General features: G+C 37.1%; 5 protein-coding genes across 10 annotated transcripts in view; 1 reads left to right on the top strand and 4 right to left on the bottom strand.

The window, feature by feature from the left end:
• Nucleotides 1–62166: 62166 nt before the first annotated feature.
• On the bottom strand, nucleotides 62167–69347 carry LOC104092983 (E3 ubiquitin-protein ligase DA2L). 2 transcript variants are annotated; one of them, XM_009598679.4, is made up of 9 exons: nucleotides 69043–69347; nucleotides 68620–68947; nucleotides 68010–68061; nucleotides 67852–67897; nucleotides 67660–67741; nucleotides 67386–67530; nucleotides 67233–67335; nucleotides 63504–63570; nucleotides 62167–62996 (listed from the first exon to the last, which is right to left on the bottom strand). In XM_009598679.4, the coding sequence occupies exons 2-9, from the start codon at nucleotides 68812–68814 to the stop codon at nucleotides 62421–62423; spliced, it is 1266 nt and encodes a 421-aa protein (XP_009596974.1). In that variant the 5' UTR covers nucleotides 68815–68947; nucleotides 69043–69347; the 3' UTR covers nucleotides 62167–62420. The 2 variants fall into 2 exon arrangements, with proteins under 2 accessions (XP_009596974.1, XP_009596975.1); XM_009598680.4 differs by having other exon boundaries at nucleotides 67413–67530; nucleotides 69043–69346.
• An 8131-nt stretch (nucleotides 69348–77478) lies between these two features.
• On the bottom strand, nucleotides 77479–78288 carry LOC138895474 (uncharacterized). The gene is made up of 2 exons (XM_070180163.1): nucleotides 78022–78288; nucleotides 77479–77937 (listed from the first exon to the last, which is right to left on the bottom strand). Exons 1-2 carry the CDS (start codon nucleotides 78286–78288, stop codon nucleotides 77479–77481), a joined length of 726 nt encoding a protein of 241 aa, XP_070036264.1.
• A 5589-nt stretch (nucleotides 78289–83877) lies between these two features.
• Nucleotides 83878–84468, top strand: LOC138895473 (uncharacterized). Its single transcript, XM_070180162.1, has one exon. It carries the CDS (start codon nucleotides 83878–83880, stop codon nucleotides 84466–84468), a length of 591 nt encoding a protein of 196 aa, XP_070036263.1.
• Nucleotides 84469–103508: 19040 nt separating this feature from the next.
• On the bottom strand, nucleotides 103509–103868 carry LOC104098338 (VQ motif-containing protein 1). Its single transcript, XM_009605052.4, has one exon. It carries the CDS (start codon nucleotides 103866–103868, stop codon nucleotides 103509–103511), a length of 360 nt encoding a protein of 119 aa, XP_009603347.1.
• A 39617-nt stretch (nucleotides 103869–143485) lies between these two features.
• LOC104085106 (polyadenylate-binding protein-interacting protein 9-like) overlaps nucleotides 143486–144179 on the bottom strand; it is a 6756-nt gene continuing 6062 nt past the window's right edge. For 3 of the 5 annotated variants that reach the window (XM_009589061.4, XM_018766987.3, XM_070181445.1), the window contains exon 10: nucleotides 143486–143856. In XM_009589061.4, the coding sequence (XP_009587356.1) occupies nucleotides 143799–143856 (58 nt within the window). In that variant the 3' untranslated portion in view covers nucleotides 143486–143798. The remainder of the gene's footprint in view (nucleotides 143857–144179) is intronic. The other 2 variants (XR_011409628.1, XR_011409627.1) reach the window with 1 other exon arrangement.

The raw sequence follows: 144179 nt of genomic DNA, 5'->3' as shown, positions 1-144179 counted from the left end.
TATATGAAAAGAAACATTGCATGTGAGGTCTAAATGCATCCCAACTACTTCGTGGAACCAGATTATTGCTGCATCAACCCCTCCCCCCCCCCCCCCAAAAAAAAAAAAAAAACAGCCCAACACTTTTAAACAAAAAAATATATATATTACATGCACTTATAGTGTTTACAACATATTAGAAATATATAAAACTTTATAGTAAATTATGTTTAAATTATATGCATCTATCAGTTAAATTGACTCTTAAAATTATTTGATTAGATGCAAATACCGGATGCGTATAAATATTTTTCACCATTTTCTTCGTACAATATTCATAGACAAGATTATTAATTACAGTCGCTTAATTTAAACTTTATGGATTTATATAACTGGGACATAATTGATTAGCTAACACTTAATTAAGAAATCATTAAGGTTGTTGATGAGCAACAATCTAATTCATTAGAGCTGACAGTATTAGCAGAAATTGTCTGCCTCTACAATAATGCTACAAAGATTTCATTTTCAGATTAGCTGACTTGTCTTTTCTTTAGCCTAGTGGTAGTGTGCCTGTAACTTCTATATCATGAAATAAGAAGCATTCTTCCTTAGAAGGTGTTCTTCGTTCCATCTACTGAGATTTGTGATTACTACAACAGACTGACTGGGATTGTAAATTGTAATGCTCTGCTCTGATAATTAATAAAATTTGATAGTTACCAAAAAAACAATCTAATCGTTGTAAGTAGTTAGGATGTAAAAATTCTAACTGTTTTCCACATTATTTGCTCTAATCGATATTTAAAGAAGTTAATTTTTGAATAAATCATTATATATATAAAAAAATATATAATTCAATTACACTACTACAATTGTTCAAAATTTAAGGTTTATAAATGTTGTTAACTTGTTATCAATAATTATATGCTAGCTCAAGTGGTTTAATTTGGCATTTCGGATAACGACCTTTGTTGTAACGACCCGGCCGGTCGTTTTGAGAGTAATAACCATGATCCCCTATTTATTGTTTTCCCCATATCATCTTATGCTTATGTGACTTGCCAGAAGGATTTGTTTTTTGTTTTGGAGTGAAATGGGACATTTAGTCCCTAAAACGGAAGTTTAAGTTCTAGGATTTTGACCGTAGTTGGAACTTTGTGAAGACGACTCCATAATGGAGTTTCGTCGGTTCTATTGGCTTTGTTGGATGATTTTGGACTAGGGAGCATGTCCGGATTGTGAATTGGAGGTGTATAGCTGAATTAGGCTTGAAATAGCGAAAGTTAAATTTTTGGAAAGTTTAACAGAGAGTGAACTTTTTGATATTGGGGTCGGATTCCGATCCCGAAAGTTGGAGTAGGTCCGTAATGTCGAATTTGACTTGTGTGCAAAATTTGAGGTCAATCGGACGTGATTTGATAGGTTTCGACATCGATTATAGAAGTTTCAAGTTCATTAAGTTTCAATTGGAGTGTGATTCGTGTTTTTGTTGTTGTTTGATGTGATTTGAGGGCTCGACTAAGTTCGTATGATATTTTAGGACTTGTTGGTATGTTTGGTTGAAGTCCTGGGAGCCTAGGGTTGATTTCGGATGGTTAACGAATCATTTGGAAATGTTTTGGATTGGCTGAAGTTGTTGCACCTGGTGTAATCACACATGCGCACTTTGGGCTGCAGGTGCGACCCCGCAGAAACGGCCATCGAGCCACATAAGCGATTATGGGCCTGCCCAGTTGGGACTGCAGAAGCGGTTAGAGTCTCACAGAAGCGGACTCACAGGAGCGGTGAAAGGAACGCAGAAGCGGGCGTGCAGAAGCGGCCTTGTTCGCAGAAGCGATTTTTGAGGAATTAACTTATGTCCGCACCTGCGATGGTTTTTTCGCAGGTGCGGAATCGCAGAAGTGGTGAACCCCTCGCAGAAGCGAGATCGCTGGGTAGAAAAAGGCTAAGTTTGAGGGTTTTATCCCATTTTTATTTTGGGACTTTGAGAGCTAGGATTTAGGCGATAATTTGAGGGATTTTCAGAGGAAGCTATTGGGTAATGATTCTTAACTCATTTATGGCTATATTTCACTAATCTATCCTTAATTTTATATTTTAATTAAGGATTTGAGTTGAGAAAATTGGAAAAAAAGTTGGAAGGTTCTTAAACTGAATTTTTGGGTTTTGATTGATGTTTTGGTATCGAATTTGGGTAATTTTGGTATGGGTGGACTCGTGGTTGAATGGACGTTCATATTTTGTGACTTTTACCCAATTTCGAGACGTGGGCCCAAGTCAACTTTTTGGGAGAATTTTTAAAATTCTTGTTAAAGTCTTGATTTCATTAATTAGATTAGTTTATTATAGTTGTATTTATAGTAAGTGATTGTTTTTAGCTAGATATGGAGATCCCCTAAATATTTACTTTTGGGACTACGAGGCGGTACCTCGGGAGATCCCCTGCATATTTACTTTTGGGACTACGAGACGGTACCTCGGGAGATGTCCCTGCATATTTACTTTGGGACTACGAGGCGGTACCTCGGGAGATCCCCTGTTGAGCGTTTACTTTTGGGACTACAAGACGGTATCTTGGGAGTGCCCCCGTTGTTTATCCTTATGTATAGGGGTGTTCAAAATCGAACCGAAACCGAAATCGAAAACCAAACCGAAACTTAATGGCTTATTGGTATCGGGTTAACGGTATAACGGACGAGGAACAGATTGATATTTTTTTATTAACGACTTATCGGTTTGGGAGCGGATTATTCAATTTTCTTAACGGATAATCCGTTAACCCATTAAGATATATATATATATATATATATATATATATATATATATATATATATATATATATATATATATATATATAGAGAGAGAGAGAGAGAGAGAGAGAGAGAGAGAGAGAGAGAGAGAGAGAGAGAGAGAGAGAGAGAGAGAGAGAGAGAGAGAGAGAGAGAGAGAGAGAGAGAGAGAGAGAGCTTATGTCAAGTGTCAATTATCAATTCCCAATTTCCTATTAACAAGTGTTGGTATTGGTAGCCAAAATACATACCTTTTATTTTATATTTTTCCCGGTTAGTGCCTTAGCATCACTCACCATTGTATTAAATATAGAGAAAAAGATGTATAGTACAATTTACTCTATTAGAAATTTAGAATTTAGAAACCCTAAAATCTGGACTTCCAATTTCTCCAGTTGTTGCCTCTCACTCTCTCCTCTCATTCTCTTCTCAAGGGTCTTTCCTCCATAGCTCTATAGCTCTAATCTCATAACTATATATATATATATATATATATATATATCCTAAGGATATAGCTTTTGTACAGTGTCAAGTATCAATTCCCAATTTTCTATTAACAAGTGTTGGTATTGGTAGCCAAAATACATGCCTTTTGTTTTCTATTTTTCCCAGTTAGTGCCTTAGTGGTCATCACTCACCATTGTATTAAATATAGAGTAAAAGATGTATAGTACAATTTACTCGATTAGAAATTTAGAATTTAAAAACCCTAAAATCTAGACTTCCCAATTTCTCCAGCCGATGCCTCTCGCTCTATCCTCCTATTCTCTTCTCAAGGGTCTTTCCTCCATAACTCTATAGCTCTAATCTCATAACTAGATCTTAGACTCTCAGTTATGGCCATTGTCAGAGCAGCAGACAATAAGTTTCTTTCTTCTCATTTTTGAATTTTTACTTGATGGTCGAATCTTTAGTTCTGCTATTGATAAAATAGACCAAATCTATATAAAAATTTGGGAAAATGTCAAAATTATTCTGGGGATTAAAAGAGGAATTTCGTGGCAGAAGAATGTCATTTTTCTCATCATACTTTGTCAGAAAATTAATTTACTTTTTAATTCGATTTCGATTCAGTTCTAATATATTTAGTAAGAATTCGAACACTAGCAAGCTAGCCTGCTACCTCTTTTCTGTTGCTATTTGTTTTTCGAACACTAGTTTATTTTTATTTGAATTTTCTTAAGCTTAAGTGAGGATCAACCTAAACCAACTTATAAAGTAAAAAACAGAATTTAGTTAGTTCTGTAGTTATTTTATACTGTTAATTAAGGTAATAATGCATCTCATTAATTCGGTAGATGAATCAGTAACAATTCCAGTCAAGTTACTAAACATCTAATTGCATAATTATTTTTCTAAAAGTCAAAGAATATCATATGCATCTCCAGGGAAATATATAAACATACATAAAAGATATGTAAATAGACCGATAAACTGCCCGATAAACCGCCCGATAATAGCTAAACCGATACCAATCTGCCCGATATCTTATCGGGTGGCTAGCAAATTAATACATTTAAAAACCGATAATCGATAAGCCGAACCATTAGGCGTAAATAACCGCCTGATCCGTCCGATAAACAGCCCTACTTATGTGTTGTGCTGTTATCCTTTTGGAGTTTCTCCTAGTTAAATTTCCAGTCTCTTATTATATTTGCTATATTATTTTACCTTAAATTATTATATATCAGTAGGGCCCTGGCCTGGCCTCGTCACTACTCTACCGATGTTAGGCTTGGCACTTAGTGGGTACCGTTGTGGTGCACTCATGTTACTCTTCTGTACATGTTTTGTGTGCAGATCCAGATACCTCCTACCAGCCCCGCTATTAGTTGCATACTTCTTGTTGCTTCGGAGATTTTAAGGTATATCTGTCAGTGTCCACAGACCTCGGAGTCCCCCACCCTCCACTTCCAACCAAGAGGTTGTGAGTTCGAGTCACCCTAAGAACAAGATGGGGAGTTCTTGGAGAGAGGGAGCCGATGGTCTATCGGAAATAGTCTCTCTACCCATGGTAAGGATAAGGTTTGCGTGCACACTACCCTCCCCAAACTCTACTATTGAGATTATACTAAGTTGTCTATACATAGACAAATTGTTAGAGCTCGTGACTAACGGGTTTTGAGTTAGACAAACTCTCGGGGAGGAGAATTGGATCGTAACACTTGTTGGCTTCAACACTTTTCAAGAAGAGACGAAATTTATTTATAATATTAAAATAAAAGTATCCTATAGGCTTCGATCTCATGTCCTTTCTAATAAAATAGAAACACTGAACCAACAAGCCAAAGCCTAACTTTCATGTTAAGTGGTGTCATTCTTTTTGAATTTATATGATATTTAATTTTTGCGATAAACTTTACACCACGTGCCTCCACCCTTGTAATCAATAGACAATAGGTTGACATAATTGCCAACTTTTATATTTAAAAATTGTTATAAAATAAAGACAGTAAAGTAAAGACACGTATAGAGAGAAGTTGATATATTATATAAACTTCAAACTTATGTCCATAATGAACTGAATTCTCCTCTATTTATAGAAGAAAGGAAGTTGTTGTGTAAGCTGCTACTGCAAGCTGCTTGTAAGTTGTTGTGTAAGCTGCTACTTTAAGTTGTTGTGCCAGATATAGATAATCTTCTACCATGAGTAATATTTATCCATAACGGAGTACCGAAAGGATAAGCTTCTTCAGGAGGTTTATTTCCAATGGAGTACTAAATAGATAAACATATTTACGGCGGAGCCTCATATGGATAAGCTTTTTCAGGAAGCTTATTTACAACGGAGTACTAAATGAACATCCATAATATAATATATTTATAACACTCCTCCTTGGATATTCATTAAAAGATAATGTGCCTCATTAAAACCTTACTAGGAAAAAAACCCAGTGGGAAAAAAATCTTAGTGAAGGAAAAAGAGTACACATATTTAGTAATATGTATTGTTAGCTGCCTCATTAAAAACCTTATAAGGAAAACCCTATGGGAAAAAACCTTAGTAAGAAAAAAAGAGTACATCGCATATTTTACTCCCCCTGATGAAAACCTTATTTCAAATATTTAAGTCTCCGCATTTCAATCTTGTATACCATCTTCTCAAAAGTTGAAGTTGGTAAAGATTTAGTGAATAAATCTACCGGATTGCCACTTGAACGGATTTGTTGCACATCAATGTCGCCATTTTTCTGAAGATCGTGTGTGTAGAATAATTTTGGTGAAATGTGCTTCGTTCTATCTCCTTTTATAAATTCTCCCTTCAATTGGGCTATGCATGCATCATTGTCTTCGTATAAAACTGTGGGTCTTTTCTCACATTCCAAATCACATTTTTCTCGAATAAAATGAATTATTGATCTCAACCATACGCATTCCCTACTTGCTTTATGAATAGCTATTATTTCAGGATAATTTGAAAAAGTAGCAACAACAGATTGCTTTGTGGAGCGCCATGATATGATAGTACCTCCACATGTAAAAATATACCCGGTTTGAGATCTAGCTTTATGGGGATCAGATAAATAACCTGCATCTGCATAACCAACAAGATTTGCACTATCTTTGTTAGCATAAAACAAACCCATATCAAGAGTTCCCTTTAAATATCGCAATATATGCTTAATCTCGTTCCAATGTCTTCGTGTAGGAGAAGAACTATATCTTGCTAGTAAATTAACAGAAAATGCTATGTCAGGCCTTGTAGCATTAGCAAGATACATGAGTTCACCAATTGCACTAAGATAGGGTACTTTGGTACCAAGGAGTTTCTCATCCTCTTCTGGAGGTCGGAACAAATCTTTATTCACTTCAAGTGATCGAACAACCATTGGTGTAATCCATGGGTGCGCTTTGTCCATGTAAAAGCGTTTAAAGACCCTTTTTATATAGGCAGATTGATGGATAAAGATCCCGTCTACTAAATGTTCAATTTGCAGACTAAGACAAAGTTTTGTCTTTCCAAGATCTTTCATCTCAAATTATTTCTTAAGATATTCAATTTCCTTTTGGATCTCTTCTGAAGTTCTAACAAGATTTATGTCATCAACATAAACAGCAAGTATAACAAATTCTAAAGCCATTTTCTTTATAAAAATACATGGACAAATAACATCATTTATGTAACCCTCTTTCAGCAAATATTCACTGAGGCGATTATACCACATGCGCCCAGATTGCTTTAAACCGTACAAAGATCTTTGTAATCTGATTGAGTACATTTCCCGAGATTTTGAATATGCTTCAGTCATTTTAAATCCTTCAGGGATTTTCATGTAAATCTCATTATCAAGTGACCAGTATAGATAGGTTGTAACCACATCCATTAGATGTATTTCAAGCCTTTCACGTAAGGCTAAACTGATGAGATATCGAAATGTTATGGCATCCATAACGGGTGAATATATTTCTTCATAATCGACTCCAGGTCGTTGTGAGAATACTTGTGCAACAAGGCGAGCCTTATATATTTCAACTTCATTTTTATCATTCCTTTTTCGCACAAAAATCTATTTATGACCAACTGGCTTTATACCAGCAGGTGTTTAGACTACTGGTCCAAAGACCTCTCTTTTAGCAAGTGACTTCAATTCCGATTGAATTGGCTCTTGCCATTTGGCCAATCAGATCTTTATCGACATTCTTCGACAGATCAGGGTTCAAGATTCTCACTATCTTGCATAATGTTAAGTGCAACATTATATGCAAAAATATTATCCACCACTATTTCAGATCGATTTAAATTAATCTCATCACCAGTAGAACTTATTAAAAGTTCCTCACTCACTTGAGTCTCGGGTTCATTGATTTCTTCAGGAATCTCAGAACTAATCAGATCTTGGGTCTCTTCAGGAGATCCCTTCATAATATCATTTTGATCATTTGTCGATTTTCTTTTTCTAGGATTTTGACCCTTAGAACCCAAAGGTCTACCACGTTTCAGGCGTGCTTTAGGTTCACTTGCTCTCATGCTAGTAGATGGTCCTGCTGGGACATCAATTCGGATAGGGACATTCTCTGTAGGGATATGCGACTTAGTTATCCTTTTTAAATCAGTAAATGCATCTGGCATTTGATTTGCTATATTCTGTAAATGGATGATCTTCTGGACTTCCTGATTACATATAGGGGTGCGTGGATCAAAGTGAGATAATGATAAAACTTTCCACATAATTTCTCTTTTGATTTTCTTTTTCTCTCCCCCTAATTGTGGGAAATTTATTTCATCAAATCGACAATCTGCAAATCAAGCAGTAAATAAATCTCCCGTCAATGGTTCAAGATAGCGAATAATAGAGGGTGATTCAAACCCAATATATATTCCTAACCTTCTTTGGGGGCCCATCTTACTGCGTTGTGGTGGTGTTACTGGCACATATACAGCACATCCAAAAATTCGTAGATGGGCAATATTTGGTTCATGACCAAAAACTTATTGTGACAGAGAATATTTATTATAATGTGTTGGTCTGAGATGGATAAGTGATGCTGCGTGCAAGATAGCATGGCCCCAAACAGTAGTGGAAAATTTTATTTTCATAAGTAGTGATCTTGCTATCAATTGCAGTCGTTTAATAAATGACCCTGCAAGGCCATTTTGAGTATGAACATAAACTTCAAGATGTTCAACTTTTATCCCAACTGATAGATAGTGATCATCAAAAGTTTGAGATGAGAATTCTCCAGCATTATCAAGGAGAATAGCCTTTATAGGATAATCTGGGAATTGTGCCCTTAATCGAATTATTTGGGCTAATAACTTTTCAAACGCCGGGTTGCGAGATGATAGTAGGCACACATGAGACCATCTTGAAGTTGCATCTATTAGGATCATAAAATATCTAAAAAGCCCACTTGGTGGGTGAATAGGTCCACATATATCCCCATGTATACGTTCAAAAAAGGCAGGGGACTCAATGCCAACCTTCATTGGTGATGGTATAGTGATCATTTTGCCTTGATAACAAGCATCACAAGAAAATTCATCATTTGTAAGAATCTTCAGGTTCTTTAATGGATGCCCACTCGAATTTTCAGTAATTCGTCTCATCATTATTGATCCAGGATGGCCCAAACGGCCATGCCAAAGCACAAAAGTATTTGAATCAGTAAACTTCTGGTTTACGATAGAGTGTGCTTCAACTGTACTAATCTTTGAATAGTATAAGCCAGAAGATAAAGTTGGTAACTTTTCTACAATGCATTTCTGGCCAGAAATATTCTTTGTAATGCAAACATATTCCACATTCATTTCATCTATTGTCTCAACATGATACCCATTTCGACGGATATCTATAAAACTCAACAAGTTTCTTCAGGACTTGGAGGAGAACAATGCATTGTTGATAATAAGTTTTGTTCCCTTAGACAGAAATACAGTAGCTCTTCCGGAGCCTTCAATCAAACTTATATTACTAGAAATTGTTGAAATATTTGCTTTTTCCCTATGCAAATAAGAAAAGTATTTCTGATCTTTGAATATGGCATGAGTTGTTCCACTATCAATTACACAAATATCTTCGTGATTGGTCTTTGATCCAAACATAATTTGAGGATTATCCATATTCTTCAAAATGACATAAACAAAATACATATGATAGTAAACATCATTTTCAAAGCATAACTTTTATTTATGTACAACAATTACATAACCATACTATCTATTAGAAACAACAAAAATTAAAATATTTACATTTTTATAGATTCACTACCGATCACATGACTTGTTTCTCCTTCTGGGAGTGCAAAATAATCAGCTACATCCAAATGCATGAAGTCTAAATTATCTTCAGAAATAAAATTTGCTTCAGTATTTTTCTCTGTCTTCTTCAGGGAGGCTTGATACAGCTCAACCAGGTGCTTTGGCGTACGACATGTACGTGACCAGTGCCCTTTTCCTCCACATCTATAGCATGTATTTTCTGGCTTTGCTGCTTGCACCGCTTCATGCTTTTGTTCCTTCCTTTTTCACTGCTGGTGGTGAGGAGGTTTCTTTGGTGCATTGTTATTACCACGATTAGAGTTTCCTCCCCTACCACGGCCATGACCATGACTGGGGCCACGTCCTCTTCCATGTTTAGCTTGGTGAAAGATCGTCTCATTCACTTCAAGGAATGGACAAGAACCAGTAGGTTGACTTTCATGGTTTTTCATTAATAGCCCATTATGTTTCTCGGCTACAAGAAGATGTGAGATAAGTTCAGACTATTTTTTAAATCCCATCTCTCGATATTGCTGCTGCAGGAGCATATTCGAGGCATGAAAAGTGGTGAAAGTTTTCTCCAACATATCATGATCAGTAATATTGTCACCACATAGTTTCAATTGGGAAATAATTCTGAACATAGCAGAATTATAATCACTGATAGATTTAAAATCTTGTAGCCTTAGATGAGTCTAATCATAATGTGCCTGTGGAAGAACGACCATTTTCATGTGGTCATATCTATCTTTCAAATTATTCCACAGTATGACTGGATCTTTAACAGTAAAATATTCCATTTTCAGTCCCTCATCAAGGTGATGGTGTAGGAATATCATTGCTTTGACACGGTCTTGGTTTGATGCCTGATTTTTATCATTGATGGTGTCTGCCAGACCCATCGCATCAAGATGAATTTAGGCATCAAGCACCCAAGACATGTAGTTTTTGCCCGATATATCCAGGGCTACAAACTCAAGTTTAGAAAGATTTGACATTATTTATAAAAAGAAAGTTCGTACCTCTGATACTTTCAAAGTATTTTCTCGAGATGGCAGAGTCTCATGCTGATAACGTGTTATAAAATAAAGACAGTAAAGTAAAGACAAGTATAGAGAAACTGATATATTATTCAAACTTCAAACTTATGTCCATAATGAAATGAATTCTCCTCTATTTATAGAAGAAAGGAAGTTGTTGTGTAAGCTGTTACTGCAAGCTGCTGTGTAAGCTGCTACTACAAGCTGATGTGTAAGCTGCTACTGCAAGCTGCTGTGTAAGCTGTTGTATAAGCTGCTTGTAAGCTGTTGTGTAAGCTGCTACTTTAAGTTGTTGTGCCAGATATAGATAATCTTCTACCATGGGTAATATTTATCCATAACGGAGTACCGAAAGGATAAGCTTTTTCAGGAGGCTTATTTCTAATGGAGTACTAAATAGATAAGCTTTTTCAGGAAGCTTATTTACAACGGAGTACTAAATCAACATCCATAATATAATATATTTATAACAAAAATATCATTATAACACAATATTCGTAGCACATCATCCACCTTACATGTCTACCATATGTCATCCATCTTATACCCAATTAACGGCGGAAATAATTTATTAAATGATTTCCTAGAAACATGTTTTTAAGATTATGCTACACCAATCTGAAGTTTAAGTTTTAATTTGACCAAATTTTATATTCAATAATTAAGGAAAAAATCAATGTGTTACAAAAGTCTAGATCGTGAAAGATAAACTGCAGGGAATACGCATTGATTGAGCAAGCTGATGGATTATAATAATGTGAATGAGGACTTTTCTCATTATAGGTTAAGTAAAGAAATGATTGATTGCAATTCAGTCGTGGGGTATGTTTTTCGCCCATTAATATCTAATTTAAAAGTCATATGTGAATGCCGGTGCAATATACTAATATCATTTTCACCTACACATTAATTTAAATCTAAAAGTTCTTTCTCTTCTCTACAATTCAATAATCAGAAGTTTTTCTGGAGATTCTTTTATTTATATTTCTCTTTGTCTTAAAACCTTTACTATAGGAATATGAGGGAAGATCAATAAGTGAAACATTTTAATCTTCTGTTTTTTTTTCATCATTAGTGGCGGATGTATATAGTTGGCAGGAGCACTACTATTCTTTAGTGAAACTATATATGTAGTTGAAATTTTTTGAATGTATATTGTATATTATGTTTATTCTAAGTGGACTTATTACTATGTAATAGTGTAATACTAGTATTTCGCACTTATTAATTTAAAATTCTTGGTTCGTTTTAGTTAACTAGTCTTAAAAGTAACGCGCACCCATCTCGATGAGTATAAACTTCTAAAAATTATATGAGAAATATATTTGGGTTATAAAATAAAAGTTAAAGATAAAATACAAGTTTTCAAAAATAATATTGTTGATCCTATTTAACTAACTTAATAAAGGTAAAAACTTTGTCATAGTAGTTTTCATTCATCTCGCTCAGTCCATTCAACTTGAAATTCATTTCAGTTTTATGATACATTAACGTTATAAATAAACTAATTCTTTTGTGTATTATAAAAATTTAATAGCTTTGTTTTATCTATACTATTATTTTTATAAATAAATTATTCGTAGATTAAAATCATCTAATTTTGGATAGTCGGATTTGAACAAATTAATTAATAATGCCATCGCTTAAAATGAATAGCCAATTCACAAAGCTCACTGATGCTGATAGACTTGAGTAAGTACTATATTAACAAATTAACTACTTTCTAATACCATCTAATGCAACTATTGCTAAAATCATCCATTGGATTTATGTCGTATTTTTTATGTAACAATTGTGAATATATTTACACGGAAAAGAACTATATTGATGAAAATTCTATATATACATAAAGATGCTTACACGATAAGTAGAGAAAAGAACCTACTCATCAATAATCACAAAGTGCATATATACTTGGGATTTTAACACATCTAAGACCAATTACCCAAGAGTTCAAATCAAATTCTAAATCTAATTATATTTCAAGATGGTAAAAAAGATTTAAAAAATATTTGAATAAACAATTCAATTCTTGGAATTAATCTTATATTTTTTTTTATATGCTCATGCTATACATAATTTCAATTCATGACAGAGTAAGGACCAAACAATGAGTAGTTTATAGCACAAATACAATAGTTTAATAAATTAATTATAATCACAAGACGAAATAAACGATTAAAATAGTACATGAATCTTCACATAAAAAGCTCTAAAAGAATGAATGAATGAATGAATATCAAAGTTACTTTGGTGTAACTAAGGCTTTCGTATCTCTTGCAGTAGTTTGGTCTAATTGTTCTCTTTTGGTACATCATTAAAGTGATAGACATCTCTTTGACAGAGTAAACTATTTTCAGCAAAGCAACAAATAGTCATATATAAGTTCATATACTCCCACAATTACATGGAAAATTAGAATAAACCAATCCAACACATGCAAAAAAAGAAAAAAAAAATAGAACAAGAACTAAATGAATTTCACTATCTGAAAATAAATCTCGCTTTGCTAGGGTTGGCTTCGTTTGTGCGGTGCTATAGTCCAAGTAGGTTTTATGGTAATGGAATTTCATATTTCATAAGAAAATCTAAAGTTACTTCAATTATAAATAATTTTTAGTTGATTGTAAAGTCATAAATATTAAGAAAAATAACATGGAATGTATTATAATTTTGTTTTATTAATTCAAGTAAGTAAATAGTTTATATAAGGTATTATAGTTATGTTATTAATTAATTGATTTAATATCCTAATATTTATACTTTTTTTCTAGTTCAAAAAAGGGAATACTTACTAAGTAAGATTTTAGTTGATTTCGAAATACTAAATGTATTTCACGACTCGAAATTCTCACATTCGGGACCGAGATAGTGTCACGACCCAAAATTCATTAAAGGTCGTGATGGCGCCGGACACCGCTGTCATGCAAGCCAACAATAAATACTTTTTATTTTAATATTTTAAAAATCATATTTTTTCCTTCCATTAAATAGTAGAAGATGGAATTTACAGAGTAAATGATAATATTTTTAACAATTTCAATACAGCACAACTCATAATTATCCCAAAATCTGGTATCACAAGTACATGAGTATCAACTAGGAATGTAAAATAAAATACAGCATCTGTCCAGAATACAAATTTGGACAGGAGAAATATAAATACTTTGAAGGAGACTCTGTCAGCTGCGGGTCGTAATGTAGAATGCAGCTCACGTAAGTCCCTGCATGCATACACGCCTATGCTCTCACAAGGCCACTAGTCACATACGTACCTACACAAAAATGTGCAGCAAGTGTAGCATGAGTACGTAAACAACGTGTACCCAGTAAGTATCTAGCCTAATCCCGGAGGAGTAGTGACGAGAGGTCGACATAGACACTCACTAGTGGTCCAATAACATCAGGTACAGTAAAGAGATAAGTAAATATGAGGCAGAGTAAATAAATGAGGTAAACAAGTAATAAATCACGTGGTACAAATCCCCCTCATTCCGAGAAACTCAAGCCCTCCATTAAAAATTCTCTCCTTAACCGGAGCATATATATAGATATAGTGGATCTCATAAGATAGATCGTCATAACTCAAATCGAAAAAACTCAATCTCATCCGATAGATCGTCATAACTCAAATCGAAAAAACTCACAGATATACTGGCTTTTTTCCAAATATTACGCACGAATCCATGAGGATATGATATAGGAAATGCCGAGGCGTACGGCCCTATCCAACATAAGAATTTAAATTGTGCACTGTCGAGGGTCGAACGGCCCGAACCATATATATATCTATTAAACTGTCGAGGCGAACGACCCGCTCTCATGAGAGTGTGGTACATAAATTCTGCCGAGGCAGACGGTCCGATCCCATAAGAGTGAAATACAAATTTCTGCTGAGGCGAACGACCCGATCTCATAAGAATGAGAAGCTTTGACGGGTCCTTGACCCCACACGAATAAACGTATGAGTTGTAATTTCTTTAATAAAAACCTTTCAATGAAGTATATATATCACGAAAACATGTTGTAAGAGGAGTAGAATTATTCGGTGACTAATTATGAACTCGTGAAGTCTCTACAATAACAAGTCTAGTCTCAAGAAGTAATGTAAAACAGAGGAATTTAATAGGCGAGAGACTGCTCAAATAATACAGCTATAGCATGATGTGAACCTAAGCCTACTTGGACAATAACATGAATGTAGCTACATACGGGCTCTCGTCACCTCGCGCGTACGTAGCCCCCACAACAAGTAGCACACATCAACATACAACACCTAGGGGTAATTTCCCCCTCACAGAGTTAGGCAGGAGACTTACCTCGCTCTGAAATTCCATAACCGGCTCCAAAGCCCTCTAACACCTCAAACCGATGCCCGTCGCTCCAAAATTAGTCAAATAATATGCAAACCAATAAAAATATACTCTAATACTCACAACAAATCAATTTAGACAAATTCCCAACTCCGCTCGAAAAGCCGATAAAGCAACCCTCGGGCCCACGTGCCCGGATTCGGAAAATTTTCGAAGACAAACACTACCCATAGCACTACGAATTCAAATATATAATTTATTCTCAATTTCATGCCCAAATTCGTGATCAAAATCCAAGAATACCAATTTCTAGGTTTTTCTTCAAAACCCCAAATTTCTATTAATTTTCATGTTTAAATGCATATATAAATCATGTATTTAACTCAAAATATGTGGGAATTACTTACCTCATGAAGGATGACAAAATGACACTTCAAAATCGCACCCAAGACCGGCTCCAACGAGAGAAAAGAGGTGAAATGAGCCAAAACCCAATTTGGCTAACTTATACATTCTGCCCAGGCGACTTTCGCACGTACGAAGCCAAAGGCCGCTTCTGCAGCACCAAGACCGCTTCTGCGGAAAGCACTGGAGGCCGCCCCTTCACACCTGCGGAGAATGTCCCGCTCCTGAGACATCGCAGGTGCACAAATGCACCTCGCTCCTGTGCTCCACTCCGCTTCTGCGCTCCAAAAGGCCGCATCTGCGCCATCGCAGGTGCGGAAGAAGTCTCGCACCTGCGGGAACTGCCGAGCTCGCCCAAAACCGCCTCTTCGACCCTTCTGGCCGCTTCTGCGGCTCCGCACCTGCGGCCAAAACCTCGCTGGTGCGGTTACACCAGACACTAGTTGCCTTAACATTTTTCTTAGTCCAAAAATCGATCCGTTAAGCATCCGAAACTCACCCGAGGCCCCTGGGGCCCCGACGAATCCCACAAACCAGTCCAATAACATAACACGGACCTGCTCAAGGCCTCAAATCACATTGAAATCATGAATCGCACCTCAATTCAAGCTTAATGAACTTTAGAATTTTAAAATTCTATATTCGATGCCGAAACCTAACAAATCACGTCCGATCGACCTCAAATTTTGCACACAAGTCACATTCGACATTATGGACCTAGTCCAACTTTCGAAATCGAAATCCGACCCCGATATCAAAAGGTCCACTCCCGGTCTAACTTCTTAAAATTATCCAAATTTCCAACTTTTGCCCAAATGACCCCAAAATGACCTTTGGACCTCCAAATCCACTTCCGGACGCGCTCCTAAGACCGGAATTATCATACGGAGCTATTCCCACACTCAGAATCCCAAACAAACATCGATAGCATTGAAATGCACTTCAACTCAAATTTATGAAATTCTTCCAAAATGTCAACTTCTAGAATAGGCGCTGAAACGCTCCCGGGTCATCCAAAACCTGCTCCGGACATACGCCCAAGTCCAAAATCATCATACAAACCTGTTGGAACCTTCAAATCCCGATTCCGGGGTCGTCTACTCAAAAATACACTTTAGTCAATTCCTCGAACTTAAGGCTTCCGAAATTAGAATTTTCTTTCCAAATCAACTCCAAACTTCCCGAAATTAAATTTCGACCACGCGTACAAGTCATAACACCTGAAGTGAAGCTGCTCAGGGTCTCAAACTGTTGAATAACTCTCTAGAGTTCAAAACGACCGGTCGGGTCGTTACAGATGGCGCCTAACATTTCACTTGCTACCCAAGTCAATGTTAGAATAATTTTAACCATTTTTAATAATTCATCTTAATTAAATAGTAAAGAAACCAACAACCGGAATAATATCTGAATTTCAATGAACAAACCAAAATAATAACGGAGTCTAATAAATACCATCCCAGAACTGGAGTCACAAGCGCATGAGCTTCTAGAATAATACAAACACGGGTCTGAATAAAATAAAGTTGTCTAAAAGAAAGCACACAACTAAGATAAAGTAGGAGGGGACTTCAGAGCTGCGAATGTCGTGCAGCTATGCCTCAAGTCCCCTCTGATAGCTGAATCCGAGCAAATCTATAGTACACCGTAGGGACCAACTCCGGTATATGCACAAGAAGTGCAGAGTGTAGTATGAGTTCAACCGACCCTATGTACTCTGTAAGTGCCGAACCTAACCTCGACGAAGTAGTGACGAGGCCAAGGCGGGTCGCTTACATTAACATAATAGTAATAATAATAATAATAATAATAATAATAATAATAATAATAATAATAATAATAATAATAATAATAATAATAATAACATGAAAGAAGTAAGATAGGTAAATCATATCAATAATTGAAGTCAATTCAGCAGTCATAACCAATTATTTCTTTTATCATTCTGTTGCGGCGTGCAACCCGTTCCCCCAATATAATCCTTTAATTAATTTTCGTTGCGGCGTGCAACCCGCTCCAACAATATAAACTTAAAATATAATCCGTTACGGCGTGCAACTCAATCCAACAATATAATCTTTCAAATGAATTCAGTTGCGGCGTGCAACCCGTTCCCCCCAAAAAATATCAATTATCAATTCTTATAATTGAAACTACTCCAATAAATTCAACACTTAATACGTAAATGAGTGGCAACAAAGTATACAAAAATTATGATTTATTTAGGAAACAAGTAATAACAAGTAGCAATTAATTATGGAAATCAAGGAGAAATAGGCAATTTGATATTTAATATGATAAATGTCAAGTAGCAATTAAGACACATAAGTCAAATAAGCATGTAACAATTATAGCATGAATTCAAGACATAATATTGGGTAAGAAATATGAGAGAAATAATTTTTATAATAATTAATTCATGATTAAAAATAATTTATGATTCTCAGATAAATATGCAAATAACCAATTTGACGACGTATAGGCACTCGTCACCTCGTCGTTACACATGAAATTCATGTAACAAATAATTCAAGGGTTCTATTCCCTCAAGTCAAGGTTAACCACGACACTTACCTTGTTTTGCAATTTCAAGTGATCTCTCGACCACAACTTTTCTTTTCGAATTAGTCTCTAAACCAATCAAACCTATCAAATTATTGGCCAACAATTCAGTTGGAGCTTTAAAAATTATTCAAAATTCGAAAGAGACTTAATTTAAGTCATTTTCAGAAAAGTCAACCAAAAGTTAATGTGGGGCCCACTTTTCGGAACCCGACGAAAATATTACGGAATCCGAACACCCGTTCCGATACGAGTTCAACTGTCACACCCCTTTTCTACCCGCAAAATGATAATGTGTGTAGGTTAAAGAGTTTCTCCAATTAAAGTGACAAACTTGAGTAGGGATTATTTTATTTACAGAGTCGCCACTTGGAATTGAGTTTTTGGGTGTTCCAAGTCACATTTTATTTGAATCCCTAGTTAAAGGAATGTTTGACTCTAATATTATTGGTCTTCAAAAAACAAAGTCTGGATAAGGATTTCTGTTGACCGGGGAGAAGGTGTAAGGCATTCCCGAGTCCCGTGGTTCTAGCACGGTCGCTTTATTGACTTAAACTTGGCTTAAATTAATTTTAGATAAACTGTGATTTATAGGTTTCCATGTTTTATCTATCCGCTTTTAATTATTAAAATATGAAATTATCTTTGAAATGAATCACTTGTGTGAATCCGTTTTGTTTATTGTGCCAAAATCATGTCTCGCGTACGTGTACACAATTAATAACATTTTATTATACTAAGATTATTTTGCCCAAAGTTGCGCTAACGCATACTTCAATTTTAATATTTGGAAATCATAACTATGTCACGCGAACGTGCACATAATCACGATAATTTGATTAATTAATACGCACCTAAAGCATACTAACGGTGTTCATGAATTAATTCTTTCTAAGTTTGAGATTAATGTGATGCCAAATTTATGGACAAGATATTATTGGGGATTAAATAGGCTAGCTAACATGATCTATTACTTGGCCCAAATTTCTTATGGTTCAAGACCCACATTATAGCCCATGACATTCTTTTACCAATTAAGCAATTAATAATCATAAGATTAAAGTCAACAGAACATTAAATAGTATACCATATAAAGCGATGAAAACTTACTAACACAAACATTCAAGCAACACAAATTGAGAAGGTTTGATGAAAGCTAATAAAGCATGGTAATTCGAGCGAAACAGTAGAAGAGAGAAAAGAATGAAACTTTAAAATCTTTCATTATTAAGAAAATTCAAGTGAGTTAATAGAGCCATGTTCTATCCCAAACGTATTAAATTAAATACTTCCGATTTAGTCTAAGCAAATACAACAAGTTAATCACCATTAGAGCAAATTAAAGCATCTTCATGCTAAAATAAATAAATAATAAATCAGAACACCAAAACCATTCATTTAAACATTGGCAAGAGCATAATATGAACATAGAAGAAAGTGAAAACAAAGAAAAGAACCTCTATTGACGAAGTGCAAGAAAACAGAATCTTTCGAGTAACCGAAACTTCCGCCGGAAAATTGAACCAACCTAGAAGCTTCGCCGGATCTTCGATGGAGTTTGGCTGCTCGACTGGTTTTGCCGGAAAATATGGCAAAACAGAAGGAAACGAGGGAGAAAGAAGGATCCTATGGAGGAGGCGGCTATGGAGTTGTCAGAATCGTGAGGGTCGCTAGGTCACTTATTTTTTTGGGGGTGTGAAGGAGATGGGGTGTATCGGCTGCTGAAGGTGAAGGAGATGGGGTAGGCCGTTCTTTTCCCTTCTCTTTTGGGTGTGTTTTCAATTGAGTTTTGGTATAGTGTTTGAAGATTCAGTGACAGGTTTTCATGGTAGAACACAACTAGTTTTTGGGTAGTAAAATGGTTCTGTCTTGAAGCCAAGTAAGGGAGTTCAAGTTTTGTCAAAAATCATGAAGAAGAAGAAAGCTTGCTGTCTTTTTTGTCTAATATTTTGCCCGTCCCTCCCTCTTTTTTTTTTTTTGGTGTCTCTCTTGCTGGAATTAATAGAGGGAAGAAGATGGTCTTTTTTGGTCATCTTTTTCCCCCTCCACGTGAAGAAAGAAAATGGGGATATGTGGGGGGTTGTGTGTGGGGGACAAGCATGGGGGATAAAGCATGGGGACAAGTATGGGGGACAAGCATGGGGGACAAGTATGGGGGACAAACATGGGGGACAAAGGAAAGTTGAGTGGGGTCACGCCAGGGAAGATGGGAGCGGAAAATATTCAAGCACGGTAAAAAATTAGGTGCTCACAGCATGCCCCTCTTTACTTGGAAACATTAAAAGTTTTCAGGCAAAGATAAAGTGAGCCGTGTGACTAAGTTTTGACCATATCGTTATTCAAAAGAGGAAGAAAAAAAATAAAAGAAAAAGGTGCAACCGAGTCCTGGTTTTGGACAGCCTACATATCCCGGGTTATAAGGGAATCAGGTCGCGTGTAGTTCAAAAAGAATGATGGGGTGATGAGTTCGAAAGTCGAGCTAGGTTCCGTCGAGGCTCCGGTCCGTGGCCCTGTTATTACATCAAAATCTAAAGGAACTAAACAAGCCTATCAGCTATAAGTTATAAGATTTCTATTTATAAGTCTTCTGAACCTTGATCTTAAGTCTTGACTGGTTGTTCATGCAGACTCTGATCTGAACCTTGATGCTTGCTAGCTGTAGGTGCTAGTTCATTCTTCTACGGCTTCTTTTGAGCAAAACGGGAAATGGGAAGCTCGTAACTTCAGTCATGTTTTGAGCAGTCCATATCATTTCCATTTGCTTCTGCATTTGGATTCACTTTTTTTTCTTTTCCTTTCTTTATTTTGGATTCAGACTTCTTCTTTTGTTCATCTCGAACCTTGTGCCTCGAGGTAAAACCTGCTCAAACATCACAACAAACAAACGAACAAAATTTTTCTGCCCCAGTTTTTACTAGAAAATATTTCGTTAGTTATTGTAACAAAATTCTAAACTACTTCTTTATTGAAAGCAAAATATAAAAAAAATAAAAAACAGTAACGGTGTACCCTGAAAAGGTCATGATAATTTTTTTTTATTGTCCCAAAAGAATGTCTCAACTAAGGATTTGTGTACCTTATATTAGGAAAATGTGGTCAGAGAATGGGATATCCTATATTGGCAATGATATCAGGGAGTGGTGTATCCTGCATTTAAAATCAAATCAACTAGGGAGTGGTGTACCCTATGTTGGAGAACACAGCTAGGGATTGGTGTACCCTATACTGATAAGGAGATCAGGGATTAGTGTATCCTCTGCTGGTAAGGAAATATAATCAGGGGATTGGTGTACCCTGTATTACTGAGAAGAAAATGTAAACAGAGGTTGGCACCCTGTATTATTGAAAAGGAAATGTAACTAGGGGTTGACGCCTTGTATTACTGAAAAAGAAATGTAACTAGGGGTTGGCGCCTTGTATTGCTGAAAAGGAAAATGTAACAAGAGGTTGGCGCCTTGTATTACTGAAAAAGAAATGTAACTAAGGTTGGCGCTTTATATTACTGAAAAGGAAATGTAACCAGGGGTTGACACCCTGTATTACTGAGAAAGAAATGTAACCAGGGGTTTGTGCCCTATATTACTGGAAAAGAAATGTAACCAGGGGCTGACGCCCTGTATTACTAAAAAGGAAAATGTAACCAGGGGTTGGCGCCCTGTATTACTAAAAAGGAAATGTAACCAAAGGTTTGCGCCCTGTGTTACTGAAAAGGAAATGTAATCAGGGGTTGGTGCCCTGTATTACTCAAAAGGAAATTTAACCGCGGGTTGGCACCCTGTATTACTAAAAAAAATGCTGAATCCCCGGGGAGAAAAGGGTCTACCTGGGTTAAACTACGAAAAGCAAACCTGGGCAAAGAGTACTTCTACTCGGAATATGAGTTGTATCCCCCTAGGCGAAAAGTTTCTACCCGGTTTAAACTACGTAAAACAACATGAGCGAAGAGTACTTCTACCCGGAACTATGAGTTGGATCCCCCTAGGCAAAAAAGGTTCTACCTGGGTTAAGCTACATAAAACAGCCTGGGCGAAGAGTACTTCTACCCGGAACTATGAGCTGGATCCCCCTAGGTGAAAATGTTCTACCTGGGTCAAGCTACGAAAGACAGCCTGGGCGAAAAGTACTTCTACCCGGAAATATTAGCTGGATCCCCCCAGGCGAAAAGATCTACCTGGGTTAAGCTACGTAAAACAACCTGAGCGAAGAGTACTTCTACCCGGAACTATGAGCTGGATTCCCCTAGGTGAAAATGTTCTACCTGGGTTAAGCTACGTAAAATAGCCTGGGCAAAGAGTACTTCTACCCGGAACTATGAGTTGGATCCCCCTTGGCGAAAAGGTTCTACCTGGGTTAAGCTATGATTAAAAACCTGAGTGAAGAGTACTTCTACCTGCAAATATGAGCTGGATCCCCCTAGGCGAAATGGTTCTACCTGGGTTAAGCTATGTAAAACAACCTGAGCGAAGAGTACTTCTACCCGGAACTATGAGCTGGATCCCCCTTGGCAAAAAGATCTACCTGGGTTAAGCTATGATTAAAAACCTGAGCGAAGAGTACTTTTACCCGCAAATATGAGCTGGATCCCCCTAGGCAAAATGGTTCTACCTGGGTTAAGCTATGAATAAAAACCTGAGCGAAGAGTACTTCTACCCGGAACTATGAGCTGCATCCCCTAGGCGAAAAAAGGTTCTACCTGGGTTAAGCTACAAAAAATAGCATGGGCGGAGAGTAATTCTACCCGGAACTTTGAGCTGGATCCCCCAAGGCAAAAAGATCTACCTGGGTTAAGCTACGTAAAACAACCTGAGCGAACAGTACTTCTACCCGGAACTATGAGCTGGATCCTCCTAGGCGAAAAAGTTCTACATGGGTTAAGCTACAAAAATAAGAGGTATGGACAGTAGTGATGCATGCTGAAGATTTTAAGGAGCTTACATTTGGTGACATTCGTCCTTTGAGAACCTCCATTCTGCACTGCTTTGTTCCTGCTTCAAACAAAGAAAATTTGTGAATTTTTAAAGTGGTGGTCGGATTGTGGCCTTGATGCACTGATTCTATCAGAGTGGTACCGAGATGCTCAGATACTCTGTATCATTTTCTAGAGACTTTGTCTTTATGACGTCTCCCCTGGCTGTTTCGTACCCAGATGTCCACGGTACCGTTAACCCTTGTATCTAAGGCAAAGCAATTTTTCTTTACAATCAAACTTAGTTGTCTTGCACTCAGAACCAATTTGTGTCTGTAGTGCTTATCAACTTTTTTCATGAAGCAAGTCTTGCTTAGGCGACCTTTTCAGTTTCTTTGAGACACTTTGTTCGCCTTATCAAAAGAGATCACAGATGGATTCCTGCATTCGTCAATGCCGTATATGCTCCAAATTGTGCTCGGTATTACGGGAAAACTGTAGACAGTTTTGCAGCCATTTTTGCTTTGCTTTTGATGCAAGATTGGACCGAAAGGGAATCTAAGAAAAATTATGGAAAAGAATAGAAGAGCAATTTGGAAGTGAAAAAGGAATTGTGTCTAAATAATAGGTGTCCCTTTCGGGGAGAGAAATAAGGAGACTTATCTGGAGATATGTGTCGATGTCAATGAATCATGACATGCATTTTGGACTGGACGCCTGATCTGTCTGAGCTGTCTAATTCTCAAAATACATCGCAAATGTTCATCTTGAAACAGTCTTGGTTGTGCTCATGCCGGAGCATCGAAGACCCTCATTCGGCTAGTAGTGGCCTTTGCGGGTTTTCGCTAACTGACCTCTCTCATTTCTCTAATCACTGTTGCCTTATGGTGCCCATCTGGTTTTCACCAATAAGACTCTTGCATTTCTCTGCTCACTGTCGCCTTACAGTGCTCATACGTGTTTTTACCGATAAGACTCTCTCATTTCTTCTTTTCCTTTTTTTTCTTTTTTATTTATTTATTTATTTTATTTTTTTTGCGGAAGGTTGTCCAATGCCCCTGGCATGGGGAATTCAAGTATTCTCAAAGATCGATAAGAAATTCTTAACAGGAAAAGGCGAAAAGAAACTTGAACTGAATTACAACTTTTGGAACTGTTTCTATGGGAAAATCGTAAGATAAAAACAAACTTCTGCCCAGTTTTGGAGTATTGGGAATATGGATTTTTGTTGCGATGGGACCGAACCCAGGGTAAGGCTGCCTACGTATCCTTTCGGAATTAGGTCAGACGTAGTTCAATGACTCAATTTTTTTTTATTGTTTGACTTCTTCTTTTTTTTTTTTTTTTGAGTACACAGGTTCCAAAAAATGGAAAACAAGGAAGAAAAATACAGCTTAAAAGGGGTAACAAACAGGTGAAACTTGCTTGGAATAGCGAGCAATGGTAGCCTTCGTCATCTCGATCTAAGAAAATCATGCGTGAAAGTTCCACAGTAGATATATATCAGACATAATATCTTTTGACTGCATCTGCATTAATAGTCATGTCTGGTACCCGTCCTTCTTCATCTACCAAGTGCAAGGCCCCTTTTGGTAACACTTTCTTGATGATGTAGGGTCCTTTCCAGTTTGGGGCGAACTTTCCTTTAGCTTCTACTTGGCGTGGAAGAACGCGTTTCAGAACGATTTGGCCTACCTCGAAATGCCTTGGACGCACTTTCTTGTTGTAAGCGCGTGCCATTCTTTGTTGGTATAACTGGCCAAAGCACACTGCTGCTAGCCGTTTTTCATCAATCAGCATTAGTTGTTCTAATCGGGTCTTTACCCATTTTGTATCTTCAATCTCTGACTCCATAATGATCCGAAGAGAGGTAATTTCGACTTCAGCCGGTATTACAGTGTCCGTCCCATATACCAACAGATAAGGAGTTGCACCAACAGATGTAATGACCCAACCGGTCACTTTAACTTTTAGAACCCCGTTCCCTAAAATAAAACTTTTCGTAGGTGTTTGTAATGATTTATGACTTGCGGGGATGGTTGGTTCGGGATTTGGAAGTGTTTGAGGTAAAACCGGAACACTTGGTTCCTTAAGTTGGCCTTAAAGTGCTAAATTTGACTTCGGTCAACATTTTGAGAAAACGACCCCAGAATAGAATTTTGATGATTCCAACAACTCCGTATGGTGATTTTGGACTTAGGAGCGTGATCAGAATTTTATTTGGAAGTCCGTAGTGAAATTAGGCTTGAAATGGCTAAAATAGTAATTTAAAGTTTAAAAGTTTGACCGGGGAGTTGACTTTTTGATACCGGAGTCGGAATCCAGTTTTGAAAATTTTCAGAGCTCCATTATGTAATTTATGACTTGTGTGTAAAATTTGAGGTCAATCGGAGTTGATTTGATGGGTTCCGACATCGAATGTAGAAGTTGAAAATTCTAAGTTTCATTAAGCTTGAATTGGAGCATAATTCGTGATTTTAGCGTTGTTTGATGTGATTTGAGGTTTCAAATAAGTTTGTATGATGTTTTAGGACTTGTTGGTGTTTTGGATTGAGGTCCCGAGGGCCTCGGGTGAGTTTCGGATGGTTAACGGATCAAAAGTATGACTTAGCTGCTGCAAAAGCTGCTGCAATTTTTCTGCTGGAAATGCTGTCAAAATCGGGCTGCCTGTCAAAATCGAGCTGCCCGACAAAAATCGAACCCTTGTCAAAATCGAGCTCCCGAGATCGAGCTCCCAAGAACGAGCTCCCGAGATCGAGCTCCCAAGAACGAGCTCCCGATATCGAGCTCCCGAGATCGAGCTCCCAAGAACGAGCTCCTGAGATCGAGCTCCCGAGATCGAACTCCCGAGAACGAGCTCTCGAGGTCGAGCTCCCGAGATCGAGCTCCCGAGATCGAGTTCCCGAGATCGAGCTCCAGAGATCGAGCTCCCGAGATCGAGCTCCCAAGAACGAGCTCCCGAGATCGAGCTCCCAAGATCGAGCTCCCAAGATCGAACTGGATAGATCGAGCTTCCAAGATCGAACTGGACAGATCGAGCTCCCAAGATCGAACTGGGCAGATTTGTAAGTTATAAAAAAAAAAATAGAGGCATTCAACCCATTTGCCATTTTTGACAAACTTGAGCTTGAACAGAGGCGACTTTTGACAGATTTTCAAGGAAAGACATTTGGGGTAAGTGATTCTAACTCGGATTTGATCAATATACACGAATATATTATTGTTTTCACAATTTAATTAGTGTTTTGATATTGAAATTTGGAAAAAGTTTAGAAATCTCATAGAAACAAAATTTTGAGATTTCGGTATCGATTCGGAGTTGGATTTGAGTGAAACTGGTATGGTTGGATTCGTAATTGAATGGGTTGTCAGATTTCATAACTTTTGCTGGATTCCACGATGTGGGCTCCGCGGGCGAATATTTTTAATTAATTTCGGATCTTTTCTTTTAAATGTAGTATTTTCTTATAGAATTGATTCCTATAATATTTAGTGATTGTATCAAATTATTTTGGCTAGATTCGAGAAAGACGGAGTTGGATAATCGTGGAAAAGGCCTTATAGTGGATTAAATTGGAGCAAGACGAGGTAAGTCTCTTGTCTAATCTTGTGAGGGGAAAATTACCTCATAAGTGATTAAGATTAAATAATTGTTGCTAATTGTGGGGGGCTACGTACGCACAAGGTGACGAGAGTCCATGCGTAGCTACTATTAATGCTAAAGTCCGAGTAGTTTAGGACTCAAAGCATGTATAACTTGTGTAAATTATATTCTTTGATTAATTAATATTAATTGATATATATGAATATGTTGTGAATTGTTTGATAAAGATATTAAAGGATGGAAATCTCATAGGCTTGATTTCTATTTAAATCAATTAATTGTCAAAAGAAATTATTCTCCTCCCAAATTTATCTTATAATAAACATACTGTCATTCCGGAGGCACATAAGAAAATGTCCTCCTTTCTTGTGGAGCGGACCGAATGCCTCAGCAGGATAGATGCATCTATGGATCGCGCCGCACGTCCCTCGACAGTGTACACGACATTCTGGATCGGGCCGTACGTCCTCGGCAGAAATCGTGCTTAATAATAATAATTATACGATACTTTAATAATTTATTTCAGCTTGAGAAGCTAATTAATAAATTGGAAAAATTCTTGAAATTTAACGAATTATTATTCTTGCTTGTTTATGGGATTAATTGTTACTCCTGTAAATGAGATTTAAATTAATAAATGGGAATTTTTCTGAATTGAAGGAATTTAATTAATATATTGAGAATTGTTACATTTGAAGAATTTGATTATCTCTGCTGATTAAACAAATTATTATAAATTCTGTAAATCATGCTGATTTAAATATTCTAGATATATTCCAGTTATTATTATTGACCCATAGTGAGTGTCAAAGTCGGCCATCTCGTCTCTACCACTTCGAGATTAGGCTTGATACTTACTGGGTACACGTTGTTTACGTACTCATACTACACTTGCTGCACTTTTTATGCAGGATCTGAGACAGGTGCTAGTGGAGGACCTATCATCACATACCCACGTCATCCCGAGGCATAGTGGTGATCTGCCTTTCTGAGCCGTTCTGCAGCTACCAGAGTTTCTTCTTATATTTATATTCTGTCTATTTCATTTCAGACAGTATTTGGAGTTTTGTATAATCTACTAGATGCTCATGCACTTGTGACACCGGGTCTTGGCACACACACATTGGTAGAAGTTAGTATTTTATTATTTTCTTGGAATAAAAGTTTAACCAATGTACGTATGACTTATTAGTTGGCTTGCCTAGCTGTAGTGTTGGGCGCCATCACGACCTATAGGTGAAATTGGGTCGCGACAACAGATGTGCGAGCAGTCGTGCGGTATCCCAAAAGAGCAAAAGGCAACTTTTCATGCCATTGTCTCGAACCTTGGATCATTTTCCTAAGAATCTTCTTGATGTTCTTGTTCGCTGCCTCAACGGCTCCATTGGCTTTTGGCCGGTAAGGGGTAGAATGGCGATGCATAATTTTAAATCGCTCGCATACCTCCTTCATCAAATGACTATTGAGATTGGCTGCATTGTCAGTGATAATGGTATTTGGGATACCAAAGCGGCAGATGATGTTGGAATGAACAAAGTTTACCACTGCTTTCTTGGTGACTGCTTTGAAAGTGACGGCCTCCACCCACTTGGTAAAGTAATCAATTGCAACCAAAATGAATTTATGCCCATTTGAAGCCTTTGGCTCAATTGGCCCAATAACATCCATTCCCCAAGAAATGAAAGGCCAGGGAGAGGACATGGGATGCAACTCCGAAGGTGGCGAGTGAATCAGGTCACCATGAATCTGGCATTGGTGACACTTGCGAACAAAACTGAAGCTATCTCGCTCCATTGTAAGCCAATAATATCCTGCCCGCAGAATCTTCTTCGCCAAAACATATCCATTCATGTGCGGTCCGCATACCCCCGAATGCACTTCACTCATGATCCGCTCAGCTTTTGTGGCATTTATGCATCTCAACAAGCGTGCCAGAGCTGTCACACCCCTTTTCTACCCGCAAAATGATAATGTGTGTTATGGATGGTGGGTTAAAGAGTTTCTCCAATTAAAGTGACAAACTTGAGTAGGAATTATTTTATTTACAGAGTCGCCACTTGGAATTGAGTTTTTGGGTGTTCCAAGTCACCTTTTATTTGAAGCCCTAGTCAAAAGAATGTTTGACTCTATTATTATTGGTCTGCAAAAAACAAAGTCTGGATAAGGATTTCTGTTGACCGGGGAGAAGGCGTAAGGCATTTTCGAGTCCCGTGGTTCTAGCACGGTCGCTTTATTGACTTAAACTTGGCTTAAATTAATTTTGGATAAACTGTGATTTGTAGGTTTCAATATTTTATCTATCCGCTTTTAATTATTAAAATATAAAATTATCTTTGAAACGAATCACTTGTGTAAATCCGTTTTGTTTATTGTGCCAAAATCATGTCTCGCGTACGTGTACACAATTAATAACATTTTATTATACTAAGATTGTTTTGCCCAAAGTTGCGCTAACGCATACTTCAATTTTAATATTTGAAAATCATAACTATGGCACGCGAACGTGTACATAATCACGATAATTTAATTAATTAATACGCGCCTAAAGCATACTAGTGGTGTTCATGAATTAATTCTTTCTAAGTTTGAGATTAACGTGATGCCAAATTTATGGACAAGATATTATTGGGGATTAAATAGGCTAGCTAACATGATCTATTACTTGGCCCAAATTTCTTATGGTTCAAGTCCCACATTATAGCCCATGACATTCTTTTACCAATTAAGCAATTAATATTCATAAGATTAAAGTTAACAGAACATTAAATATTATACCATATAAAGCGATGAAAACTTACTAACACAAACATTCAAGCAACACAAATTGAGAAGGTTTGATGAAAGCTAATAAAGCATGGTAATTCGAGCGAAACAGTAGAAGAAAGAAAAGAATGAAACTTTAAAATCTTTTATTATTAAGAAAATCCAAGTGAGTTAATAGAGCCATGTTCTATTCCAAACGTATTAAATTAAATACTTTCGATTTACTCTAAGCAAATACAATAAGTTAATCACCATTAGAGCAAATTAAAGCATCTTCATGCTAAAATAAATAAATAATAAATCAGAAAACCAAAACCATTCATTTAAACATTGGCAAGAGCATAATATGGACATAGAAGAAAGTGAAAACAAAGAAAAGAACCTCTATTGACGAAGTGCAAGAAAACAGAATCTTTCGAGTAACCAAAACTTCTGTCGGAAAATTGAACCAACCTAGAAGCTTCGCCGGATCTTCGACGGAGTTTGGCTGCTCGGCTGGTTTTGCCGAAAAATATGGCAAAACAGAAGAAAACGAGCGAGAAAGAAGGATCCTATGGAGGAGGCATCTATGGAGTTGTCAGAATCGTGAGGGTCGCTAGGTCACTTATTTTTTTGTGAAGGAGATGGGGTGTATCGGCTGCTGAAGGTGAAGGAGATGGGGTAGGCCGTTCTTTTCCCTTCTCTTTTGGGTGTGTTTTCAATTGAGTTTTGGTATAGTGTTTGAAGCTTCAGTGACAGGTTTTCATGGTAGAACACAACTGGTTTTTGGGTAGTAAAATGGTTCTGTCTTGAAGCCAAGTGAGGGAGTTCAAGTTTTGTCAAAAATCAGGAAGAAGAAGAAAGCTCCACGTGAAGAAAGAAAATGGGGATATGTGGGGGGTTATGTGTGGGGGACAAGCATGGGGGACAAAGCATGTGGGACAAGCATGGGGGACATAGCATGGAGGATAAAGCATGGGGGACAAATATGGGGGACAAGCATGGGGGACAAGTATGGGGGACAAGCATGAGGGACAAAGAAAAGTTGAGTGGGGACACGCCTGGGAAGATGGGAGCGAAAAATATTCAAGCACGGTAAAAGATTAGGTGCTCACAGCATGCCCCTCTTTGCTTGAAAACATTAAAAGTTTTCAGGCAAAGATAAAGTGAGCCGTGTGACTAAGTTCTGACCATATCGTTATTCAAAAGAGGAAGAAAAAAAAATAAAAGAAAAAGGTGCAACCGAGTCCTGGTTTTGGACAGCCTACATATCCCGGGTTATAAGGGAATCAGGTCGCGTGTAGTTCAAGAAGAATGATGGGGTGATGAGTTCGAAAGTCGAGCTAGGTTCCGTCGAGGCTCCGGTCCGTGGCCCTGTTATTACATCAAAATCTAAAGGAACTAAACAAGCCTATCAGCTATAAGTTATAAGATTCCTATTTATAAGTCTTCTGAACCTTGATCTTGAATCTTGACTGGTTGTTCATGCAGACTCTGATCTAAACCTTGATGCTTGCTATCTGTAGGTGCTAGTTCATTCTTCTACAGCTTCTTCTGAGCAAAACGGAAAATGGGAAGCTCGTAACTTCAGTCATGTTTTGTGCAATCCATATCATTTCCATTTGCTTCTGCATTTGGATTCACTTTTTTTTTTCTTTTCTTTTCTTTATTTTGGATTCTTCTTCTTTTGTTCATCTCGAACCTTGTGCCTCGAGGTAAAACCTGCTCAGACATCACAACAAACAAACGAACAAAATTTTTCTGCCCTAGTTTTCACTAGGAAAAATTTCGTGAGTTATTGTAACAAAATTCTAAACTACTTCTTTATTGAAAGGAAAATAAAAATAAAAAAAAACAGTAATGGTGTACCATGTAAAGGTCATGATGATTTTTTTTTATTGTCCCAAAAGAATGTCTCAACTAAGGATTTGTGTACCTTATGTTGGGAAAATATGGTCAGAGAATGGGATACCCTATATTGGCAATGATATCAGGGAGTGGTGTATCCTGCATTTAAAATCAAATCAACTAGGGAGTGTTGTACCCTATGTTGGAGAACACAACTAGGGATTGGTGTACCTTATACTGATAAGGAGATTAGGGATTGGTGTACCTTATGATGGTAAGGAAATATAATCAGGGGATTGGTATACCCTGTATTACTGAGAAGAAAATGTAAACAGAGGTTGGCAACCTGTATTACTGAAAAGGAAACGTAACTTGGGTTGGCGCCTTGTATTACTGAAAAAAAAAATGTAACTAGGGGTTGGCGCCTTGTATTGCTGAAAAGGAAAATGTAACAAAAGGTTGGCGCCTTGTATTACTGAAAAAGAAATGTAACTAGGGGTTGGCGCCTTATATTATTGAAAAGGAAATGTAACTAGGGGTTGGCGCCCTGTATTACTGAGAAAGAAATGTAACCAGGGGTTAGTGCCCTATATTACTGGAAAAGAAATGTAACCAGCGGTTGGCGCCCTGTATTACTGAAAAGGAAAATGTAACCAGGGGTTGGCGCCCTGTATTACTGAAAAGGAAATGTAACTAGGGAGTTGCGCCCTGTGTTACTGAAAAGGAAATGTAACCAGGGGTTGGCGTCTTGTATTACTCAAAAGGAAATTTAACCAGGGGTTGGCACCCTGTATTACTAAAAAATGCTGAATCCCCGGGGCGAAAAGGGTCTACCTGGGTTAAACTACGAAAAGCAAACCTGGGCGAAGAGTACTTCTACTCGGAATATGAGCTGTATCCCCCTAGGCAAAAAGTTTCTACCCGGGTTAAACGACGTAAAACAATATGAGCGAAGAGTACTTCTACCCGGAACTATGATTTGGATCCCCCAAGGCGAAAAAGGTTCTACCTGGGTTAAGCTACGTAAAACAGCCTGGGCGAAGAGTACTTCTACCCAGAACTATGAGCTGGATCCCCCTAGGTGAAAATGTTCTACCTGGGTCAAGCCACGAAAGACAGCCTGGGCGAAAAGTACTTCTACCCGAAAATATTAGCTGGATCCCCCCAGGCGAAAAGATCTACCTGGGTTAAGCTATGTAAAACAACCTGAGCGAAGATTACTTCTACCCGCAAATATGAGCTGGATCCCCCTAGGTGAAAATGTTCTACCTGGGTTAAACTACGTAAAACAGCCTGGGCGAAGAGTACTTCTACCCGGAACTATGAGCTGGATCCCCCTTGGCGAAAAGGTTCTACCTGGGTTAAGCTATGATTAAAAACCTGAGCGAAGAGTACTTCTACCCGCAAATATGAGCTGGATCCCCTAGGCGAAATGGTTCTACCTGGGTTAAGCTATGTAAAACAACCTGAGCGAAGAGTACTTCTACCCGGAACTATGAGTTGGATCCCCCTTGGCGAAAAGATCTACCTGGGTTAAGCTATGATTAAAAACCTGAGCGAAGAGTACTTCTACCCGCAAATATGAGCTGGATCCCCCTAGGCGAAATGGTTCTACCTGGGTTAAGCTATGTATAAAAACCTGAGCGAAGAGTACTTCTACCCGGAACTATGAGCTGCATCCCCCAAGGCGAAAAAGGTTCTACCTGGGTTAAGCTACGAAAAATAGCATGGGCGAAGAGTAATTCTACCCGGAACTTTGAGCTGGATCCCCCAAGGCAAAAAGATCTACCTGGGTTAAGCTACGTAAAACAACCTGAGCGAAAAGTACTTTTACCCGGAACTATGAGTTGGATCCTCCTAGGCGAAAAAGGTTCTACATGGGTTAAGCTACGAAAATAAGAGGTATGGACAGTAGTGATACATGCTGAAGATTTTAAGGAGCTTACATTTGGTGACATTCGTCCTTTGAGAACCGCCATTCTGCACTGCTTAGTTCCTGCTTCAAACAAAGAAAATTTGTGAATTTTTAAAGTGATGGTCGGTTTGTGGCCTTGATGCACTGATTCTATCAGAGTGGTACCGAGATGCTCGGATACTTTGTATCATTTTCTAGAGACTTTGTCTTTATGACGTCTCCCCTGGCTGTTTCATACCCGGATGTCCACGGTACCGTTAACCCTTGTATCTAAGGCAAAGCAATTTTTCTTTAAAATCAAACTTAGTTGTCTTGCACTCAGAACTAATTTGTGTCTGTACTGCTTATCAACTTTTTCCATGAAGCAAGTCTTGCTTAGGCGACCTTTTCAATTTTTTTGAGACGCTTTGTCCGCCTTATCAAAAGAGATCACAGATGGATTCCTGCCTTCGTCAATGCCGTATATGCTCCAAATTATGCTCGGTATTACGGGAAAACTGTAGACAGTTTTGCAGCCATTTTTGCTTTGCTTTTGATGCAAGATTGGACCGAAAGGGAATCTAAGAAAAATTATGGAAAAGAATATAAGAGCAATTTGGAAGTGAAAAAGGAATTATGTCTAAATAAAAGGTGTCCCTTTCGGGGAGAGAAATAAGGAGACTTATCTGGAGATATGTGTCGACTTCAATGAATCATGACATGCATTTTGGACTGGACGCCTGATCTGTCTGAGCTGTCTAATTCTCAAAATACATCGCAAATGTTCATCTTGAAACTGTCTTGGTTGTGCTCATGCCGGAGCATCGAAGACCCTCATTCGGCTAGTAGCGCCCTTTGTGGGTTTTCGCTAATTGACCTCTCTCATTTCTCTAATCATTGTTGCCTTATGGTGCCCATCTGGTTTTCACCAATAAGACTCTTGCATTTCTCTGCTCACTGTCGCCTTACAGTGCTCATACGTGTTTTCACCGATAAGACTCTCTCATTTCTTCTTTTCTTTTCTTTTTCTTATTTATTTATTTATTTTTGCGGAAGGTTGGCCAATGCCCCTGGCATGGGGAATTCAAGTATTCTCAAAGATCGATCAGAAATTATTAACAGGAAAAGGCGAAAAGAACCTTGAACTGAATTACAACTTTTGGAACTGTTTCTACGGGAAAACCGTAAGATAAGAACAAACTTCTACCTAGTTTTGGAGTATTGGGAATATGGATTTTGTTGCGATGGGACCGAACGCAGGGTAAGGCTGCCTACGTATCCTTTCGGAATCAGGTCGGACGTAGTTTAATGACTCAAAAAAATAAATATTGTTTGACTTCTTCTTCTTTTTTTTTTTTTTTGAGTACACAGGTTCCAAAAAATGGAAAACAAGGAAGAAAAATACAGCTTAAAAGGGGTAACAAACAGGTGAAACTTGCTTGGAATAGCGAGCAATGGTAGCCTTCGTCATCTCGATCTAAGAAAATCATGCGTGAAAGTTCCACAGTAGATATATATCAGACATAATATCTTTTGACTGCATCTGCATTAATAGTCATGTCTGGTACCCGTCCTTCTTCATCTACCAAGTGCAAGGCCCCTTTTGGTAACACTTTCTTGATGATGTAGGGTCCTTTCCAGTTTGGGGCGAACTTTCCTTTAGCTTCTACTTGGCATGGAAGAACGCGTTTCAGAACGATTTGGCCTACCTCGAAATGCCTTGGACGCACTTTCTTGTTGTAAGCGCGTGCCATTCTTTGTTGGTATAACTGGCCAAAGCACACTGCTGCTAGCCATTTTTCATCAATCAGCATTAGTTGTTCTAATCGGGCCTTTACCCATTCTGTATCTTCAATCTCCGACTCCACAATGATCCGAAGAGAGGGAATTTTGACTTCAACCGGTATTACAGCGTCCGTCCCATATACCAACAGATAAGGAGTTACACCAACAGATGTGCGAGCAGTCGTGCGGTATCCCAAAAGAGCAAAAGGCAACTTTTCATGCCATTGTCTCGAACCTTGGATCATTTTCCTAAGAATCTTCTTGATGTTCTTGTTCGCTGCCTCAACGGATCCATTGGCTTTTGGCCGGTAAGGGATAGAATGGCGATGTATAATTTTAAATCGCTCGCATACCTCCTTCATCAAATGGCTATTGAAATTGGCTGCATTGTCAGTGATAATGGTATTTGGGATACCAAAGCGGCAGATGATGTTGGAATGAACAAAGTCTACCACTGCTTTCTTGGTGAGTGCTTTGAAAGTGACGGCCTCCACCCACTTGGTGAAGTAATCAATTGCAACCAAAATGAATCTATGCCCATTTGAAGCCTTTGGCTCAATTGGCCCAATAACATCCATTCCCCAAGCAACGAAAGGCCAAGGAAAGGACATGGGATGCAACTCCGAAGGTGGCGAGTGAATCAGGTCACCATGAATCTGGCATTGGTGACACTTGCGAACAAAACTGAAGCAATTTCGCTCCATTGTAAGCCAATAATACCCTGCCCGCAGAATCTTCTTCGCCAAAACATATCCATTCATGTGCGGTCCGCATACCCCCGAATACACTTCACTCATGATCCGCTCAGCTTTTGTGGCATCTACGCATCTCAACAAGTTCAAATCTGGGGTCCTTTTGTACAAAATTTCCCCATTCAGGAAGAAACCGCTGGCGAGCCTCCTTATAGTTCTTTTTTGATCTCCCTTGGCGTGCTCTAGGTATTCTCTCATTTTCAGGAATTGTTTTATGTCATGATACCATAGTTCACCATCTGGTTCTATCTCAATTGTATTGCAGTAATCGTGTTGATTCCGAACTTGGATTTCTAGTGGATCAATATGGGTGTTTCCCGGATAAGGGAGCATCGAGGCTAAAGTAGCCAAAGTGTCGGCTAGCTCGTTGTGAAACCTGGGAATGTACCTGAACTCGATGGATTTGAATCTTTTGCTCAAATCTTGTACACATTGTCTGTATGGAATAAGCTTGATGTCTCGTGTCTCACATTCACCTTGGGCTTGCCGGATAAGCAAGTCAGAATCTCCCATAACCAATAGTTCATGCACATCCATATCGAGGGCCATTTTTAAACCCATGATACAGGCTTCGTATTCTGCCGTATTATTGGTACAGAAGAACCGAAGCCGGGCTATTGCAAGGTAATACTGTCCAATAGGTGAGATGAGGATTGCCCCGATCCCAACTCCTTTGATATTGACAGCTCCATCAAAATACATTTTCCATAGAGGGTTGTCGTCTGGAACTACTTCCTCTATTGAGTTGACCTCTTCATCTGGGATGTATGTGGTAAGTGGCTTGTACTCATCATCAACTGGATTCTCTGCCAAATGATCGGCCAAAGCCTGTGCTTACATCGCGGCGCGAGTCACATAGACGATGTCGAACTCTATGAGCAGGATTTGCCATTTTGCGAGCCTGCCGGTGGGCATTGGCTTTTGGAAAATATACTTCAGAGGATCCATTCTGGATATGAGGTAAGTAGTATAGGTCAAAAGATAAGGTCTCAACTTCTGAGCGACCCAAGTCAAAGCACAACATGTCATTTCTAAAAGGGTGTACTTAACCTCATAATTGGTTAACTTCTTGCTCAAATAATATATTGCTTGTTCCTTTTTGCCTGTCGCATCATGTTACCCCAGAACGCATCCAAAGGAATTATCCATCACCGATAGATATAAAAACAAAGGCCTACCAGGTTCAGTGGGACCAGTATAGGGGGTTTTGATAGATAATCTTTGGTCCTGTCAAAAGTATTTTAGCAACCGTCTGTCCACTTGATTGCAGCATCCTTTTTCAGTAACTTAAAGATGGGCTCGCACGTGGTTGTGAGCTGAGCAATGAACCTACTGATATAGTTCAACCTTCCGAGCAAACTCATGACCTCCTTTTTGTTCTTCGGGGGTGGCAGATCTCGAATGGACTTTATCTTAGATGGATCCAATTCGATGCCTCTCCGACTGACTATAAAATCGAGGAGTTTCCCAGATGGAACCCCAAATGCACATATGGCTGGATTGAGCTTAAGGTCATACCTTCGAAGCCGTTCGAAGAACTTTTTCAAATCATTCACGTGGTCAGCCTGTGTCTTTGATTTTATGATGACATCGTCGACATATACTTCAATCTCTTTGTGCATCATGTCGTGAAAAATGGTGGTCATGGACCTCATGTAAGTTGCCCCTGCATTCTTTAAACCGAATGGCATGACCCTGTAACAATAGGTACCCCATGGAGTGGTGAAAGCGGTCTTTTCTGCATCACCCTCATCCATTAGAATCTGGTGGTACCCAACATAGCAATCCACGAACGGCTGTATCTCATGCTTTGTGCAATTATCTACAAGAATATGGATGTTCGGCAAAGGAAATTTATCCTTCAGACTTGCTTTGTTCAGGTCTCTGTAGTCAACATAGACTCTAGTTTTTCCATCTTTCTTTGGCACGGGCACAACATTTGCCATCCATGTGGTGTATCGTATGGCTCTGACAATATTGGCGCTCAATTGCTTCATTATTTCCTCTTTGATTTTATCACTCATGTCCGTTCTAAATTTTCGCTGCTTCTGTTGGACTGGTGGAAAATCAAGATACGTAGGAAGCTTATGAACCACTAAATTGACGCTTAAACTAGGCATATCATCATAAGACCAGGCAAATACATCTCTATACTCAAATAAAAGTTGAATCAAGGCATCTCTGGTTTTTTGTTTGGTGTGAATGCTTATCTTTGTTTCTCTAACTTCTTCATGACCTCCGATATTAATTGGCTCAGTTTTATTGAGGTTGGGCCTAGGCTTGTTTTCAAATTGTTCCAACTCTCTTTTTATTTCATCAAAAACCTTATCTTTATCATATTTGACCTCTTGATGCATTATTTCGAAATTAGATAGTTTTTGAGATCTGGGTGTGAATTCCGCATGTATGTCATGTTATTAAAGTCGGCATTAACAAAACAAGACTCCTTCCTTGTGGGGAGAGGAGTTGCTTCCCAGTTATTGAGCATGGTTTCTAGGCCAATTAGTTGCATATCGGTACGACTAGTGCCTTCACCAGCCTGGATCATATTCACTTCAGAAAATATCTGGCTGAGGCCATGGCAAATTTCATCAATGTTTGCATGCGCCGAGGAATTTTGACCATGTTTGAATCGTGGATCGACAAAAGTGTAGAAAACGTGAGGGATAGGTTGCTGCAAGACCCAACCGTGTTTTTTGCGGTGCTTGGCTTTGTCTTCATCTGCTTGTGTTGGCCTGAATCCTAAACCAAAAGTACCCCTGTTACTGAACGGAGAAATGGTTCTGAAATTCCTTGCAATGATGCCCCCAAACCTTTTCCTGGCTCATAACCTTATCTCATCATAAATGCAGCCACCATTACAGATGTGGCGGAGAGACGCGAATGTAGAATGGGTTTTCCTTCCTCAACATGGTCCACAACAACCACTTCGAAAGCCTGATAGACAATAGACTCACATCCTTCCTTGGCCTCAATACATGGGATTAACGGGTCTTTATAAATGGATGACTCGTCTTCTCCATGAACAATAATTTCTAGCATGTCGTGCTCGAATTTGAGCATCTGATGCAAGGTGGATGGCACAGCTCGGGCCGTATAGATCCATGGCCTTCCAAGAAGAAAGTTATAAGAAGTTTCCATGTCCACTACCTGGAAGACAATTTCAAAATCAACAGGCCCAATCGTCATGGTGAGGTTGATCTCCCCAATGGTATCTCTCGCTGAGCCGTCAAAATCCCGAATGCGAACATTGCTGGGTCGGATCCTGTCTGTATTGATCTTCATACTTTGCAAGGTAGAGAGGGGGCATACATCTACACTCGAGCCTCCATCAACCATGACTCGCTTTACATAATTCCCCTCACATTTGATAATCAAGTGCAAAGCCCTATTGTGACCGGATCCCTCCTCAGGAAGTTCATCATCAGTAAAGGAAATTTTGTTCACCTCAAAAAATCTATTGGCCATCTTCTCTAACTGATTCACGGTGGTATTCTCTGAGACATGTGCCTCGTTCAGGATTTTGATTAGTACACGGGCATGCTCTCCTGAGTGTATGAGCAGAGATAACAGAGAGATTTGGGCAGGAGTCTTTCTCAGCTGGTCAATGATTGAGTAATCCTGAACTTTCATCTTTTTCAAAAACTCCTCCGCCTCTTCTTCAGTGACCGGTTTCTTTATTGGCATTTGACCTTCTCTGATTTGCTTAGCCTTCCTCAACTCTTATGGAGAGTAACACCTCCCTGATCGAGTCAAACCTCCAGTTTCCCCCACTTCTTCTATGATTTCCTTGCCTTTGTAGGTTACTACAGTTTTGTTGTAGTTCCAAGGGATGGTTTTCGTATTTGTTACACGGGGTTGTGTGGCAGGCATGATTATGATCAGTTCTATTATACCCGTCATATCGCCTTGATTCTGCTTTGTGATGGGGTGACCTCCAAGGACGTATAACTTTGGGTTTGGAACATTGGAGCGAACTTCCAACCTCGAGATTTTTGGAACATATAAAGTTGCCCTCTCTAAGCTCTGGGAGCCTTTCACAATCAACGGTGCATCTAGGCTTGGACTTACTTCCAGTTTGGTTCCCTCTTGAATCATTACCACTGTCATTTCTGCTCGACCAACCGTCTTGTATTCATGATCTCAGCCAATCATTCCTACAAAATGAACATCTTTGTGTACTGGCAATGGGTTATTGGTCACATTATGAGGGTCCTCGCCATTCTTGACTATAATCAATTTTTCAACAATGAGTCTTTCTATGGCTCTTTTCAGGGTCCAACAGTCATCAGTGCTATGCCCCGGAGCACCTGAATGATATTCACATCTAGTATTTGCTTAAAATCAGTGTGAATTGGGATGCATATGGTGGGGAGTGATGGGTCCAATCACGCCTATCTGCTTCAACTTCTGGAACATACTAGAGTATGATTCAGCCAATGGAGTAAATTTTTCCACCGGCCTCTGCTCTCGACCATAATCCTGCCTAGGACGAGCATTGTAGGGTGCCCGAAAATTTTGCTGCTGAGGTCGGGGGAATCTTGGAGCTGGTGCCCGTACCTGTTGATTGGGAGGACGAGCATATGATTGAGCATTAAACACTGTATATTGTGGCGGTCCCACAGAGTACTGAGGAATTGGCGGGGGATAGTAATGTTGAGGGTAGCTGGATTGCCCCTGCTGAACTTGCACATAAGGGTGCGATGCCCCTCTTTGAACTTCCCTGGATCCCGAAGTCATCATGGACCCTTCATCTCTCTTCTTTCTATTTGCCAAACTTCCCGACCCATTTTGGATAGCTTGGGTGGTGGCTTTGAGAGCAGCTTGACTTACAATTCTGCCAGTCTTGAGGCCATTTTCGACCATTTCTCCTATTTTGATCGCTTTCGCAAAAGGCCTACCCATTGCTGACATCATGTTCTGAAAGTAATCAGGCTCTTAGGCCTCCAGAAAAAATAGTGATCAACTCATGGTTATCCATGGGTGGCTTAACTCTAGTTGCTTGCTCCCTCCACTTGATTGCATACTCCCTAAAGCTTTTAGCCGGCTTTTTCTTCATATTGGACAGGGAATTGCGATCCGGCGCAATATCTATGTTGTATTGAAATTGTTTGACGAAGGCTTGGGCCATGTCATCCCAGACATGCCAGTGAGAGATATCCTGGTCAATGAACCATTCGGAGGCTACCCCCACAAGACTTTCCCCAAAATAAGCCATCAGTAATTCTTCTTTTCCACCTGGACCCCTCAGCTAGTTGCAGTACCTTTTCAAATGGGCGATAGGGTCGCCGTGTCCATCATACTTCTCGAATTTTGGGGTCTTGAACCCTGGTGGCAAATGGATGTGAGGGAACATGCATAGATCACTGAACGAAACACTTTTGTGACCCCCTAGTCCCTGTATGTTCTTTATGTTCTGTTCAAGACTTTTCATTTTCCTGGCCATCTCATCCGGCTCAACCGTCTTGGCAAGCTTTTCATTTTCCACTGGTGACTCGTACTGAGGAGTCTGATTATATGGAGCCGAGACCCCGAAATCCATATTTGGAGAGTAGTATTGGCCATAATAAGCATGAGATGGTGGCTCGTTGATTGGCCTCGTCACAGGAGGTGGAGGCGGGATTGTGTATGCCGGTGCGCCAGACACGACTAGAGGAGTGTTCCTGACCGGTGCGACTGGAGGTCGCATATTAGAGGTACCCTGAGCAACGTGGAGGCTGTAGTTTGGCACATACCCATGTGGTAGGATGTGGTCGCTCGTTGTATGGAGCAATGGTTGAGTAGCCAGGGGTACGGTGGAAGTTCCCTCTGAGGGACTACAGGGTGGAGGCTGACCAGACACCCAAGCTTGATATACATCAGACAATTGCTGTCTCAATTTTCTTATTTCCTCCGACTCTTGTTCAACTGATTGACCCTGGGGGTCGTTAGTGATCAGCTCGATCTCATCAACGTTGGCCATTACTACTGCTCCCTTAGATCTAGTGAAGTAATGGTGGGTTGCCAGTTTCACCACAAACCAACCACCTTAAGCTTACTACGTAAGAGACAGCAAACATGTCAGGGTTAAGCATTTTATAGATATGAATCACACATAATGAGCCATGCTCCTATCATTGTCACTATTTCTAGCATGCTTTTGGAGGCTTCATGTTTCATTCCGGCTTATGAGGTTGCTTCTTATTGACGCTCTTATTTTCTTCTCATTTTTTTTTATTTTTTATTTTTTTTACTCACGCCTCATTTTGATTCTCATCTTAGAACCATTGAAAAATATTTTGATCGAACCTTTTGTGGGTTGCTTACGTATCATGTCACCGCATGAATCAGATCATTACGTAGTTCAGGGGGAAATAATAACAATTTTGATTTTTTTTTTTCAAATTGACTCTAAAGACATAAATATGACTGAAAATGCGACAAATCTAAAATTAAAAATACGACAAATGCAAAATGAAACTAAAAACTAATTGACTGCACTAAAACTTTAATCTTCAATGGCATTCTTTCTTAAACTGATATTATCAATGGTCTGCATCCCTTGGCCTTCACTCTCCTCCCAACATCTCGTACAAATTCCGAAACACTCCCGGCAATTGTGGAACGAGGGCACGTGCCTGTTGACAAACTTTCTCATTGTTTAGATGACGATGATCGTCATGAATATATGTTGCTTTCTCTGCCAATTGAAGTACTTGTTCTCTAGCTTGCCCCATATTCACGTGACAATTCTGCAACCATAGCTGGGTAGTGTTGAGGGCGTTACCCATCTCAGTCTCGCATCCCTCATATTCTTTAATACGGCGGTTTAGCATAGCTCTCTCAATCATCCACTGACGCCGCTCTACCTCAAAATCTGCATGTTGATGACCTCCCTTATGCCTTTTTATTTCTTCCAATTGTGCAAGAAACTGACCCTTTGAGTATATCCAATGGGCCCTTTCTCTTTCAAAATGCTCTCTCTGCTGATCAAACTCCAATTGTTGTTGGTGCGTATCCTCTTCAATGATACTCAAGTCTTCTTGCAGCTTATGCATTTCAACATTGTTATTTGCCTCAACTCTTCTAACTAAACCAATAGTGCTTGCCAATTCTTCTTCTAAGCGGGCCGCCTCATTTTTAGCATGCTTTAGATCTTTATCCATGCCCCGTAAGGCCGATTGATAATATTTCTCAATATTTAAATGAATCTGAGCGACTCCGGCTTGCAGTTGGGTTTGTTGTTTAGATATGGTCATCCGAGAATGCTCTAATTCCTCTTTTAACCTTTCTATAGCTCTTTGATCATTTCTCCTCTTGTTGGATCCTTCAGGCCTATCTCTAAGCGACGAAGGGTCATGAAACTAGGTAATATATTCAGGGATCACCTCTCCATGATCTCGGTCTTCTACCATATCATTCAACTCCGAGACTTTACTTGCATACCAAATTTTCATAATTTCTTCTTCGTCATGAGGTTGATCTTTACCAAAATCATAGCAGAACTTGCTCATATCTCGTGATGGTGGCACCTCCTGTAGTCGTGCAAATTGGCGCATTACCCAAAGTGGAGCATAAGACTGAACGCCATCCAATCCTATGAGTACCAAATAAGAATGGTATGCAGACTCACAAATGACCTCTTTAGAGGAGAACCAATCGTAGTTCCAAGTAATCCGTTTGGCAGACAGAGTAAGAAGTAGTTCTTTCCAGGCGCCAATCCCCTCTGATAAGTCACATTCGTCAATTCTTTTCTGGTGATCATAAGTATGATTGGGCCATAGCTCACTAAAATTAGTGATTGTAGGATGACGATAGGATTGCTCCAAAAACCATATCTGTAACAAAATGTTGCAACCATCAAAGTTTCGCGCGCCCATTTTGCATCTAGTTAAAGCACGAAAAATGCAAGAAAGAATCATAGGGACCAAAGTATAATCACCCCCTTCTGAGGTCAGAGCCTCAACTACACCTGCCAAGCGGATGTCAATGCGTCCCTCTCTTTCCGGAAAAACTACACGCCCCAAAAAAGTGACCATAAATGCAAACCTTCTATGTACCTTCCATGTTTCCTTATCTTCCTTTGATTTCAATTTTCCCACATTCCTTTCGAAATTGCATTCTAGGCCATACAACTGAAACAAAAAGCCCAACTTAACCCATTTGCCTCCTAGGCCTTCATATTGCCCCCTAGACCTTCAAAAGCTTCAGAAACCTACCCTCGTTCACATTTTTTGGTACTATGGGCCTTTGGCGGTGAAGATTGAGGCTCCACCCCTGGAAATGGGCGATTTCCTCCAAGGTCGGAGTCATTTCACAGTCGGTAAAACGGAACACATTCTTTTCAGGATCCCAGTGCAGAATCAAAGCTTCAATCACATCCCTCCTGGGTTTTATCGTAATCATGTGAACCAAATATCCCAAGTATTTCTTTATCTCGTTTTGCTCATATTCCTTAAAGTCTCTCCACCAATCCCACAACAACTGTGGTATCTGATCGACAATGAGAAAATCTGGTATCCCTTCTGATCTGGGACTCTTTTCAGACTTACCTCTTTCCCCACTCATGGTATACCTGTCTACCCAGACACGGGGTTAGGCTTTGATCAAATATATTATTGACACACAAAAATTTTGATTTCTCGGGTTTTGACTCTATAAAAGAATATAAATAAATAAATAAAAGCTAAACTGTGGAACTATAAAAAAAAAATTGGATTTAGTATTTTTTTTTATTTTCTAAGGAAAGAATTGTAAATAGGGAATTAAGGAAAAGGAAAATATTTTTGAATTTTTTTTTTTTTTTGAAAATTGGGGTCGGAACCGACGAGGTTTGCCTACATATCTCACATTCGATGAGAATCAGACCCGTGTAGTTCGGTAAAATCGACTATGTTCTTTTTTTTTAATGAAAATTAATCTTTAAAAACCATACGCACTAAACCACATTATTTTTTTTTCTCTTCGTTCAACTGATATATGCTAAAGCCAGTCGACATGCAAGCCTCCCAAATAATGCAACAAGTAGCACGTAACACGACATAATGCTCTCAACAAAGTCTGTCCTAAAATAGAACTCGACCTCTGTGTCGAGCGCTGCTAAGTCAAATGCACATGATGCAAATAAAGCATAGCCTACTAGGGATATTCATTGCTTATGGCTTGTTCTTCTAAGTTTGTAAATCCTAAAGGAGATGGTATCTAGACCTGGCTTACCCGGGCGGACAACCCGAGCCGAGGAACGTCAAGCGTCACCAGTAGTAGAATAGCACTGGCTAGCTAACGGCTCTCCCGCCTAAACACGTGTGATTAAATCCTTCACCAGAAGTTGGTAGGCTAACTGGCTTTATCTCAAGACAGAAATTTTGTGATGCTGGTAGGCAAACACAACATAACTAATTATCAGAAGACTTAGAGGGATGCCAGAGAAGATACAATCTATATGTACAGTTCAACCATATCAAAACGGTAAAACTCGACAAGTAACACATTAGGCCCAAATAAATCACAATATATACAAAAATTAATAAAGCCAAATAAAGTCAATGTACAAGCTCGAAATCTTGAAGTCCCCAGCAGAGTCGCCAGAGCTGTCACACCCCTTTTCTACCCGCAAAATGATAATGCGTGTTATGGATAGTGGGTTAAAGAGTTTCTCCAATTAAACTGACAAATTTGAGTAGGGATTATTTTATTTATAGAGTCGCCACTTGGAATTGAGTTTTTGGGTGTTCCAAGTTACCTTTTATTTGAATCCCTAATCAAAGGAATGTTTGACTCTATTATTATTGGTCTGCAAAAAACAAAGTCTGGATAAGGATTTCTGTTGACTGGGGAGAAGGTGTAAGGCATTTTTGAGTCCCGTGGTTCTAGCACGGTCGCTTTATTGAATTAAACTTGGCTTAAATTAATTTTGAATAAACTGTGATTTATAGGGTTCCATGTTTTATCTATCCGCGTTTAATTATTAAAATATGGAATTATATTTGAAACGAATCACTTGTGTGAATCCGTTTTGTTTATTGTGCCAAAATCATGTCTCGCGTACGTGTACACAATTAATAATATTTTATTATACTAAGATTATTTTGCCCAAAGTTGCGCTAACGCATACTTCAATTTTAATATTTGAAAATCATAACTATGTCACGCGAACGTGTACATAATCACGATAATTTGATTAATTAATACGCGCCTAAAGCATACTAGCGGTGTTCATGAATTAATTCTTTCTAAGTTTGAGATTAACGTGATGCCAAATTTATGGACAAGATATTATTGGGGATTAAATAGGCTAGCTAACATGATCTATTACTTAGCCCAAATTTCTTATGGTTCAAGACCCACATTATAGCCCATGACATTCTTTTACCAATTAAGCAATTAATATTCATAAGATTAAAGTCAACAGAACATTAAATAGTATACCATATAAAGCGATGAAAACTTACTAACATAAACATTCAAGCAACACAAATTGAGAAGGTTTGATGAAAGCTAATAAAGCATGGTAATTCGAGCGAAACAGTAGAAGAGAGAAAAGAATGAAACTTTAAAATCTTTCATTATTAAGAAAATCCAAGTGAATTAATATAGCCATGTTCTATCCCAAACGTATTAAATTAAATACTTCCGATTTACTCTAAACAAATACAATAAGTTAATCACCATTAGAGCAAATTAAAGCATCTTCATGCTAAAATAAATAAATAATAAATCAGAAAACCAAAACCATTCATTTAAACATTGGCAAGAGCATAATATGAACATAGAAGAAAGTGAAAAAATAGAAAAGAACCTCTATTGACGAAGTGCAAGAAAACAGAATCTTCCGAGTAACCGAAACTTTCGCCGAAAAATTGAACCAACCTAGAAGCTTCGCCGGATCTTCGACAGAGTTTGGCTGCTCGACTAGTTTTGCCGAAAAATATGGCAAAACAGAAGGAAACGAGCGAGAAAGAAGGATCCTATGGAGGAGGCGGCTATGGAGTTTTCAGAATCGTAAGGGTCGCTGGGTCACTTATTTTTTTTGGGGGGGAGGGGGGAGGGGGGGTGTATCGGCTGCTGAAGGTGAAGGAGATGGGATGGCCGTTCTTTTCCCTTCACTTTTGGGTGTGTTTTCAATTGAGTTTTGGTATAGTGTTTGAAGCTTCAGTGACGGGTTTTCATGGTAGAACACAACTGGTTTTTGGGTAGTAAAATGGTTCTGTCTTGAAGCCAAGTGAGGGAGTTCAAGTTTTGTCAAAAAATCAGGAAGAAGAAGAAAGCTTGCTGTCTTTTTTGTCTAATATTTTGCCCGTCCCTCCCTCTTGTTTTTTTTTTTTTTTTTTGGTGTCTCTCTTGCTGGAATTAATAGAGGGAAGAAGATGGTCTTTTTTGGTCATCTTTTTCCCCCTCCACGTGAAGAAAGAAAATAGGGATATGTGGGGGGTTGTGTGTGGGGGACAAGCATGGGGGACAAAGCATGTGGGACAAGCATGGGGGACATAGCATGGGGGACAAAGCATGGGGGACAAGCATGAAGGATAAAGAAAAGTTGAGTGGGGACATGCCTGGGAATATGGGAGCGGTAAATATTCAAGCACGGTAAAAAATTAGGTGCTCACATCAACCATACTAAAATTATCGAATTCCGGCATCGGATTGTCTCTCAAATCCTATATTTTTGTTTTTGGAAAGTTTTACAAATTTTTTAATTTCTTCCAATCCAAAATAAACGATGAATATAAACATGAATTTATTAAATATAATATCTTTTGGATATAGAACACTTACCCGGGTCGAAGTCGTGAAAAACCCCTTTGAAATCGCCCAAATCCAAGACTCAAAACTCAAAAGTGAGCAAACATGGCTAACACCCGATTTTATGTATTCTGTCCAGCATTTTCGCATCTGCGGACATAAGTTCAGCATCTGCGGACTCGCATTTGCAAGACAAAGCTCGCATTTGCGGAACAGGGCAGCAAAGCAGAGGACCTCATCTGCGGACCTTCACGTCGCAGAAGCGACTGCGCAGATGCGCGAAGGGAACCGCAGAAACGTGAAAGATCGCATATGCGATCATGGCACAATAGAAGCGGGCATCGCACCTGCGTCCCAAGCTTCGCAAAAGCAAAGCTTCTTCCCTGCCCTCAAAGTCGTAGAAGCGACACTGCCTCCGCAGAAGCGATCACGCACCTGCGGCCAAAATTGCGCAGGTGCGACACACCAGAACCAGACCTGTGTTCTTGCACAAAAATGGTCTGAAAATCGTCAAAAACTCACCCGAGCCTCTCGGGACCTCGTACGAATATTCCAACAAGTCCCGTAACAAAATACGGACTTACTCGAGGCCTCAAATCACGTCAAATAATGTTGAACTTACAATTCACACCTCGATTCAGACTTATGAGTTCCAAACTTTTCACTATACAAAACCCGTGCCGAAACGTATTAAGCGAATTCGGAATGATTTCAAATTTGGCGTACAAGTCATAAATGACATAATGGAGCTATTCCAACTCTCGAAATCTCAATCGGAGTCCGATATCGATAAAGTCAAATTCACAGTCAACCTTTGGAATCTTTAAGCTTTCAAACTTGTAATTTTCAATAAATGGCGATAACTCAAGTTAGGGACTTCCAAATTAAATTTCGGGCATACGTCCAAGTCCCGAATTATGATACGGACCTAGTGAAACTATCAAAATACTGATCCGGATCCGTTTTCTAAAAATATTGACCAAAGTCAACTTAAGTGAGTTTAAAAGCACTATTTCCCATTTTTATTCATTTTTCACATAAAAACTTTTTGAAAAAATTTATGGACTGTGCACGCAAGTCGAGAAATACTGAAAGGTGCTATTCGAGATCTCAGAACATATAAATAAATGTTTAAAATTACAGATGACATATTGGGTCATAACAATGTAGGAAATTAGTTTAAATTAGAATTTATCTAATATAAAATATATTTTTAAGGTAAAAAAGGCGAACGGCATATCGTTAAGGAACTTCGTGCTTTTAATATAATATAGATATACATCCATGCGTAGTTTGTTCTTTGGCCAATATCTTCTTGTGACTAGCACATGATGTTTACATTAGATCAATGAATGCAAAATAATATTTTCACAAATTTTGGGTGTGAAAATAGACCTACAAAAAAGGGGCAAAGTATATCATAGCCACTTTTAAATCTTCTATTTAAAATATAGTCATAATTTATAATGTATTTAAAGATTAGCTAAGTCACCCAAACTTCAGGACTAAGTAACCTGAATTTTTGAGCTGTTAATTTGAAATTCAGGACTAAGTGTCCTAAATTTCTGAACAACTAATTTAAAATTCAGGACATAAGATTCGAATTTTTGGATATAATTTTTGAACTTTAGGACACGATGTTCTGAAGTTTGAGCGAATTGGCTAATCTTTAAATGTATTGTAAACTTGGATATATTTTAAACAACATACTTAAAAGTGACTACCTAGTGTCATTTCCACACAAAAAAAGTGACGTGTTTGTTTTTCTTAAGATTACGACGTCTGAATCTGAATAACAATTTGTGTATTAAGATTAAAACATCTCAATCTGAATACACATTTGAATACTAAGATATTGTATGATAAGTTATGCGTCTTTTATTTTGATGATTTGACAAACTTCATGAGAGAACCATATAAGGAACCTAACACAATTAGTTCCCTTGTATTCAAAGTAACTAGTCAGATGTCTGGTTCAATTCTCAATGAAATCAGATAAGGGAACAGCAGAGGGAACAGATATGGATCAGTTCCCCTGGTCGTCGTACAGTCAACTCTATAGCTGTAAAAGTTGTTGCACTGTATTGTCTGGCAGCAGTACAGCAGCACAACTGTAACTTGATAAGGCCAAACTAAAGGACACTTTATTGCATCATCCTTGATGACATCACACACATATATTATCAACATGAGGCAAGGGATTTCATCTCTCCAACACTTGAAAATCAAAAGATAATATTTTCTCAAGTGCTAGCCACCACATCTCTCAAGAACAAAGCTACTGCAACCTCAAGGACCAGATCCAAAGATTGAAAATATCTTAAGTCCTTAAGTTTGTTGAGTCTTTGTTATTTTGTTCTTTATTTGTAATTCCTACTTAACTTAGTTAGAAACACTATATAGGAAACCTTTGTAAATCATAAAACTTTGTGTTTGTGTCTTGGCTAGAATTAGTTGAGTTGTAAAACCTTTGTGATAGAGTTATTACAAAGTGGCTTGTAATAGAGTTGTTACAAGTTAGTAAGGGATTAGGAGGTTAATTCCTAGGTTATAATAGATTGTAATCTGAAGATTACTCAGTAGTGAAGTTGAAATCCTACAAGGGTAGGTCGTGGCTTTTAATCATGTGAGCTGGGAGTTTTCCACGTAAAACTGCATTGTGTTCTTTATTTACTGTCGATTTACTGTGGGAACAGATAGAGAACCCGGTTCCCTATACTGTTTGGTTTTATAGTCTGTTGCTTATCGTGGGAACTGATAGAGAACCTGGTTCTCTATACAGTTTGGTGGACTCTTAGTTTATATCAATTAGTATCAGAGCAGGTTCTTTCTAAAAGGTTAACACCTATAAAGGATCTACATGGATGCTCCACCAAACTTCAAGGAAGGACAATCAACGTATAGATCACCAAGATTCAATGGCTAATACTATGGTTGGTGAAAAACAACAATGCATGACTTCATCATGGTTGAGAAATCAGAGTTGTAAGATGTAATCTGTGATGGACCTTTTGTTCCCATGAAAACTGTAGGCGAGGGAACAGTTACAGTCCTAAAAATAAGAAATGGGTACAACGATGCTGATAGAAAGGCTATTGAAAAGAATTTCAGGGCAAAGAAGATTCTTATTTGTGGCATATGAATACAACCGCATCTCAGCTTGTCAGTCTACTAAGGAGATCTGGGAAGCTATTCAAACTGCCCATGAGGGAACTACTCAGTTTAAGCAGTCCAAAATTGATATGCTTACCACTGAGTATGAGATTTTCAAGATGAAGGAGGATGAGAGTATTCAAGATATGCACACACGTTTTGCCTCCATTATCAATGAGCTTCATTCCCTTAGAGAAGTCATCCCAAGAAATAAGCTGGTCCAAAAATACTCAGTGTTTTACCATGTTCCTGGGAAAGTAAAGTGAATGCTATTACTGAAGCCAAGGATCTGCAGAAGCTGACCATTGATGAACTCATTGGAAATCTCAAAACCTATGAGATGAAGAGAAAGAAAGATCTTGAAAGAAGAGAGCTCAAGAAGGAGAAGAACCTGGTTCTCAAAGATGCCCACACTGACTCAAGTAGTGATGAATTTGACATGACATATCTCACTCGAAGATTTCAAAAGATGATTGGTAAAAATGGCGGGATCCCAAAGAAAGGAAGTTCCAGCAGGAACTCTAAAGGAAATGATTGTTGTCATAAGTATGGAAAGCCTGGACACTTCATTAAAGACTGTCCTCTTCATAAGAAGGATCATTATATAACTAACACTGAAAAGGCGGCTAAGAGGAACCAGGTCCCTGACAGAAAGATCAATAGAAGAGATGCTGATGACAACATGGTAAAGCAAGCCCTGGCTTACTGGGGAGATTCCTCTAGTGAATCTGAAGGTGAAGATGACCAAGGAGATTCGTCTATGATGGTTGTTGACAATGGATCTTCAGAATATGAGCCAATCTTTGCACTCATGGCCAAATCTGATGATGATGAGGAAAAGGAGGAAGATGAAGTAAGTTTTCTGGATGTTCAAAGAAATTTGAAAACTTACTCTAAGAAAAAATTGATGTCCTTAGCAAATGTATTAATTGATGCTTATCATAGCCTCATTAATGAGAAAAATACTTTAATTGAAGAAATTGGTGACATAAAACAAGAGAGAGATGATATGGTAGTTTTCATTGTAGACTTAAAGGAACAAGTGGAAGAAGTAACTAGAGAAAATACCTTGATGAAAAACCAAACGAAAGAATGGATGGACACCCCTAAGGGTAAAGAAGTGGCTAGTGAGGCTCAACTTGAGCTTGAGAGTGAGCTTAAGAAAGTTAAAGCAAGTCTTGTTGTTGAGCTAGAAAAGAATAGACAACTACATGAGGATCTAAAAAGGGTTAAAAATGATCTTGATAAGTCACTTAAATGGACCCGGTCCTCTGATGTAATAACGTCTATGTACAAGAGTAATGGTGGAAACAGAAAAGGAATCGGGTTCCAAAAGGCTAAAACCTCCTATAATCCCTACAACAAGTATGTAATTGTAGTTGATAATAGGTTGTGCACTCACTGTGGTCAAATTGGTCATTACAAGGACTCTTGTAAAGTTAAAATTCAGTCTCTACACAAAAACAAAGTTTTTGTTGAAAAGAAGCATATTGTTGAGGAACCTGGTCCTCTGAGAGAAAAATATATGTTGCCTGCATGGGCGAAAAGAAGTTTGATCCGCCCATTCTACCATTATAAGGGACCCAAGCTGGCTTGGGTTCTTAAGTCTAATAAGTGATTTCGTGTACAGGCTGGAGTGAGAGGTAGCAGTCAAATAATGGTACATGGATAGCGGCTGCTCTAAGCATACGACTGGAAGAATGAATGATTTCCTCTCATTCTAGGCCTTCCAAGGTGGGAGTGTGTTCTTTGGAAATGGCAAGAAGGGCTATATTCTTGGTGTTGGCAAAACACTCTCCCATACAATTGAAAATGTGTACCATGTGAATGGCTTGAACTATATCTTGTTGAGTGTGTCTCAAATCTATGATAAGGAAAATGAAGTGAAGTTCTTGTCCAAATCTTGCATTGTCACCAATCTCAAAACTGGTGAAGTGGTGTTGATAGCTAAAAAGTTCAAGAACATCTATGTTGAAGACCTTGATTCACTAAATGGTGGTGATCTAACATGCCAAAGTGTCATAGATGATGATGCTGAGTTATGGCGCAGACGACTGGGCATGCGAGTTTTTATTTACTGAACAAGTTGGTTATGGAGGACCTGGTTCATGGGCTGGAGCAGTCAACACTGGCTGCTACTTGATTAACAAGTGCATGATCAAGTCCATTCTCGAAAAGTCTCTCTATGAACTACTAAATGGGAGAAAATGACTTACCCGAGAGCCTTTGGATGCAAAATATTTTGTTCTCAATAATGGTGGTAAAAGGTCACATAACAAAGAAGATGAAGATGGAGAATTTACGAATGCTCCTGGTGAAGCTATAGATATTGCAAATGGAAAGACTGATTTGATAAGTCAAGTCAAGCGGAGCAATGAAGGAGATGCAGCAGAATATCCAAAAGGCACAAAGGAACCTGGTCTCTCTATCACCTCGATTGAAGTTGAACATAGGGTTGTTGATGCTTCATTAGGTACTCCTGATGCAGAACAAAGGAGTAGAAGTCATAATTTTGTTGATGTCGATGATGTTTAAAATATGGAGGAACCTAGTCCTTCAAATTCTGAAGTTCAAGTATCCAACTTGAAGAAAAAGAGTTCATATCCCTTCAAAATGTAATCACACCCTTAGACTCTGGTATTCAACCTAGATCTAAGGCAAGGAACATGTTTTCCCTCTCAATCTTCTTGTCTCAAATCGAGCCTAAGAATATCAAAGAAGCATTGAAAAATGCTAACTGAATAGCTGATATGCAAGAAGAACTCCATCGATTGGAGAGGAACACAGTGTGGCACCTGGTCTCTAGGCCTTCAGACAGAACATTGATTGGAACCTGGCCCAAAAGAATCTTACTTGAAGGCTACCAGAGGAATTTTGAGTATCCTAAGGGAACACAGGACCTGGTCCTCATCTATTTTTCAGGAGATAATTTTGACTCGGTTGGATATGCTGATGCTGATTATGCTGGATATCTGGTGGATAGAAAGAGCACATCTGGAATGGCACGTTTTCTAGGGTCATGCTTGATCTCATGGAGTACAAAGAAACAAACTTTGTGGCTCTTTCTACTGCTAAAGCTGACTTGAACCTAGTATATCACAGGAAGACAAAGCACATTGATGTGTGACATCACTTTTTGAGGGATAAAGTTGAAAAAAGTCTGATTTGTTATGAAGTTTTGGAAGACAGAGAACCAGGTAGCAGACATCTTCACCAAGGCACTGAGCAGGGAACATTTTGAAAGAAATCGTCTGGAGTTGGGGTTGATCAAGCTCAACTAAGGACCTGGTCCCTCGATGATTGGCTATGTTAAGAACGAAAGGTACAATGCTAAAAAGTGTTTTTCGGTGACATCTAACTCAAATCTATACTGTTACAGGTATACACATATGGCAGTTTCAGGACAAAACAAGCAAGAGTGACATTGCACTTCTAGAAGTCTTTGCTCAGATTTTCAAAAACCATCAAGGAACTCGGTTCCTGCGACTCAGGTTAGTAGTCTCTCCAATACATATATGCCTTTTTAAACTGTTGAAGTGTCATGTCATTACTATATTCCCGCCTCTCTCCTAATTTTTGAAGTCCAAAATGTTAAACCTTTTTTGAACAGACCCGTTGCCCCAAAAATCCACTTCTTTCTCTTACACCTAACCAAAATCGATTATTTTCTTCAAAACCAAAATCAACATTGTCTCAAAAAGAATCCTTCTCTCCAAATATGCCAAAAGTGAACCCAACTCTTTCACCTTCCAAAATCCTACCTCCATCTGAATCAAAATCCCAAGAAGTCTTTGGTAGATTTTGATGGGAGTTTAACTGAAATGGAGCATGGTAGATCTAATATTCTAGAGCGTGAGGCTGAAATTGTTGCTGGGTTTATAGAAGTCTTGAAGGATGGAAGAATTGGTGAATGTGCTGAAAAGGGGGGAATTGAATGAGGACTTGATCCCTCAAGTCCTTTTCAGGATGTTAATTCTAATGATGATCTTTTCCTTTTTGAGTTATGTGTTTAAACGAACTTCTGATCTAGTAAAAATGATTGATGAAAAGTAGGCTGACTGATAATGAAGTGGCGTGACCTGCTGATATGGTGACTTTAGATGAGAGAATAAAGCCGAAAAATCTTCACGTGTGAGAAAGGATTCAAAAAGGATCAAAATGGAGAAAAGAAAGTCAGCTGAGAAAGATGCAACAGATGATGAGGGTGAACAGATTGAGAAGAAGAGGGAGATATGGCCACTCAGGAAAAAGAAAGGGTAGTGTGAATGAGGAACCTGGTTCCTTACAGAAGCAAAATGTTGAGTTATCGGGTTTGGAGAGGTAGAAGACTCTGAAGTCTCAAATAGTGCTGTTAGGCAGAGTGTTGACTCTGATATTGCTGAAAAATGGAGGAACTTATTGACGTTGTTGAGTTCCAAAAATAAAATCACCTTTTGTTCCTCCAAATCCCAACGTTTATGAAGAATAAGTGAAAACTCGAACTGAGTTTGTTCTTGATAAGGAGAAGCTTGGGGAGATTCTTGGTGATCAGATTGATGGTTCAGCCTGCTCAGATAGGTAGAGAACCAGGTCCCCGTGAACCCTTGGCAGAATAGAATGCTCAATTGAAGGGTAGGAATGACAGATTGAGGAAACGGGTGGAGGACTTGAGAGAGCAGATGATCATTGATCAAAGGATTGTGAATGAACGAATGGACAGGCTCATCAAGGCCTTAGCCCCTTACTTTTCTTCCTGCCCAGTTATCCATGTCTTTCACTCCTTCCAAATTCCCTCGAATTACTATCTTCTTTTGATCCCTATATTTGATGACATTGGTACTTAGTTGTTTAAATTGTTATATTCTGTATTGTTGAAACTACTATGCTTTTGTTATAATTACTCTACTATGGGCAATCACTCTATTTTGTGCAATGACATTCCCTTGTTGTTCTTGTTATTGTTTATGCTGTGTTGCCCAAGTGGCATGAGTTAATGTTGTTGAACTTCTTTTTGGTTGTGCTTCTTCTGTTATTCTTTTCAATGATGCCAAAAGTAGGAAGTTACATAAGTATCAATAGGGGGAGGAACATAATCGAATTGATATGTTGTGTTGTGCATGAAAGATAGCTTTGCTTCATAATAGGAATATTGCTGATAACATGTTGATTATAGGTCTGATCTGTAAGGGAACATGTGAGGAATCTGGTTCTCAAGGGGAACATAAATTTTGGGTTTGTCATCATCAAAAAAGGGGAAATTCCTCTAAGTTACGATGTTTCATGTTTTGATGATTTGCCAAATGTTCTCAAAGAACCAGGTACGGACCATATGTGATCAGTACATGTAAGGAATCTGATTTTCAGGGAGAATATCAATTATGTGTTTGTCATCATCAAAAAGGGGAAAATTGATAAGTTATGCTATTTTATATTTTGATGATTTGCCAAACAGTCTCGAGGAACCGGTTGTGATCAGTTCCTTTGATTTAGTTCTCAAGGGTTATATGGCTGATTCGTAGGGGGAACAATATGGAGATCTGGTTCTCATGGAGAATATCAATTCTAAGTTTGTCATCATCAAAAAGGGGAAAATTGATAAGTTATACGTCTTTTGTTTTGATGATTTGACAAACTTCATGAGAGAACCAGATAAGGAACCTAATACAATTAGTTCCCTTGCATTCAAAGTAACTAGTCAGATGTCTGGTTCAATTCTCAATGAAATCAAATAAGGGAACAGCAGAGGGAACAGATATGGATCAGTTCTCCTGGTCGTCATACAGTCAACTCTATAGCTGTAAAAGCTGTTACACTGTATTGTCTGGCAGCAGCACAGCTATAGCTTGCTAAGGCCAAACTAAAGGACACTTTATTGCATCATCCTTGATGACATCACACACATATATTATCAACATGAGGTAAGAAATTTCATCTCTCCAACACTTGAAAATCAAAAGATAATATTCTCTCAAGTGCTAGCCACCACATCTCTCAAGAACAAAGCTACTGCAACCTCAAGGACCAGATCCAAAGATTGAAGATATCTTAAGTCCTTAGGTTTATTGAGTCTTTGTTATTTTGTTCTTCATTTGTAATTCCTACTTAGCTTAGTTAGAAGCACTGTGTAGAAAATCTTTATAAATCATAAACCTTTGTGTTTGTGTCTTGGCTAGAGTTAGTCGAGTTGTAAAACCTTTGTGATAGAGTTATTACAAAGTGGCTTGTAATAGAGTTATTACAAGTTAGTGAGGCATTAAGAGGTTAATTCCTAGGTTACAATAGGTTGTAATCTGAAGATTACTCAGTAGTGAAATTGAAATCCTACAAGGGTAAGTTATGATTTTTAATCCCGTGAGCTGATAGTTTTTCACGTAAAACTGCATTGTATTCTTTATTTACTGTCGATTTACTATGGGAACGGATAGATAACCCGGTTCCCTATACTGATTGGTTTTACAGTATGTTCCTTATCGTGGGAACTGATAGCGAACCTGGTTCTCTATACAGTTTGGTGGACTCTTAGTTTCTATTATTGTATTAAGATCTGAATACTAAATAGTTAAGAGTTTCGTTTTCTCTACATCTGAATGTGTAAAACTTGTCTTTATTTTTTTTTAAAACAAGTATAAATTCAAATCAAATAGTACTAATTAATCTAATACTATATTAATAAAATATCTTTTTAAAATTATATAGTAGTTAGTGATGATGATTGCTAGCAGTGGTAGTTATGGGTATTGACTGGGCAGTGGCTGGTGGTGGTGTTGATTGATAGTGGTGATTATGGGTAGTAGATGGAGGATGACAATAGTAGTTAACAGTGATGGTTGCTGGTGGTGGTGACTGATAATATGATGGGTGATAATATAGTGGTGGTTGATAGCGGTGATTGATAATTATTGCGGTAATGGTGATTGGTGGTGATTGTTGCAAATGATGGCTAGTTGTAGTGACATCTGATATTCGAGCTTGGCAGCGGTGGTGGTTGTCGCCGAGGATGGTGATAATGGGTGGTGGGTAGTGGGTCGCGGTAGGCTATAATGGTAAGGGACAGCGATAGCGGTGGTAATGGTGATTAGTGGTGAAAGTGTAGGAGTACTAGTAAAATATCATTTTTACATAAGTTTTTGAATGTACAACATCTTAATGATATTAACACTATGTTATAGATCTTAATCATTAAGAACAATTCAGACACATTAAGTGATTGTAAAACTAAAAAACAAACTTAATGATTAAGATCTGAATGATTAAGATTCAAATCCAAAAAACAAACACACCTAATAACTGAGATATGAATGATTAATAGAGACCGTTTGGACATAAGAAAAATTTTATTTTTTTCGAATTTTTTTTTACTTTTTTCCGAAATCAGTGTTTGGTCATAAATTTTCAAATTTTCACTTGAAGATGAATTTTGAAAATTTACGAAAATTTGAAAAATTCCAAAAAGCTGTTTTTCAAAATTTTCATTCAGATCATTCAAACTTCAAAAACAACCCAAAATTATATTCATGTCCAAACACAACTCTAATTTTCAAATATTATTTTCACTTGAATTTTTTTTTTACTTTTTTCCGGAATTTTACAATTCTTATGTCCAAACGCCCGCTAAAATTTAGACCTCCATTAAGTGCAAACAAATGAAACCTTACTCAACCTAGAAGATTTTTTCAACTAGGATGACTTTTTAATTGTTCGGTGAAAAGTTGAGCGACTATTATACGACAAAAACAGTAATAGTGACTTTATAGTAATAGACAAGTACTTGGATAATCACCTATGAAATTTAGCCTACAAATAAACTTGGTTAATCTTTTCCTATTTCAATTTGATATTCTTGTTGACGCTGAGGTACGAATCGTGAGCGAGCTTTAAACACCGTGACTCGAATTACACAAAAATAGAAGAAAAGGAATTTTGAATTTTGCCAAATATTTTGGTTGAAAGCAATATATTTTGGTGAGTAGGGAGCTAGTGAATTAAACTTAGATCTAGAACAGTAATTAAAGAATAAATAAAGTGATGATGGGATCAGAGGCAAAGCCCACCAAGTTTGAATAAATTAGAGATTGAACTTATCTGATTAGTCTAAGATTAAAGTAATACTAATACCAAAATAAGGTTAAGCATCTTCTGAAGTGTTAGTACTCCATATATGTAAATCTGGTACTACTCTAAAGTGGATAGTACACTTAGTAGTACTCAATGCTCCAGGATATCAAGTTTGCAATAGTTTATTATGAAATGAGACGTGAATAATATTAGCAGTACAAGAACTGTACTACTAGTACAATGATGTACCAAAAAAAACTTGGGACTTTGATAAAATGGACAAGATTTTACTACTTGCAGTACAATCAATGTACTTGCTACTATTGTTGTAATAAAATGTACGTTTGTGACATGGTTGAACTAATCTATAAAAGTAGTCAAATTTGTTACACTGGATATACCTAGAGAAAATCGAAGAAGAAGCAGAAGATGACACTTTGTTGGTGACTTTGGTCTCGAAAGAGTATTGGTTAGTATTATTGGTCTCGTATACACCCACTTATGCCCAAAATATAGCTTTTTCACTGTGTGTGTGTTTTTTTATTTTTTTTATTTTTATATTTACATAAACAAAACTGTTTTTTGCAAAAATGTGGTTCGACTCTTTTCTTTAACTCTTGTATATACAAGAACAACCACTTAAAGTCTTGTATACAGTGAAAACATAATGCACCGGATCGTCTTGTTGTTTATTGTGTGATCTATGGCATCAACCACTAATTTTCTCATGGCCACCATTTTTACATATCTTTTTCTATGTACCATAACCCACAATTTTTATATTTTTTTCAATATACCTTAAACCAAAATTTAATAAATTATCCTTATGTACAGTGTCTATAAGACTGTCCTTTTTTCTTTACCGCAGCTCCGTTTCTTATTCGAAAATGTTAAGATCAGTCAACTTCATGATTTCATGTGTTTTCTCCTTTCCGCTGATTACATTTTGTATTACATTCCCTCTGTGCTAAATTGATCAAATAGGTTATTTTGACGGACAACATTATAAAATTAGATTAACAAATTATGCGCAATGTATTTATGAAAACCCAAGTTTTTCAAAACGGCAAACTTGCAGTCTTGTATACGATGAAACTGTAGGACTTAAAAACTTTTATTTACTGATAGTGCAATCAAATATTTACACCCCATTGCAATTTAACCTAGTGCATAAGGTTGCAGCTTGTGTTATTGTTTAGGTTAGTATAGTTACCTGCAACTAATGTAAAAAAATTTACACTATCAATGTATTAATGTTGAATATTACGAAAGAAGAAGGTAGCATCATTGTATGGACACGTACAGCAATAGACTTTTGGGACCAAAGTCACCAACAGAGTCTCAAATTTCTCATCTCCAAGTCAGTCTCCTTGCTGCATATATGAAGGTGTTTTGGAACAGCCAACAACTTTGTTTCTCAATGATTTCTATTGTTATGTTTTAATTTGTTCCACTTGTGAGAATGTAACCATATAGATGCAGAGTTAGCCCCTGCGTTTTGATTTTTCTTTGGCGTCTCATGTTATTGTGTTCCAATCGGTACGGGATTTAAGATAACGTAATCTTCTATTGCAAAGTTACTTGTTCGCCTGTAGATGATTGCTCTCAACAGGTTTTGCTTAACCTTGGAAGAAAAGGTATACGAAAGACTATTTTTCCTACTTACTCAAACATTGCCCAATCAAATAGTGCGTATCGGACGGATATTTACGCTTAACGGTTCAATTTATCGATTATCGATTCATAAACATAGTAATTCGCTAGCCAACTAACGAGACATCGGGTGGATTGATATCGGATTACCGATTATCGGGTGATATAAAAAGAAATAGAGAACTATAGATAAGGGAAATAGAGAACTATAGATAAGGAAAAATTTAAGCCCAGATTTATTTATATAATATTTTCTCGAATCGATTTGATCTAATGCCAACTATTATATTCCTGATATGTCAGCTATTATGTAACTGTATGTTACAGATAACCATAACAGAAGGAAAAGTTAAAAATCACACATGCTCCAACTTGGGAGTCTATCTTACTTCAGCCTTGGTACAAAATACTCTTAAGTTCTCAATTATATCTAAAAAGAAAAATAAGATTCATCGTAGATCCTAAATAAAAAGAAAGTAGTAGTAAAATATTTATATTTGTTATCTCAAAGAAAAAAGAACGAAGAAAAAGAAATAGCAAAAGTCAGAGCGGTAGACAGAAGCGAGAAGAAAATGATGATGGGTTATGAAGAGGAAGAAAGCGGTACAGTGTAAATATAATTAACGTTTATTCGATAAAGAAATTGAATAACTCTCGCCCAAATCGTTAATTATAAAATTTCAGTCTGTTCATCGACCATATCCCGACAACCCGATATCAATAAGCGAATAAGCTAATTTTAAACGGTTACGATTTGGTTTTGAACATCCCTAATCGATGACATGTTTTAGCAAACAGGGAAATTCGATCTGAAAATACACCTGTTGGATTTATTTATTTTTTCTTTAGAAAAACTAAGAAATAAAACTATGCAACAACCCCTCCCCCTCCCCTCCCATTTTTTTTCCTTTTGACGCATACTTGGTACTTCTTACAATTCCTTGAGCTACAAAAAGGTTGTCTACACGAAAATCTGCTTCGCCTGGGACATCCAATTTCATGAACCCAAAGCCAGTGCCCTTACAATTCTAGTGCCACAAGGAGCTATCTGCTTCTACCTTTTTTCACAATAGAACCACTTGTTCAAATCCATCTTGAAGTAACTCGACAACTATTTACAATTTGTAAAGGCAAAATATATAGTTTACGCTCTGAACTATAGACCAAATCCCCATAACACATTTTTTGTGAACGAAAATTACTTTATACATTTAACCTTTCTAAAGTGTGTCTAACACACATCACTTTTGGCAGATGGCCCGCACGTACTTAACAAAAAAGATTGAGCGCGTAAAACCTACATATATTCTGTCTAAATTCTTATTTAAGGCCACGAGTTAAGATTTTATTCTATTTTCTCTATTTTTCTTATTTTAATAGATAAAAAGAAAAGAGAAAAAAGGCACCAGGCCCTTCACCCCCAATTGAACCCCTGCCATCCCCCGCTGTCTCCCGTCGGCCTCCGCCACACCCCCTTCTTTTATTCTTCCTTACTTACTTTTCCCTTATTCTGACCTCCCTTAGTTTTCTACCCAAATCTCCTTTCTTTTCGTTTATTCCCAAAGCTACTGCATAGCCACATTCCAGTGATTCCATTGTCACCATCTACTCTTTGCTAAGTTCTTAATAAATTAGAAATTAAAAGTGATTTTGTTTGATTTTGGTTGTGGTTTTGGTAATTAACTTAAATCCTTTAATTTTGAATTTTAATTTTGGCATATTTGGTAAAGTTTCTGTTTTTACAAAAAATGGGGTTGGGTGTTTGTATATTGCTCTATCGGAGATCGGTCCTGTTGTTCCCCTATGAGTCGTGTGATTTCTGGGTTATTTTCTCCATGATTTTATGAGTTTTTGTTCTTAGCTTTTTGTGGTGGTTCAATGGGTCTTAATTGCATTTTGACTAGTGAAGTTTGAACTTTGTATTTGGAACAGAGGAGGATTGCTGGTACAAAGTAGTTTTGATTTTTGAAGGTATTGATGGTGGTGGTGGCGCCCCCCGTGGTTCAGATGAGGAAGATGAAGAAATTGAAATTATTTTGATAACTAGGGGTAGAAAAAGTGTTTTTCTTTTAAAAAATTAAAAATAATGACACATGTTACAATCTTATTGGTCTGTGATATGCACCTCCTTAGAAAAAGTGGCCAAAATAAAAGTGGTGTGTCTTAGTTACACTTTGAAAAGGTTGAGTGTGTAAAGTAATTTCCGTCCGCAAAAAGTGTGTCACGGGGATTTGGTCCATAGTTCCGGGAGTAACTTATGTATTTTGCCATTTGTAAATGAGCTGAACTTATAAACCTGTTATGTGCAGGCTCAAACAACATTCATTCACTAAAATCAATTTCTCTGTTTTCGTACAGCAGTATACCAGACTACAAAAGGGAGGAAAAGTAAGAAAACAGAGAGGGCGAAAGGTAGAGGACAAGAGATTAAAAAACTGATTGCATTTTCTTTTTCTCGTCTTTTTTTTTCATTTCCTTTCTGATGAGTGGCGAAGCAATATGAGGGGAATCCACACAACCCCACATCACAAGCACTACTAGTGCCATGACACTCCAGGTGGATTAGACCGCGAGCTTGCCTCAGCCAGTGAAACAGCCATGGCTAACATCATCTGCTCTTCAAAATTCTCAGGAACTATTGAACCGGTGGTGGGTTGAAGATCACTTACCATTTCACCTTGCAAAGGGAATGAAGCATCATCTTCCATTTCGTCAGAGACTGCATAACTAGTTCCAACTTCAGCAACCATGGACCCATGATCAGCCCACTCACCATCGTCCCTCGGTATTTCCAGCTGCCTTTCAGGTGACACATGCATGGTGCTCTCAGCATGAGAGTAATCATCATTCTCTATCTCCTCCCTATTGGAAAACCTATCACAAGCAAGATGCTCATTGTACGATGACATGTTCCGACTATAGTTACTGGGCTCTCCACCCATTTGCTGGCGCTCAGCAAGGGCTGCAATTGCACAAGCAAGACCGCCAGAAGGAGAGGAAGATGATCCTGAAGCTGCAGGGGCATTGACTTCTGGGACACATTGATGATCCGCTGTATATTGTTCTGATGGACCAACATCACTGTAGTCCATAGTTCGATTTCTGCCATTCTCCTATCATGTCATCAGTTTCGTGTGGAAAATTAAGTGCTAAGCCATTAAATATGAGTTCAGTAGGGCAAAAAGCACGACCAAAATTATCATCCCAAAGATGATCAGCATGTTAAAAGTGGCAATAGGTGACGCAGCGAAAGAAAAGAAATGATATCCCATGTCAAACTGTCAAATATTTTTTGCCATAAGACCTTCAAAATGTGAAAAGATGAAAATCCAGAATTCAAAATTAGCAAGATAAAACCCAATAGAAAACAAGAAAATGCCTGTTTCCATCATATACTCGAGCTGAGAGAAAGATGACACTTTTGACTCCTTTATCTCACTATTATTCACAGTGGAGCATTTCGCTCAGAAAACAGAAATCAGACACTTCAATTAAAGAAAAGGGGTACATCGGACAAACGATAGGAAACTCTAACTTTTCTCCTAATGCTGCCTCCCCGCAACAACAAGAAAAGAAAATGACCAAGCAAGAAGAAAAAGGATAGTGAATGGATAATTTACCTGTATGGATAACCATATGGCTTCCATAACCATTATATCCTCAAGATCCAGGTCAAAGTCATCCTCCCTGAGTCACATACAAGAAACCAGGTAAGACCATATATGTAGATAAGCTAAGTGTTTTTAGCAACATCAAGCACTAAAATTCAATCAGAAATGATTGCAAACAGAATATGAATTTCTTTCTTCTTTCTATTGCTTCAATAGACCCAATGTGGCTCGCCCCTTCCAGCTTAGTGCACTGGGCCGCCCTTTTTATAGTTTTTCATTTTTCTTTGACAAACATGGATAACATTACTCACAAAAAGTTTGACATAAAAACAACAAAAACAAGCTATACATAGCTCCCTGATATCGACGAGACAATCATGGACTGTTTCACTAAACGACTAGTTAAAAAACTTTGGGATGCTATAGCTGGGAGATTCAACTAATGGGCTGTCCTTTTTATTGTTTTTCACTTTTCTTTGACAAACATGGATAATATTACTCACAAAAAGTTCGACATAAAAGCAACAAAACCAAGCTATAACTTAAGCTCCCTGACATCGACAAGATAATCATGGACCAGTTCACTAACGACTAGTTTAAAAAATGTGGGACGCTATAGCTGGGAGCTTCAACTAATGGGACTAAATCCCATCCTTCATCTCCATTAACTACTTAAAAATTGTTTAATACAATCCAGATTTGCAATTGCTTGAGGGAACGGGCGATTGTCTACTTATGTGGTCTTGGCAATTTCATCACATAAGCTAGCTTTTGGGGTTGAGGCCGCTGAGCTAGGCCCAAATTCCATGTCCATTTTCTTAACATGGTATCAGAGCTAGCGTGTGAAAGTGAGTGTTCGCGGTACAATTACCGGCGACATTCAGGAGATGATAGTCATCGCGCATTCTCGGGGAAGCATAAGGGTTATCCGCTTTATCTTGAGTTTTCATCAGTATTAGAAGCAGAAAAAATAATCATTGCACATTTTGGGGGAACCATAAAGGTTGTCCGTGCTATCTTCAGTTTTCAATTTTTTATCAGTGTTGTGCAAAAACCAACACCACTACCATAAGACGCATGACCTTCTACAAGCCGAAACAACAAGCCTCATCAAAAATTGAGGCCACACGCTCTTGCGAGATTCCTAATTCCCAACACGGGGACAAATGCACAGACTGTGAGAGCCACTTTCCCGCCATCTCCGAGACTCTGACTCTGATCTTTGCTTCTTTGGAGCAACGTACTATTCTGACCGGCCCATTAACTTTCGGCTAATCTCAGACCGTCGAATTAGGGTTCAACAAGCCCAATCAATTTTTCCAGCAACTTCATCCTCAGAAACACATCGCATTTGATTTCAAAATAACAATCACTCCCCACTCCACCCCACCCAACCCAACCCCGCCAAAAAATTTGACATTTGTGTTTGCTACATGTTGACCGTTTACAATGTACTATCAACTGCTCCACAAGGTTGCCAATCATTCACATTTCTTACAATCACTTAACCTATTAACTATTAGCATTATCGAACAAATAAATTGGATGATAATCTTTAATCCTCTCTTTGCCTTGTACTAAAATTCAACTTCATGCTTGAACGTTGTAGGAAACTTGATTTAAAAACAAAAAAAATAAACTAGCTGGAACTAACAAATAGAACACTTCAAAAGCCTAAAGTCCTCAAAAAGCTACTACACGAACTAGATTAAGGATCTTGGAGGAGTTTTTTGTTTCAATTTGACCTGTATTATATAGTTTCTTGCCATAAAATATTTTTTTATAGAACTACGTATGTCATATTTCTTTTAATAAGGCTACATATGCTATATTTTCTAAAAGTATTTCATTAAAAGACAAATACTAGCGCACTTTACCTATCACTAATTTTTCAAACATTTTCCTCCAACGTCCTGCATTTCCAGAATCTTTCATTTATACTTCAAATTAAGATACCTAGTTTGTGCTGTCATTTGTCTTACATCACTGTGATACAGCAAATTTGCATTACACATAGCATTTTCCACTTCTAAATCCATCTATTTTATTTGTAAGGAATATTAATTAATTTCTAGTCTCTCTCTGAAAATTAGCTAACTTCAACCCTCATATAATTTGAGAAAGATATTACACAAATAAATAATAGAAGTTCAACAATACATTTTTTACCATAAAAGATATATTCCTTCATCAACCCTTTTCATGATAACCCCATAAACCGCCACAAACTCCAAACTCCTAGTGAGTTTAAGGAAAACCTGCAAGTCAAAATATCAAATTGTGCATCAAACCAAATATGAGTGTGACGACTATTACTTATATCGATCCTTGATTTCCATTAAGTTACATTCTTAGCTAAGCCCGCAGGAATGCGAGGAGATAGTAAATATTTCAGGAAGATTTTTAACTGTATGATTTAGGTCTACCTCCCTCTCTAACATCTTTATCGCACCTCCGGGCCGTTCATTTACAAGTAAACAAGGAAATAGAATCCTAGTGACTCATTTTATTCTCAGAGTTGGTTAAAAATTCGAACGGGCTTCCAAATAGATTGCTTAGACAAATCTTTGGTGTAAGGCCGCTACTTCTACATCTTCTAGTCGACCTGAACAACATATACGGCTTCCCTCCACCCTTTTTTCCATTACTAATGGAATACCCTTCACTATTTTACTAAAAAAGGAACGGAATGATGTAGTTTTGTTCCTTGGTCGAAGAGAGATGTCTTAAACAATCAGAGAAGCACTTTGATAATCAGATTTAATCTTGACTAATTCCATTAAGGTATTAGTGTTTGTTTTTATACATTAAAGATTGCATTCTTTCACTTCTTAGGACATGACCAAACAATTTTAGACGATCCTCTCATTTCATCCTTTCTGTGCTACTTGGACCCTCTGTTAGATATAAAAATTTCTAATCTTGCGTGTATAGACTCAACATCCATCCTAATGTCAATATTTCTGTAAGTCCCCAAGGCCCAAGGGAATGGCCTCGCGGGTGAGGCATCAAAGTTACAACCTGGAGACCCTAGATTCGAATTCCAACTACAACACTTGGTTGCGCCCACTTACACCATCCATAATGGAAAAGATTAACTTGGTAACATGTCCTTGGAGGCTGGACAGACGGATCGGTGAATTGGTCAAATTGGCCGAGGTGTGTGCTAGCTAGTCCCAACAATTGCACTTATCTTTCCAATAAGCTGGTCCTTAGCAACCTAACATTCATTCCCATATAATATTGCTGATCTCATGAGCATTGTATAAGACTTTCCCTTCACTTGGATATTTACTTTCCTATCGCATAAACACTACTGTCGTAGTCCTTCATTTCATCCATCCTATTTTTATAGATCCCCTTACACAAAAACCTTATGATTATTCCACAAAGTCATAACTAATAAGCTTAAATCTTAGGCACTATCTGGTAAATCTAAGGACCCGCTTGAAAAATATATTGGATTAGGTAACATTCAATATAACTTGATCAATCTAAAGAAGTAAGCAGTAATATTTCGTTCAAAACAGCATGCAGATCCAGATCCCTAACTAATTTATTTATTCACTCTACTTCCACGATTCGGGTTAGCTTTTTCAATACATTTAAGATGATTTAGTGGCTAGTATCAAACTATCTGGTCCATCAACATGACCTAAATGAGTAAATTCTTCAGTAAATTTATCGCAAATTAGGAAAAATGATTTGAACCAATTAGCACCAAAAAACAGTTCGTACCTATTCTGCCTCATGCGCTGAGGCTGTCTAATTGTTGAAGCTGCACATGTCTCTTGAGAAGTAACGGCTTCTCCGCCTTCCACAGCAGAAGCAAAAGATGGTGCTGCAGACAAGAAGGAAATATAAGACTGGATTATAATCAGATGTAAATACCTGCTGTAGAGCAATACTCTATCTCACTTGGTCCAGCGATACTACTGGAAGAACTAAGCTCTTTTCGTTTCTGCGTTTTCTCTTCTTCATCCTGCAGCTCCTGCTGTCTCATCCTTATTTTGGCTTCTATAACTCGTTGTTCCTCCTAAAATAACGACAAGAGAGGGATAGAAAAGGATAAAAATAGCCTAAGTTAAGTATGAGACACCATTAGCAATATGTAATTATATCCATGCAATCACCCAAAGAAATAAAACAGTAGATAGGATCTTACAATCTGCTCTATCCCCTTTTCTTCCTTCGTCTTAACCCCGCGATATTCCACCGCGTAATTTGATGTTTTACAAAATGGGCATCTTATAACGTTAAGGAGCTCAGTGTAGAATGAGAATCTGGATGGAGGAAGAGGAGATAGGCGAAATGCATTTAGCAATAAGTAACCAGTAATCAAAGAAATCAAGGATACTGTGTTGGACGGGTTGAATTGGGGGTCTTCATCTGCAAAAAACACTCTGTTGCAAGGAAACAAGTCACAAATCCACTTCCAAAAATGGTGCATATTATTACATCAAAAGTAGAGCCATAATAAGCACAGGCAATTACAAACACAAGGACAATAAATACCTGTACAAATGCCTTTCATGCAACATCTTGAACGGTTTAAACTAGGATAATACTGCAAAGTTCAAAATGAACAAAGGTATTAATCATAACGAACATATCACTAAACATAAATTCCATGCTAATCCAACATAACTCAGGAGTCAGAACAAACAACAACAAAAACTACTACACATTTTATTTATCTTTTTTACTTGCACTTCATTTTATTTTGGTAATTATGATGATATGAGTTGAGCTAAATGAAAGGAATGAGGATTCATATCGCCGACCCCAACTTATTTGGGATTGAGGCGTAGTTATTGTTGTTGAGTGATGTCGGGGCCAGCTTGCGCACCTCGACTATTCTACCAAGTACCTACTCCTTCTACCAACACTGGTACCAGACTACCAGGTAACTTTGTACTGGAAGAAATTACCTAGTGTTTTGAACCCGAGACCTCATGGTTCTTCATTTACCACTAGGCCACAGCCTTGAGTGCAACAACAAGAACTACAACTACATCCAAATCCCAAACAAGTTGAGGTCCACTATATAAATCACATTCTAGACAAAACATATGCCAACAAATTTTCAAGGTGAATAATGGAAGGGAAAAAAAAAAGAACAAACCAAGAAGCAAATGGGGCATTCCTCGAGGTCAGAGTTGGGACAATCATCATCACCAGGATAGCAAGGCGCGAGCTTGGAATCAAGAATGAGTTTACGAAGCTTCTTAATATCCACATCCTTGTGTTGGTACAACCCCTGAGGCCTAGTGTACTTGTCATCCACCACTTGCTTCCTCCTTCCCAACTTATTACCCATTCCAAAATATTCACAATAAAGAAACCACAAAAACAACACAAACCAATAATTCCTAGCCCTAATTTTCACATCTCAAAATACAAAACTTCCAATACATAAATACCGAAATATGAACAAAAGAAATTCATCCATCCTGCAAATTACCCACAAAAAAAAAAAAAAATTAAGACTCAAATACCTAATTCAATTTTTCACAAAAAAAAAAAAAAAACAAGATGTACCACACACCTGAAAATGAAAGCAATAGGAGAGAGAGAGAAAGGGAGGGGGGAACAAGATCAGAAGTTTCTTCTCTGATACAAAATTTGTAGTGTGTGTTTCGATATGTGATTTACACGTATTTTTACAGTTTTTTATAAAAAAAATAAAAGTAGTACTTTCTCTAAGAAATGTCTGGTTTTTTTTGTTGTTATATAAATGGGGGGAATTTGTTTTGTATATTAGGGGATAGCTTGCGAATAGAAGAGAATGAGATAAGCAAACCGCAAAGCAAAGCACCGTATGAGAAAGAGTAGTCGAGCCGGAAAGAATCCCAACCCCACCCCCTGTTATGGGTTAAAGCAAAGGGGTAGGGTAATGTGATGATAATTTTGTTAATTTATTAATTTTTTATGTTGCACAAGTTCAATTATTAATAATTGGTACTCCAAAGAATGAAGCAATCCATTATTAATTTCTCTGATTGGTTGGTCCGCCATTAATTAATCTTATATGCGACACGAACCTTCAATTTTTTTTTCTTTTTTAATAAGAAATACTATACAAATTAAATCAAGCTTTTTGGAAAGAGATACTGGTTATTAATCTCTTTTTGTCAAGATCGTATCCAATATTTTTTAATTATACTCACTTATATAGAATGAAAAAATCTTTAAATTATATTAAGTTCAAACACAATAAAATTCATACAGTGGTATTTGATTTTTACTAATTTAAAATTTAGATCCACCCTTAATCTTTATAACTCAATTGTGGAAGCTTCAACAGTTGCAAATTAACTAAAATATTTGTGTTTGGCACCACATTTATGGAAGCTTCAAAATGTTCATTACAATTACTTATCTTGATTTTCTAATTTAAGAAGTATCGCTCATTTTTTAATGGAAAATTAACTTATTTCTTAAAGAAAACAACCATCAATTACACCTCAAAACACAATTATAAATAACAGGGATCATACTGTTTTCCTAAGTAATTAAGTTGACATTTCGGATAAAAACTGTCATCTTCCATTGAATATTAACATATTGTTAATGGTCCTTGTCAGAGGAAGATTTTAAACGTGAAAGCAAACGAAAAATGAAGAAACACACATTTGATACAATTCGTAACAAGCAATATGCCCCATTTTAATATTCCTTATTACAAAAGCACCTTAATTTAGAGGTCAGAAATTTTGGAATTACTACCAAATCATGTCGTATTAGCTGGAATAAAGTGGCCCAATTAAAAAAGAACATATTTTCAAGCAAGGAATTAAAATCCAGAGTTCTTGCGCATATGGGGTTGGGGGCCATAAAACGGTTGTTATTTTGTTTTTTTGTGGTAAACATTTGTAGCATTAAGAATTTGGACCACACTATCATAAATTTAGACGCAAATTGGTTGACCAAGAATCTTGATTTTGTGACTCCATTATGCCTCTGATTTATTAAAACGAGATGGTTTATACAACATCACTAATTAACTCCAAAAAGAAAAGAGAAAAGGGGATGCTTCTTTTGTCCGAATATATATATATATATATATATATATATATATATATATATATATATATATAGGATTTTAGTTTTATGTATTGTCAGTGTAAACATGTTATTTACTCTAATTTTAAGTTATTGCATAAAGTTTACTTAAGCAGTTACCTCAATTTGTAGATTAATATAAACTGATGGTTTAATAAAATGATACATTATTAGGTGCAAATACTTTGCTAATTGTCAACGCTTAATATTTAGCCTTTGTTTGTCATGTTGTTGATTGGTTCACCGAAGGATTAAGATTAGCTTAGTTTGTGATTTGTATGTACAAAACAAAAGAGGTGATTCTGACTTCTGAGGACGTATCTTTACCTAATGGTAATATCTAAACCATAAAAACCTTCTAATGCACTTTGCTTTAGTTTTTGATTCAGTGAGCTCATTAATTAGGGACTACACACAAAGTGCAAAGTAATGACTTATTTGTTCCAACACATCCAAAGTTGTTGAACTACGTGGTTTGATTATATTGATTAAGGATCTACCTAGGGTATGGTACTAGGATGTTGAGAACCAGATACTGTAGAGTAGTTGCTAAAGGTTCACCAAATGTGTCTAGTCTGTATTATTTTGGTACTACTTTAAATTAGTCATAACAGCTATACCAGATATATTGCAACTGTATTATTGTACAAATAATATATTTATGGGGAGACAAGTTTAGCCATTTAAATAATTGTTCAAGAGTCACATGATGGATTTATTAGAATCCAGCTTCCCCTACTTAGTCCATGGTGCAATGAATTGTTGCACGTGAGGCCAGGGGCGGAGGCACAAGTTGACTACGTGTTCGGTCGAATCCAGTAACTTTTGCTTAAATAATATATTTGGTAATTTGAATTTACGAAATATGCATAACTATTAAATATATAACTCAATCATTAACATTTGAAGTTATGGTCCTAAAATCCAGAATCCATAAGTTAACGTCTTGACTCCGCCTCTGTACGAGGCACAAAAATTTGGTACACCATATGAAGCGGCATGTTGAGAATCCAGCACGATGTAACTTATTCCAAGTTATTTATTCAAAACAAAAGTTTTTAAAAAAATAGGAACAAGCGGGGATTGGAGGTAAGCTAGTAAGATAATTAAGTTATAGCAAAAGAAAATATGTTAGTTGATGGCTCAAGTCACTTGATTTCTCGGCGCGAATTTAGATTCGTCGAATTTAAAAGTAGTCACTAAACGATGAGATTAGCGGAGAAATAAAAGGTTATATGTTTCATTGACTTATACACAAACTAATCTTTTTTTTTTTTTTTTTGGTCATACACAAACTAATCAATTTCTCTCTTGAATGTATCTCCATTTTTGTCCGTTCTAATCAATTTGTGATGTAGTTTTATCCATTTATTCTCCAAATTTACAACTACATGAATCTCATTTTCAAAGTATATAATAGAAATATCAATATTCTTAACATGGTTACAACTTACAACAAATTCCGGTAGTTTAGAGGCAAAATGACATTTTATTTTCACTCAATAATTTGATCTCATCAAGCTACTTATAAGCGTATATGACCAAGACAAGATCTTTACGGGAGAAATTCATAAATAGCCATATATATATATTATGTATGTTATATGCAAATTTCATACACTTTTTCGATAACCAAATATAAATAGTTTTTAGCGTGGACTAAAAGTGATAATACCCACGGTGCCCCGTTGCTAAGAATATGAGCAGGCTGCTTTATAGTTATTTGATCTTGGACTCTTACCTTTATTGACTAAACCGTTTCCTATTTTCTGTACAATTGCAAAAAAGGGCTATTTGCAGAGCTCAGTCTCGAGCGAAAGGCCCATTGTTATGTGCCGGTCAGTCTGTGAAATAACTATTTGTAAAAATGGCGTGTGGTAGCCACTAAATAAGGTGGTATTTATTTTTTATCCACCAATTCTAATATTGAGCAAAAATAGCTATTACTCTATTAAAATTAATATGAAAAGATATTTTTACCCTTTCTTCTATTTCTTTTATTCTCAAACCCTTCCTTTATACATTTCTCTCATTTAAGTTTAGAGCCAAAATTTTAATAGGCAAAATTTCGCTCCCTCAATATCGTTCCTGCATGCAATTCTCTTCTCTCGATTGAAGTTCAGAGCCAAAATTTTATAAGCAAAATTTCGCTCCCTCAATATCGTTCCTGCCCAGCCCACAACAATTCTCTGCGTATACTTTGTCCAACTTAATCTCTTCTCCTTTGTCATCTTCTCTGCAGCGAACCAGCGTACTGGTATGTTTTCGATTTTGCTTTTATGCATTTTTCTTTTTATATATCTCTAATCGTGATCAATGCTGTGTTTGTCATCAAGTATGTATGAAATGTCCAAAATAATGATTATAACTTGATTCACTGAGGAATAAGGTGCGGATTTTTGTGAGAAAGTTATTGAGAACCTTTTGGTATTGAAATGTGTTTGTGGTTCAATCAATATATTGACTATGTAAGGACATTTCAGAAAAATAGTCCTAAGAATTTGTAAGCTAACTGTGTTTAGGAATTTTAGTTAACTGTGCTTTTATTAAAGATGCATCGAATTAGGTCCTGGATTTTAGTTTTTTAGTTTAAATATTAAGGACATTTCAGAAAAATAGTCCTACGAATTTGTAAACTAATTTTAGTTAATTGTGCTTCTATTAAAGATGCATCTAATTAGGTCCTGAATTTTAGTTTTTAAGTTTAAATATTAAGGATATTTTAGAAAAATAGTCCTAAGAATTTGTAAGCTAATTTTAGTTAATTGTGCTTCTATTAAAGATGCATCTAATTGGGTCCTGGATTTTAGTTTTTTAGTTTAAATATTAAGGACATTTCAGAAAAATAGTCCTAAGAATTTGTAGTTTATTGTTCTTCTATTAAAGATGCATCTACTTAGGTCCTGGATTTTAGTTTTGTAGTTTAATTATTAAGGACATTTCAGAAAAATAGTCCTAAGAATTTGTAAACTAATTTTAGTTTATTGTTCTTCTATTAAAGATGCATCTACTTAGGTCCTGGATTTTAGTTTTGTAGTTTAAATTTTAAGGACATTTCAGAAAAATAGTCCTAATGTTTACGTTCTATTTCCTTCTTTGTAGTGTGCTAATGGAAGGAGATCGTGTTTTCGAGTTTGATGATTGGCGTAATTCGATGAGCTATTGGAAAGGAGATTTTCAGTATAAGGAAACAATAAAAAGTTTCTTGTCGAACACGTAATAGAAGAAGTTGAGGGATGGTGTTTTCGAAAACTTTTTCCGATTACAAGGTGTGAAGTTCTGTGGTAGACTTATTCATTGTGTGTTGCTTTCAGAAATTATAAGCAATGACTCGCATTCAATGACATTCAAGGTTTTTGATCATGAAGTGAAGTTTACACGTGAAGCGTTCCAGATAATTACTGGATTGAAATGTTCTTCTTCAGTGGACTTCAAAGTTTTACGTGAAAGAGAGAATAGGCTTTCGAAAGTCTACTTCCCTGGAAAGGATAGAATCAAGTTAGGCGATTTGTGGCATTTTATTAGTAGTCACCCATATGGTACAATGCATCATTTGTAGGCAGCCACGACGATGCTATGAAGTTGGCAACAATTTATTTTGTTGAATCTGTGTTGATAGGGAAGCGCAAGAATCGGAATATGTCTGAGCGGGTAATGAAAATCGTAGATGTCGATGAACTCTGCTCTTCTTTCAATTGGGGCTCTCTTTGTTATGAAAAGTTACTAAAATCATTGAAGAGTTGCTTGAAGCCCAAACAAAATACTTCAAACAACGAAAATGAGAACGAAAAAGAGAAAGATAAAGAGAAGGACAATTATACTATACTTGGCTTCCCTTTCGCCTTCTGTGTTTGGATTATGGAAGTATTCCCAATTTTTCAGAAAAAATAATTTGTGAACTTCAGAGAATGTGGGTTCCCTAGGATGCTATGTTATTCAGATATGAAATCTCCACATTATGACACCCTATGTAAAAAGTACTTCCATAATGAAAAAGTAAGTTAACAGGATTACTAGCTATTTTTTTGTTTATGTGTTTTAGTTCTGAATACTTACGTTTTTTTTTCTTTATATAATAGTTGTATCAGTTACTCGAGATGGTACTATTTCTTTCTTCCGGAGTAGATGCGGAGCCCGCTAGTGTGCATGTGCCATTGTCTCAAGATCAAAGTTCAATGCCTTCAACACAATTTGATGAAGTCTTGCTTAAGGAAATTGTTAATGTAGGTTTTCTGTCTTTGAATACAATTAGTTTTTTATTTGCTTATTTTTGCTTAAGAGACTTTTTTGTTTTTATGGTTTTTGATTCAGAGATTATAAGAGAAGTTCAAAAAGGATATGGAGGTAGAATGTAGTAGAATACATCAAAAAATAGCTTTATCAGAAAAAAGGATTCAAAATGATATCAAGGTAATATCCTTAATTTATGTGCTTGTAACTCTAAGTTAAGGACACCATGTCCTTAATTTTTGAGCCTGTAACTCTCAGTTTAGGACTTCCTATCCTTAACTTTTGAACTTGTAACTCTAAGTTCAGGACTACATGTCCTTAACTTTTCAACTTGTAACTCTAAGTTCAGGACTATATGTCCTTATTTTTTGAACTTGGAACTCTAAATTAAGGACTACGTGTCCTTAATTTCTATGCTTGTAACTCTAAGTTAATGACCAAGTGTCCTTATTTTTTTAACTTGGAACTCTAAGTTTAGGACTACATGTCCTTAACTTTTTAACTTGTAACTCTAAGTTCAAGACTACATGTCCTTAACTTTTTAACTTGTAACTCTAAGTTCAAGACTACATGTCCTTATTTTTTGAACTTGGAACTCTAAATTCAGGACTACCTGTCCTTAATTTCTGTGCTTGTAACTCTAAGTTAAAGACCAAGTGTCCTTAATTTGTGATCTTGTAACTTGAAGTTTAGGACTACCTGTCCTTAACTTTTTAACTTGTAACTCTAAGTTCAGGACTACATGTCCTTAACTTTTTAACTTGTAACTCTAAGTACAAGACTACATGTCCTTAATTTCTGTGCTTGTAACTCTAAGTTAAGGACCAAGTGTCCTTAATTTGTTAGCTTGTAACTTGAAGTTTAGGACTACATGTCCTTAACTTTTTAAAGTTCAGAACTACATGTCCTTAATTTCTTTGATTGTAACTCTAAGTTAAGGACCAAGTGTCCTTAATTTGTGAGCTTGTAACTTAAAGTTTAGGACTACATGTCCTTAACTTTTTAACTTGTAACTCTAAGTTCAGGACTACATATCCTTAACTTTTTAACTTCTAACTCTAAGTTCAAGACTACATGTCCTTAATTTCTATGATTGTAACTCTAAGTTAAGGACCAAGTGTCCTTAATTTGTGAGCTTGTAACTTAAAGTTTAGGACTACATGTCCTTAACTTTTTAACTTGTAACTCTAAGTTCAGGACTACATGTCCTTAACTTTTTAACTTGTAACTCTAAGTTCAAGACTACATGTCCTTATTTTTTGAACTTGGAACTCTAAGTTCAGGACTACCTGCCCTTAATTTCTGTGCTTGTAAATCTAAGTTAAAGACCAAGTGTCCTTAATTTGTGAGCTTGTAACTTGAAGTTTAGGACTACCCGTCCTTAACTTTTTAACTTGTAACTCTAAGTTCAGGACTACATGTCCTTAACTTTTTAACTTGTAGCTCTAAGTTCAGGACTACATGTCCTTAACTTTTTAACTTGTAACTCTAAGTTGAGGACTACATGTCCTTATTTTTTTAACTTGGAACTCTAAGTTCAAGACTACCTGTCCATAATTTTTGTGCTTGTAACTTGAAGTTTTGGACTACTTGTCCTTAACTTTTTAACTTGTAACTCTAAGTTCAGGACAACATATCCTTAACTTTTTAACTTGTAACTCTAAGTTCAGGACTACCTGTCCTTAATTTCTGTGCTTGTAACTCTAAGTTAAAGACCAAGTGTCCTTAATTTGTGATCTTGTAACTTGAAGTTTAGGACTACCTGTCCTTAAATTTTTAACATGTAACTCTAAGTTCAGGACTACATGTCCTTAATTTCTGTTCTTGTAACTCTAAGTTAAGGAACACTTGTCCTTATTTTGTAAGCTTGTAACTCTATGTTAAGGACCAAATGTCCGTAACTTATAAGCAGCTAGTTAAGGGCATTTTAGAAATTTATGTCCTATATATTAGATTCATACTTCAAATGTTCAGGACGTTTCAAAAAATTATATCCTGAAGTCTACTTGTACCAATCTCATTTTAAAAATAAGATGTAGCAAGTTGTGTTTAGCAAGCTGCAGATGTTAAGTTTTATAACTACTGATTTATCCATTTTAAATTGCCAGTTTTTTATTAAATCTATAGAGATATAGCAAAAGATGCATTGATTGTTGTAGAACTTCATGACATTATGCTCATAAATATCCTGATTTATTGAAGGATGAAAATAATATTCAGGACATATTTTTCTGAAATGTCCTGAACTTCTAAAAATTTAGATAATAACCTGAAATTTCCAGAAGTTAAGGACATTTTAGAAATTTATGTCCTTAATATTAGATTCATACTTGAAATTTTCAGGACTTTTAAAAGATTATGTCCTTAAATTTTACTTGTACCGATCTGATTTTAAAAATAAAGATGTAGCAAGCTGCAGGCGTCAAATTATATAAAGAAAAGGACTTTCTTGTTTACTTATGGAAAGAATAAAATCTCATAAATAATAATTGGTCCGACAAAGGTAAATTGAACTCACAGAAAAAGAAAAAGAAACAAAGAGCACGTAAGCGCAAAGAAACTTTGAAAATTCAGGACATCTTTTATATAACCATCTCCTAATATTACTTGCTCAAATAAAAATAATCTAAATGAATCCAATTTATAGCAAAAACTTAAAAGAGTAGATAAACATAAGTGGATATATCTATTATTCTCTATGCTTCCTTGAAAATGGATGGACTGCCGGAGAATATATACAAGATGTTCTATTATGATCAATTCTTCTGCAACGACCACATTTGAATGTTATTTTTGATGATTCGGTAGCTGGAATATGCCTTTTCTTCTGCTTTTTACCTGGCGGGACTTTGAAATCTGGAGGTTTAATAATTTGTGACTTAACACTCTCTGGTACAATCCAAGAATTCGTATGTCCTACAGGATATATTTGTCTTTCATATATTTTCAGCCAAGATTCCTTTAAGTACCAGTCCGAGCAGAAATTTGACTTCTTGATGTTTCTCTTCTCGATAGCTGCAATTGCATGTATACATGATAATTCATCAAATTGAAACTGAAAACAATCACATGTTCTTTTGTTTAAGTCCACCAAGAAAGTAATTCCTTCTTCCTCAACTCTAAAACGCCATGAATCAACAGGGAAGACCTTCAAAGTTGAAAAACTATAAGTTAGTACATTATGTTAAATTTTCATTAAAATAATAAGCTAAAGTAAGAACATAATACTTACATTTAAAGTAAAAGCTAAATCTATCTTTTTCTTCAATTCCTCTTCTACCCAATAAGAAACGTCATAAAAAGTTTCTTCTGCTTCATTTCTTCTTTCATAGAACCAATGTTGTAGATTCACTTGGATGAAATCCATCATTCTTAATATAGGCAACTCCCTTGCTTCTAATAGCACATAATTTATTGACTCAACTATGTTTGTTGTGAGCATGTCATATCTTCGTCGCGGACTATAAGAACGTGCCCACCTTTCTGGTGGTTCTTCCATCAAGTAGTCAAAAGTCTTCTTATCAACTTTTGCTAAATCCGATATGTATAGATCATATTATTTGCGCCTGTATACTCTTGCAGCACTTTGAAAAAGTTTTATGACCTCACTTTTCACTTTCCTTCGCTTTAGGTTCTGCTCCAAATGATAGATACAAATCCCATGGTGGCTTTCAGGATATACCTTTACAATGCCATGTGCAATAGATTGATGCCTGTCCGATAAAAAAATTAAATTGTCACGGCTCCCAATTGCATTGCAAAGCTCACTAAAGTACCACTCATAGGAATTGTTATTTTCAGATTCTGCAATTTTAAAGGCTAGTGGAAATATTTGGTTATTTGTATCATTTGAAACTGAAATCATTAAAACACCACAATATTTTGACTTCAAAAAAGTTGCATCAACAACAATCACTGGTCTACAATGATTCCAACCAGCTATTGATGATCCATATGCATAAAACATATAAAGAAACCTGAAAATACAGTTTAACAGAAGGTTAAAAATACAAGACACCAAATCCTTAATATTTACACTGCACACATCAAAGTTAAGGACATCTTGTCCTTAATATTTTCACTGCACACATCAAAGTTAAGGACAACTTTTCCTTAACTTTTACAATGCACACATCAAAGTTAAGGACACCATGCCCTTAATATTTTCACTGCATATATCAAAGTTAAGGACACAATGTCCTTCACATTTTCAGTGCACACATCAAAGTTAAGGACAACTTGTCCTTAACTTTTAGAATGCACACATCAAAGGTAAGGACACCATGTCCTTATCATTTTCACTGCACACATGAAAGTTAAGGACATCATATCCTTAATATTTTCACTGCACACATCAAAGTTAAGGACACCATGTCCTTAACATTTTCACTGCACACATCAAAGTAAAGGATACTATGTCATTAACTTTTTCACTGCACACATCAAAGTTAAGGATACCATATCCTTAACATTTTCACTGCACACATCAAAGTTAAGGGCACAATGTCCTTAACTTTTTCACTGCACACATCAAAGTTAAGGACACCATGTCCTTAACTTTTATAATGCACACATCAAAGTTAAGGATACCGTGTCCTTAAGTTTTTCACTACACACATCCAAGTTAAGGATATCATGTCGTTAACTTTTTCACTGCACACATCAAAGTTAAGGACACAATGTCCTTAACTTTTTCACTGCACACATCAAAGTTAAGGGCACCATGTCCTTAACTTTTATAATGCACACATCAAAGTTAAGGACACCGTGTCCTTAAGTTTTTCAATACACACATCCAAGTTTAGGACACCATGTCCTTTATATTTTCACTGCACACATCAAAGTTAAGGACAACTTGTCCTTAACCTTTACAATGCACACATCAAAGTTAAGGACACCATGTCCTTAACTTTTACAATGCACACATCCAAGTTAAGGACAACTTGTCCTTAACTTTTACAATGCACACATCAAAGTTAAGGACACTATGTCCTTAACTTTTACAATGCACACATCAAAGTTAAGGACACCATGTCCTTAACATTTTCACTGCACACATCAAAGTTAAGGACAGCGTGTCCTTAACATTTTCACTGCACACATCCAAGTTAAGGACATCATGTCCTCAATATTTTCACTGCACACATCAAAGTTAAGGATACCATGTCCTTAACATTTTCACTGCACACATCCAAGTTAAGGACACCATGTCCTTAGCTTTTTCACTGCACACATCAAAGTTAAGGACACCATATCCTTAACATTTTCATTGCACACATCCAAGTTAAGGACACCATGTCCTAAAGTTTATAAAACAGACTCATAAACTCTTTTTGATTGTTTACCTGTTGTTGTCCTCTATCTTTATGTTAGTGTATGTTCCCGGATTTTTACTTTTCATCATATACAAGTATGAAGACAATAATTCATAATTCTCTTCAGAAGTTCCTCTTATTAAAGCTGAAGCACATTAAATAGCACGCCATGCCTTGTGATAACCAATGTCTAGTCCATGCAATTTTTGCATTTCTGCCATGACAAAGGCTGGTGTAACTTCAAATCTTGAGTCTCGAAGATTGTCGATAATGTAACCACTAATCAACTTTGAAGTTGCATGCCTTTGATCAGCTTTCATAGTGTTAACTGAGCAGTCATGATTTTTCTCAATCTTTACTATCTTGAATAGTGTTGAATCTTTAATTCTGAAAGCACGCACACACCACCCGCACCTATCATCATTACATTTCAATGAATATCTTATTGAGCTTGATCTAACAACCTTGAATTCAAAATGTCCTTTAATTGCTATATTGGAAAAACAGTTAATTATACTTTTCTTTTTGTCAAATATTGATCCCACTTTTATTTCATCCAACGAAGCATTTTCTCTTAATATCGTAGTTGGGGATTCTTTTTGTTTCGAATTTGAGCTTCGTCTAGTTAGTTGAGTAAAGATTTTTTTTAGCAACTTCTTCTATTATCGGTACACTCTCTAAGACTTGAATACCCAAAGCTTGTTCGTTGTCAATCTCTATAAGGCTTTGTCCTTCCACTTGAATAGAATCAAATGTTTGAAGCACCTCTTCAGTTATTGGTTGAGCTTTAACCACATCTATTTCCATTATCCGTTGGCATTTGTCTTGATTGTCTTGTTGAGTTTTTGTATTGACATGTTCAAAGGTGCTTGAAGAACCAAAAACTCTTTCCGAAACATCAACAATGAAACGATAGCCCTTGAAGAGTGAATGACTTTTTAGTAACTCTATACATGTGTGAAGATCTAAATCTTTGGATACAAGCATTTCCTTGCTTGTTCCCAGATTGATATCAAACCATATAATTGCTTCAAACTTGTCTCTATCCAATTCAATAACTTCAAAGATCTTGTTAATGAAATCTTCAAATCGAATTGCCTCAGGTACTAGAACAAGCTTTGTTTGATGATCAAGATACTTATAGTCTACAGTCCATCTACCATTAAAAGTAACTATAATACATATTGTATCCATCCTGCAAGTCAAGAAAATGAGAAATTCAGGACATATTTATACAACGATCGTGAAGTTAAGGACAAGATGTCCTAAACTTTATCAATACAAGTTGCAAAACGCAGGACACTATGTCCTTAATATTTAGAACAACAGTTATGAAGTTAAGGATATCATGTCCTAAACTTTATCAATACAAGTTACAAATATATGACACTATGTCCTTAATATTTACACAGTAGTCATAAAGTTAAGGACATCATGTCCTAAACTTTATTAGTACAAGTTGCAAAAATAGGACACTATGTCCTTAATTTTTACACAGTAGTCATGAAATTAAGGACATCATGTCCTAAACTTTATCAGTGCAAGTTACAAAAACAGGACATTATGTCCTTAACTTTGATGTGTGCAGTCAAAATATTAAGGACATGGTATCCTTAACTTGGATGCGTGCATTGTAAAAGTTAAGGACATCGTGTCCTTAACTTTGATGTGTGCATTGTAAAAGTTGTTGTCCTTAACTTTGATGTGTGCAGTAAAAATTTTAAGGACAAGTTGTCCTTAACTTTGATGTGTACAGTGTAAATGTTAAGGACAAGTTATCATTTACTTTGATGTGTGCAGTGAAAATGTTAAGGACATGGTGTCCTTAATATTTAGAACAACAGTCATGAAGTTAAGGACATTGTGTCCTTAACTTTATTAATATAATTTGCAAATACATGATACTATGTCCTTAATATTTAGAACAACAGTCATGAAGTTAAGGACATCGTATCCTTAACTTTATTAATACAAGTTGCAAAACACAGAACACTTTGTCCTTAATATTTTTTAGAATAACAGTCATGTTAAGGACACCAAATCTTTAACATTATGTTCTCAATATTTACAGAACAATCACAGAGTTAAGGACGCGATGTCCTTAACGTTATCAATACAGAAAATAAAAAAAAAACAAATTCCTAGCATCTTATTCTTCAATAACGAAATAAAAATTCACACAAACACACAAAAGCATATAGAGATATCTGAAACTTTAGAACTTACTGTAATTTTATGGTGAATTTTGGACGAGAAAGTTGAATTCTGAACTTAGACTGGAAGTTTGAAATGGGAAGAGAAGCTTCTGCAATTTTGGACGATCACAACAATTCTCTGTACGTAAGTTTGCACGTAAGTTTGAGCTGCTGCTGATCGTAAATAAGGAGCGTATGTATTAGCGAAATCCTATATAGCAAAAGGGTATTTTCGTCCGGACGGATAAAAGTTTATTAAAGTAGTGGCTAAAGACTAAATATATTTAAAACAGTGACTTAAAAGTAAATACATGTGTTATTACTGGCTATCTGTGCATATCGTCCATAACTATTTATCTTGAAAAACCTTTATTTCTCTGTTAAAAATGTAGTTTCATGTGTATTCTCTTTTATTATCGTACCAGACAACGCTAATCAAATTTGAAAGATAGTGGAGCAAGAGTGAGGTTTGGTTTTGTAATCCGTTACAAGTGTTATTTTAGTTATTCAACTTTTTTAAGAAAAAAATGGCAAAGGAGGTTTGTAAATAAAATATAAGAAATTTTTATAAGGCCATTTACTTATATTTAAATTATAAGTGATCATAGGAGATCATTTATAAAAACAAAAAACACGATACAAAAATTATTTATAAAAATAATACTTGGGTAAGACTTTTAAAACCTATACAAGTAATTTGCGTGAAATGTCTTAGAATAAGTTGAATCCTTACTCTTCAAAATGAGTATGTGGAGCGTAACGAGGGATAAAAAGATTAATTGTTGCTGCCATATATAAATGGCTACTACATCTTTTACCATCTACTAGCTAGATTTAGACCTTATTAGTGTGCACGTAATATCTTTCGAACATTATTGTCCTAAATCATAAAAATATCGGTTTGCTTGTTAGAGAAAAAATAGATGCGTCTAATTGGTCTAAGTCATTGCACAAAAGTATTACTTGTATGTATATTATTACAAGAAGCTTATATTTGGTCAAAGCCAACATATGGAAACTCGGCTTATTATCACCCTTAAAAACTCATCAAAACATACAAGTATCTAGTCAAATATATTACTTCACAAAAAGATTAATATTAACACCTACAAATACCAGTGCGAGTCAAATCTTTCATAATGGTCCCATAAAACTACTAATTAATAACTCTCTCCTTCCTCATGCTCTCGGCGCACGTTAATTAACGTACACCGCTTGTGTCAGCCATGGCGAAAGGGAAAGGTAGAGGACGTGATCGACCTAAGCTGCAACCATTAGCTACCTTTGTAAGCTCGGTGGTAACTCGTAATCAACCACCGATTGAGAAATCAACACAAGAAATAACTACACCACTGTCAGTCCTAATTGCAGATCCAGCAAAAAACGGAGGCATTGCATGTAAAATTGGATCTTCATCGACAAACACTCTAAGAGGTTAGATCTGAACACCCCAGTGACAATTGGTCAATTAGCAACTTCTCCACCAGTACCAAGCAATGGAACAGTATATCTAATAAATCAAGCTCAAAATCAAGTGTACGAGGTACCTCGGAGAAATCCACAGTGGAAGAGGTGACGATGGCAAATGAGACTACTAAACCTAAAGCTCTATGGACAACTCTATTTCAGAAGAATAGATTTGCCACCAATGGTACGTCACTATCCTATATTCCGCCACAAATTATTGATGGCCAACCTATGGTTCAGTTAGATAAATTAGAAGTAGAAGAGGATGAGAACAAATGGAGATGCGCATTGATAGCATATATCATAGGTGATGGACCGGGGTATAATGCAATGAAGCGATGCATCAAGTCGCATTGGTCACATGTCACTGAACCTGAATTGTTCTATCATGATGAAGGCTATTATATCATTAAATTTCAAACTGCAGCAGATGCTCGAGAGATATTATATGCTGGCCCTTGCTCAATTGCTAATAAGCCCATCATTCTAAAATCATGGACTCCAAATTTTAATTTCACAAAGGAATTCCCTACTGTTATGCCACTGTGGGTAAAATTTCCTAAGTTACCTATGTCGTGTTGGGGAGTTGGCTCTTTAAGCAGAATTGCTAGTGTAATTGGGACTCTTGTCTTTGCTGATGAGTGTACTGTTGCGACCAAACACACTCACGCAAGTATACGTGGTCGTCAAGTAATAGAGTAGTGAGTAAAGTATCGTTCCCACGAAGACTTATGATTCACTTTTGACTAATTCAAACTTAAATAGCTTATCGATTCAAGCGATTTCTTACAAAATAGATAATTTTCTAATTTACTACCTAAAAACTATCAAGTAATGAAATACTAAAAATCAACCACAACACTTAAATAGTTTTGAATAACAATCAATAGGAGATAATATTCCAGGGTCACGGGTTATCTAACAATCATGTTACATTCTTAGCTTAAAATAACTAATTGATTTATCTGGATTGTTGATTGACAGGGTTGATATTGCTCATAAGAATCTGTCGAGTCCTTACTCGCCTATTCAAGCTAATTTAATACCTATATATCTATGGAATTAAGATTAACAAGAATGCATTTACAATTCATGTATTGCAACCGAGCAAGGCAATTAGGTATATGTCTATCCTAATTGCGAATTCGTTCCCCGATGTGCAATCTAAGAGTTCCCACTTTCGAGTTCAACTCTAAGATTCGTAGATAATATTTCACTGTTAGCTACTCAGCAAAATAATTAAAAATAGAATTAAATAAACAACCCAATATCGTAAAATCAACTTCGTCAAATTAAACTTCAAACGTCAACATTCATGTATACCCATGACCCTAGAACAATAGGATTTTTAGCCACTCATGTTCATACAATCATCAAAAATAATGTTTTCAAACATAAACTCAATGAATACTATGAAAGGGATGGAAGAATTGATCAAATCCTTGCTTCCGAGTGTTTTGCGCCTCCCTCTTCTCTCTAAATCACGTCCCTCCCCCTCAAAAATAGGTTTAGGTTGGCTTTTATATGAGTTGGGGGCGTCTAGGGGTCGAAATAACTAAGTCCTAGTCGAAAAGGGACAATTGCCCATCTTGAGCATCCAGGGCAGCGTGGGGCGCTGGCCCTGGCGCTCAAATATTTTGGCTGCTATAAATTGCGCCACAGCCAGCGCCCCACGCTGGCTGTGGCCCTCAAATCTTACTTTTTGCGTTTTTGTCCCGATTTCGCTCCAATTCGTGCCCTTTCGTCCCAAATTGCATCCGAATGATCCCTACACATAGAAATACCAAAATTTAGCATAAATAATCATATTAAACATCTCAAATCGTCGAGACATGAGCAAAATGTGAGGCGATATATATCAAAATATGCATACATTAAGCCGATTATCAACACCACACACTTAGACTCTTGCTCGTCCTCGAGCAATGGAACTATATTAACACCCCCAAAATGTACTTAGCACTATGAAAGAGGATTTCACAATTAATTCAATCAAACACCCTACCTTTTGATTATGATCGATGTCGGCAATTAAGCATGAACACATAAATTTCACATTCTTCCCGTTTTTAAATAGCCCAAGTATACTCAATGTTTTTCAACCAACTCAATCAACTCAAGCAACCTCTCCACAACCATCTTACCTCAAGAGACGACTCGTTACCACTAAGCATCCTCAACTCAGGCACTCACCCAACACAAGAAAGTGTACAATTTCACCAATCCGTCATGAGATCAAGTGCCATCACCACAAGCAAAAGAGTGAATATCAAAGTAGTCCCCAAATTTAAATATGTCATTGAACATAAATTAAGGACATCACACAATTGAAAAACATTCACTCACTCTTACAAAGAATTCATGTGCATCCCGTGGTTGTACCATAAGCTTGCCCGTAGTGTATATCTCTACTAATCTAAGCTAGCTAAATCTAGGATCAATTAGGACTTTAAGGTTGTAATGTAGACTAAAGGATGGGTAGGATACATTTAGGAATAGTTACTAACCCTCCTAAGCACTTTAATACACTACACTCATAATTCAAGCGCAATATCTTCTCAACCCATTCACTTGTCATACACCATAACTAACATAACACTCTTTTCCATCAAGCACCTCTATGGTTTCACTAGCACGAGTGAGAAGGATAAGGAGGTGTGTCTTTCTACATTAGTTGAACTTTTGTTTGCTCTTTCTTGCAAAATTTTTCCTTTTTTTTTTTTTTTTTTTTTTTTACACACTCCATACATTGAAGTTCATAAGCTAGTGACCTTTATTCACAATTTTAGTGCACCTTAAGGGCTCTTCCATGGTTCCACTCGAAAGTCACTTACTAATCTCTCACCTTACTTCTTTTAGCGACTAAGTGCCTTAGGAAGTAAAGGTTCAACAATCTCAAATTAAGAACAACTAGGAGTACGGCTTGTAATGTGGTTGCCAAGGAAACGGTCTATAGGCTCAAAGGGGGCTAGCAATGGGAAAATTTTATTTGTCAGTGACAAGCACCTTTATGGTCAAGCAAGAAACGCCTATGTCATCTCCTAGACTAGCACAACTTAATGATTTCGCGTTGATTAACATACGGGGCAAGTTCTAGACTACACAGGATAGCACAGAATATCAACAATCCTTACACACACATGGCACTTGACTCACTCAAGACGGTTCTGTGTGACTCTCAAGTCAAGCAAGCATATCAAGTTGAGGATTTTTAAGCAACAATGCACTAGTGGCATACAAGTCAATCAACTGAGAAAAAAGCATCAAAGAGTAGGCTACTTAATCTACTTAGGCATTACAATTCAAATCATATATGCAGGAAGACATAGCGCATGCTCTAACTTAACTTGCCAACACCAAACATGTCAACAGGTATCTCAGAGCAATCTCAGTTTTCCCCCTTATCCTACTCCTAAAAAAAATAAAACAAAACACCCGGTTCGAGATACACCCTTGGAAAAGATCCAGCGTCCAAAGAAAAACCAAGGGATACTACCTAACTATCAAAAATAAAACAAAAGAAAATCTTTTTGGTATTTTTAATCGGACTTTCCCTCAAGAAAATTGTCCAACAGATCCATCGTCAGGAAAAGTCCAAGTTTTTGTTAATTTTTTTTATGTACTCTAGCTAATTAGACTGTGTTAGTCTTAAACTAAGCTAAAAGGTGATAAAAGAAAACAAAAAAAGAAAAATATAACACTAAAAATTGTATACAATTCACCCTCCACCCCACACTTAAACAATGCATAGTCCCGATGCTTAATAAATTCGAAAATAAAGGAAGGTGGAAAGAAAGAACTCCCTGTTAGTCGGAGTCTGCCTTATCAGGATGCCAACCAGCTGCGGCAATGGGCTCATCATCATCTCCTACGGGTATCAAAGCCATTGTTCCCATAACTTCATCATCATTCGCATCCTCATTATCAGATTCCTTGTCAATGTTTTCATCCTCAGATGGATTAACGGGACTGCCTAGTGCTATGCCCAACATCTCCTTGGAAGAACTGGAGAGATCACTTCGCAATTACGTGCGCTCCTCATCTGACACCCCAAGCCTGCTCATAATAACATTGAGGGATTTGTAAAGATACCTGTTGAAATTTCCGTCCCTCTCATTCCTAGCAGCTTGGGTGAGCTTGGATGTGGACTCTAGCATGGATGTGATGTCTAACAATGTTGCGGGTGCCTCCACTACCTCATCATAGCCACGGTACTCTGGTACCCCTCGAGAGAGCATGTATTATGTCAGGATATTGCCAAAAAAAACCTTTTTATCCTTCCTCCAAAACGGGTGCGGGTCATCTCCCCAAGCATGAGCTCACCCACATAGCCTGGTCATCAAAAAGTAGATCACGCACACTCGAGCTCGAGTGCACTCACTATTATGTTCAACGGGCATTGATCTAGCTTGTACAAAGTTTTGCCAAACCTTGGCTGTTTTGTTGAAGTCGAATCGGAGCATTTCAAGGTGAATATTTCCCTTAGTTCGCATCCATTTTGCATTAGAATCAACGCCACAAAGTGTGTGACATATTGCTTGGTAGTTTGGACTTTTGACGAACTTTCAAAGCCTTCGTGGGTTAGGACTATCAACTCCCAAAAAATGACACAAGGCTTCCCTATCCATTGGAATTTCCTTGCCTCTAACCCACGACTCGTCATTTTTCTCGTTCCAGTTGGCATATAACTCTCTTACCATGCTGAGATTTGTTGGGCCCGGACATTCGCGGAGCTTATCCATCTTCTTTTCAATCAATGTAGCAAGTACATCTGGGAAGTTCCGTTCTAAAGCCTTCACATTTATCCCCATTTCAGACACATATCTCCCATATGGAACAAAAGTATCATGCCATTTGATGGCGTCATCCCGAACAAGTTCCACTTGAGGCCGTGGTGGCTTCGTAGACCCGCTAGCCTGTTGCTTTCCCTTGGCTTGTCGGGAAGAGATCTCGCCTTGCTTGCGTTTCTTTGGAGGGGGAGCAATAGTGGAGGACTTCCCCACCCCTTTTCCTTTAGCGGTATCGTCATGAGCCATATCAACCTACAAATGATAAACACAAAGATGAGAATGAATCAAGAGATGTTGCCTAAGGTCATCGTGAGAGGCAAGATAACCCCACACTTAAAACCTAAGGCTATGTATAATCGAGTCATAATATTGATTCAATGTGCACCAATGTGTCATTACAAGGCTATAGGTACTTAGACTTCCCTATGCCATAAAATTCAATTAGTCTAACATGGCCGTAACTTAACTATGGTGCAAGCATAACAAAGCTAAAGTCTACATTACTACACTATTTTAGTACACTAACTACAACTTACAAAAGTTTACAACAAGATACAATACCCCACAACACCCCACACTTCGCCCAAACTCATATACAACTACACTCGGCTACTTAGACTTTACCGGTGTTCAAATTTACTCTCTTAAGTATTTTAACAAACACCTTGTGGGCATCATTTTTTGCTCTTCTATTTCAACAATGGTGGGAGAAGGTGGGCCTCCCAAATTTATATGAAGTAGAGGGAATTATAGTTTACTACTTCAAACACAACTGCACAACCAAATTCTGTGCCAATTTTGTGTATAATCATTCCACCCACAATAACATCAAAATATATTTAAGAGACCTAGGGGTTTTGAGGATTGGGGGAGAAAGAAGACTACAAATACTCTAAGAACTTCCAAAATACAAGAAAAGAGATAACAAGAAGAACATACCTTAGAGTCTTGAGATGGAATTGAGCAAGGAATATTGAAGAATATGAGAACTTGAGAGAAAGGGGAAAAAGAAGAGCAAACCGTGTGTTTTTGGAGAAAATGGGGTTTTTTTAGGTTTTAGCTATCTTAATTTAGGTGGGGGAATGGGTTTGGGTAATTGGGTATGGGTTGGGTTGTAAGTGTATATAGGTAATTGGGTAGGGTATTTTTAATTAAATAAAGAAAACAAAAATAAAAAAAAATTACTCACCTGGACCGCCAGCCCAGCGCCCCATGCTGGGGCTGGCGTTGGAGCTTCAGAGCTACTGCAAAGTGCGCCCCAGGCAGCGTGGGGCGTTGGCCTGGGCGCTCAATTCGCTGTTTCCCCCCCCCCTTTTTTTAACAATCTTGTCTACCCGAGCACTCAATATATACATTACACATATTCCACACTATTTCAACCTACAAAGAAAAAATTATGGCCTATAAAAGAAAAAAAAACTATGCTTCGAAAGCGGTAAAAATTGGGTTGCCTCCCAACAAGCGCCTGATTTAACATCGCGTCACGACTCAACACATGTTTAAGCATCTGCCAAGTCCACTGAGGTCTTGTGACGTGCAATGTCACCACCCCAATAATATTTTATTCTCTGGCCATTTACCAAGAAGGTACCACTTGAGCTCGTATCACGCAGTTCCATCGCTCCGTGAGGCCTAACACTTACCACAACAAAAGGACCTGCCCAACGAGACTTAAGCTTTTTAGGGAATAACTTCAACCTTGAATTGAACAAGAGAACTTCTTGACCCGGCTCAAACTCTCAATGTTGAATGTGCTTGTCATGCCACCTCTTCGTCTTTTCTTTATATAATTTGGCATTTTCATATGCGTGCAATCGAAACTTATCAAGCTCGTTGAGTTGCAGTAACCTATTCTCACCAGCTGAGTCCATATCCATATTTAGCTTTTTGATCGCCCAATAAGCTTTATGTTCAAGCTCAACGAGCAAGTGGCATGCCTTCCCATAAACCAACCTGTACGGAGAAGTACCTATGGGAGTATTGTATGCAGCTCGATATGCCCATAATGCATCATCCAGCTTCCTTGCCCAGTCTTTTCTATTTCCACTTACTGTTTTTTCCAGAATCTGCTTTACCTCTCTGTTTGAAACTTCTACTTGACCACTCGTTTGGGGATGATAGGCAGTGGAAACTTTGTGCTTAACTCCATACTTTGCAAGAACATTATTCAGCAATTTGTTACAAAAGTGAGTTCCTCCGTCGCTTATTAACACTCTTGGAGTCCCAAAGCGCGTGAAGATGTGCTTCTTTACAAAGCTTACCACTACCTTTGCGTCATTAGTAGGAAGAGCAATGGCCTCCACCCACTTAGAAACATAGTCGACCGCTACTAAGATGTATCTGTGACCATTAGAATATGGGAACGGTCCCATGAAATCAATCCCCCAAACATCAAAAAGCTCTACTGCCATAATATTTTGCAAAGGCATTTCGTGCTTCCTCGTGATAGTTCCGGTTCTCTGGTATCTGTCACACTTTTTAACAAAGGCATGTGCATCCTTAAATAATTTTGGCCAATAGAAACCTAATTGTAGCACTTTTGGGGCGGTTCTATCCCCACCGTGATGACCTCCATATGGCGAAGCATCACAGCCATACAATATAGCATTCATCTCTTTCTCAGGAACACACCTTCGCACCAACTGATCTGCGCATTGCCTATATAAGAATGGCTCATCCCACATGTAGAGCCTCACATCATGTAAGAATCTTCTTCTATTATCAGGTGTTAATTCTAGTGGTGTCACCCCACTTGCAATAAAATTCACATAATCCGCATACCATGGGGCTTCACCTGAGGTGACTGCTAATTACTGCTCATCTAGAAATGTTTCTTTGATTGACCCTCCTTCAGCTACATGGTTCCGACTTTCTAATCTGGACAAGTGATCAGCCACTTGATTTTCTGTCCCTTTTCGATCTCGGATCTCTAATTCAAATTCTTGCAAGAGGAGGACCCAACGAATCAGCCTCGGCTTGGCATCTTTCTTTTCAAACAAGTATCTGATAGCTGAATGATCTGTGTAGACGATAACTTTGGTTCCCTCTAGATAAGATCTAAAGTTGTCAAATGCCCACACCACTGCAAGCAACTCTTTTTCAGTAACTGTATAATTCATCTGAGCTGGATTCATAGTTTTGCTCGCATAATAAATGGAGTGAAATATTTTATCTCTTCTTTGCCCAAAACAGCTCTGATTGCTATGTCACTTGCATCGCACATCAAACTCATATGGCAGTCCCCAATCTGGGGCGATGATAATTGGTGCAGTCACCAACCTTCCCTTCAGCTCCTCAAATGCTTTCAGACATGCATCATCAAACTTGAAGGTGACATCTTTCTCTAGAAGCCTGCATAACGGAGAAGAAATTTTCGAAAAATCTTTAATGAATCGATGATAAAAACCTGCATGGCCCAAGAAACTGCGAATGCCTTTGATGGATGTCGGTGGGGAAAATTTTTCAATCGCCTCCACCTTTGCTTTATCCACCTACAGACCATTTTTTGATACCTTGTGCCCTAAGACTATACCTTCACGTACCATGAAATGGCACTTTTTCCAGTTTAGTACCAAGTTTGTCTCTTCACACCTAGCAAGCACTTTATCAAGATTCATTAAATAATTATCAAAAGAACACCCAAACACAGAAAAATCATCCATGAACACTTCCACAAATCTTTCAACCATGTCAATAAAAATAGCCATCATACACCTTTGAAAAGTCACAGGTGCATTACAGAGACCAAAGGGCATTCTCTTAAATGCATACGTGCCATAGGAACACGTAAATGTGGTTTTCTCTTGGTCCTCTGGGCTACAGCCATCTGATTATACTCCGAATAACCATCTAGGAAATAGTAGTATTCCTGGCCAGCTAACCTATCAAGCATTTGGTCAATGAAAGGGAGGGGAAAATGGTCTTTTCGGGTGGCATTGTTCAATTTTCTATAATCTATGCAAATTCTCCACCCAGTGACAGTTCTTGTAGGAATTAAGTCATTATTTTTATTAACCACTACAGTCATCCCCCCTTTCTTAGGCACACATTGAACGGGACTTACCCATTTGCTATCAGAGATTGGGAATACAATACCTGCATCAAGCCACTTAATCACTTATTTTCTTACCACCTCTTTCATGATTGGATTTAGGCGGCGTTGTTGCTCTACACTTTGCTTGTGTCCATCCTCCATGAGGATTTTATGCATGCAGAAAGCTAGACTAATGACTTTGATGTCAGACATCGTCCACCCAATTGCTCGCTTGTGCTCACGTAGCACTCTCAACAACTTTTCTTCCTGCAATTTAGACAAGTCAGAAGAAACAATAACAGATAAAGTGTCAGAACTACCCAAATAAGCATATTGAAGGTGAGGGGGTAGGGGTTTAAGCTCCAATTTTGGAGCTTCTTCAATTGACGGCTTTGGAAGAGATCCACTTAGCCTATTCAGGGGCTCAAACGGGTGTATTCCTTGCATGTAAGCACAAGATATATCTAGGATATGCATCATCTCCTCAACCTTATCATCAATCTCCAAGCTATCGAACAACATGAGTGCTTTTTATAGAGAATCGTCTAGATATACACTCGTGTCAAGAAGTTTCTCATCTACCTCCATAACAGATATCATAGAGAGCTCCTCATAGTGGCGGAAAAGTTGGATCGCTTTGTAGACATTAAAAACTGCTCCCTCGTTGTCCACCCTCATAATCATTTTCCCCTCTCTCGCTTTAATTATTGCATCACCAGTAGCCAAGAGAGGTCATCCCAATATGATTGGAACTTGTTTATCAGCCTCAAAATCTAGAATAATGAAGTTAGCTGGGAGGATAAATTTCCCAATTTGCAGCAATACATCTTCAATCACTCCTTCAGGGTAGGCTATGGACCTATCAGCTAATTGCAACATCACAGTGGTTGGTGTTGGAGCTCCCAGACCCAATTGCTTAAATAAGGACAATGGCATTAGATTTATGCTCACCCCTAAATCACAAAGAGCACGACCCACGTCAATATTACCAATTCGCACAGGAATGGTAAAGCTGCCAGGACCCTTAAGCTTTTGAAGAAGCTTGTTTTGGACCCTTGAAGTACATTTCTCAGTAAGTGCAACTGTCTCGAACTCAGTCAATTTCCTCTTGTGAGCCACTATATCTTTTATGTACTTAGCATATTTTGGAATTTCACGAAGTACATCCACCAATGGAATATTCAATTGAACCTGGCTCAACATAGAGAGAAATTTGTTGAACATGCGACCATCATTCTTTTTCTGCAATCTCTGGGGGGAAAGGTGGTGGTGGCCTTGCAGCCTCCACTGGGTCTGAACCTGCATCAATTTTCTTTGACTCGTGTATTGCCTTAGGGATCAGCTCCCTCTCATGTATAGGTTTGTCTTTTCTCTTCTTTGGCACTTCTTCTAGTTCCCTCCCATTTCAGAGTGTAACTGCATTAACTTGAGGGTTCTTCTCTGTATCACTGGGAAGAGCGCCTGCAGGTCTAGTGTTTTGATTTGTTGCTAACTGTCCTATTTGCCTCTCAAGATTTCTGAAATCGGTCCTGAGCTATTGATTATCAAGCAACAACTTCTTCAGCAAGTCATTTGTACTCTCTTCTGTTTGTAGGGGTGGTTTCTGAGGTTGATTGAAATTTCCTTGGGGGCCTATACTGGTTCTGATTCTATTGATTTCCTCCCCATGAGAAGTTAGGATGATTCCTCCAATTTGGATTGTAAGTATTCCCATATTGTGCATGTTGATTCATTGGACCTCTGCTTTGTTGCCCCACATAGTATATAGATTCAGGATTCGTGGGGCACATATCACTCATATGACTGTCACCACATAGTTCGCAACAAATAGACATCTGTTGTACATGTTGCATCTGTTGTGTTTGTTGCATTGCTATTCTATTCATCTGATTTGCCAATTTTGCTATATCGGCTTTCATGGCTGAGAAGTCATCAAGCTCAATCAACCCGGCTGCCTTCTATTTAATTGCCCTTCGTGAGTCCCCATCTCCTTGCCAATTATGGTCATTAGTAGTGAAGTTATTTAGCAAGAGTTGTATTTCACTATACGGCCTCGCCATGCAACTATCCCCACAAGCTGATTCAAGATTCATCTTTGATGCCTCATCTAGCCCATCAACAAAAGTGTGACCCAATACTTCATCAGTCTGACAATGATGCGGGCAGTCTCTGAGTAGATTCTTGTATCTTTCCCAAGCTTGCCTAAGTGTCTCGCCATCTCGTTGTTGGAACCCAAGAATTTGGCTCCTCAGCGACTTTGTCTTCTTAGTGGGGAAAAACTTGATTAAGAATTTCCTTGCTAGATCATCCCAAGTGTGGATTTAGTTCGCGGGCTCCCCTAGATCATCCCAAGTGTGGATTGAGTTCGCGGGCTCCTTTTGCAACCATTCCTTAGCTTCTCCCAACAGTGAAAAGGGAAATAGTGTCAACCTGACATAGTCCTTGGAAACGTTCGGATAATTGTAAGTGTCCGTAATTTTCAAGAAGTTCTGAATGTGCCTCTGCGGGTCTTCATGAGATAGACCCACATATTGCCCCGTGGACTGAATCAGTTGTACCATGTACTGTTTGAGTTCAAAATGCCCCGTGATATCAGGCTTCACAATAGCCCAAGTCATATTCGCAAGATTGGGCCTTGCGGCTTCTATCACCGCACGCTCTTCATTACCTGCCATCTCTATTGGCTGTGGTTGAACTACAATGTCCAACTCTCCCTCTATTCTAGTTCTTGTTTCAACTCCTTCTTCACTCTATGAAGTGTTCGTTCAATTTCAGTATCAAAATGAAGGAGGTTGTTTGCACTTCTACTCCTCCGCATTCAAGAGAAGATCCTGCGTTAACACAAACAAGGCAAACTGAAAATTATACACTTGAACAAATAACTAATAAAAGCTTAACTCAGTCAAGTAGCTAATTTCCAAATCCCCCGGCAACGACGCCAAAAACTTGTTGCGACCAAACACACTCACGCAAGTATACGTGGTCGTCAAGTAATAGAGTGGTGAGTAAAGTATCATTCCCACGAAGACTTATGATTCACTTTTGACTAATTCAAACTTAAATAGCTTATCGATTCAAGCAATTTCTTACAAAATAGATAATTTTCTAATTTACTACCTAAAAACTATCAAGTAATGAAATACTAGAAATCAACCACAACACTTAAATAGTTTTGAATAACAATCAATAGGAGATAATATTCCAGGGTTATGGGTTATCTAACAATCATGTTGCATTCTTAGCTTAAAATAACTAATTGATTTATCTGGATTGTTGATTGACAGGGTTGTTATTACTCATAAGAATCTGTCGAGTCCTTACTCGCCTATTCAAGCTAACTTAATACTTATATGTCTATGGAATTAAGATTAACAAGAATGCATTTATAATTCCTGTATTGCAACCGAGCAAGGCAATTAGGTATATGTCTATCCTAATTGCAAATCCGTTCCCCGATGCCCGAGTTTAAGAACTTGCTCTATTTAATTCTATATGCAATCTAGAGTTCCCACTTTCGAGTTCAACTCTAGATTCGTAGATAGTATTTCACTGTTAGCTACTCAGCAAAATAATTAAAAATAGAATTAAATAAACAACCCAATATCGTAAAATCAACTTCGTCAAATTAAACTTCAAACGTCAACATTCATGTATACCCATGACCCTAGAACAATAGGGTTTTTAGCCACTCATGTTCATACAATCATCAAAAATAATGTTTTCAAACATAAACTCAATGAATACTAGGAAAGGGATGGAAGAATTGATCAAATCCATGCTTCCGAGTGTTTTGCGCCTCCCTCTTCTCTCTAAATCACGTCCCTCCCCCTCAAAAATAGGTTTAGGTTGGCTTTTATATGAGTTGGGTGCGTTTAGGGGTCGAAATAACCGAGTCCTAGTCAAAAAAGGACATTTTCCCGTCTTGAGCGTCCAGGGCAACATGGGGCGCTGGCCCTGGCGCTCAAATATTTTGGCTGCTATAAATTGCGCCACGCTGGTTGTGGCCCTCAAATCTCACTTTTTGCGTTTTTATCTCGATTTCGCTCCAATTCGCGCCCCTTCGTCCCAAATTGCATCCGAATGATCCCTACACATAGAAATACCAAAATTTAGCATAAATAATCATAATAAACATCTCAAATCATCGAAACATGAGCAAAATGTGAGGCGATATATATCAAAATATGTATACATTAAGCCGATTATATGTACTACTAAACAGACTCGAGTATCCTATACTCGAATGCTTATTGAAGTTAATGTTACAAAAGAATTGCCCACTGAAATTGTGGTTATGGATCCTTATGGAAAGAAGTTTCTGCAAACTATAACCTATGACTGGAAACTTGCTTATTGTGACAAATGTTTGGTTGTGGGACACAAATGCACTATCCAGGCACAACCTATAATGCAACAGCCTAATCAGACAAGGAGAACAAGGGGTAACAAGGTTATCACACAAGAACGGAGAACCAAGGGGCCTATACATGTTGCAACTGGACCTCAGGATGCAAAGCAAACTCCATCTGATGAACAACAACTAGAAGGTTAATAAAGTGGAAGTTGCAGATCAAAGAGGAACAACAAAGCTACCTGATCCTAAGGGAACTAGGCTCAACACAACATGATTCCTGGAGCTGCTAGGGAGAAGCAGGATGACAGAGGCAAAGCAGTGCAAAGTCCTGAACTTAACTTCATCAACTTCCCAGTTTTGACTCCCATCCCAGTGAAGAATAGATTTGAAGTTGTGTCAACAAGTAGGCATGAGGAGCAAATACCACCTGGAGATAGAGGTGGAAATACCATGCAACTATGATGAATTAGTTGTTCTGGAACATAAGGGGTGTAAATAAAAGGTATAAACAAAAGAAGGTTAGAGAGTATATTAGAGGAAATAAAAATAAACTAGTAGGACTTATAGAAACCAAAGTGAAGGAAGGGAATGCTCAAAGGATTGCAAAAGTTATTGCACCTGAATGGAATATGCTGACTAACTACAAGGATGCAAGGAATGGAATGATTTGGATACTGTGGGATACCAATCACTTGATTATTAATGGTATTAAAGATGATGCTCAAATGATACATTGTCAAGTAAAAAGTAGAAGAAGTGATATTGATTGCTTACTCACAGTAGTGTATGGCCACAGTGGGTTGGAACAAAAAGAGCCCTCTAGGATAACTTCCAACAACTCTCAATAAGTATAGCAGTACCATGGATGATAGCTGGGGATTTTAATGCAGTATTATACCCTAATGATAGACTATCTTGTAACCCAGAAAGCTACTCAGAAATACAAGACTTTGATGCCTGCCTTCAACACACTACATTGACCGAACTACCTTGGAAATGTGACTACTATACATGGTCTAATAAGTAGCCTGGAGCAAATATGGTCAGCAGTAGATTGGATTGAGTATTTGGCAATTATGAATGGATGATGTCCTGGGGTCATGTGGAAACAAGCTATAGATTGCCTCAAATCTCAGATCATGCTCCTATACTATTAACCCTGACATCCTCCACATGGAAAGGTAGAGTGCCTTTCAGATTCTTTAACATATGGGCAGAACATGAGGACTTTTCTCAAATAGTTGCTAGTATGTGGAGTTCACATAGTCCACAGGGTACTTTGAAATTAGTTTGGGTAAGATTCAAAGACCTGAAACCTGCTTTGAAAGCCTTAAACTCTAAGGAATTCAGGGGCATCACTCAGAGAATTGAGAAGGCTAGAATAGAATTGAGGGACATCCAAGGGAAAATCTCACAAGGGTGCACTGATGCTTTACTGGATAAGGAGAAAAAAATACCACTGAACCTTGAGAAGTGGTCTTTAATTGAAAAGAGTGTCATGCAACAGAAAGCTAGAGCAAAATGAATACAACTTGGAGACTCAAACTCTAAGTACTTCACATCAGTGATGAAGGATCGAACTCAAAAGAAGCAAATCACAGAAATTACAACTTTGCTTGGAGACAAGTTGACTGACCCTGATGCTATCGAAAGAGAGATTGTTGATTTTTATAAAAGCCTAATGGGATCAGCTGCCACTTCCTTACCTGCCATCAATAGAATGTACATGAAGAATGGCCCTACACTATCTCATCAACAAAGAGTTGATCTCTGTGCAGAAGTAACTACTCAAGAGATTGTTGAGAGCCTTAAAGCAATTGGTGATGATAAAGCTCCAGATGCTATAAAAAGCATGGGACATTATCAACACAAAAATCATAGATGCTATAAAAAAGTTTTTCTCAACTGGAAAGATCTATAAGGCCATAAAATGCACCAATGTTACATTAGTTCCTAAAGTGACTAAATCTACCACAGTCAAAGAATATAGACCAATAGCCTGCTGTTCAATCTTATACAAGATGATCTCTAAAATCTTGGCTTCCAGATTACAGAAAGTCATGCCTTACATCATTTGTGAAGCTCAAGCAGGCTTCATCCCTTGTAAAAAAATTGCTGACAATGTCATCCTAGCTCATGAGCTAGTAAAATCTTACACTAGAGCCCAGATATCTCCTAGATGTATGATAAATATTTATCTCCAAAAAGCTTATGACTCAGTAGAATGGATCTTCTTACAATAAGTGATGGAGGAGCTTAGATTTCCTGACAGGTTTATCAGATGGATAATGGAATGCATTAAGACTGTCAACTATACTATCCTTATGAATGGAGAAACCACAAAACCTTTCAATGATGACAAGGGTATTCGACAAGGAGATACTATCTCTCCTTTCCTTTTTGCGATAGTAATGGAGTACTTGAGTAGATCACTACATGAGCTTAAGAAGGAGTCTAGCTTCCAATATCACCCCCAGATGTAGGAAGCTGGACATTACTCATATGAGTTTTGCTGATGATCTCATGTTATTTGCTAAGGGTAACCTATATTCAGTGGCCACACTATATAAATGTTTCTCTCAGTTCTCTCAAGCATCATGCTTACATGCTAATATAGGAAAAAGTTCAGATTATTTTGGTGGGGTGAAGAAGGATGTGAAGGAACAAATATTGACTCATCTGGGATTTGAAAATGGATCCTTACCCTTCAAGTACCTAGGCATTCCTTTGTCTACAAAGAAAATAACTCTCATACAGTGGCAACCTTTGATTGAAAAGATCACTGCTAAGATTTCTTCCCGGACTGCTAAAAAGCTCTCTTATGATGGTCGTGTGCAGTTGGTCCAATCTGTAATCTTTGGCATTCAAGCATACTTGGCTCAATTGTTTATCTTACCTGCTAAGGTATTGAAAATGATAGAGGTACTCTGTAGAAATTACATCTGGTCTGGAACTAACACAATAACCAAGAAGTCCTTAGTAGCATGGGAAAAGATATGTACTCCCAAGTCAACTAGTGGACTTAACCTCATCAACCTGTCTTTGTGGAACAAAGCAGCAATTGCCAAAACTTGCTGGGACTTAGCACACAAACAGGAGAAACTATGGATAAGATGGATTAATATATACTATATCAAACAACAACATCTACAATAGATGCCAATACCACAGCAAGCCGGTTAGATGGTGAGAAGAATAATTGGTTCTAGAGCAACTATACTGCAGACATAAAGTATAAATGATAGCAACAAGAGCATTATTAGACAAGTATACCTACAGCTTCTAGGAGACTTACCAAGAGTTAGTTGGAAATGTCTAATCTTCCAAAATACTGCTAGACCAAAGGCAGTCTTCACTATGTGGTTGTTGCTTCATGGACGATTTCCAACTAAAGATAGACTAGCCAGGTGGGGTTTAACTGTTACCCCTCAATGTATTATGTGTCAAGATCAAGATGAATCAAAGGAAAACCTATTTGTTAAATGCCCATACACTAAAGAACTGTGGGATAAAGTCATGAATTGGGTTCAAAGATCACATATGTCTACCACTTGCTGGGATCAACACCTTCAATGGATCATCAAGCAAGGAAAAGAGAAGTCCAAGAAAGCTAGCATCTTCAAAATGATATATGCTGAGATTTCACATGTAATATGGATCGAAATAAACACATGTATATTTGAGAAAAGGTATCGAGGCAGTGATGTTCTTGTACGGGAGATAACATATATTTGTAATGTTAGAGTAGCTACCCGAGCTAAGAGTTACATACAACAATTTTACCTAGGAACATAGTGGATTCATTAGTTTTATCTGTAAATAGGCATGCTTTGTTTGTCTCTTTTAAGCCTTGAGATAGTTAGTTAAGTTAGCTTGACTATGGATTTGTACAACTCTTCTTTAGTGATTAATACAAAAGAAAGTTAATTAACCAAAAAAAAAAAAAAACTAGTGCGAGTCTGAGACGAACCAGAAAATTTTAGATATAATTTCGTGATTCCAACATGGATAGCTTTGTGTATCAAATAGTTATAAGGTAGTAATAATTAATGAGGCCAGGTCAGGGCTACAGTACGCAAATATCACTTAACCGGCATGGGCACATGTAGAGAGTTCTATGGGACACGTGAACTCATGATCCCATGTCTCTTCCCTAATCATGTATCGTAATGTTATAGGAGTGGTTTTTTCAAAAATACTTAAGTAAATGTATGTGCACCCAGCTCTAATTAAGTATCATATGATGCGATCTTTATTGGATGCAACTCCCTATGCGATGTTGTAAGTTCAAATCTTATATCAATCTTGTTATTTTTTCTCTTTTTTTTTCTAGAACTAGGCGCCCACGTGAGATGGCATGCTGTATTAATTAAGTAGTTTTTCCTTCTTTCTTTTGTTTATTCTTTCAAAAATTTAACACATTGAAATTTCTATTTTTTTTTTTTTTGCAGCGTAAAATCTTACTATGATTAAACGAAATGTGTATAATAAAATTAGTAAAAAATGATAATGTAACATATATTCAAGGGGTTCAACCGATCCCAATATTTTCAATATGAAATATAATATAAATGTAAGAAAGTTACTAGTATTTTAAAAAAACAAAATTAATTTTGAGCTTATTATAATTTTAAAATAATTACTACTATTATTATAATAGTAAAAACTAAAGTAAGGGTGGCAAGCCGGGCCCGGGACTAAACGGGCTGGGACCGTTAGACCAGCTAGAGGTGGGCTCATGCCGGCCTCGTGGGCTGATTCTTAGCTATGAACTATTAGGACCGGGCCCGTTTGGCCCGCCAAGAGACCGGGACCGTACCGGTCCCTTGGCGGGCCCAACGGATATTTTTTTAAAAAAACGAGTTGTTTAGCTTTTGGAAAAAAAGAGCGGTTGGGGGTTTAAAAAATAGCCATTTAAACCCCCAACTTAGTTTTAACCTCAAACTTTTTATTATTACACATTTTCCCTATTTTCTACTATAAATACCCCCTCATTCTTTAATTTGCTTATAAAAATCAATATCAATCTATCAAAATCTCTCTCTAATTTTCTTCTATACTTGCTATAATTATTTACTTTATCAAAAAAATAGTGAAAAAATTGTGAGGTTGCTACTATTACTTACTTTATTCCAAAAAAATATTGAGGTTGTTATAATTTGTGAAAGAATTATGAAGTTAGTGAATTGAAATCTTCAAGTCTTCAACGATAATCAATTTTCAACAAGTTGTTCGTCAATTCTGTAAATTCGTTCTAACTCTTAAGTCTTAATATTATAGTTTTATTTGTTTTATTTATTTGCTATTACTTGATTAATTAAGATGTCTTACTTAAGAAATATTTTTGGTAAAAATAAGAATAAGGAAAAATTCAAGACTGGCGAATCAAGTGGTACTGATGTTCCTCCTCCCCTGCCCCTGGCTCCCCGAACCAAACCCCATACCCGTCCTACACCTGCTATTCTTGATACTGATGATTGTTTATTATAATTTAGTGACACTGAATTTTACCATAATATTGCACCCGACGAACATTTAGACCATAAATTAATGAATGCTCTCTATTCTAATAATTTTAATACTATTGATGAAAATGATGATGAAAAAATTGATCTTGATGAAACTCAATCGGACGATGATATACCCACTAGTCCTGCTCCTGATGCTGATCCAACTAGTGATAACCATGCTAATCCAAATGATGACCCATCTGATATTTCCGTTACTGCCCCTACTTTTTCTAGAGAACATACCAAACGGCAGGAAACATCTCATTTTTGGCCTTTTTTACTCAACTAATTCCAAAAAATAAGGCTAAGTGTAAAACTTGTGGTATGGAGTTAGCTTTTAAATATACTGAATCACGGTCGGGGACGAGATCTTTGGCTAGACACATAAAAAACACACCCTAAACATAACGTCAGATATCAACGTCTGAAAGTTCTGGCCGAAAGGAAAAGTGTACCTAGTCCTAGTTAGGCTGAATAAAATTACCAGACATTGCTTTGAATATCTTTTTACAATATTTTTGTCTTTAAATTTGAATTAAAAAATTAATTCTATAATAAATTTACAAGGCATTGCCTTAGATATTTTTTTTAACATCTTTTTGTCTCTAATTTCTATTTAATTTAAAAAAAATAATTGCTGCTTAGCCGTTGGGCCCGTTGGGAATACGGTCCCGACCCGTTTAATCCGGGACCATGAGTTTGTGGGCCCAGCTCCGAGTTGGTTCCTACAAAAAGTATGTTTAGCCCGAGACCGTTTATTTAAGGACCGGGACCGGCCTGTTAGGCCCATTTATGTTCTGGCCCGACCCACTTGCCACCCCTAAACTAGAGGTTTAAACCGCAAATTTTATATCCTGAATTCATCTCTCTTTGTAATAACACACCTATCTTCCCAAAATCGTTAACCAGAGCGTAAAAATTTGGGGGGGCTCAGCAGAACTAGAGAAGGATAATAAAGAATGAATGAATTAAATAATGGTAGTAGAAATGATTTAGTACAACGTAACAAATTAGAATAAAGACGCAGTAGCATGTAGGAATAAGTCACGCGTGGGCTAAAAATTAGAACGAAATTCATCTGCACAAAGGCGAAGAAGGTCGTCCACAGGAGGCAACTCTTTAAATAACTTGTCAAAATCGTTGAACCCTAAAATCGGACTTGGTTTACACGCAATGGACTCAGTCTCTGCCATTAATAATGTTTCACCATTTTGATAATTCCAACTAGTGTGGCCGCCGTAGGAAGCGGCTGCCGGTGGCTGTGGAGCGGCTGTTGCCTCCAGCTCTACAGTGGAATTCTTGCCGGTTAGCCTCTGAACTACTGATTTGAAGCTGCTGGCATCCGTTTCTATATATTGTGTATTGATTACAATTATCTTCACTGGAACTCTCATATTCTTTGCTGCTTTTGACATTTTTAATTAATTTCTAAGCCTTCTTCTTCTTCTTCTTATTGCTAGCAACGAACACAGCCAATAGCTTCTGCTTTTTTTATGTTAAATGGAAAATGTTGATAAATGGCTTTAAGGAAGAATCGGAGGGGCTGTTTATTTGATTACTGAAGATAATATGTGGGTACGTATTTATAGAGGGTGTAGGATTTGGAAGTATATACGGCAAATAATTGAAGTTTCATTTTTTTAGTTTTTGTTAACGTTGACACTTTGATAGTTTAGAAATGGCGTCGTTAAGAAAGAGTTGACCGTTGTGTGCTGTCTAGAAGGACTGGAGGTGTTAAGTCAATTTCCAAAGCAGATGATATTTAAAAACAAAAAAACTGTCAAAGCACGCATTGGAAGAAAATGTACTATTCTTGCACGACCCACGAAATTGCATCGATTGATATTTGGCTACCAGTTATAGACAAAAATAGGGGGAAAAAATTCGCGCGTTCTCATGCATACAGTAGCTAGGTGGGATTTGTCATAAATATATATCCTAATATTTACCCGAAAAACGGATAGAGTTAAATTTAAATATGGTTCTAAAGATATGTGATATAATTTGATACAAACCGTATTTGAAAATGAGAATACCTATGTTCTTGACAATGAGAATGAGAATAGTTGAGCAAGAAGAACGAATAAGATAAAGTTAAAACAAGCACAAGAGGATATCTTTCAATATGAGAAATAATCTTTTTTGTTACAATGTGTGAGAGTCTGCCCTGCTTACAAGGATTCCCCATTTTATAGTAGAGGGATCCTACTTTATTTAAAATAAAGCAAAGCATAAAGTGGAGAACCCATGATGAATTGTCTCTTCCTCGATTCCTGCCAAGATTCTCTCCCTTAGTGCGGTTGCAACGGCTCTTGTCTGCGAGCTCGATACTGGCTCGAACTCGTTATTAGGCCGAGCCCTCGGCTTTGGTTTGAACTCGACCTGGTGGGTGTAGTGCGTTTCCGACCACCCTCATGTTGCCTTGAGGGTCGATTTGGTCATGGCTCGATAATGGTATCGAGCCGACTCCTCGATCAGCCTTGGAACTCGAAGCTTGTTTTTACTGTTCTTCGGAACTCATCCCAAAATCTCACTCCAGTCGCTTATCATTCGAACTCGATTGAGCGTAGGAGAGCTGAAATCTATTTCGACCGTATACACTTAATTATCCTTGAACCTAATTAAGAGATGAGAAATCCTAATTGAGCATAATTGTAATCTATGAAGTAGCTTAAAGTTGAAAAATGTATGTTTAATTTCGTCAGTACTAGAGTGTAGAAGAAGGTCTCAGTATTAGCATGTTCATACAACAGAGTAAGTTTGTTTAGGTTACACTAAAGAGTTTATGTTCCTTAAAATTGATTCGGCATAAGCATACCATGTAGTATGAAACTTATTTCCAGCAACATTACAACAAATGAATAGCATTAACTATTACAACACTTATAATTCAGTGTCGGAATCTGATTAAATAAATCTGTTAGTACTACACTTTATATTAAAGAGCTTTGTTGCTTGACCGTGCAGTAAAACAAACAACGTAAACGTGCAGGATTTCTAGTGCTACACATTTCGTACTAGGAACCTTTTCAAATGCAACCCCGATTTTAAAGGATTTATGTCAAATGATAGAAGGCAAATAGTCATTAGCATATCATTCAAATTAAAACGTTCAAATTCAAAATTAGAGATCTAAACATCACTCGCCCTAAAATTTACCCACTTACCCTGAAAAAGTCTTCCTTTTCAAATCTCACCAGTTACCATAATATTGGTCAAAACTAGCCTAGAAGTTAGAATTAATAGCTATAAACATAAACAGCGAGGATAGTGGGGTTCTTAAATTGTTATAGTACCAAGTTGTGCTGCCAATGGCAACTTGTTTTTTGTCTTTAACATAATATATATGTTGTCTAATCATAAGTCTTTGACAGAAGGAGTCAACGCTAGTCAACTATTTATCCTACAATGCCTCCTGGCTCTCGTCATGTCTTTTTATGGTGCTTCACGATAAGAAAATGGATTTTAGGATTACTCAATCCCAAATGCTAGTTTACTAGATAAAGTTGACTCAAGATTATATTAAGAGATCAATTACTACATTCACAATAGATATGTGACTCAATACTCCCTCACACGCATAAGACTAGACATCTAGAGCTTGAATAATATAAGATGAGGGCCCAACATTCGGTAAATTATAATGGGAAAATCTTTCATACCATAATTAAAAAAAAAGACTTTCCGCCTAACTCAACTTCGAAAGCTAGCTCTTGAGATTGGCCAAGACTATATTATGAGACCAACTAGAAAATCCACAACTGATATGGGACTCAACACTTCATGATCTTTAGCTTCTCTAATTTTACCTAACTACTCTAGATAGTTTTCAAGACCAAACAAGGAACGAGAGAAATCATAGTTCTTATTGTTGTTTAAAGATGTGTTCCCAGTGATACTCTGTTGTGGGGTAAATTTCATAAATAGTCATATAACTATGATATTTTTTTACTAAAATTATATAATTATATTTTCTCACACAAAAAACATAAAGCTTTCACTAACTCACACAAAAATTATAGTAAGCGAAAAATACTATCTTATGATAATATGTTTTTAGTTTTTATTTTCAGTCTAATAAATAATAAACAAATAAAAATAAAAATGACCAACCTAACCTGACCCAATGCCCATATATAAAAATTAAAATAATATTAAAAGTAAATTCCCCGAAACACTTTTTTTTTTTTTTAGATTTTCATTCAAATTGATAGCATTATTGTTTAAAGAGCTCTCTAATTATCCATACTTTTTATTTCTTTCTCTTTTGTTTTTCGGTCAGAATCACATGCATTCCAAACTAATTTTTTTTGGTGAAGGATTCACTTACGGTATTATATTACTTTATGTATATGGGTACTGCGTTTGGTCGGGTTGGATAATTCCTATTTTAAGGGCAAAAATTGATCGGTCGGTTGAAACTAATTGCATTCGTTAACTAAAAAATATATAAAATATGTATATTATATGTATATAATACATACATATACAAAATATATATCTTATCCGCTATTATTTTTTGGAGCTGCTAAAAAAATATATTTTTCTTATTTTAATTGTGTTATTATTTATTAAACTAAAAATAAATAATAATAAAATGTGAAATAAGAAAATACTACTGAAAATATATGTTTTTCTGTCACAATAATTTTTGTGCGAGTTAGTGAAAGTTTTATAATTTTTGTGTGAGAAAATATAGTTATATGATTTTGGTGAAAAAAAAGTCATAGTTATATGATCATCTATTTACCCCTCCATTGCGCAATCTTCACAATTCTATCTCTTGATTTTGCACATTTAACTTTCAACTTGTCTAATTTAAAATTGGTTTAATCTTAGCTAGATGTACAATAACAAATTCATGACTTTCACCAAATGGTGTTTAACGGGACCCGGTTCTGGACCGGCCCATACCATTATTAACCTGGACCGATGGTAGGGGGCCGAGTAGGGCTGGGTTTGGGGGATTGGGACGTTTATATTTTTATTACCGGTTAACCGGACCAGTCAAACCCGATCAAGGAAAATCACTGTTGAACCGGCCCGGCCCAATTCAACAGTGATTTTCTATATTTTTTTTAATTCATTTGACTGTTGGTAACGGTCAGCTTCCAATTTGACTGTTGCCCAACAGATATTTTGCAAGAATAGCCCTTTTTGGACAATTATTTTAAAAAATAACACTTTTAGTAATTACTAATTTAGCCCTTTGAAAAACTATAAATATACCCTCTCCCCTTCCCTCCCCTCCTCCCCCTTCATTTCTTCACGCATCTCTCATTTCTCAAACTCAAATTCTCAATTCAAGTTAAATCATGCCCCGTGATTCTAGAGTGTGCTATTATGTTTGGGAACACTTTGAGGTGGTAGAAGAAAATGAAGAAGTTCACAAAGTAAAGTGCAAGAACTGTAGTCGAGTCTTAAATCTTCGTCGAAAGTGGGAGGATACAAGCTGTTTAAGGAGGCATATGAAGAGTTGTCTTGAGCATCCTCCAGAAATTCGTATTTAAGATTTTAAGTTGATTTGAGACAATTTGTGTTATTTTAAAATTATTAAACGTATTGTGCTTAATGTTTTAGTTTGTTAGATTAATTTGAAGTATTATTATGCAATAAAAATTTGAAATGAAACTATGAAAGCCTTTGAATTTAACACTCCAGAAGATGGCCAAGAAGGTCATATTGATTATGAAGAACTTACTAAGGCAGTGCAAAATCTTTGAAGTTCTAGATTTATATTTAATAATTAAACTTTAAATTTACTCTTTTTTCATTAATTTAATTGTTGTTAAATGTAAACTTTAATTTGCAAGTTTGAACTTGCAAATTATAAGTGCATTTTTTTCCATCTTCATTGTATTCTATTATCTTAAATTCTCAATTAAATATTCAAATATAAGAATTTTAAAGTTTTTGGATCCTTTATTCAAACAATCTTTTTATAAGATTATTTTTTTATTTTATATTTTTACTTTAGTTATACAAAATATATAAATTAAAAAAAAGAGCCCGGCCCGTTAGGCCCGAAACCGTTCCGGTTTAATTTTTGACCGGATGGAGCCGGACCCGTTAAGCCCGATTTGTAAAACTCGAAACCCGGCCCAGATTGATGACCGACCGGTCACTATTTTTTCGATCCGGCCCGACCCATCCGTTTGTCACCTTTACTTTCACCCCGACCATTTGTCTCCCCTTTTTACGAGGCACGACATGATAAGGTTAACATCCACAGAGACTAACTGAGACGTCAGATCAGTTATTTAGTGTATAATGAAATTAATTTCTCAAGTTAAGAAAAAGAAAATTTAAACGTGCTAGAATAACTAATGTATGTAGTTGCAAACAACATGTAGATGAACTAAAATTGTACTTAGTGGAGTATATATTTTTTCTTAGCATAATAATGCTACTTTATGTTTGCTTAAAGAGGAAAATTGGTTAGTGATATCTGGACGAATGACGGATGACACGTGAAATTAAAGACAGGTGGGACGTGAGTCAGCAAACAGCTATCACCGGATGTAAGTATGCAATCGGTGTTGAATGAATCCCCAAGACAGTATAGCCGGTAACAAAGATTCAAAGGATTGTCATCGGATAACATTCAATGGGCAACCATTACAGAGAATATCTGCATTTATAGCCAACTGTTATACATCTATCAATGTCGGTTTTATTCTCATTCAAAGGGAGCTTGATTTGGAGATCTTGTCTCCCTGATTAGAGCTATAAATAGGAGGATTAGCATCCATTATAAACACGAAATACTCCGCACAAAAAAAAACTATAATCTACTTTCATATTACGCTCAATCTTAGTTCTCAAAACATTTCTCTCGCCCTTGCCATCGGAAAGACTAAATTCTTAATTAGGTTTGTAATCTTCTTTAATTATATTTGATAATCTTATTTCTATTCTTATTTATTTACTATTTTTGGATTAGATAGATTCACTTGTTTATAAACTACGCTATAAATTCAACAATACCGTTTTATGAATAAACAGTTTGGCGCCCGCCGTGGGGCATTGACAATTATGTAATTGCTTTGATCTATTTGTTTGCTACTAACAAGTTTTGATTCTTTCCTAAGAAAAAGAATAATCAGATAAAGCAGCTAATGATGTCTACAATGTTGGAGCACATTGTAGACATCATGTCTATAATGAGCGTGAAATGAGTTCCAGCATGATGATTCAACTAGCGAAACCCGCAACAAAGGAGATGAGGTATCACGACCCGAAATTTCAACCCCGCGTTGTGATGGCGCCTATCATCCACTTGATAGGCAAGCCAACATAAAATAATTAATTAATAAATTTTTAACGGTTAAAACACAATAATGATATTCAACGAAAAATAAAAAACCAAGCCTAACACAATACTGATATAAACCACGTGATAATATCTACTCCTAAAAATACAAAGTCACGAGTACAGGAGCAACTATAAGTCTACAAATAAGGTTTGAAATAAATACAACTATTTCAAAAGAAATAAACAGTAAAAGTGGGAAATGAGAGGGGAAGGTCTATGGACGCCAGCAGATCTACCTCGAGTCTCTGTATGAAATGATCCGCGTTGTCGCACCTCACGCACTACTGGGACCAACAACAGTATCTGTATAAGAAGTGTAGAAGTGTAGTATGAGTACAACCGACCCAATGTACTCCGTAAGTGTCGAGCGTAACCTCGACGAGGTAGTGATGAGGCTATGATAAGCCACCTACGTAAATAAACTTGTACAAGTATATATAAAGCAACAATAGTAACAAAGAATGATAACGTACTAACTGGGAGGGGACATGTGAAGAGGGAAAGATAGAATAAATACTGCAAGCATGAAATCACGAAATAACCAAGTAAATCACCAAAATCGAAAATCAGTCAAATAAATTATATGAAAATGGCACGACATTACCCTTCGTACTTTTATGCTCATCCTCACCATGCAATAATATGAATATAGTGGCATGACATCACCCTTCGTTCTTTTACTCTCGTCCACATCATGTAATAATAATATGAATGAAATGGAACGACATCACCCTTCGTACTTTTACTCTCTTCCTCACCATGTAATAATGATAATATGAATGAAATGGGACAACACCACCCTTCATGCTTTTACTATCTTACTCACCGGTAATAATGATAATATGAATGAAATGACACGACATCACCTTTCGTGCTTTTACTCTCTTCCTCACCATATAATAATAATAATATGAATTCGAAAAATAAACAACACGGAGAATAATTTAACTTCAAATATGGTGCCACGATATCAAACTTCAACTTTCAAAAATATTCAACAACTTTGAAATAAGCAATAAATACGAAACGAATAATCAAAGAAGTAATAATCTAACCTAAGCATGAATATCATATTTAACGGAATAATATAATACAAAAAAATAATTTCCACACGCATGATTTAATCTAATGACACCGCATAGGTGCTCGTCACCTCACATATATGTTGTCCCCACACATAAAACATATAGCAAATAGACCAACAAGTTCTAATCCCCCAAGTCAAGGTTAACCACGACACTTACCTCACTCTGCAGCCAATTCAATACTCATCCACGGATTTTCCTATAGAATTAGCCTCCAAACCAATCAAATCTAACTAAATATAGTTCAAATATTTCAAAATAAGCTTTTGAAAACTACCCACGAGTGAAAAAAGTTCAATCTTTAATGTTTTTAGAAAAAGTCAACAAAAGTCAACCCCGGACCCGCTCGGTCAAAACTCAAGATTCGTACCAAAAACCAATTACCCATTCATCATCGAGCCCGGTCATGTCACTAGTTTCGAAATCCGACCTCAAATTGAGGCCTAAATCTCAATTTCTCAAAATTCCCAATTCCTATCATGAAAAAGCGTAGATTAAAGTTTGTAATCAATGTGTATTTATGGAAATGTAAGGAAACGAGTTAAAATCTACTAACCTATGAAGTTGGGATTAAAAACATCTTCAAAATCACCTCTAGACCGAGCTCAAACTTGAAAATGGTGAAAAATTGATGATTCCCGATTTTTAGAAGTTTTAAAGATTGGGTGTCAGGTGGTCATCGCGTTCGCGAGACACTTGACACGATCACGAAGCATTACGGCCTACTAGCCTTCCCATTCGCGATCTGTTGTATGCGTTCATAAGAGGAGGGTCGCATTCGCAAAGGGTAAACCCCTTACTACTTCGCGTTCGTGACCAGCTTCTCGCGTTCACGATGAACGAATCCCTCATATGTACCAATTTCCCCTTCACGATCACGAGAGTACCTTCGCGATCATGAAGCACAAATCCTCAGACACCAGCAACATCAGAACTAGCAGGTCCCCTAAGTCCAAAATTGACCCGTAGCCTATCCGAAACTCACCTGAGCCCCTTGAGCTCCAAACCAAACATGCACACAAGTGTAATAACATCACATGAACTCACTAGCATGATTAAAATACCAAAATAACACCTAAAACTACGAATCAGACATCAAAATGCATGAATGCTTCAAAGAAACTCAAGAACTTTTAAATTCACAATCGAGAGTCCGAATCCTATCAAATCAACTCCGTTTTGCACCAAATTTTGTAGAAAATTCTTAAATAGTAAAATGAATCTATACCAAGTTTCAGAACTAAAATCTGAACCCAGTAGCCATAAAGTCAACCTACGGTCGAACGTCGGAATTCTTTAAACCTTTAAATTACTAGTTTTCAACAAATCACGTCAAGACAAGTTAGGGACTTTCGAATTCAATTCTGGGCATTCTTCAAAGTCCAAAATCATGATATAGACCCACTGGGTTCGTCAAAATACCGATCTGGGTCCATTTACACAAAATGTTGATCGTAGTCAACTAAAATTATTTTAAGGCTAAAATTCATATTTTCTTTAACTTTTCAAATGAAAACTTTTCAGAAAAATATATGGACTGTGCACACAAATCAAGAATCACTAAACGGAGCTAATCAAGGTCTTGGAACACTTAAATAAATGCTAGATCTTAGAATGACCTATCGGGTCATCACATGAGGCAACCCCAATACGCGAAGGCCATTATCCTCTACATATGAGGGGCCCAACTCCTGATGATGCAAAGGATGAGTATGTTGTTGAAATAATGAAAATCTTGAGATCACAACAAAAAGAGACTATGGATCACCTCTCAAGGCAAGATCGTGTGATAACGGAATTGAAGCAGGCATTATCGGGTACCTCCAATAATGCTAATGGAAGGTAACCAGTTCCTTTTAGTGTTCCCGCAAATCAAACAGCTCAAAAAAATGATAACAATATTCCAAGGGATGAGGTCGGTTTCGACGAGGCCGGAGGGACCGGTAGTGGATTTGGGAACAATAACTTAAATGACCCTTTCAAAATCGATCTCATGAGATTCATGACATAAATGAATGTACAAATGGATTAGAATGCGAAGAAGTTTCATGCTTGGATGGATCAGATCCCAGGCGCACTGTCAGTGTTAAAGGGTCTAGATTCAAAAAAGTATATGTAGTTGCTGTAATAACCAAGTGTGGTACCGGAGTTCATCCCAAAGAGGTTTAAGATGCCGGATATTCCAAAGTATGATGGGCCTTTGGATCCACATGAGCACATCACGACATACACTACAACAGTAAAAGAAAATGACCTGGCCCAGCATGAGATCGAATCGGTCTTGTTGAATAAGTTTGGAGAAAGCCTTACGAAGGGTGCCTTGTGAATGTATTCCCTCTTACTTGAGCATTCTATTGATTCTTATGAAATTATTGCAGATTCATACATCAAAGCTCATGTTGGAGCAAGAAAGGTCCAGGCCAAGAAAAATGGATATATTCAGAACTTTGCAAGAAGAATCCTAGTTGTTGCGAGAATTCGTGATTCAGTTCAAGAAATAAAGGATGATATTACCAACAGTCCCTGACAAGTGGGCAGCAAAGGCATTTACAAAAGGTCTCAATCCGCTGAGTTCTGATGCCTCCTAGAAATTAAAAGAGAGCCTGCTCAAGTTTCAGGTAACCACATGGGCAAATGCACACAATCGTTATGAGTCAAAAATAAGAATAGACGAAGATCAATTGGGTTCCTCAGTGTCCTCCAAAGGACAGAATCGTGATTGGAATCAGGATAAATTCAAAAGTGATGTTGATGTAGATCGAAGACCCTCTAGAAGTTGTTTTCAAAATTACGAGAGAGCCGACGGGCGAGGTAATAAAGGATTTCAGTCGTTGGATAGGTTCACTTTCGATAGAAGGACAGATCGTGATCGGAGTAGCAGATCATTGCAGGAGAAAGAGGCGTCGGGGTCCTATGATTCAGCATCTCCTGGGTTATCCGATTATATCTTTAATATCGACCTAGTAGAATTGGTATCAGCAATGAGAAATATTAAAGAGGCTCGGTTCCCGAAATCAATCCGATCGGATCCTAGCCAAAGGGATATTAATCCATGGTATGGATTCCATGGAACTCACGATCATAGGACTGGGGACTGTCGATATCTTCATGAAGAGGTGGTGACGTTGTTGAAGAATGGTCACCTCAGAGAGTTTTTAAGTGACCGACCCAAGAACAACTATGGTAGAAATCGGGACAATGTGAAGCCATCAAAGCCGGCAGCAAGGTCAAGCCGGATGACAATCAACATGATCTTCTTGGGGGACAAGGTCAATGGGGTGACTTTTTGGCAGCAAAAAAGATGAATATATCGGTGTGTGTTGGCAAGAGAATACGAGAAGTCTTAGAAGATGACATTATATTTACAGAGGAGGATGCTGATGGACTTATTCTACCACACAATGATGCTTTGGTAATTTCTCTCAATGTTTTAGATTTTAAAATTTAGCGTGTTTTGGTTGATCCAGAAAGTTCAGCCAACATCATTCAATGGAGAGTTTTGGAGCAAGCGAAGTTAACCAGGAACATCATTCTGGCAACAAAACTTCTAGTTGGCTTCAACATAACAAGTATGACAACCCGAGAAGAAATTTTGCTACCCACACATGCCGGAGGTGTAACAAAGACCCCCTCTTTGAATTGATAAATGGCGAAATAGGCTATAATGTAATTCTCAGAAAGCTATGGATACATGAAATGAAGGTTGTACCTTCAATCTACCATTAACTGTTAAGTTCCCAACACCAGAATGGATCATGCAGATCAGAGGAGATCAACTGCCTGTAAGGGAGATGAACCCAATAAGCGTTTCCAATATTAAGGGCAAAGAAACAAGCAAATATCAATTAGAAGAACCACTGCCTTCTCTTATCCCAATTGAAGGCGATAAAAACGAGGAGTCATAAGAATTATATCAGAGAAGACGGATGTAACCAAGTCAATCGCAGAAGATCTCGAACAAGTGGCTTTGTTCGAAAAATTTTTGGAAAGAAAATTCCATTTAGGAACGAGATTGAGTCCCGAACTCAGGTCAAAACTCATAGATTTTCTTAAATTTAACATTGATTATTTTGAATGGACGCATTCATATATGACAAGTATTCCATTGAATGTGGTTGTCCACAAACTGAGTTTGGATCCAAACTTTCCTCCGATAAGGCAGAAGAAACGACCGTCAGCAGAGGTTAGAAACATGTTTATTAAGAAAGAGGTAACTCGATTACTAAATATTGATTCGATTCGAGAGTTAAAGTACTCGAAGTGGCTAGCTAACATATTAGTAGTGCCTAAAAAGAATAACAAATATAAGATGTGTGTAGATTATAAGGATTTAAATAAGGCTTGCCCTAAAGACTCTTTCCCATTGCCAAATATTGATCAAATGATGGACGCTACGTCCGAGTACGATTTAATAAGTTTTCTCGATGTTTATTATAATCAAATTAGGATAAACCCGAAATACCAAGAGAAGACTCCTTTTATCACAAACTTTGGCACATATTGCTATAATGTGATGTCTTTTGGGCTTAAAAATGTCAGAGCCACTTATCAGAGGCTCGTTAATAAGATATTTGAAAAATAGATAGGTAAGACGACGGAAGTTTATATTGATGATATGTTAGTTAAGTCTCTTAATGCAGGAGATCATAAAGAACATCTCCAAAAGATATTTGACATTTTGAGAACTTACAACATGAAGCTCAATCCGGAGAAGTGTGCGTTTAGAGTGGGTTTCGGTAAGTTCCTGGGAGGTTTTGGTCTCTTAAAGAGGAAACCCCAATAAAATCAAGACCATCGAGGATATACCAGACCCACTGACAAGCGTGAAGGAAGTACAGAGATTGACCAATAGGTTGGCGGCTGGCTCTAAGCAGGTTCATCTCCAGGTCTTCGGAGAAGTGCTATCACTTTTTTTTGCTTTTGAAAGAATAATGACTTCTTATGGACTCCGGAATGCCAACATGCATTGAAAGCCATAAATAGGTACTTGTCTAACCCTCAATTATTGTCAAAATCGGGAGAAGGGGAGCAACTGTTGACTTATTTGGCGATCTCGGAAGTAGCGGTAAGTGTCGTCTAGGCCCAGGAAGAAAAAGGTACGCAAATTCCCATTTATTACGTTAGTAAAATATTATCAGAACTGGAGATATGCTATCCGCACCTTAAAAAGGTGGCCTTAGCTCTCGTAGTTGCCTCTCGAAAGCTTAGGCCTTATTTTCAATGTCATCTAATAGCCGATGTGACAACTTTTACCTTAAGAAATACCCTTCATAAGCCTGAGTTGTCAGGTCGTTCGGCTAAGTAGGCAGTTGAAGTCAGCGAATTCGACATTGAATACAATCTCGGGACTGCACTTAAATCATAAGTTTTTGTCGACTTCGTGGCTGATTTCATTCCAGAATCAATGCCTTTAGATGCTAAAGAAGTAGTGTTGGTATCAGGAATAGTATCGGGAGTATGGACCTTGTTCATGGATGGAGCCTTTAACGTAAAAGGGTCCTGTCTCGGGGTAGTTTTAATCACTCATTCGGGGGAAACCCTAAGGCGGGCCAGTAGAACTGTACCATTAACTAACAATGAAGTCGAGTAAGAGACTTTGGTTATAGGACTTGAACTAGCTCGGGGACTAGGTTTCGAGGTCATCGAGATAAAATGTTACTCCCAACTGGTTCAAGCATTACTCGCACGGTTTAGAGAGTGGTCAATCATCCATATTTCAAGGGAGGAAAACGTAGAGGCAGACCCACTGGCTAATATGGGTTCATCCACGGAGATGAAAGGGTCTGATTCAGGTGCGATCGTTCAACTACTACATTCAGTGTTGGACGTGGATGGCTAATATAAAGTCAATTCAACCCACTTAATTTGGGACTAGAGGAACGAGTTCGTTGAATATCTAAGATATGGCAAATTGTACGAAGACCCAAAAGTATACCGGGAACTACAGACTAAGGCGGCTCATTATTGTCTTGTTGATGGACAACTATATATGAGGTCATTCGAGGGACCATTGGCTCGGTGTCTAGGGGCCTCAGAGTCTGACTACGTGATGAGGGAAGTTCATGAAGGAGTATGTAGAAACCACTCCAATGCATACTCGTTGGTTATCAAGTTAGTCAGGTCTGACTACTATTTGCCTCGGATGAAGCAAGACACGAAGACATTTGTACAAAAGTGCGATAAACGTCAATGCCATCCACAATTAGTGTATCAACCGGCGGAACTTTTGCATTAGGTAGTGTCACCATGGACATTCATGAAATAGAGGATGGACATAGTCAGTCCCTTGCCGTAAGGACCTAGTAAGGTAAAATTTCTTTTGGTTTAAACTGATTATTTTACTAAATAAGTTGAAGCATGTGCTTACCAGAAGATTGGGGAACGAGAGGTGATCGATTATATATGGGACCACATCATCTGTCGATTTGGAATACCAAAAGAGATTGCTTGTGACAACGAGCTACAGTTCATAGGTTCCAAAGTCAGAACGTTTTTGGAAGGTTTGAAGATAAAACGAATTACATCTTCACCATACCACCCGAGTGCTAATGGACATGCGGAGTCGACCAACAAGATAATTATTTAAAACCTTAAAAAGAAGTTAGGGGATGCTAAATGCAAGTGGCCAGATGAGCCATTGGGTGTGTTATGGGTGTACCGGACTACAATAAAGTTAAGAACTAGAGAAATACACCTTTTCACTTGTATACAATTCAGAGGATTTGATACAAGTAGAAGTGGAGGAACCGACCTTAAGGTTTTCCGAGCAAACGAAGAATCAAATGATGAAGCATTGCTAGTTAAATTAGATTTGCTTGAAGAGCATCGGGATCTGGCATATGTGAGGATAGTGGCTCAAAAGCGAATGATGGAAAGATATTACAACCGCAGAGAAAATATCTGATATTTTAGAGTTGGAGATTTGGTTCTAAGAAAAGTTACTCAAAGCACTCGGGAAGTTAACACTGGAAATCCAGGATCAACATGGGAAGGACCTTACCGGGTTTTAGCTATAACCGGTAAAGGTTCGTGCAAATTGGAAAATAAAGATGAAGTTAAATTGCCAAGTAGTTGGAATGTGACTCACCTCAAAAGGTATTACTGTTGAAGATCCTTGCTGGTACTAAAAACATGTGTTGCACCCCTTTTCCCTTCGATCAGTTTTTGTCTCAATCGAGTTTTTCTGACAAGGTTTTTAACGAGGTAGCAATGTAAAGCATATTATAAAGGAAGGATCAGCGGCAAGCTGTTGAATCAACAACTGAAAGCTCTGTTGCCTTCAATTTAGCATTAGTATAGACAACTATGTGTGGATCAACTCAATATCATCAGCCTTTGTAATAGATTATTTACCCATCCGCAAGTTCTTTCCATTAATGAGGAAAGAACACAAAGGCTTATTATGAAGGAAGGGTCATCGATGAATGCAAAACTTCCAGTGTTCGAATTTTCATACTTAACATTCGAACACTAGGAGGAAATAATACATGACAAGGTGCTAAAAATGTTACGAAGACTAGGGACTATAAGAATCTGGGTCAATGCTTTATCAGGATAGGGGACTGCATGATCAACTCCGTATAAATAAGTTGTACAAGTTAGCCATATGTATTGGCACCTTTATTTACTTAAGCAAATGAATATTTATGTAAATATACTTTTAAAGATAGAATGAATAAATAAAAGTCCTTTTGTTTTTATCTTATTTCTTGTCTGGGTGATAAGTTAATTTATTGTATCATTTAAGAGTTAACAAAAAACTTCAAATGCTTGTGCTGGATTGAACAAGAGACGTTATATTCAAGAGTACTGTAAATATAAGGGCCCTCTCTTATGAAACCCTCATAGTAAAGGGTAGATTCCGGTAGTGTTTATGCCCGGAATCAAAAGCTATCGAATGTAAAAAGAATATTTTTTTGCACAATACATAAGCTAAAAATTTATTTTATTAATTAAAATTCCTAACTTAGTAGAAAGTTTTGGCATAATTACAAAAAGTAAAGAAAAGTACACCAGTTCTTGCTGCCAAAAAACGAAGGAAGAGACGGGTCTTCATTTTCTCTAGTAGGAAAAAGCTATTCTGTTTCCGGTTCGAGGCCCTCATCTTCTTCGGTTTGTCCTTCAGTTCCCGAATACTCGGAGTTAGTATTCAAAGAAACAGATGTAGCGGGCCGAGGAGGAAGGTTCTTACGAGCGGTTGTCTCCAGTTCCCAGGCCTTCGCAATGCAGTCATCAATGTTAGTAATACCTTCTTTGGCCTCCTGCAAAGTCTTCCTCTTCGTATGATATATGGAGTAAGTTTTCTCGAAGATGAGGGAATCTTCTTGGTCTTGGAGTTTTGCTAGGAGCTTATTAATCTTGGATTGGAGCTTTTTATTTTCAGCTTTCATTGTGTTGATTTTGGAATCGAGCTCACCGTTGGTGGTTGAGTGAAATTGATTCTATTCCGTGACTCTTTTGAGTTTTTCTTCCATTTTTTCTCTCCTCTCCTAGGAAGCTTTGGACTCCTCAATAGCCTCAATGTCGGGGCAAATGATGAATCCCTTTGAAAGTCATGTTTGGCACTAAAAGACAATTAAATCGTTTGCAAAATGTGTTGAAAGGTTGATAGAAGGGAGGAAGAATGACGAGCTCTGGGCGTATATGATTCTTTTGCTCGTACTCTGTCAAATTATAGCAAAGTTTAAGATATCGTCCCACAGAGATTGGAACCACCTAGACTACAGATTTGTATTGTCTTTATCACTATTTGAGAGAATCAAATTGGTAAAGAGAGAGTTGTTTAAAAAATTAGAAAAATAAAAGCAATAAATATTTATAGTTTTATAACAAAAGATAGAGGTTGGGATATTGTGAATCAGCAAGATAAACCATTATAATAAAATCAAACTTTTATTATTTATTTCTCTGTTTAATGAAATGATCGCTTATTTCTAATTCAACCAAATCACATAAAAGTAACCAATTAATAACGCCTCTTTTGATTAGTGTAGTCAATCGATTAACAGTGAAACAAAGACCTTGTTTGAAGAATTACCACTTATTTCTAAGACATCACTCCACATAACAACAATATATAAATAGCACCGCTCACGCTTAATGTTAATAATTTATTGACAGTTAGTGACATTAAACAATAATTGACTAATAACACCTCTCTCGATTAGTGTAGTTAACCAATTAAAGTAATGGCTTCAATCAAGAATTTTCTTAGTTGAGTGCACCAAGTGAGAAAAAACCTCTTTCGGTTAGCCTTTTCTAAATCAATAAACTTGTTTAAATCTTTCTCTTCTCCAGAATAAGAAACAAAATAACAAGATAAAGATTTCAGTAAGTGATATAATTATATCAAATAATAGAAATAATCAATATCAAATACCTTGGTGTATAATGATGATAAAGAGAAAATTTCAACATAAGAAAATAATAAAATTAAGATAATTATTATAACACTTTTATAGCTTCATCTAGTATCCCAACCAAAGAAAATTACTCTATTATGGAGAAAAGATAAAATAAAAAAAAAATACTATTCCTACAATTAGAGAAATAACTTTTAAAACTAAAACAAAGCTAATTAAAGTTGGTGTTATTTGTACAAGAATGGTTCTCCTTTCAATTGAAGTTTACGCCATTTTTATAGGGACAAACACAAGTATAAATTCCCAAGGATGTCATCCTTGGCCTGGGATGTTGTCTGGGATGTCATCCTTGGTCTGAGTTGCTCAATTTTCTCTAGCTATTTCTTCCACGGATGTCATCCTTAGAATTGAGGATAACATCCTTGGATTGGGGATGCCATCCTTGGCCTTTTTGCTATCTCTGCTTGAACACTCTTCTTTTCTTTTCTTTTCTTTTCATGCAACTTATATTAATAATTTGTACAAATATTAAACAAAAAGTCATATCTATAAATAAAGTATTTGTTTATTTAATATAATATATACTTATCAAATACCCCCATAATTGAACGTTTGTTCGTCCTCGAGCAAAGTACACAGAATAAAATAGCAGCTAAATTTTTTAAAATAAAATTATGAGAACTTTCTGCAAACAAGAATATAACCAAGATCAAACCACAAGTTCAAATAATCTTGAATCGTACATATGTTCACTTATTGAGAACCAAAATTATAATACTTTTAAATCCCAAGTGTGTCTCACCAAATGAAGAGAGATGCCCATAAATCACAATATATCAATACAAAAAAAAAAAGGACATTGAAAAAATTCGCTCACTCTCAACAAAGAAGTATCTCAAGCCACTGAAAATTTTCATAAGCTTGACTATCATGTGGTTCTCCACTAATATAGGAATCTTTGAGTTGAAATCATGTAGGGCTTTAATAAGGTTGTAATATTGGTATAAGGACAGGTAATATTGTGATGACCCAAAAGATTATCTTATGTTTTAGAACTCGAATATGCGCTCTTAAGCCTTAAAAATCTTATTTGTACCCTTCTCGATTTGTGTGCGCAGTCCGGGCAGGTTTTCGAAAAGTTTTTATGTTGAAAACTAATGAAAATAAGAATTTTTACCTTAAAAGTTAATTTTAGTTGACTTCGGTCAATATTTTTAGTAAACGGGCCCGGATCCATACTTTGACGGTCCCAATAGGTCCGTATCGAATTATAGGACCTGGGCGTATGCCCGAAATCGAATTCGGAGGTCTCTAGCTTGAGTTATGAATTTTTGATGAAAATTAAAAGTTTGGAATTTTTTTTATTTTTAAGAATTGATTGATCTTTGGCATTGTTAGTATCGAGTCCGTATTTTGGTTCCGGAGCCCAGTACAGGTTCATTATGATATTTAAGACCTGTCTGTGAAATTTGGTGAGAAACAGAGTTGATTTGACGTGATTCAGACGTCCAGTTGAGAAAATATAAATTTTAAAGTGTTCTTGAGAATTTCATTTGATTTGGTACTAAATTCGTAGTTCTAGGTGTTATTTTGGCGAATTGATCGTGCGAGCAAGTTCGTATGATAATTTTAGACTTGTGTACATGTTTGGTTTGGAGCCCCGAGGGCTCGGGTGAGTTTCGGATAGGCTACGGAGTGAGATTTGGCTTGGAAAACACTGCTAGGCATCTGATATTATTGCATGCCTCTGATATCATATTTACGAGATCAGGCATCGCAATTGCGACCTCTGAGAGGTTCGCATTTGCGAGATTCTCATCGCAAATGCGAAGAGAAGCTGGGCCAATAGTTTTCGCATTTGCGAAGGGAGTCGGGGAAGGGCAGTGATCGCAAATGCGATCATTTAGTCGCATTTGCGAAGATTCAAGGTCGCATTTGCGAACTTATCTTCGCATTTGTGAAGGCAGCAAAAGTGTGAAGGGCTTCGCATTTGCGATGACTCCTTCGCATTTGCGAAGCTCAGGTCGCAAATGCGATATCTGCAGCTGATCAAAATGACTTTTGGACGGAAATTTTCATTCATTTTCCAAATTTTCAAGACCTAAAACACAAGAGGCAATTTTTCAAAGACCATTTCTTCCCCAAATTATAGGTAAGTGATTCTAAACTGGTTTCTTTCAATCGTTCACTATATTTTACAAGATTTCAACCAAAAATCTAACGTTTTCATGGTAGAATTAGGGATTTTGGGTAGAAACTAGGAATTTCGGAAAATTGGGGATTTAGACCTCAATTTGAGGTCGGATTCCAAAATCAATTATATATTCGGGCTCGGGGTGAATAGGTAAATAGATTTTGGTCCGAACCTCGGGTTTTGACCAAGCGGGCCAGGGGTCGATTTTCGACTTTTTGGAGGAAAATTTGAAAATTCTAAATTTATGCAATGTAATTGATTTCTTTAGTAATATTTGATATTATTGAGTCATTTTTTAATAGATACGAGTGGTTTGGAAGTGAATTATAGAGGAAAGAATGTGATTGAGAATTAAGTGGCCTTCGGAGCGAAGTAAGTGTCGTGTCTAACTTTGGCTTGAGGGAATAGGTATTATGTGTTCATTTTCTACGTGTTTGGTTGTTAAATACGATGTATAGGTGAGGTGAGGTGACGAGTATCTATGCGTCGTTGTCGAGTCATAACATGCGAGTGAAATTCTATTCTTGTCTATTTTATAGCCATAAATTCTACTATCCATGCTTAGCGGGTTGTTTGAAATGTTGGGTGACTCACATCTGGTTTCACTAAGATTTGGTAACTTTCGAATATTGATTCAAGATTGAGATTACATTGTGCTATTGATTATGAGTACAATACTTATTTCTCTGTGATACTCTTATCTATCCGTTGTTATTGATTTTGTGATTGGTGAGGAGGAGTGTAAAGCACGAAGGGTGATACCGTGCATGCATTATTTATATTGTGAGGAAGAGTGTAAAGTACGAAGGGTGATGCCGTGCATGCATTATTTATATTGTGAGAAAGAGTGTAAAGCATGAAGGGTGATGCCGTGTATATTATGAGAGGTTTAAAGCACGAAGGGTGATGCCGTGTATATTATGAGAGGTTTAATACACGAAGGGTGATGTCGTGCCGTTCTATTTATTTATTTGGTGAGGTTGGGAGTAAATGTACGAAGGGTGATGCCGTGTCGTTCTATTTCTTTATTTGGTGAGGTTGAGAGTAAAAGCATGAAGGGTGATGCCGTGCAGTTTTCCTTGCTGTTTTAATTGCTCAATTCATTTAAGAATTTTTGGTTTAATTCTGTCTTTTCATTATTCTCACTCTTTATGTTGTATTCCCCCACTGTATGTTCCCTTCCCATTATTTCTGCGTTATTTCTTTATTTACTATTGTTGCCACTAGCATGATTATACTGTTCAGGTTATATGTGGGTGTCTTGTCCTAGACTCGTCACTACTTCGCCGAGGTTAGGCTCGATACTTACTAGTACATGGGGTCGGTTGTACTGATACTACACTCTACCCTTTCTGTGCAGCCTTTGATACTGGCTCCGGTTGATCGAGATTTTGCTAGTTTACCAATCCCTGATAACGGCGCCAAAAATTTGACGAGCTCTGGGCGTATATAATTTTTCTGCTCGTACTCTGTCAAATTATAGTAAAGTTTAAGATATCGTCCCATAGAGATTGGAACCACCTAGGCTACAGATTTGTATTGTCTTTGTCACTATTTGAGAGAATCAAATTGGTAAAGAGAGAGTTGTTGAAAAAATTAGAAAAATAAAAGTAATAAATATTTATAGTTTTATAACAAAAGATAGAGGCAGGGATATTGTGAACCAGCAAGATAAACCATTATAATAAAATCAAACTTTTATTATTTATTTCTCTGTTTAATGAAATGATCTCTTATTTTTAATTCAACCAAATCACATAAAAGTAACCAATTAATAATACCTCTTTCGATTAGTGTAGTCAATCGATTAACAGTGAAACAAAGACCTTGTTTGAAGAATTATCACTTATTTTTAAGACATCACTCCACATAACAACAATATATAAATAGCACCGCTCGTACTTAATGTTATTAATTTATTGACAGTTAGTGACATTAAATAATAATTGACTAATAACACCTCTTTCGATTAGTGTAGTTAACCAATTAAAGTAATGGCTTCAAACAAGAATTATCTTAGTTGAGTGCACCAAGTGAGAAAAAGCCTCTTTCGGTTAGCCTTTTCTAAATCAATAAACTTGTTTAAATCTTTCTCTTCTCCAGAATAAGAAACAAAATAACAAGATAAAGATTTCAGTAAGTGGTATAATTATATCAAATAATAGAAATAATCAATATCAAATACCTTGGTGTATAATGATGATAAAGAAAAAATCTCAACATAAGAAAATAATAAAATTAAGATAATTATTATAACACTTTTATAGCTTCATCTAGTATCCCAACCAAAGAAAATTACTCCATTATGGAGAAAAGATAAAATAAAAAAATACTATTTCTACAATAAGAGAAATAAATTTTAAAACTAAAACAAAGCTAATTAAAGTTGGTGTTCTCTGCACAAGAATGGTTCTCCTTTCAATTGAAGTTTACGCCCTTTTTATAGGGACAAACACAAGTATAAATTCCCAAGGATGTCATCCTTGGCCTGGGATGTTGTCTGGGATGTCATCCTTGGTTTGAGTTGCTCAATTTTCTCTAGCTGTTTCTTCCACGGATGTCATCCTTAGAATTGAGGATGACATCCTTGGATTGGGGATGCCATCCTTGGCCTTTTTGCTATCTTTTCTTGAACACTCTTCTTTTTTCTCCTTTTCTTTTCTTTTCTTTTCATGCAACTTATATTAATAATTTGTACAAATATTGAACAAAAAGTCATATCTATTAATAAAGTATTTGTTTATTTAATATAATATATACCTAAAAGTCATACCATGATTTTTGGATTTCCACCCATATTTGAGAGCCATTTCCTTCCACTTACGGGTTTCTGGTATAGTAATATCCAAAATGATTTGTACCTATCGATCCAGATCTTGAACTTGTGGAGGCTCCCAGTGAGTGGCTGGAATGAAAAAAAAATCAAAGTAAGCAAAGAAAGAAGTTTTCTTTTTACATGGAAAGGAAACAGATACCCGAAGAACAACGAATTGTTTCATCCAGCCACGATCATTGTCATCGTCAACGCTGGTAAGAAGAGCAAAATGACCGTATTTTCTAAGATTTAGCACACCTCCACAGAAAATCTTTGGGGAGTAGAGGTTTATCATATAATAACTCGGAGGCAAGCCACCGTACGTCACACAAATAGGCCTATTTGTGCCAAACAGACTTGGTACCGGTGGCAAATCTCTAAGATTATTGGGTCAGTTCCTTCACCCTCTCTCAAAGTAAAAGGGTATGTGTAAACATACAAAAATTCTGGCCCGGAGTAGGTAACTCTCTCTACCTCAGTGGGGGTAAATATTTCAATGTTGTTCTAATTACATTACTCCTTCATGATAGGGACGTTAGGAGGACGAATGGAAAAAGGGTATCTATGAACAAGCCAAATCTGTCACTTTTAGAATTTGGAGGTGGTCTCTATTCTTGAAGGTCAGATTTCGTACTAAGTTTAAGAGATATGATAGAGTTCACAGTAGGAGGCTCAGACTCATACTTAATTTCCTTTGTTTAGGTTATCTTTGGGGGTCCACCGGAGAGAAGGCCAGAGTTTCAGGAGATAGTAGCATAAGAAGACATGGTGGTAAAAAATCTGTGAAGAAAATTTTTACTAACAAAGCTTAAGTTCTCGAGTAGTATTCTAAGGTAAGTTGGAGAAGAAGAGGAAGTTGTAAAAGTAAAGAATTAGAATGAGGAGTAGTGGAGAAGTTATAGATGGCAAAATCGTGGTCGTGATTACCTCGAAAACTGACGGCAAAAGACGTGCGTCCTTTCAAGTGTCAGAGGCCGTTCAAGAACTTTTTCGCCAAGAAAGGAACTCTTATTTACTTCCCGGTAACACTAAGTTGTGTCACCAGAAAGTAGGGTGACTATCTATATGGAGAAAATTTAGTTAGTGACAGCTAGGTGAATGACAAAATAGAAGGTAAAACTAAAGACAGGTGGAACGTGAGTCAGTAAACAGCTGGAAACAGATGTAAGTATGTAATAAGTGCTGAACGAATCTCGAAGACAGAGTAGTCGGTAACAAAGATGCAAAGCATTGTCATAGGATAGCATCATTGGACAGTCGTTACCGAGAATATGTACATTTATACCTAACCGTTATCCATCCATCAATGTCGGTTTTATTCTCATTCAAGAGGAGCTTGATTTGGGGATCTTGTCTCCCTGAATAGAGCTATAAATAAGAGAATTAACATCCATTGTAGACACAAAATGCTCTGCACAAAACAAAACTATAATCTACTTTCATATTACGCTAGTCTTAGTTTTCAAAACACTGCTCTCACTCTTGCCATCGGAAAGGCTAAGTTCTTAGTCAGGCTTGTACTCTTCTTTAATTTGATTTGATAATATTATTTTTGTTCTTCTTTATTTACTATTTTGGGTCATATTTATTCACTTGTCTATAAACTACGGTATAAATTCAATTGTATCATTTTACGGATATACAATTTGGCACCACTGTGGGGCATAGATAATTGTGTAATTATTTTGATCTATTCATTAGCTACTAACAAGTTTCGATTTTTTCCTTAGTAAAGAAAGTTCAGATATGGTAGCTAATGATGTCAACAATGTCTACAATGTTGGAGTACACAATGAGCGTGAAGATGAGTTCCAGCGTAATGATTTAACTAGCAAAACTCGTAATGAAGGAGAAAAGGTAACCCCAATACGCGAAGACCAGTATCCTTGACATGTGAGGGGCCCAACTCCTTATGATGTAGAGTATAAGCATGTTGTTGAAACAGTCAAAACCTTGAGAGAACAACAAAAGGCGATTATAGATAACCTCTCAAGGCAAGATCATGTGATGATGAAATTAAAGCATGCATTATCGGGTGCCTCCAATAATTTTAGTTGAACGGAACCAGTTCCTCCTAGCATTCCCGCAAATCAAACGGCTCAAAAAAATGATAACAACACTCCAATGGATGAGGTCGGTTTCGACGAGGCTGGAGGGACCGATATTAGATCTGGGAACAACAACTTAAATGACCCATTCAAAATCGAGCTCATGAAATTCATAAGAGAAATGAATGAAAGAATGGATCAGAATGCGAAGGAGGTTTATGCTCGGATGGATTAGATCCCAGGCGCGCCGCCGGTGTTAAAGGGTCTAGATTCAAAGAAGTATACGCAGTTGTCGTTTAAACCAAGTGTGGCACCAGAGTTGATTCCAAAGAGGTTTAAGATGTAAGATATTTGAAAGTATGATGAGACTTCGGATCCATAGGAGCACATCATGACCTACACTATGGCAATAAAGGGAAGCGACCTGGCCCAACATAAGATCGAATCGGTTTTGTTGAAGAAGTTTGGAGAAAGCCTTACGAAGGATGCCTTAACTTGGTATTCCCTCTTACCTGAGCATTCTATTGATTCTTTTGAAATGCTTGCAAATTTGTTCATCAAAGCTCATGCTGGAGAAAGAAAGGTCCAGGCCAGAAAGACGGATATATTTAGAATTTTGCAAGGAGAATACGAGCTATTGCGAGAATTCGTGATCCTATTTCAGAAAGAAAGGATGATGTTACCAGTAGTTCCGGATGAGTGGGAAGCAGAGGCATTTACAAAGGGTCTTAATTCACCGAGTTCTGATGCCTCCCGAAAATTGAAAAAGAGCCTGCTCGAGTTTCAGGCAACCACATGGGCAGATGTCCACAATCGCTACGAGTCAAAAATAAAAATAGAAGATTATCCACTTGGTTCATCGGCGTCCTACAAAGGACGGAATCGTGATCGGAATTAGGATAAATTCAAAGTGATTTTGGTGCAGATCGAAGCCCCTCTAGAAGTCATTTTTAACCTTACGAGAGAGTCGATGGGCATGGTAATAAAGGATTTCAGTCACTAGATAAGTTCACTTTCGATAGAAGGACGGATCATGGTCAGAATAGTAGATCATTGCAGGAGAAAGAGGTGTTGGGGTCCCAAGATTCAGTGTCTCCCACGTTATCCGATTACAACTTTAATATCAACCTAATAGAATTGGTGTCGGCAATGAGCAATATTAAAGAGGCTCGGTTCCCAAAACCAATCCAATCGGATCCTAGCCAAAAGGATCCTAATCTATGGTGTGAATTCCATGGGAGTCACGACCATAGGACCAAGGGCTACCGATATCTTCATGAAGAGGTGGTAACGTTGTTGAAGAATGGTCACCTAAGAAAGTTTTTAAGTGACCGCGCCAAGAACAACTATGGTAGAAATTGGGATAATGCGGAGCCTTCAAAGCCGGCACCAAGGTCACCCCGGATGACAATTATATGATTTGTGGAGGGGACGAGGTCAATGGGGTGACATTTTCAACAATATAGAAGACGAAGATATTAGTGACTAATGGCAAGAGAATCCGAGAAGTCTCAGAGGACGACATCACCTTCACAGAGGGGGATGATTTTCACGACCCAAAATCTCACCTGACGTGATGGTGCCTATCGCAATACTAGGCAAGCCGACAATCTCAATAAACCACCATATATTTTAAGTTTGAAACATAATAATTAAATTCAGTGGAAGAAATCTCACAAATACAGATATAAACGCTCCCAAAACCCGGTATCACTGAGTACATGAGCATGACATAATTCAAAGTTTGACTAATAATACACTGTCTGAAAGTATAGAACAGTACAATAACTAAAAGAAAGAGAGTCTAGGTCAGCGGACTCCAGCCAGCTACCATGATAGTCTCCAACTGATAGCACTCTGATATCTAACAGTCAAAGTGTCCGTAAGCACCTAGATCTACACACGAGGTGCAGAGTGTAGTATGCGTACAACCAACTCAATAAGTAATAAGACTAATCTCTGGGCTGAAAGTAGTGACGAGCTCTGCAGGTACTGTCACAACCCAAAATCCCACCACAGGCGCCATGATGGCACTTAGTCTCTAAGACTAAGTAAGCTGATTATAATCATATTTAAAGCTATTTTTTTAAAACATATAATTTAATACAACCTCCCAAGGCTGGTAATACTGAATCACGAACTCTAACTGAATACATGAAATTATCTCGAGGGTCTAATATACAATACTGTTCGAATAAGAAATTAACAGTACAATAAAATGGAAAGACTCCAAGGGACTGCGACGACCAAGCAATCTTACCTTGAATCCTTGCTATCATACTCCAATCTCTGTCCGAATCTAATATCTCCAATACCTGGCTCTGCACAAAAATGTACAGAAGTGTAGTATGAGTACACCACAGTCGGTACCCAGTAAGTATCAAGACTAAACTCTGTGGAGTAGTGACGAGGTACATTCAAGACACTCACTAGTCAAATAACCTGTGCAATATAGCATACAAAAATAATAAAAAACAAATAGCAATGATAGCAACACCAATCAACTAGTGATTTAAACAGCAAGGCAACAAGAACACCATAAATATTGCTCAAACGAATAATAAACACAGGTACTGCCAATTAATCAAGTTCTTCAAAATATACATCTTTTATCTATAAGTTTTTCAATAAAAGTCTCTAGAATATAATCCTTTCCAATAAATATATTTCGAATATACTTCCTCCAAATAAATATCTTTTCATTATAATTCTTTCAAATAAATATCTTTCGAATATAATTTTTTCAAGTAAATATCTTTCAATTATAATTCTTTCAAGTAGATATCTTTCAAATATAATTATTTCAAGTAAATATCTTGCAAATATAATTCTTTCAAATAAAAGTCACCATGTGAGACCTCATTTAACTTCCCTGTTATGACAAATATATTCAACATATCACATCAAATGGCACGGCAATACATTCATGCACTTGTCTCATTCTCACCCAATATATATATATATATATATATATATATATATATATATATATATATATATGTAGACCAAATCAATTGGCACGGCAACACCCTTCGTGTATTTATCTCTTTCTCACTGTGCATACATATAACGATACCAACTAGGTGGGAGAAAGTCAATAACAATAAAAGAAATAAAGTGGGAGGCACACAGTAAGCAACAACGACTACAAGTCACATAGAAAACATAGGTTCACAATAACATCTCAAGATAAAGGCATGAATGTATACACAACAAAACGATATCACAATATAATTATGTCACTCGTCCTTGCTGCACGGAAATACCATTCGTACCATGAATATATGATAATATAAAAATAATGGCACGGCATCACCCTTCGTGCTTTTACTCTCATCCTCACATGATAATAAAAATGAAATGGCACGGCATCACCCTTCGTGCTTTACACTCTCAATGGCACGACATCACCATTCGTGCTTTACACTCTCAAATGGTACGGCATCACCCTTCGTGCTTTACACTCTCAAAAGAAATGGCATCACCCTCCGTGCTTTACACTCTCCCTCACATGATAATATAATTCAAATGGCACGGCATCACCCTTCGTGCTTTACACTCTTCCTTATCAAGCATGTCACGACCCAAAATCCATAAAGGCCGTGATGGCGCCGGACACTACTGTTAGGCAAGCCAATAATAAATACTTAATTAGGTTCTCATTTTTGTTACTTTTGAAATCATGTTTTTCCTTCAATTTAAATCGTAAAAGATGAAGTTTACAAAAATAAATAATAATATCTTTGAAATTTCTAATACAGCACAACCCATAATCCTCCCAAAATCCGGTGTCACAAGTGCATGAGCATTAACTAGGAGTGTAAAATAAAATACAACAGCTGTCTGGAATACAAATTGGACATGAAAAGAAAATACAATACTCTAAGGGAGACTCAGTTGGCTGTGAATCGTCGTAAAGCATGTAGCTCACCTAAGTCCCTGCCATAATCGCATCTCTGCGCCCGCAAGGCCACTAGTCATATATATACATGCGCAAAAATGTGCAGCAAGTGTAGTATGAGTACGTAAATCAACACGTACCCAGTAAGTATCCCGCCTAACCTCGAAGAAGTAGTGACGGGGGGTTGGCTCGAACACTTACTATGGGCTATAATTAATATACCAATGATATGATTAAGCATGGATCACGTAGAACGGCTGTAAGCCTAATATCATGAAGTAAGTAAACAATCTTTTGTTAACAAGAAATTTCTCAAATTCATTTTCATCATTTTAACAGTTTATATCTCAGGCCAATGAGGCAATATCAATTATTATAATTTTTGAAGCAATTAATACAATCATGCGCAAGTCATGCCGAGGTCGTACGACCCGATCCAATAATAAAAATAAATTGTGCACTGCCAAGGGTCGAACGGCGCGAACCATAGATGCATCTATAAATTTTTTCGCTCGTGAATCATACATGCGACGCAGTCCCCGCTCGTGAATCATACATGCGGCGCGGTCAAATATAAATTTAAGGAGATATCCCGCTCGCGAATCATACCTGCGACGCGGCCAAATATAAGTTTAAGATTTAAATCATATCTCTTTCTTGATTCTTTTTAAAATAAGGAAAATTCAACTTGAAGCTTTTTAAGGAAATTACCCCCGCTCGCGAATCATACATGTGACACGGTTACACATAGATTCCTTAAGCTATTATAATATTCCTCAATTCTTTTCGAAATTACGAAGTTCAAATGAAACCTTTTAAATCTTACTTTCTTCAATTTCAACTCCTTTCAAAATATTTAGTAAGCAGACTCAATCTCGCTCCCTCTCAAGGCAAACAATAAATATAAATCAATAAAATTATCAACAAGGCATGATGTGAGCCTAAAATTACCCGGATGTAGGCATATCTAGTAGCTACGTACGAACTCTCGTCACCTCGTGCGTACGTGGCCCCCACAAATAGAAGCACAAAATAATTTAGTTCACCTATGGGGTTAATTCCCCCTTACAAGGTTAGAAAGGAGACTTACCTCGCTCCGTAGTTCCATAACCGGCTTCTGAGCCCTTCAAACAACTTGAATCGATGCACAACGCTCCAAAACTAGCCAATGATTATGCAAACCCATTAATATATACTCAAATACTCAATATAATCCAATTTATAACAATTTCTAACCCCGATCAAAAAGTCGATAAAAATCACCCTCGGACCCACGTGCCCGGATTCCAAAAGTTTTCGAAGATAACTTTATCCATAACCTCACGAACTCAAATATATAGTTTTTTCTCAATTCCATGCCCAATTTCGTGGTAAAAATCTAAAAATATCAAATTCTAAGTTTTCTACCAAAATCCCACAATTTCTACTAATTTCCATATCTAAATCCATATATAAACCTTGTATTTAACTTACAATAGGTGGGAATTAACTTACCTCCAAGTTGCTAGATGAATGCTCCTCTCAAGAAGCTCCAAAGATCGTCTAAGAATGAAGAAATGAGCAAAAATTCTCAAATCCCCGCTTTAAACACTCACTGCCCAGCGATCATCGCGCCCGCGGCAAAATCCTTCATGCCCGCGGCTTCGCACCCGGGGCAAAATCCTTCGCGCCTGCAGTGTCCGCGCCTGCGATGGATTTCTCGCACCTGCAGCTTTGCACCCGCGGCAAAATTCTTCGCGCCTGCGATTGATTTTTCGCACCTGCGACCCTTTTTGCACAGGTGCGATCACACCAGATATCAGCTTCCTCAACTCTTCTTCAAATTCCAAATTTAATCCGTTAACCACTCGGAATTCATACGGGGCCCTCGGGACCTTAATAAATTATACCAACACGTCCAAAAATACATTACGAACTTACACGAGCCTTCAAATCACATCAAACAACGTTCGAATTCATGAATCGCACCCCATTCTAAGCCTAATGAACTTTAGAATTTTAAACTTCTACATTCGATGCCGAAACCTATCAAACCACGTCCGATTGGCCTCAAATTTTGCACACAAGTCATCTTTGATATTACGGACCTACTCCAACTTCCGGAATCAAATTCTGACCCAGATATCAAAAAGTCCACTCCCGGTCAAACTTCTCAAAATTATCCAAATTTTCCACTTTCGCCAAATGGCACCAAAATGACCTACAGACCTCCAAATTCACTTCATGTCGCGCTCCCAATACCAGAATCACCATACGGAGCTATTCCCAAACTCAGAATTCCAAACGGACATTGATAACATTAAAATGCAATTCAACCCAAATTTGCGGAATTCTTCCAAAATGCTAACCTCCACAATAGGTGCTAAAACGCTCCCGGGGTATCCAGAACCCGATCCGAACATATGCCCAAGTCAAAAGTCATCATACGAACCTTCTGGAACCTTCAAATCCCGATTCTGAGGCCGTTTACTCTAAAATCCAATCTTAGTCAATTCTTCCAACTTAAAGCTTTCGAAATGAGAATTTTCTTTCCAATTCAACTCAGAACTTCCCGAAATTCAATCCCGACCACGCGTACAAGTCACAATACCTAAAGTGAAGCTGCTCATGGCCTCAAACCGCCGAACGAAGCGTCGGACCTCAAAACGACCGGTTGGGTCGTTACAAAGCACATGTATATCATTAATCAAGAAAGGTGGGAAGCATAAATAACATCAAGGAGAGTGTAAACCACAACACAATACAACAATTCATATCACAATTTGCCACTGACCACAACCAAATTTCAAATATATAGCAGAATCAATAAATTTCTCAACAAATAGCCCAATGCTCCACACAACGTATATAAAACCTCAAAACAATCAACAGAGGTGAAAAATACTCAGTATAGGGCAACGCCTTCATTAATCCAAATTCTTGATAATTATATTAACTCCTCAATTTAAACTTATTTAATAAATATTTTCATATAAGGATTTCATCATGAATTTAATTTCAAGAAAAATATCAAATCAACAAACACACGGAATTCACATAAAATTCAAGTGACAATAACACAAAATTATTATATAAAATACAAACTCGACAAATAAGGATTGAGACGTGATAATTCAAGAATTTACTAAATGTCAATAATCATCCAATTTAATACATAAAAATGCCTAAAACTTTAAACCAATAAAATTTGCACATATAAGCCCGAGTACCTACTTGTCACCTCGCGTACACGGATTCCAACCACACAATTTTTACATAAGACTCAATGTCTAAGGGGTAATTCCCCCACTCAAGGTTAGGCAAGATACTTACCTTTTTGAAGTTATGCCGATATTTCAAAATCGCCTTCTTTCTTGAATTAACCTCCGTACAGCTCAAATCTATCCAAATTAATTGTACAACTTCATTAAAATTCATCGAAAATAATTTCGGATAATAAAACGTCGACTTAAAATTTTATTCTAAAAAGTCAACCAAAGTCAATGCGGGGCCCGCCTCTCGGAACCCAACATAATTTTCATAAAATCTGAACACCCATTCCGATATGAGTTCAACCATACCAATTTTATCAAATTCCGATAACAACTCGACCTCCAAATCTTAAATTTTTGTTTTTAGAAGATTTTGCAAAAATATTAATTTCTTCCATTTAAATCAGAATTAAAAAATAAATATAACCATAGATTTATGAAATATAATCACTTTAGGATATAGAACACTTATTTGAGTTGAAATCGTGAAGAAAATCTCAAAATCGCTCAAGAACCAAGTTCCAAAAATTCCAAAACGAAATGACAAAATGACCATTTTTGGGTCTTTAAGTTCTGCCCAGATTTCGCATTTGCGGATAGCATTTTCGCATCCGCGAAGTCGCTTCTGCGACACCATCGTCGCTTCTGCAAAGTGCACTGCCCAGGTGAAGGCTCGCACCTGCGGACACTGGCCTCGCTTCTGCGCAACCGCATGTGCGTCCAGTGTTGCGCTTCTACAATGGAGCTCACTTCTGCACTGTCGCTCCACTGCTCCGCTTCTGCGATGGACGCCCAGCACTGCCTAGCTCCCTTTCTAGTCGCTTATGCGATGTCGCACCTGCACCCAAAATTCCACAGGTGCGATTCCAACAGCTGCTGCCATTTTCCACCAGCTTCCTTCAAGTCCAAATTGCTCAGTTAACCTTCCATAATCCACCCGAGGCTCTCGGGACCTCAATCAAATATACCAACACGTCCCAACATATAATACGAACTTAGTCGAGGTTTCAAACCACGTCAAACAACACCAAAATTATGAATTACGCATCGAATCGAACTATGAGTTTTCAAATCTTCCAACTTCTATATTTTGTGCCAAAACGTATCAAATCAATCCGGAATGACTTCAAATTTTTCACACAATAAATGACGTAATGGAGTTGTTCCAATTTCCGGAATCGAAATCCGACCTCGTTATCAAAAATTCAACCTTCGGTCGCACTTTTCAAAAATCTTATATTTTCCAACTTTCGCCAAAATGCGTCGAATTATCCTATGGACTTCCAAATCCAAATCCGGACGTACGCCTAAGTCCGAAATCACCATACAAAACTATTGACACCATCAAAATTCTATTCCAGAGCCGTTTGCTCAAAAGTCAACTCTCTAGTCAACTTTTTCCATTTAAGCTTCAAAAATGAGAATTGTCTTTTAATTTAATTCCGAATCTTCCGAAAACCAAACTCGACCATACATGCGGTTCATAATATATATTACGAAACTGCTCGAGACCTTAAGTCGTTGAACGGGGCGTAAATTCTTAAAACGACAAGTTGGGTCGTTACAGGTGTAGTCCAACATAAATAATGGTACAAAAATATAGGCATGCTTTCAAGTTCAACAATTTAACTTAGTACAAGTGAAATAGATCAATACTGCATGATATGAGGAAGATGACATCTCAGTGGAAAACCTTATATAAAACTGGTCACAAATTATTCGGTCACTCGGTACTATTTATGGCAAATCCGACCCAGGGATATTCCATCCCGTATATAAATTTACATCGACTGGCAGCCAGTCTCTCAGTACCGTATAAGGCCAATCCAGCCATGGGACATGTAAATGATACGGAAAAGATCCATATCTAGGGAAAATTCATCATAATATAAATAAATAAGGCAAGTACATGCCCTAGGAAGTCCATCCCGAATATATATATATATATGATATTCCATCCCGTATATAAATTAACATCGACTGACATCCAGTCTCTCAGTACCGTATAAGGCTAATCCAGCCATGGGACATATAAATGATACAGACAAGATCCATATCTAGGAAAAATTCATCATAATATAAATAAATAAGGCAAGTACATGCCCTAGGAAGTCCATCCCGAATATATATATATATATGATATTCCATCCCGTATATATATATATACACGCTCACTGGGGGTGTGTACAGACTCCGGAGGGGTTCATTCAGCCCAAGCGTGATATAAAGCTGTTATGGCCTACTGCAGGCGGGCAGTCCCGATCCGTATAATAGTAAAGCCTATAAGGCCTGCTGCAGGCGGGCAGTCCCGATCCATATAATAATATATATATATATATATATATATATATATATATATATATATATATATATATATATATATATATATATAGCTAATATGGCATGCTGCGGTGCGCAACTCGATCCCATAAATATTCTCACAATGGATGAATATGACTAGTGTGAAATATATATTTTAAAATAATTAATTTAACAGCAACACGACCCCATGGGTCCCAAAATATCAATACGTAGCCTAAACACGATCTTTAATAAGAGTCTCATCTAAATTTCTCTAACACGGGGGAAATGTTCAGATAATAACATGATTCTTTAGTTTTTACGACTTTCACATAATTTATTCAAGTCACAATTCTAATGGTGTACATCTGCACGCTCGTCAGCTATCGTGTGCGTCAGCGCAAAATAATTTATATAACACAAATTCGAGGATTCATACCCTCAGAACCAAGTTTAGAAGTGTTACTTACCTCAAACCGTGTAATTTCTTACTCCGCTATGCCCTTGCCTCGATAATTGGTCTCCGAAAGCCTCGTATCTAGTCACAATTAATTTATTTCAGTCAATACAAATTATTGGAATTAATTTCATAAGAAAAATACTTATTTTTCAATAAAATCCGAAATTTAATTCAAAAATCGCTCATGGGGCCCACGTCTCGGAACCCAACAAAAGTTATAAAATCCGAAAACCCATTCAACTACGAGTTTAACCATACCAATTTTATCAAAATCCGACCTCAACTCGACTCTCAAATCTTCAAATTAAACCAAGAGGATTTTCTAAATTTTTCAACTTAATTCACCCATTAAATATTAAAAACAACCAAGGGTTCGGGTAATTTAACCAATATTGAATTAAGAACACTTACTCTGTTATTTTCTCTGAAAATCTCCCAAAAGTCACCTCTATCCTAGCTCCAAATCGGTAAAAATGGAAAATAAGACGATGTCCCATTTTCAGAACTTAAACTCTTTGCCTAGTCATTTGCTCTACGCTATCACGGACAACCACACGCGATCGCGAAGTACAATTTTTCACTGCCCAATTTTAACCCTACGCGATCACGGATCCATTCACGCGATCGCGAACAACTACACGCGATTGCATAGAGCAAACGCGTGGCCGATCTTCCTCTCCAATTCCCTTATGCGAACGCGGCATTTCCCACGTGTTCGCGTAGCACAGCCTGACCAAACTTACGCGATCGCATAGCACAAAATCTCACTGCTCCAACTTAGCCTACGCAATTCCCGGACATTCTCATGCGATCGCGTAGAAGGAAACCAGTGACAAAAAATCAACACTCTTCAACTAGAATGCCAAGTCCAAAATTGATCTGTTAGTCGTCCGAAATTCACCCGAGGCCCTCGGGACCTCAACCAAATACACCAACATGTCCTAAAATATCATACGAACTTAGTCGAAGCCTCAAATCACATCAAACAATATCAAAAACACAAATTGCACCTCGATTCAAGCCTAATGAACTTTGACATTTCTAAATTCTACAAACAACGTCGAACCCTATCAAATCACGTCCGATTGACCTCAAATTTTGCACACAAGTCATAAATGACATAAAAAACCTATTCAAATTTTCAGAATCGGATTCCGACTCCGATATCAAAAAGTCAACCCCCCGGTCAAACTTTCCAAAAATTTGACTTTCGCCATTTCAAGCCTAATTCCACTACGAACCTCCAAATAATTTTTCGGATACGCTCCTAAGTTCAAAATCACTAGACTGAGCTATTGGAATCATCAGAATTCGAATCCGAGGCCGTTTACACATAAGTCAATATGCTGTCAACTTTTTCAACTTAAGTTTTTAATTTTTAGATTAGGTGTCTCAATACACTCTGAAATTCTTTCGGGCCCGAACCAACTAACCCGGTAAGTCATAAAATAACTGTAAAGCATAACTTGAGCAGTAAATGGGGAAACGGGGCTATAATACTCAAAACGACCGGCCGGATCGTTACAATGATAGTGGACTTTTCTACCGCACAATGATGCTTTGGTAATTTCTCTCAATGTTTTGGATTTCAAAATTAAGCGTGTTTTGGTTGATCCAGGAAATCTGGCCAGCATCATTCAATAGAGAGTTTTGGAGCAAGCGAAGTTAACCGGGAATATCATTTTGGCAACAAAACTTCTAGTTGCCTTCAACCTAACAAGTGTGACAACCCGAGGAGAAATTTTGCTACCCACACATATCGAAGATGTAACAAAGACCACCCTGTTCGAAGTGGTAGATGGCGACATGGGCTATAATGTAATCTTCTGAAGGTCGTCGATGTGGTGCAACAAATGGGGACTGCTCTTCCCTTAATCAGAGGTCTCTGGCTCGAGCCACATGTATGAAAAAAATTTTGGTAGTAAGCGCTTCCCTTTAAATAGAGTATTACGCGATGCGAATACTGATATAGTCGAGCTCCAATGCGGGTATCGAACACCGAACACCGGATGAAAACCAAAAAATATACGAGGCAAAGCTTTGTAGAACGACGGAGTGTTTCCCATTATCATTGGATTCAACAAGAGAAATGGTCAAAGTTTTGGATTGTCATTCTTTAGTCAAACATCTATAAATAGATGTTCCTTTACTCCATTAATTAACAACAAAAAGTATAGGGCCTACCAAACCCTACACTTCCAGTTTCTCTGTAATTTCTAATCCGTATAGCCCAAGGGAGAGAGAGAAAATACAATAGCCAAATACCTAGAAATTGTCACCAATCATTTCTTGTACGGCAAATTTTGAGTTTTCCCCAAGACTCCTGGGATCGTGTCATAGCATCCCGCGCTGACTTGGGCAATTTTCTAACTTGGGGGCGAAAACAGATTATTTAAAATACTGTACAAATAGTATTGGATTATTAGCTCATTTGGTCCGTCAGTTATTGATAATTCTGGTTTTTGTCCTTGTGATATTAATACTACTTTTTCTAAATATATTTATCCTTCAATTAACTGAAATGTGCACCTTTGATCCCTTTTCTTGTAAATATTCACAAGTTTAACATAATTACTACCCATTTTAATATTTAATTGTCCATGTTTTATGTTAAATTGATAATCAGTATACCATATATGACGGTAACATAACTTTACAAATAGTCCAAATATAACATATTTTTTATGTAAAGGGACAAAAGCACACATATAAATATGTTAAGTCAAATTTCAAGGATAAACATTAAAATTTAACAATAAGTAGGGACCAAAAATGCCATTAACGGAATAGCATTCTTTATTTATTTTTATATATTCCTTGTGTTTCATTTTGTGTTACTCTTTTCCCTTTGTAGCTTGTTAAAAATGGGGAATCTTTGCCAAATACCTAGGCTTAGGGTGTACCTGGATGGGGTTGGCTCAGTTTTTATTAAAATCAAACCAAACCAACTATATCGGTTTGAATTGATTCGGTTTTGTCGGGTTTTTCGAATTTTTTTGTTACATGAATATTATTTCAATCTTACTTTGTTAAATTTTTTATAAGTAAATATATGTTTAGTAAAAATCAAAAAAATTGACAAACATATGATCTATTAAAAAATATTTATGGGAGAATTTTGTTAATAACACATGATAGTTACTTTTTTAGTCGTGTGACAATAAATTTTCGTTGTTGTATACTTTCAAGGTTAAACGAATTTACTAATTAAATATAAAAATCAATATGATACCTAATTAATGATATGTTCTATTTAATTTTAGACTGTCAAAATACCACTTTAAATTCGAAAAAGATATAAGAATTTAATAGATTTTGACATATGAACATGGAAGAATAAAGAGGCTTTTCAGTAACACTTGATAAGAAATTGATCATATAACTCATTACTTAAGGTTAATAAGAACAGAGTACTTCATATTCTATTAAATATTATATCTCATAAGAGAATCCCAAATATTTCTAGAATTTTTGTAAAGAAAATTCTATATAAAGTCTTAAAAGTATATATAAAAATTATATATCGGTTTGGTTCGAATTGTTTTACTCAATATCAAACGAAATCAAACCAAACCTAGTCGGGTTTTTTAATCGACTTGGTTTGACTTTTCGGTTTGATGCAATTTTCCGGTTCGGTTTGTACGTCATGCGGCTGACAAAAATTACCCGCCCTACCACAAATGTTTTAAATACCCATAAAGCCAAGCCAAATCAAGTTAAGCTAAGCCAAACCAAGTCAAGTTAAGTTAAGCCAAGCGGGTAGGTCGGGTAATTAATTTTAATTGGGTAAATATATATTATAACTAGTTTTTAAATGGGCAGAAAATGGTAATTAATTTAAGCTCAATGGGTATTTTGCATAAATTGCTCGTTAAAAAATGGCATCTTCCTGTGCTAAAAAACAATTTAATTTTAATTTTTAGCTTTAATGACATAATCTTATGGCCACATAAATGTTATGTAATATTTAAGACCATAAGTTCCAATCATTTTTGTTTCTTTTTTAACTTCATTACAGTCAAACAAGTTTACATAAAATGAGACGAATGAAGTAGTTAACGGGAGAATGGGAAATCTATGAACAACGGTAGTTAGGAAGTACTAAAAATTCGAACGTGTTCATTGTGATTTCAAATTGTAATATTTTAACCAGAGAACTTTTTTTTTGCATGATTTACAATTAGTTCATTGATTAACACATTTTGTACCGATGAAGTAACGTTTTAGTGTGATGTACAAAATGAATCATTTTTCAATCACATGCTACAATGTTTTGTCTTGAAATTGTAGGATTTAAAGGAGCTTGTCTTGGAATGTAGTCAGAGAGCACACTATCTATACTAATAAATAAATAAATTCATTGATGTATTAATAACACTGGCTTTCTAGATCAATTTGAATCCAGGTAAAGAGGGCTTGTATGTAACTAATTCCGTGATTCGTTATGAGTAATTGGGTAAATATATATTATAACTATTTTTTACTTTCGAAAAAGGCCAAATATATCCCTCTACTTTCGAAAGTAGTCTAAGAATATCCATCGTTATACTATTGGGTTATCTATATCCCTGCAGTTATACTTTGGGTTCAAATATACCCTTTATTTAAACGGAGGGACATGTGTCATCGTCCTGTTGGTCAATTCTAAATATCTTCTAATTAATTAAAAAGACTCATTACTCATACCCGAAAAGTAATTTTTTAAAGCAGTCTTTTTTTGTAAAAACTAGAAAAAACTGAAATTATTTTTACTGAAAACTGAAAAAAAATTAAAATATTTTTTTTTTCAGTTTTTACGAAAAAACTGCTTTAGAAAAAACTGAAAAATATTTTCTAAAACAATGTTTTTGAAAAAACTGAAAAAAAAGAGCTGAAAATCAATTTTCTAAAGCATTTTTTTTTTGTAAAAACTGATTTTTTTTTTACTAAAAACTAAAAAAAATGAAAATATTTTTTTCCAGTTTTTACAAAAAAACTGCTTTAAAAAAAGCTGAAAAATATTTTCTAAAACAATATTTTTGTAAAAACTGAAAAAAAAATAAAAAAAATAATTTTCTAAAGCAATGTTTTTGTATAAATTGAAAAAACAAATATATTTTTTTCAGTTTTTAATTAAAAATATTTCAGTTTTTTTCAGTTTTTAATTGCTTTAGAAAATTGCTTTTCAGTTTTTTTTTTTTTCAGTTTTTACAAAAATATTGTTTTAGAAAATATTTTTCAGTTTTTTTAAAGAAGTTTTTTTTGTAAAAACTGGAAAAAAAATATTTTCATTTTTTTCAGTTTTTAGTAAAAAAAAAAAAAACAATTTAGTTTTTTTCAGTTTTTATAAAATAAAAATAAAAAAATCGGGTATGGATAATGAGTCTTTTTAATTAATTAGAAAATATTTAGAATTGACCAACATGACGATGATACGTGTCCCTCCGTTTAAATGAGGGGTATATTTGAACCCAAAGTATGACTGAAGGGGTATAGATAACCTAATAGTATAACGAGGAGTATTCTTAGACCATTTTCGAAAGTAGAGGGGTACATTTGGTCATTTGCCGTATTATATTTTGTCATGTAATACCGTTAATTATGCAAAGATTGAGGAAAAACCCAATTAACTTTCAACTACTCGTGTGCAAGAATTAAAATAAATAGGAGTAAACAAAAGTCAGACCATTCATAAACTAAATTCAGAAAATAATATGGGGTGTTTTCTCCAAACAAATAAGAGTAAACTAAAATCGGATGACTCATAAATTTACACTTGAAAATATTGTAGGGTCTTTGGTCCAACTGTAGAAAGCCCCAATAAAAATACATCAAATATAGCGCTTGAAATTAAATATATTCGGGAGACTATCTTAATTGAGTTTCCTTTTAGACCAACCAAATCTAGCGGTCCAACCATCTTGCTGAAACCTCATTTTCTAGAATATGAGAAGTTGACAAACTCCAAGTTTATTGATTGCCAAACACAGCAGTCCCTTTTCCTATTGTGTCTTAGTTCAAATGTAATTACGTATTAAAGAAACTTGCCACCTAAATCAATATTTACTTGAATTAAATAAATACTTAACCATGGATTTATTTTTTATGAGGACGACAACTTAACTTATTATAAGCAAGTTTAAACTAATTAAATAAATATCTCGGTTTTACTAATATTGTGCCTCAGAAATTATGCATATGTAACTTGATATTTAGGCCTCAAAACTGCAGACTGCCATCTAATCTCATGATCATCCAAAAAATGGACTTTTTGAAGGGGCACCAAAGATTGCCTTCATTCTTTAATTGCACAAATGGCCATTTATTAGGAAAAAAAATGCATCATGCATATGCATTGCTACGCCTTAAACCAAATATTCAGTAACCACCAACCAAAAAGTGATTAAATAACATGAAAACTGGAAGTAGATAAAGGTTGGGACGTTTCTGAAACTAAAGCAGGATCAACAATATCTTCGATAAAGAGTCACTGCAGGATAAAATGAAGAGGGGAAAAAGAAAAATGAAAATTACTGAAACAAAAGCTTGTTTCGCCTTTCCCATCGCGAAATCTCAAGTCTTCCAAGAGGGCTTGCGCTGACCACTTTCCAGACCTTGAGCTACAAAGGATTGACTAATGCATGGCGGGACGAGGAACTCGTGGCCTCACCGGTGTCTTTGAAGGACTCACCCTTGACATTATCAAAGTTGTAAAATTAGAACAGACATTAGATAGGATGTCATACCCTCTTGTAGAAGAAAAACTATTTAAAGAGCAGAGCACCTGGGGAAGGGGGAAAGTTTGAAGACAAAGACCTATGGTATGCATAGCTGAATGAGAAAAGTATAGCGCGATGGCAATAAATGCTATCAAATGCAAAGTATAAAAAATAAAATTTGGCAAAGAGGGTGGAAAGGTTATTATGGCTAGAGTATGAACGGTACATGAGTGAAGGCTCTTTCTTATTAGTGCAAAGGCAAGGGTTGCTCAATAAAATAAGAGCCCTTAAACTTT

This window comes from Nicotiana tomentosiformis, chromosome 7, assembly GCF_000390325.3.
Source record: "Nicotiana tomentosiformis chromosome 7, ASM39032v3, whole genome shotgun sequence".
Lineage (NCBI taxonomy): Eukaryota > Viridiplantae > Streptophyta > Magnoliopsida > Solanales > Solanaceae > Nicotiana > Nicotiana tomentosiformis.
This window is presented reverse-complemented; position numbering and strand designations above follow the sequence as displayed.

Excerpts from the sequence above, each read along its gene's own strand:
- LOC104092983 (XM_009598679.4), bottom strand. The coding sequence starts at position 68,814 with ATGGGTAATAAGTTGGGAAGGAGGAAGCAAGTGGTGGATGACAAGTAC. Across the intron at positions 67,742-67,851 it reads AATTCAACCCGTCCAACACA|ATGCCCATTTTGTAAAACAT; the intron begins GTATCCTTGATT and ends TAACGTTATAAG. Across the intron at positions 67,336-67,385 it reads AGAGTATTGCTCTACAGCAG|CACCATCTTTTGCTTCTGCT; the intron begins GTATTTACATCT and ends TCTTGTCTGCAG.
- LOC138895474 (XM_070180163.1), bottom strand. The coding sequence starts at position 78,288 with ATGGAAGAACCACCAGAAAGGTGGGCACGTTCTTATAGTCCGCGACGA. Across the intron at positions 77,938-78,021 it reads ATTTAGCTTTTACTTTAAAT|GTCTTCCCTGTTGATTCATG; the intron begins GTAAGTATTATG and ends TCAACTTTGAAG.
- LOC138895473 (XM_070180162.1), top strand. The coding sequence starts at position 83,878 with ATGGCAAATGAGACTACTAAACCTAAAGCTCTATGGACAACTCTATTT.
- LOC104098338 (XM_009605052.4), bottom strand. The coding sequence starts at position 103,868 with ATGTCAAAAGCAGCAAAGAATATGAGAGTTCCAGTGAAGATAATTGTA.